Source organism: Microcaecilia unicolor, chromosome 10, assembly GCF_901765095.1.
Source record: "Microcaecilia unicolor chromosome 10, aMicUni1.1, whole genome shotgun sequence".
Lineage (NCBI taxonomy): Eukaryota > Metazoa > Chordata > Amphibia > Gymnophiona > Siphonopidae > Microcaecilia > Microcaecilia unicolor.
In genome coordinates, this window is record NC_044040.1 from 37044089 (window position 1) to 37153812 (window position 109724).

At 42.7% G+C, this 109724-nt stretch overlaps 2 protein-coding genes and 1 long non-coding RNA gene across 4 annotated transcripts; 2 read left to right on the forward strand and 1 right to left on the reverse strand.

Moving 5' to 3' along the window:
* Positions 1-7964: 7964 nt before the first annotated feature.
* Positions 7965-68299, forward strand: LOC115478828 (pendrin-like). 2 transcript variants are annotated; one of them, XM_030216442.1, is made up of 21 exons: positions 7965-8004; positions 8532-8679; positions 9511-9650; positions 11053-11163; positions 13506-13687; positions 27020-27184; positions 28543-28695; positions 28804-28886; positions 35826-35973; positions 44909-45022; positions 51441-51518; positions 51825-51920; positions 52371-52477; positions 54699-54768; positions 56379-56471; positions 56556-56651; positions 59440-59670; positions 62780-62834; positions 63365-63510; positions 65438-65521; positions 67881-68299. In XM_030216442.1, exons 2-21 carry the CDS (start codon positions 8549-8551, stop codon positions 67902-67904), a joined length of 2307 nt encoding a protein of 768 aa, XP_030072302.1. In that variant the 5' UTR covers positions 7965-8004; positions 8532-8548; the 3' UTR covers positions 67905-68299. The 2 variants fall into 2 exon arrangements, with proteins under 2 accessions (XP_030072302.1, XP_030072303.1); XM_030216443.1 differs by lacking the exon at positions 7965-8004 and adding an exon at positions 8013-8066.
* Positions 68300-74659: 6360 nt separating this feature from the next.
* Positions 74660-89076, forward strand: LOC115478917. The gene is made up of 3 exons (XR_003943592.1): positions 74660-74909; positions 87503-87509; positions 89066-89076. It is a non-coding gene; the product is annotated as an uncharacterized LOC115478917 (long non-coding RNA).
* Positions 82722-105267, reverse strand: LOC115478916 (E3 ubiquitin-protein ligase Hakai-like). Its single transcript, XM_030216568.1, has 6 exons — positions 105079-105267; positions 97759-97926; positions 91842-91939; positions 90084-90167; positions 88498-88571; positions 82722-85767 (listed from the first exon to the last, which is right to left on the reverse strand). Exons 1-6 carry the CDS (start codon positions 105185-105187, stop codon positions 84744-84746), a joined length of 1557 nt encoding a protein of 518 aa, XP_030072428.1. The 5' UTR covers positions 105188-105267; the 3' UTR covers positions 82722-84743.
* Between the last annotated feature and the right edge of the window lie 4457 nt (positions 105268-109724).

Consider the following 109724-nt stretch of genomic DNA (forward strand, 5'->3'; position numbering starts at 1 on the left):
CGACCGCACCTGGAGTATTGTGTTCAGTACTGGTCTCCGTATCTCAAAAAAGATATAGTAGAATTGGAAAAGGTACAGCGAAGGGTGACGAAAATGATAGTGGGGATGGGACGACTTTCCTATGAAGAGAGGCTGAGAAGGCTAGGGCTTTTCAGCTTGGAGAAGAGACGGCTGAGGGGAGATATGATAGAAGTGTATAAAATAATGAGTGGAATGGATCGGGTGGATGTGAAGCGACTGTTCACGCTATCCAAAAATACTAGGACTAGAGGGCATGAGTTGAAGCTACAGTGTGGTAAATTTAAAACGAATCGGAGAAAATTTTTCTTCACCCAACGTGTAATTAGACTCTGGAATTCGTTGCCGGAGAACGTGGTACGGGCGGTTAGCTTGACGGAGTTTAAAAAGGGGTTAGATAGATTCCTAAAGGACAAGTCCATAGACCGCTATTAAATGGACTTGGAAAAATTCCGCATTTTTAGGTATAACTTGTCTGGAATGTTTTTACGTTTGGGGAGCGTGCCAGGTGCCCTTGACCTGGATTGGCCACTGTCGGTGACAGGATGCTGGGCTAGATGGACCTTTGGTCTTTCCCAGTATGGCACTACTTATGTACTTATGTACTTATATATATAGGTATATATTAAGTGGGGGGGGAGGGGGTATGGGGGTAATGTTGATTATATTACCATTGTTTGGTACTGGAATAATTAAGATGGGGAAAATATAGGGGGAAACATGGTTGGAGGGTAATGTTTATGGGAAACAGTTTGGAATTTATGGGTTGTGTTGATGTTTATAATACCAGGGAGTTGGAAAGTCTGTCACGTTGAGATAATGTAAAGAGACAGACACAAAACTTTGTTGTACATTTAATGTTTTTTATGGTTTCAGCTGTAAACATAAGAAAATATGCAATAAAAATTTAAAGTTTAAAAAAAAGTTTAAGTTTCAAGTTTATTGCAAAACTTATTACCCCACCCATCAAGGAGATGTCTGGGTGGCTTACAGACTAAAAATACAAAGAAGAGAAAGTAATGGAAGATGAAGGGAGGGTGGAACTACAATTACATATAGGAAAGTAAAGGGGGTGAAAGAATAAGAATGCTGAGACTGGTCAAATGGGCTTCACAGGGCCCACCTCCATAATTCCCCAAAGCAGAATTAGGCGTTCAAATATGAACAGAAATGTCCAGAATCATTTCCATCATTAAACTTGGACAAGTGTTCTGACAAGTAGAAGGAAGGAGTGAGAATCCACCAGTATGCAAAGGGAAGAAAGCAACAGAAAAAGAAGATAATAAATCTTCCCAAGAATTAAATCAGAAGTACTCAGGAGCCATTTGTTGATCAAAAGCAAACACATGAATGGTTAAGGAGAGGTAAATTGAAATCTAAGAATGAGTAATTGATAGTTGCAGCCCAGGACAGAGGATCATCAGTGGTACCTGAAGATTGGAAGGTGGCCAATGCGAAGGGTTTCAGAAGTGATTCAGGAAATTACAGACCAATAAGCCTGAAGTCAATGCCAATCAAAATGATAGAAACTATTTTAAAGAATAAATTTATTGAACACATAGACAAACATGGTTTAATGGGATGGATTCAGCCAAGGGAAATTTTGCCTTACCAGTTTGTTAAATTTATTTGAAAGCATGAATAAACGTATGGATAAAGGTGAGTCAGTTGATGTAGTGTATCTAGATTTTCAGAAGGCTTTTGGCAAAGCTCCTCATGAGAGACTCCTGAGAAATTTTAAATGCTATGGTATAGGAGGCAATGTTCTTTTGTGGACTGGTAACTGGTTAAAAGATTTTAAAAAAGAGTAGGGTTAAATGGCCATGTCTCTCAATGGAGGAAGGTGAACAGTGAAGTCCCCCAAGGATCTGTACTGGGACTGGTGTTATTTAACACATTTATAAATGATCTAGAATTGGGCACAAGTGAGGGATTACATTTGCAGATGACACAAAACTATTCAAAGCTATTGAATTGCATGACGACCTTAGAAAATTGGAAGACTGGGCATCCAAATGTCAGACGATATTTAATGTGGACAAGAGCAAAGTGATGCATGTTGGGAAGAATAGTTAAAATCATAGTTACCTGATGCTAGGTTCCACATTTATTTATTTATTGCATTTGTATCCCACATTTTCCCACCTCTTTGCAGGCTCAATGTGGCTTACAATAAGTCACGGATAGTGGAAATATGAGGAGAGAAGACATTTGGTGTTACAAAAGGAATTGGGTTGCATGGTAATGTGGTACATAATGGTAGGAAAAAGAAAAAACAGAAGGTAGTATTTTACATTCAGGGTATATGTGAGAAATTCAGATGTCTTGGTCTTTGTGATAGGTCTTGTTGAAGAGATGGGTCTTTAGCAGTTTCCAGAAATTGGTCAGTTCGTAAACCGCTTTCAGATTGCATTAGGAATCACCATCCATCTAGGTATCATTGTGAGCAATACATTGAAATCTTCTGCTCAGTGTATAGTGACAGCCAAATAAAACAAACAAAATGTTAGGAATTATTAGAAAAGGGATAGAAAATAAGACAAAGAATATTATAATGCTTCTGTATCACTTAATGGTGCGACTTCACCTTGAGTATTGTATGCAATTCTGGTCACTGTATCTCACAAAAGATATAGCTTAATTAGAAAAAGGTTCAAAAGGCAACAAAAGTGATTAAGAGGATGAAACTCCTCCCATATGAGGGAAGGGTTAAAAGGTTAAGGCTCTTCAGCTTGGAGAAGAGATAGCTGAGGGGCGATAAGATAGAGGTCTACAAAATCCTAAGTGGAGTGGAATGGGTAAATATGAATCAATTGTTTACTCTTTCAAAAAGTAAAAAGAGGAGAGGACACCCCATGATATTACATGGTATTACTTTTAAAGGAAATAGGAGAAAATCTTTTTTCACTCAACAAAAAGTTAAATTCTGAAATTTGGTGCCTGAGGATATGGTAAAAGCAGTTTTTATATTTGGGTTAAAAAAAAGGTTTGGACAAGTTCCTGGAGGAAAAGTCCATAAATTGCTATGAAGGTAGACATGGAGAAAACCACTGCTTATCCCTGAGACTTCATAGCTTGGGATTCAGTCAGGTACTTGTGATTTAGATTGGCCACTATTGAAAGGAGGATATTGGGCTAAATGGACAATCGGTCTGACCCAGTGTGTGACCATCGGTCTGACCCAGGGCGGATGCATTCCAACTAAAGCTCAATGCAGAAAAAACACAATGTCTCATTCTCTCCTCACAATATAACACGAACAAACCCACCACCATTAACACCCCAGACTACACCCTTCCTATCTCAGACAGTCTGAAAATTCTCAGAGTTACAATTGACTGAAATCTCACACTGGAAAGCCATGAGAAAATTACAGCAAATAAAATGTTCCATTCAATGTGGAAACTCAAAAGAATAAAACCTTTCTTCCCAAGGGAAATATTCCACAGCCTGGTACAATCAATGGTGCTAAGCCACCTAGACTACTGCAATGCCATCTATGCTGGATGTAAAGAACCAATCATTAAGAAACTCCAAACTGCCCAAAACACAGCAGCTAGACTCATGTTTGGAAAAATGAAATACGAAAGCGCCAAACCCTTAAGAGAAAAACTACACTGGCTCCCACTAAAAGAATGAATTGCGTTCAAAGTTTGTACCCTGGTCCACAAAATCATTTATGGCGAAGCCCCGGTCTATATGTCAGACCTCATAGACTTGCCAAACAGAAACACAAAAAGATCAGCACGCACATTCTTGAATCTCCATTACCCCAGCTGCAAAGGACTTAAATATAAATCCACATATGCATTCAGCTTCTCCTACTTAAGAGTGCAACAGTGGAATGCACTACCAAAGGCCATAAAGATGATGCACGACCTAGCAATCTTCCAAAAACTACTGAAAACCAACCTGTTCAAAAAGGCATACCATAATGATCCATCCTAAATACTAGACTCTAAATGAACTAGACAAAACCAAAATCTCCGCACCAGATTGATAACCTACATGATACTAATGAAAGCTATGCAACACACATTACCACTTTATTTCACACACCGGAAATGAACTTTCTATATTTGACTGTCTAACTTATTCTATATTCACTTTATCATTTAGGAACTTCAATGTAATACCACTGTGTACTCTACTTTACCATTTATACACCTCAATGTAATATCGCTTGTATTTCTCTATATGGAAATGCCGCAGGGGCGTAGCCAGACAGCAGGTTTTGGGTGGGCCTAGGCAAGAAGTGGGTGGGCACCAAATGTTCTCTTCCCCACCCCCACATCAAAAATATATCTCAGCTGGTGGGAAAATGCTTCTCTCCAGTCTCCACCTTGGTAGTCTGCAGCAGGCATACGCTGAAAACTGAGCATGCGAAGGTGCCAGTATTGTGGAGAGCAGCATTTTCATTACCATGTGATACTGTTGGATGGGCCTGAGCCCTAAGTGGGTGGGCCCAGGCCCACCTGTGGCTACGCCACTGGGAAATGGCGATCGCCATCACGGCATACTGTAAGCCACATTGAGCCTGCAAATTGGTGGGAAAATGTGGGATACAAATGCAACAAATAATTCTTATGTTCTCATTAACCCTGAGGTAGTTCACAGGAAGCACAGAAAAAAAACTGGTACTTTCCAACACATCCTGTATTTTGGTGTTGAAAATATCAATGTCTACATTCAATAGATGTGATCCTTTGGGTCTATATAACCTTGAGCAGCAGTCAACTAAGAGGTCATGACCTATATAACTTCCATCAATGGACTGCATAAATTTGAACATCCATGTATTTAACTTTTTCCCATGTTTTTTTTTCCAACCGCTCTAGGTGATCTTTTGCCCCTCCATACTTTTCATAGAATGATTTTGGGCCAGACAATCTGTGTTGTCAGGAGGAATCCTGCTATCATTAGTCACCTTGTATCTTTTGTACCAACTCCACATTACTTAGCACGGTGATGTCATTATCTCCCAGATAAATGATCAATATGGCCAGATGTGCACAGGTCTTTGGAGTATGCGATATCACTGGAATTAGCTGACCCCATCTCATTCCCCATTATCCCAGCCACAAAAAAACCTCCACATCATTGTTCTCCCCTTGGCCAGCTCTCTACTGTGTGCCTAGAATATAATTGAGTGCCCACAAACCCATACTGTGTCATGCTGTCTTGTCTTATTTAAGGTAAGATGGAATTAGAGAAAAGGCTATTTTAGTTATTTTCAAGCCTGATAAACAATTTATAACATTAGAGAATGCACCTTGAATACTGTGTGCAATTCTGGTCACCGAATCTTAAAAAAGATATAGCAGAATTAGAAAAAGTACAGAGAAGGGTGACAAAAAATGATAAAGGGGCTGGGACAACTTCCCTATGAGGAAAGGCTAAAGCGGCTATGGCTCTCAGCTTGGAGAATACAACTAAGGGGAGATATGATAGAGATCTATAAAATACTGAGTGAAAGTGGAATGGGTAGATGTAAATCGCTTGTTTACTCTTTCCAAAAATACTAGGACTAGGGAGCATGCAGTGAAGCTACTAAGTAAATTTAAAACAAGCTGGAGAAAATATTTCTTTGCTCAATGTGAAATAAAACTCTGGCATGTGTAAAAGCAGTTAGCTTAGCAGGGTTTTAAAAAGTTTTGGATACTTTCCTAAAAGAAAAGTCCACAAGCCATTATTAAGATGGACTTGGGGAAATTCACTGGTTATTTCTAGGATAAGCAACAAAAACTTCATTTCGCTGTTTTGGGAGCTTGCCAAGTACTTGTGACCTGGATTGGCCACTGCTGGAAACAAGATACTGGGCTTGATGGACCTTCGGTCTGCCCCAGTATGGAATGCTTATCTTCTTATGTTCTTAGAAGGTGTTTAGTAATAGAAAAAGAAAACACATCACAGTTATATTCTGTTTATAGCTGATATTAAAATTAACTGAAAAATATGTTTAAATATATAGACTCAATATATAAGATTAGTTTATATTGTTTGTACCTATAAAGTACAATATTTAGGGCTTTATTTACTAAAAGATGTTACAGGGTTATGTATACCAACATGCATTAACTCAGGTTATTTCCTGTAGGTCCTATTTTATACAATGGGAGCCATTTACTGCAAGATAACTTAGCATGCGGTAACATCATTTAGTAAACCTGATAAATGCACTTTCAGTTTAACATGTCCCATAGTCTACTATACGTTTTCATTTATGTTAGTGTTAGCAAGGGAAGCCAATCAGTAAGTCAGTGATCCCCTTCAGGCAAAATAACCAACCTTTAGGTGGTCTGTTGCTTGCAGGAACTGGTCCGTTTTCGTGTGTGCTCCTCTGACTGTGGCCTGTGTATGAACCGTCTTACTTACAGCACGTCTCAGTCTGTCTCCAAGGTAAGGCTGGGGTACAAACAACGCAAAGATACAGACACTTTCAAATCCCCCATGGACTAACAAGACCATAGTATTTTGAGAAATATTTTGGAGAAAATTCAATTCTTTGTAGTTTGCAATAGTTTTAGAATCAGTGTAAGAATAATTTAAAGACGTTACTTTACATGACTGTTTGAGACTGCACAGGGTCTTCCCCCCCCCCCCAAAAAAAAAAGTAACTAAAAAAAAAAAAATATATATATATATATATAAAATTTTTCTTCAATGGCAACGCTTTTTCATAATTCTTTTTTTTTTTAACAAGAATCTTTATTGAAGGAATCCACATATTACAACTGAAATCTTTGCAAGCATAAACCATGCAGATTCCTCTCAGTTAAACATCTGTTATACACACAGACCCCTAATGAAAACTTCATATATTATCGATAATGTTTCTTGTAACATTTAAACTATTTATATATACCCACTCCCCTCAAAACAACCCCCCCCCACCCTCTCCCCTTTTTTCATAATTCTTACAATACTCCAGCAATAAGGTAGCTAATTTAGGGATGTACAATTCTTAGTGCGCATTTGACCTGTCAAAGCACCTTAAAATTTTACTGCAAGCAAAATTGATTTGACGTGCATTAGCTTGTGAATTAACTAACATGCGTTTAATTGTTTTCTTATTAACACGAATCTGTAACACGAACCAAAAATGAATGAAAATCAGGGAGGGGGGGGAAGCCAATGTTCCCTAAAACGAACTGAAATGGTTGTTCCTGTACAGATCCCAAAACTACACTTGCAGAGAAACAGGATCGAAAATTTGGGGAGGGTTGCGGTCTGCGGTTCTTTTTTTTTTTTTTTTTGCTGAAAATATCTGTTTTGCAGGACCACCATGACACCTGGAAAATTAATCCCATCACAAGTATTGTATGTATTGGTTTTACATTCCCAGGTATCATTTTTTTGTAAATCTTGTATTTAGGACGATCAGTTTTTCACTAATAACAATATGCAGTGTGAATGCAAAAGAAAAGAAAGAAAAAAAAACCCCAAAATCTTTAGCAAGGTGAAGAGCAGTGAACTATAAATGCTGGTTATCTGTGTCATTTGCTTTGGAGGGCTGGGGAAAATATTAGCATCATCTAAATTCTAATGCACCTACTTATTCATTTATTTACAAATATTTATATTGCGCATTATCTTAAAATCTAAGCGTACAGAAAAGAAGACACAAATAATGGCATAAATAAAATCTCAAGTCAACCTGGTTTACATAAACCCATATTGTTCAGCAATGGTCAGCTAAATTCGTACCATAAGACTGGTGAAAAAGAAGGGTTTTTTTTTAATGCTTTCTTAATTTCTTTTTCTGTTTGAAAAATCCTTATTTTAGTGCTGCTCTGCACTCTGGCAAAAGACAAACCGCCCCGTTGAGAATTCAAGATGAGCAGGCGGGTGGGGGGGTAATGCAGAACAGGTACAGTCTCACCCAAACTGGAGAAGGATGTCTCTGTTTCCCCATAAACAGAGTCAGCTGGGACTATATAGTCCATAAGGGCAGGCTGGCTGGGAAGGCTACCGGAGAGGCTGCAGGTATGGGGAAAGGCTGCCTGACTAGCTGGCTGGGAAACTTTCCTTTTGATTAGATTTTTCAGGTTTGGCTGGCACTGGTTTAAGATGAGTAGCTTAATTTGACTATATATTTGGTCATCTGAAAGAGCGCAACTATGCCAATAATATGCTTCTGAAGTCGGGGATCTTGGTTTTGTTTTTTTGTTTTTTAAGAATTTGGGAAGGATGTGGCTGTACAATAGAAATGGAACAGATCCAGACCCAGAAAAAAAATTAGGGGATTAAAAAAAAATTGTGCTGTGGCCAAAATCCATTATTTTTTTCCACTACTGAGGAAGTCACTTTTTTTTTTTTAATTGCAAGAGTACCTGAGAAAGTATTCAGGACCCATTAGCCTGGAACTGCTCACAGAAGAGGAAAAAAGTTAGACAATACGTTGTAGGATTTCAGAAAATCGGATTAAACAGATTTTGTTTGCTTCCTTTAGCAGAAGGAGCTGAACCCGGAGGTATGTGTTCTTACACATGCATGTTTCTTTGTGTTCCCAGAGCTGGCCCCAGGCACCATGGATAGCCCGGAGTATAATCGGTACCTGGTGGACCGATCGATCTACTCGGAACCCACGTTTGAGGAGGAGAACGAGAAGAAGGAAGTGGTCCCGAAGACTCTCCGGGAGCGGCTGCAGAAGTCCTGCAGGTTTGCTCTTTCCTTCTTACCTAGGGGCACTGCTGGCCTGGGGTGGGGGGCTTGAAATACTCCAGGATCTGTCTGCAGTTCATTAGGAAACTGGAAAAATGCTGCATTTTTTTGTTGTTGTTCTCTGCCCCTGGAGGGAACACCAGGGAGTCCCTGGCATCATTGGATCGGGGTGGCAGCACTCAAAAAGTGTAACATACACACCTGCAGGCCCCACTGCTGTTAAATACATTTGTATAGTGTTGGAAGGGAAGGGAGGGGGGGATTGGGGTAATGTTGGATGGTTATTCTGCAGTTACATTCAGTGAATATTGTGTGTACAGAATTTTGTTATGTTGTAACTTAATAAAACTAAAGATTTACACAAAAATGTATATAGTGCTACATAGTGCGGGCAGCCCTGCTGTATCGTAGTAGTTCATTCTGTGGCCCATTGTAACATAGTAACATAGTAGATGACAGCAGAAAACAACCTGCACGGTCCATCCAGTCTGCCCAACAAGATAAACTCATATGTGCTACTTCTTGTGTATACCTTACCTTGATTTGTATCTGCCATTTTCAGGACACAGACCGTAGAAGTCTTGCCCAGAACTAGCCCCACTACCCAAACACCAGCCCCACCTCCCAATCTCGCATTGCTTTTTATTTCTTGCGCTTTGTGTCGCATTATTTTAGCTGATTTGTTTCTAGTTATTGCGACATGTTGACGATATGCAGTGCCCTAAAGAAATATTTTATGCGTATGGGGTTGTTGTTGGGTTTTTTTTTTCACTCCTGCAATCTTGCAGGCTCTGATTTAACTTTCTTTTCCTGTGTTTGTTCCCACAGCTGTTCAGCTAAAAAGGCTCTGCAGATCACTAAGTCCTTCTTCCCTGTGCTGGACTGGCTGCCCAAATATAGAGTAAAGGAATGGATCTTGAATGACATCATCTCTGGGGTCAGTACAGGACTAGTTGGCACTTTGCAAGGTAAGAAGAGGCCCAACTGTGCAGCCTGACACTTTCCGCCATAGGGGAAGGAAGCTGTAGCATCTGGTCTTTTCGTGGTAGCGTTCACAATGCCTCCAATGTAATCATAGCTCAAAACAGTAGTCAAGTTTTTACCATGAATATATGCAAAAAGGTAAGCGTTCCTGCCCCCAGTGGCTTACAGTCTAAAGTTGAGCACATGCAGTTTTTCAAGGTGAAGGTGTGAGTTGATAGACAGAAATGGATCGACCTATCAGCTAGACACTTTACAAGGGGCCTCATTGCTTTAATAGTAATTAATAAAAATGCTTGTATGTAATGTAGCATTTTATGCATACTCTTTCACATGCATGGAAAACCATTAAACCTAACATGTACTTCCTACATAATGGATGAGAGCCTCTTCAATGTTACAGTTTATGGGCCACAATACCCTTAAATTTGGATCTCAATCCAGGTCACTGGAGGTCTTGACTCTCTGCTCTCATCACCACTCTCTGCACCACATGTATTTCATTCATGAATAATAATGTCCCTTAACTAACAGGCTCATTGTGACCCAGGAGCCTTCTGGAATCTCAAAATCATGGTGTCTATAAATAATAAAAAATCTGCAAAATTACATTGGATAATAAAGTGGCTTGTTTGTTTGTTTTTTTTAGTCCACTTGATTGCACAGAAATAAAGGTTAGCACACACACAAAAAAAACAAAAACCAAGGAAAGTATTAAGTTACTGCAATAAGGTATTGCTTTATATAATTTTTGTTTTGTGTGTTAACCCTTATTTCCACTGGCTAATTGGAAATCATTACTGGCACTTAATAAAAGAATATCATTTCTCAGCATACACCAGAAACTATGATTGTACTAATTATAATAAACATGTAATAAGAAAAAAAATATGAATTATTGTAAATTGTAAGTGACTAAAGATTTAGGGCCTCTTTTGTCAAGATGCACTAGCAGTTCCCGTGTGGCAATGCCAACAAAGCCCATTCAAAATGAATGGGCTTTGTTGGCATTACCACACTGGGATGGTTTGATAAAACAGGCCCTTAGATTATCAGATGGTGGGGGTAGTTGGAAGGGTGTGTTCTGATTGTGTAAGTTAATCTGCTATAATTTTTTTATTCTAATTTTATCTTAACGTTTATTTCAATGCTTATTTTAATATTACCTTTTAAAATGTATGTTATTTTCTTTTAAATTGAGGCTTTATTTTATTGTAAACAACCCAGATAATTATTATTGGGTAGTATAACAAATACATTGAAACTTTAACTTAAAACCCAATACACAGGGCTTCTAGGATCTAACTTACATTCTGTATACTTACAACATTTGCCAGATATTTCAAGTCTTTCTTTTCTGATCCCTTTAATGTTTCTGGATGGTTTTAGGCTTGGCGTTTGCCTTACTGGCTGCAGTCCCCGTTGGATATGGTCTCTATTCCTCATTCTTCCCCATTCTGACATACTTCATCATGGGAACATCGAAGCACATCTCAGTTGGTAAAGTCTCTGCATCTGTTCACCTCTCCTTTTTTTGTAATGATGTGTCCTTCTGCACTTTGTTAAACTTTGGTTGGTACATATATAATTGTATTTTATTAATGTATTGGATTCTTATTATGATGTTTTTGTAATGTGAAGATGGTATATAAGTCATATGCAGCGTCTCAAGCTCTGCTCCTTGCAGTTTGGTGGGATGCAGAAACCTAGTGTGAATTTTTTTGCGGGGGGGGGGGGGGGAGGGGAGAAACAGGAAGCACATTATCTCACATTTCATGTCAATAGGGTACCCCCAGGAAGATGATCAGTGGTATGGAAGGGAAGAACATGCTTTCCCCAGTGCGAAGGGACAATCTGATGAGGCAGATTTTCGGAGCCCCTAAAGTTGGGCGCCCCAAACCAGTGTTTCACTGGCCATAGGAGCCAGCTCTGTGGGTGCTATGGGTGCTTGAGCATCCCCAATATTGAACAAACTCCTTGATTGTGTCCAGGAAGATGTAATTTCCATTGGGTTTAGCACCACCAATAATTTTGATAAGTTTGCTCCTATTTCACTGGCATTGTCCTTAAACTCACCCTGTGTGCAAGATACCTGAGTGTGAGTCCAAGATCTAATTTCTGCTGCTCATGCCAGTTGGGAAATGAGAATGTTGTGGAGTCAGCACTCGCAGCCCCTGGGAAGAAAGAGGCTCAATCATCACATAATGGTGACACCTAGTGTCCATATTCAGAATGCAAGAATGTCAGCTTCTGAGAGAAGCCAGCAGTGGCTTCTTGAACAAGATTGTTGCAATGGCTGGACAATATGGGAGAAAATATCATATAGCATGATAAACACTGGATAGTACTAGATGAAGTCTTATGATAGCCTCAAAAACCCATCTTTTTAAGCAGGCTTTTTTTTAGAATGACCATTGAAAGGTATTTAATTCATTGTCACCTTCCCTCTGTTTTGTCTTTTCCCTGCCTACTCCCTTCCCTTTCCCTTCCTCCCATTTCTCCCTAGTTTTAGTGTGTTTGCTCTTGTATCTTTCCTATCTCAATCAATGTAGTTCCTTTTCTTACTTTTTTGTTTTGATTTTAATTTTGTAAACCACTCAGTTCTGTGAGTCAGCTTGGGTGGTATATCAAGTTTTAATATCTGCACATCCCCATTACTCTGCTAAGCTTAGCCTGTTTTCTTTGTGTTACATATTATAATCTTACTACTATGTAAGCCGCATTGAACCTGCTATGTGTGGGAAAGTGCGGGGTACAAATGTAACAAATAAATAAATAATAATCAATAAACATATGATGCTGTAATTCTGTAAACACCAGTTCACTCTGAGCTGCAAACACACAAAAGCAGTAGGAAACCATGAGGCCCAAAACAATGAAAAAATAGAGAAATTCTGATAATAAGTTTTACGGTCTGTGACCCAGTGGTGTAGCAAGGGGGGTGGGAGGGACGGTCCGCCCCCTGGTGTCAGCTCGGGGGGGGGGGGGTGCTCCCTGCCAGCTCCCCCCCCCGGGTGCAGCACGATGACACCCCCCCCCGACCCAGTGCCTACCCTCCTCAGCTCCCTCCAACCAGCTCCCGCACCCTACCTTTAAAGAAATTTCGGAAGCCGTGGAGAGGCGAGGCGCAGCGCCTCACGCCTGCAAGTAAAAGAAGCGTGGATCATCATCGGGCCATCCCTCATGCTGTCTGTCCTGCCCTTGCGGAAATAGGAAGTTGCGTCAGCGGAGGGCAGGACAGACAGCGTGAGGGAAGGCCCGATGATGACGATCCTCGCTTCTTTTACTTGCAGGTGCGAGGCGCTGCGCCTCGCCTCTCCACGGCTTCCGAAATGTCTTTAAAGGTAGGGTGCTCAGCTGGTTGGAGGGAGCTGAGGAGGTAGGCACTGGGTCGGGGGGGGGGGTGTTGATGCGCTGAGGGGGGGTGTCATCGTGCTGCACCCGGGGGGGGTGCAACGGCGAACTGTCCCGGGTGGCAGCCCTCCTTGCTACGCCACTGCTGTGACCAATACCTTTTCATTGTAGGTTAGTCCACTTATAGGCTCCCAGAGGCAGAAAATGTGTGTGCTCAATATGCATTGACAATATGCAGCTCACACCCTACCTATATGTAAATATATATAAATATAAATATATAATAAATAATTTAATATATAAATAACATAATAAATAATATAAATAAATAATATAATATAATAAATATATATGTAAAGCTTATATGAGTTTATCTTGTTGGGCAGACTGGATGGACCGTGCAGGTCTTTTTCTGCCGTCATCTACTATGTTACTATGTTATGTATGTTGTTGCAGCCCTTCCCCTTAAAAAGCTGTTGTCTTGGCAGGCCCTTTCCCTGTGGTCAGTCTGATGGTTGGATCTGTTGTGTTAAGCATGGTTCCTGATGAGAACTTCCTAATAACCAGTAATAGCACAGGGCTGAACAAATCCGTGGTGAACGTTGCAGACCGAGACGCGGAGAGAGTGTTGGTCTCTGGAACTCTTTGCTTCCTTGTTGGCATTCTGCAGGTAATTATAAATGAACATACAAGATACTGACAATTTTAGAAGCTTCTTGTTTTCATATAGTTATTTGAAGACAAATGCAATGATATTTTATTCATTTAGGATTCATTTCACAGGGAAACTGGATTTTTGCAACACCTTCGCCTATATTTACTAAGGTGTGCTATGGGCGCGTTAGCGTTTTTAACACGTGTAAATGGTTTATGTGCGTTAAAAGCTAACATGCCCATAGAAATGTATAGGCGCATTAGCATTTAACACGCCTTACATTTAAAGGTGCGTTATCAATAGAAATCAAACAAAATAAAACATGGAAAAGAAAATAAGATGATACCTTTTTTATTGGACATAACTTAAGTTATTGGTATCATCTTATTTTCTTTTCCATGTTTTATTTTGTTTGATTTCTGTTGATAACCTTAAGAGTGGACTAACACGGCTACCACACTCCTCTACTAAAGGTGCATTAGAAATGCTAATGCACCTTAGTAAACACCCCACTTGTTTGCACAGTTCCTGTGAATTAGGCCAGGAGACCCTGTGAGTATATTTTGAGGCCTCTAGTGTTAGAAATGTATAGTGAGCTCAATCAGTTCCTGGGAATAAGGTGAAGAGTGAACATCTTATCCAGGTTATTTCCAGAACCAACACGGAGACTTTCAGCAATGCACCATACTTCTGCCCCTAGAAGCAGGGCCGGTCTTAGGGCGACGCGACCGAGGCGACCGCATAGTGCCTTGCGCTCAAGGGGGCCCCGCGCGGTGCGCCTGAACTCCGCCCCAACCGCCCGAGTTCCAGTCCCCCTCCCTCTGAATTTTAAAAGTCATCTAAGTTACCTCGTCGGGGTACGGTGGCAGGCGGCAGCAGTGAAAAGCGTGTGAGCTGCTCGGTACTTCAGGAGCCTTCCCTTCCCTCTCTCAGCTCTGGTCCCGCCCTCCCGCCCTTGCGGAAACAGGAAATGAGGGCGGGAGTCGGGACCAGAGCTGAGAGAGAGAAAGGAAGGCTCCTGAAGCACTGAGCTCGCACGCTTTTCCCTGCTGCTGTAACCCGACGAGGTAAGATGATTTTTAAAATTCGGAGGGAGGGCGGGAGGCCCCTGGAGCTCGGAGGGAGGCCTCAGAGGGAGGGAGGGAGGCCTTGGATCTGAGAGGGAGGGAGGGAGGCCTTGGAGCTTGGAGGGAGGGAGGGAGGGGGGCCCTTGGAGCTCAGGAGGGGGGATGGTCCTGGAGCTCGGAGGGAGGACCCTGGAGCTCAGAGGGAGAGGGAGGGGTGGTCCTGGAGCTCAGAGGGAGCTCAGAGGGAGGGGTGGCGGCCCTGGAGCTCAGTGGGAGGGGCCTTGGAGCTCAGAGAGGTGGAGCTAGGGTGGGGAGGGGCTAGGGTGGGGCCCCATCAAATTTGTCTGCCCAGGGCCCCGCACTTGCTAAGACCGGCCCTGCCTAGAAGGCCAATGTACTATGACAGAGCTTCCCAAACTGTGGGTCATGACTCTTTGTGATTGTAACCTAGACAGACACTATATAGGATGCCATTGTCAATGCATCCGCCAGCGTCATGCACTTTTGGTGGCCTTGTGAACTGGGGTCACAGCTGCCAAAAGATTGATGAGTGCTGTACCATGACCAGTGTCAGGTCTCTCAAGACTTAATATCTGTAAAGCCTTAATATCCTGAAGTATAACCTTGGCACACCAGCACACACCTGAAGCCTCTTCTTTTCTGAAATTTTCTTTATTGAATAAATATAGATAGTTTACTCACAGTCAGATGTTCAGAAGTATTGCCCCAAGGCAACAGAGACTCCGTAATTCTGAGAGCTGTATCAGTGGTTGGAGGTAGAAGTCTGAAGAAAGGCAGTTTCGTTGCAGAGGTGGGAAAATAGTTGAATAGAGACAAGTAGTTCAGAGCTGGGTGGCTAGAATGTGCAGTATCTTATTAGAGAGATATTAACAAGGTGAAAAATGAGTTCATTACAAGGAGTTTAGCTGGGCAAGTGCTGTCTGAAGCAAGATGGAGAATGCCTCATGGAGGCCAAGAAGGGGCTCACACAGGCCCAGGGAGGAAGAGGTAAAGGGACCAATATGGACAGAGCCTGCCATCAGGTAGCAGGGGTGGTCCCAGAGGGCAGCCCTCAATTGAAGGGAAAGGTCATACTTGGCTGACCTCTCAGGACAGAGATAGTAAGAATGACCAGGAAATAATAGCAGGTAGACAAAAGAGCCAAGCTTGGCTGAGAACGAGAAGAGGTCTTTGCAGCAGAATAGACCAATAGTAACAGTCCTTATACAGAAAGGTAGAGACAACTGCATTACATGTGAGACTACATTACAAACAATGCATTGGTCATATATCTTTGCAGTGAGGACTGCAGCAGTAAAAATTCTTAGAAGTGAGAATAACAGTAAAAGCATTAAACGCATTTTAGGGCCATGCTATAAACTAGTGCAAGGCTGTCGGAGGACAGAACAATCAGCACAACCATCTCTTTTTAGAAGACACTTCTGGTGTCAAAGTCTGGGGACTATGAGTAAATATCTTTGCCATACTGGGTGCTAGGATGGAGTCAGGACCATTTAGCTTGAATATCCTGACATTTCTGGGAGGCTAAATCAATTGCAGGAAAACAGTTTTTAATCATTTATTTATAATTTTTCATTTTACAAGGGTCACTTGCAAACAGTAATACAGAGATGACTGTACATTAATACAATATTAGAGGAAAACAATCTCAACTAGATAAATGGATTATATACAATCTTTCTCTTTCTTAGACCACAAAATAAATAGGGAGAGTGAAACAAGACAAGGGGATCAATTAAACAACAGTAAACAAAGAAAATGTGGTATTAACCTGATTATCCCCAGTTATTATTTATCTGAATCATTATTCCACATTGATCGTCTGGTTGGCTTCTTCAAACCCAAGACAGTGTATAGTCAATTAATTTCATTGGAAGCATAGTTATTGTCCAATATTAGTGGAAATCATACACCTGATTTCATTTTTTTCTCTTTTAAAACCAGAAATTATTTAACAATACAAACACTTGAATCTCTAATCCAATTCCCACTGATTAAGGTAATCCCAGTTTCACAGGCTTCACTCCTTTTGAATTAATATACTAAGAGGAATCATTTCAGAGGAAAAAACTTTAGGAGTCATACCCAGAACTCTGGAAAAACAACAATCTCAATATTAATCATCTGTAATAATATTCATTTTGTTCAAAACTTTCTGGTCTATTATCATTTTCAAAATCTTAACCGTTTCCTTCTCCTGTAGAACTTCATTTGCTGTATCAATTTTTCATTCTCAAAGGATTCGATTCGATTATCCATGTGGCTCACTAATAAGATTATATCTGAAGCAAAATTATTTACTACCACCGTTAGGTCCTGGAGCGCCTTCCAGATGATATTCAATGTAACCTCCACAGGAGCCAAAAACTCCAAGCTGATAGGTCTTATGGGTTTAGGAGTGGCACCGTTGACACGGGTTCAGCTGTAAACGACTTCCGTTTCAGCATACACTCCTAACTCACTCCTCCACTCCTTTGGACATGGTGGTTAAATAACTCGGGAGTGATGAAGTTGTTTCCAGGTCCAAGAGCATCGATGCTCCTTCGCCAGCGCTAATCAAAGGACTCATCAACCCAATCATCTGTGGGCAGCTTGTCGCGCAGCGGTCCCACACTTGCTGCACAGGGGACAAAACACTGGTCATCGGCGGCTGACCCCCCATTCTCCCCTTCCTCTCAGTTAAGGTAACTGCAAATGCAGAGAGGAAATTTCAAGTAAACAAAAACAGAACTTCAGAGGACAGCTGGGCCGTTGAACGTACAAGCTTCAGGTCACCATCTTTCCACTCTCCCTAGTTTGGGACACTCTTTGTCTGGTTTCTCCTCAGAGGCCTGTCTGATATGGGTAACTCTTCAGCATAGCCCTCTGAGTCATTGAAACACAGAAGCCCCTCAAGCCCCTCCACCACTACAAGGTGGTGTCCCTTCGGAGGGGAGAACTTAACCTGGCATAGCCTCTCCCACAAAGCAGTGCCCTTCTGGACTAAGCTTTCTTTTCACTGCCATTATAACTATCTGAAAGCACAAATATAGAGAGCATTTACTGGGAACTTTCCTATCTCTGTAAGTAGTCTTGCTTAATAAAACCAGAGCAGCTGAAACCACAAGAAAATTGTCACTTGAAATTATTCCACGTCCATCTCCAGAGAGATCGGGTCAGCCTTCCACTGTAAATGTTTCACCCTCCCTGGTCCATTACAACATTTGATTGACCAGTGACTACGTAAAACTCTAGAAATCATCCTAACACCATTTTTATACATACCCCATTCAAATTAAGAATTTGGGATTCGTTTTACTTAGGTGCAATTAAAGGTATCATACCATGCAGCATCAGCTGAGATGTTCCTTACATGAAGGTACTTGCAAATGAGCTGAAGTACCAAAATAGTCAGACTTGTTATAAAAAAAATAATTATTATTATGCAGATCGGTGATCTAGTACCGGGGCCCTTTTAGGCTACGTTAACTGCTTTTACTGCATCATCTTGTTAATTTTTGGGATCTTGCCAGGTACTTATGACCTGGACTGGTCAATGTTAGTAACAGGGCTTGATGGGACTTTGGTCTGACCCAGTAGGGCAATTCTTATGTTCTTATGAACTCTGGAACTCATTAGCAGGGCTGCAGTAAAAGCAGTTAGTGTAGCCTAAAAAAGATTCCATTTTCTCCAGGGCTCCGGTACTAGATCACTGCATTACATAATGAAAATCTTTTTTTCTCATGGGTTTTTTAAAACAAATCTGACCATTTTGTTATAAGTGCTTCAGTGCATTTGTTGTACTCTGCAAGATCCTTCATCTTGCAAGTACCTTCGTGTAAGAAACACTTTGGGCTGATCCCAGCTGGTTTTATACATGTTGGGGCCTAGATCAGAAATATTGGATGGGGCTCCAAAGCTCACTGGCAGACTATTCTTTCTTCAGCTTTGAGCAGGCTTGGGGGCCCTTGCGGCCTGGGGGCCCAGGGTATTTGCCCTGTTTTCATCCCCCTAACGCCAGCCCTGCAGCGGATGCTGCATTGTAAGAAGTTCAGTGACAATGGCCACAGATCATTGAAAGAAAATTAAACATTGTCCCCCGGATTCTGTAAATGGCTCTTTAAACTGCGCACACAAATTTAGGCGGGATCCCAATTTGTGCACACAATTGAATTGAATAATGAGACAATTAACACCGATGACTGGGCTTTAACTATCAATTATCAGTGCTAATTAGCATTAATTAAAATCTACGCACATAAATTTACAAGGGTCATGGGCGTCCCTGCAAAGTATGCATATTGTTATAGAATAAGGGGAACCTACACCTAATTTAAGCACAAAGGTTTACACCTTGAACTACAACTGAAAAAGATATGAGGCAAATTCAAAATCCTTCCCCCATCCCCCACCCCACAAAAGAAATGAATCCAGAAATGAAAACCTTTCTCACTTGCCTGATTTAGCCTCCCATAAATGTCAGAATGGTTATGCTACAGTTAAGGTAGGGCTCAGAGCTCCCCCTCCCTCGAAGTTGTGACCACTCTCTGCACTCTTCCCACCCCCACCAAGTAGTCATGGATTCCAGCGCTAAGCGCTATCCAATAAACAGTCTAACTTATTGAGCACCATTTATAGAATATCGCTAAACGTTATTTATCGGCACCATTTAGAGAATTTTCGCCTCTGTAACTTGATACAGAAAATTCATGATATTAAAATCATTCTATATCTAGACCATTGACAAATGTATGTCCACCGCATCTTAAAAAAGATATAGTGGAATTAGAAAATGTACAAAGAAGGGCGATGAAAATTATAAAGGGGATGGGACATGAGACAGGTAAGGGAAGATACAATAGGGGTTTATAAAATAATGAGTGGAATGGAATGGGTGGATGAGAATTGTCTGTTTATTCTTTACAAAAATACTAGGACTAGGGCGCACACAAAGAAACTATATAGTAGTAAATTTAAAACGAATCGGAGAAAATAAAATTCATAAGTACATAAATCTTGCCATACTGGGACAGACCAAAGGTCCATCAAGCCCAGAATCCTGTTTCCAACAGTGGCCGATCCGGGTTACAAGTACCTAGCAAGATCTCAAAACAGTTCAATACATTTTATGCTGCTTATCCTAGAAATAAGCAGTGGAGTTTCCCCAAGTCCATCTTAATAATGGCTTATGGACTTTTCTTTTAGGAAGCTATATAAACCTTTTTTTAAAACTGGTGGTGGGAGGCGGGACTGGTGGTTGGGAGGCGGGGATAGTGCTGGGCAGACTTATATGGTCTGTGCACGGAAAAGGACAGGTACAAATCAAGGTAAGGTATACACAAAAAGTAGTGCATGTGAGTTTATCTTGTTGGGCAGACTGGATGGACCGTGCAGGTCTTTTTCTGCCATCATCTACTATGTTACTATGTAACTACTTTTGCCACATTCTCTGGCAACAAATTCCAGAGTTTAATTACACACTGAGTAAAGAAATATTTTCTCCAATTTGTTTTAAATTTACTACTTTGCAGCTTCATTCTTTGCCAGAGAATGTGGTAAAAGCAGTTAGCTTAGCAGGGATTAAAAAGATTTGGATAATTTCCTAAAAGAAAAGTCCATAAACCATTATTATGGTGGACTTGGGAAAATCCATTGTATATTCTAGGATAAACAGCATAAAATCTGTTTTACTATTCTGGGATCTTGTTAGGTACTTGTGACCTAGATTGGCCACTGCTGGAAACAGGATATTCTCCGAGGACAAGCAGGCTGCTTGTTCTCACTGATGGGTGACGTCCACGGCAGCCCCTCCAATCGGAAACTTCTCTAGCAAAGTCCTTTGCTAGTCCTCGCGCGCCCGCGCGCACCGCGCATGCGCGGCCGTCTTCCCGCCCGAAACCGGCTCGAGCCGGCCAGTCTTCTTTTGTCCGCACTCGGTACGGTCGTGTTTCGCCGTGTCGAGCCCCGGAAAGTCGACCTCGCGCGTCCAAATTTATTTTTGACGTGTTTTTTTCTTCGGAAAAGTCTTAAAAGTGTCGGGAAGTGCTCCGGAAACCCCCCCCCCCCGGGTTTCGTGTCAACCCCTTCCCGTACTTCCAGCTTTTTGCCCCGATAAGTTTTCTTTCGTCGTCGGGGTAGGCCTCTTTTCGGCCTCGGTCGAGATTTTCTCCCTTAAAAATTTTTGGTGCTCTTTTTCCGTCATTTCGGATTTTGACTTCGCCGGCGTGATTTTTCCGCCCATGACATCGAAGCCTTCCAGCGGCTTCAAGAAGTGCACCCAGTGCGCCCGGATAATCTCGCTCACTGATCGACACTCGTCGTGTCTTCAGTGTCTGGGGGCCGAGCACCGCCCTCAGAACTGTAGTCTGTGTTCCCTGCTTCAAAGGCGGACTCAGGTAGCGAGATTAGCCCAGTGGAACGTGTTGTTCTCGGGCTCTTCGTCGGCATCGGCACCGGGATCTTCGAGTGCATCGACGTCGTCAGCGTCCAGACCATCTTCCTTGGCCGCCACTGCATCGAGTGCATCGAGGCATCGGGCCTCTGCATCGGCGCCAAGGTATTGGGCGACTGCATCGACGTCGGTGGTACCGGGACCTCGTCGGCTGATGTCGTCGGACGGTGGTGCATCGTCAGGAGTGCAGGTGAGGGCTGTCCATTCCCCTGCTGGTGGCGGTGAGCCTTCGGGTGGGTCTCCTCCTACCCTGAGGGCTCCTGCGGTACAGCCCCCCCGAGACCGACCTCCTTCGGCCTCGGCCCCGAGGAAGCGACGGCTGGATTCTACGTCCTCCTCGTCGGTGCCGGGGAGCTCCGGTGACATGCTTCGGAAGAAGTCGAAGAAGCATCGACACCGGTCGCCTCCCCGCGTCGGCACCGAGAGCTCTGGGTCGCCGAGGGAGTCGGCACCCAGCAGGCATCGGCACCGAGAGGACCGCTCACCCTCTGTTCAGGAGGTGTCGATGCGCTCCCCTCTGGACAGCCCGGAACAGCCTCCTCGCCCGGAACAGGTTCTGACGTCGACGCCTGCATCGACCTCTTTGCCTTTCTCTGCAGCCGCTCTGAACGAGAGCCTCCGGGCCGTTCTCCCAGAGATTCTGGGAGAGCTGTTGCGCCCTACCCCTCCGGTACTGGCGGTGCTTGCGCCACCGGTACCGTCGAGCGTGGCGCCGGCTGGCCCATCGCCCGGGGTGAGGTCCCCGACGTCGGTACCGCGTGCGGTGCCGACTGCGGCCACCTCCCAGGAAGGCTCCCCGACTACGTCGGCGGAGGGAGCTTCGCCGATGCGGGCGAGGGAGTCTACCTCTCGACGCCCCCATCGTGGACGTGGCTCCACGGAGTCGAGCCGGGCGAGGTTGCAGACACAGGTTCGTGAACTTGTGTCTGACACCGAGGGCGAGGCCTCGTGGGAGGAAGAGGAAGACCCCAGATATTTCTCTGACGAGGAGTCTGAGGGTCTTCCTTCTGATCCCACTCCCTCTCCTGAAAGACAGCTTTCTCCTCCTGAGAGTCTGTCTTTTGCTTCCTTTGTCCGGGAGATGTCTACGGCCATCCCCTTCCCGGTGGTTGTGGAGGACGAGCCCAGGGCTGAAATGTTTGAGCTCCTGGACTATCCTTCTCCACCTAAGGAAGCGTCCACTGTTCCCTTGCACCATGTCCTAAAAAAGACATTGCTTGCGAACTGGACCAAGCCACTAAGTAATCCCCACATTCCCAAGAAGATCGAGTCCCAGTACCGGATCCATGGGGACCCAGAGCTGATGCGCACCCAGTTGCCTCATGACTCTGGAGTTGTGGATTTGGCCCTAAAGAAGGCTAAGAGTTCTAGGGAGCATGCTTCGGCGCCCCCGGGCAAAGACTCTAGAACCTTAGACTCCTTTGGGAGGAAGGCCTACCATTCTTCTATGCTCGTGGCCAAAATCCAGTCTTACCAGCTCTACACGAGCATACACATGCGGAACAATGTGCGGCAGTTGGCGGGCTTGGTTGATGCTCTTCCCCCTGAGCAAGCCAAGCCTTTTCAGGAGGTGGTCAGGCAGCTGAAGGCGTGCAGAAAATTCCTGGCCAGAGGGGTGTATGACACCTTTGATGTTGCGTCCAGGGCCGCTGCTCAAGGTGTGGTGATGCGCAGGCTCTCATGGCTGCGTGCCTCCGACCTGGAGAATAGACTCCAGCAGCGGATTGCGGACTCACCTTGCCGTGCGGACAATATTTTTGGAGAGAAGGTCGAGCAGGTGGTAGAGCATCTCCACCAGCGGGACACCGCATTCGACAAGTTCTCCCGCCGGCAGCCTTCAGCCTCTACCTCTACAGGTAGAAGATTTTTTGGGGGAAGGAGGACTGTTCCCTACTCTTCTGGCAAGCGTAGGTACAATCCCCCTTCTCGACAGCCTGCGGCCCAGGCTAAGCCCCAGCGCGCTCGCTCTCGTCAGCAGCGTGCGCCTCAGCAAGGCCCCGCGGCTCCCCAGCAAAAGCAAGGGGCGAGCTTTTGACTGGCTCCAGCAGAGCATAGCCGACATCCAAGTATCAGTGCCGGGCGACCTGCCGGTCGGGGGGAGGTTGAAAGCTTTTCACCAAAGGTGGCCTCTCATAACCTCCGATCAGTGGGTTCTGCAAATAGTCCGGCAAGGATACACCCTCAATTTGGCTTCAAAACCTCCAAATTGTCCACCGGGAGCTCAATCTTACAGCTTCCAGCACAAGCAGGTACTTGCAGAGGAACTCTCCGCTCTTCTCAGCGCCAATGCGGTCGAGCCCGTGCCATCCGGGCAAGAAGGGCTGGGATTCTATTCCAGGTACTTCCTTGTGGAAAAGAAAACAGGGGGGATGCGTCCCATCCTAGACCTAAGGGCCCTGAACAAATATCTGGTCAAAGAAAAGTTCAGGATGCTTTCCCTGGGCACCCTACTTCCCATGATTCAGGAAAACGATTGGCTATGCTCTCTGGACTTGAAGGATGCCTACACACACATCCCGATACTGCCAGCTCACAGACAGTATCTGCGATTTCAGCTGGGCACACGTCACTTCCAGTACTGTGTGGTACCCTTTGGGCTCGCCTCTGCGCCCAGGGTGTTCACAAAGTGCCTGGCTGTAGTAGCAGTGGCACTTCGCAGGCTGGGGGTACACGTGTTCCCATATCTCGACGATTGGCTGGTGAAGAACACGTCCGAGGCAGGAGCCCTGCAGTCCATGCAGATGACTATTCGCCTCTTGGAGCTACTGGGGTTTGTGATAAATTACCCAAAGTCCCATCTTCTCCCATCACAGAGACTCGAATTCATAGGAGCTCTGCTGGATTCTCGGACGGCTCGCGCCTATCTCCCAGAAGCGAGAGCCAATAACTTGTTGTCCCTCGTCTCGCGGGTGCGAGCGTCCCAGCAGATCACAGCTCGGCAGATGTTGAGATTGCTGGGCCACATGGCCTCCACAGTTCATGTGACTCCCATGGCCCGCCTTCACATGAGATCTGCTCAATGGACCCTAGCTTCCCAGTGGTTTCAGGCTGCTGGGGATCTAGAAGACGTAATCCACCTGTCCACGAGTTTTCTCAAATCCCTGTATTGGTGGACGATTTGGTCCAATCTGACTCTGGGACGTCCCTTCCAAATTCCTCAGCCACAAAAAGTGCTGACCACGGATGCGTCTCTCCTGGGATGGGGAGCTCATGTCGATGGGCTTCACACCCAAGGAAGTTGGTCCCTCCAAGAACGCGATCTACAGATCAATCTTCTGGAGTTGCGAGCGATCTGGAACGCTCTGAAGGCTTTCAGAGATCGGCTGTCCCACCAAATTATCCAAATTCAGACAGACAACCAGGTTGCCATGTACTATGTCAACAAGCAGGGGGGCACCGGATCTCGCCCCCTGTGTCAGGAAGCCGTCAGCATGTGGCTCTGGGCTCGCCGTCTCGGCATGGTGCTCCAAGCCACATATCTGGCAGGCGTAAACAACAGTCTGGCCGACAGACTGAGCAGGATTATGCAACCTCACGAGTGGTCGCTCAATTCCCGAGTGGTGCGCCAGATCTTCCAAGTGTGGGGCACCCCCTTGGTGGATCTCTTCGCATCTCGAGCGAACCACAAAGTCCCTCAGTTCTGTTCCAGGCTTCAGGCCCACGGCAGACTGGCATCGGATGCCTTCCTCCTGGACTGGGGGGAGGGCCTGCTGTATGCTTATCCTCCCATTCCTCTGGTGGGGAAGACTTTGTTGAAACTCAAGCAAGACCGAGGCACCATGATTCTGATTGCTCCTTTTTGGCCGCGTCAGATCTGGTTCCCTCTTCTTCTGGAGTTATCCTCAGAAGAACCGTGGAGATTGGAGTGTTTTCCGATCCTCATCACGCAAGACGAAGGGGCTCTTCTGCATCCCAGCCTCCGGTCCCTGGCTCTCACGGCCTGGATGTTGAGAGCGTAGACTTTGCCTCTTTGGGTCTGTCAGAGGGTGTCTCCCGCGTCTTGCTTGCTTCCAGGAAAGATTCCACTAAGAGGAGTTACTTCTTTCTATGGAGGAGGTTTGCCGTCTGGTGTGACAGCAAGGCCCTAGCTCCTCGCTCTTGTCCTACACAGACCCTGCTTGAATACCTTCTGCACTTGTCTGAGTCTGGTCTCAAGACCAACTCTGTAAGGGTTCACCTTAGTGCAATCAGTGCATACCATTACCATGTGGAAGGTAAGCCGATCTCGGGACAGCCTTTAGTTGTTCGCTTCATGAGAGGTTTGCTTTTGTCAAAGCCCCCTGTCAAGCCTCCTACAGTGTCATGGGATCTCAATGTCGTTCTCACCCAGCTGATGAAACCTCCTTTTGAGCCACTGAACTCCTGCCATCTGAAGTACTTGACCTGGAAGGTCATTTTCTTGGTGGCAGTTACTTCAGCTCGTAGAGTCAGTGAGCTTCAGGCCCTGGTAGCCCAGGCCCCTTACACCAAATTTCATCATAACAGAGTAGTCCTCCGCACTCACCCTAAGTTCTTGCCAAAGGTCGTGTCGGAGTTCCATCTGAACCAGTCAGTTGTCTTGCCAACATTCTTTCCCCGTCCTCATTCCTGCCCTGCTGAACGTCAGCTGCACACATTGGACTGCAAGAGAGCATTGGCCTTCTATCTGGAGCGGACACAGCCCCCACAGACAGTCCGCCCAATTGTTTGTTTCTTTTGATCCCAATAGGAGGGGAGTGGCTAGCAGATTGCATTTCCTTCACTTACGCCCAGGCGGGGCTGGCTCTTAAGGGTCATGTCACGGCTCATAATGTTAGAGCCATGGCTGCGTCGGTAGCCCACTTGAAGTCAGCCTCTATTGAAGAAATTTGCAAAGCTGCGACGTGGTCATCTGTCCACACATTCACATCTCATTACTGCCTGCAGCAGGATACCCGACGCGACAGTCGGTTCGGGCAGTCAGTTCTTCAGAACCTGTTTGGGCTTTAGGATCCAACTCCACCCCCCGAGGGCCCTGTTTGTTCTGTTCCAGGCTGCACTCTCAGTTAGTTGGTAAATTTTTTAGGTCAATCTCAGTTATGTCCTCGCCGTTGCGAGGCCCAATTGACCATGGTTGTTGTTTTGAGTGAGCCTGGGGGCTAGGGATACCCCATCAGTGAGAACAAGCAGCCTGCTTGTCCTCGGAGAAAGCGAATGCTACATACCTGTAGAAGGTATTCTCCGAGGACAGCAGGCTGATTGTTCTCACAAACCCGCCCGCCTCCCCTTTGGAGTTGTGTCTTCCCTTGAAGTGTATTGTCTTGCTACATACTGGACTGGCTGGCTCGAGCCGGTTTCGGGCGGGAAGACGGCTGCGCATGCGCAGTGCGCGCGGGCACGCGAGGACTAGCAAAGGACTTTGCTAGAGAAGTTTCCGATTGGAGGGGCTGCCGTGGACGTCACCCATCAGTGAGAACAATCAGCCTGCTGTCCTCGGAGAATACCTTCTACAGGTATGTAGCATTCGCTTTGTGCTTGATGGACCTTTGGTCTGTACCAGTATGGCAATACTTATATTCTTATGTTATGTTATGAAATGGAAATGAAATTTGATCTGATTGAAGCATTCTATATTACATTCTTTTTAACTGGGACTTGTCTTCTCCTTTACTTTTGTCTCTGTTTTAAAGATCTAAAATTTAACTTACAGATGGCCTGTTATCTGGTCTTTGGCTTCTATTTGACTCAATTTACAATGCTAGGAGTTTTACTTTGGCATTTATACAAACTTCACATTTTCTGATCTTTAGCTTCCTTGGGATATGCTGTAGGTCATCAGTAACACTATCTATTCCTTGTGTTATTCCCCAGCTCGCACTGGGAGCTCTTCAGATCGGCTTTATTGTGAGATATCTTGCAGATCCACTGGTTGGGGGATTCACCACCGCAGCTGCTTTCCAAGTCTTTGTATCTCAAGTGAAAATTGTCCTCAATGTTCCAACCAAGAACTACAATGGAATACTATCCATTATATATGTGAGTATTTCCCTGACATCCCATTATATTCCATTTTATCCTATATAAATGTTATTAGTAGTAGTAGTAGAACGAATCTGATGACACTTCCTCCCCTGAGCCTGCATCACACTCTTTTCATATGCAACTTTAGCATAGAAATCAATGCATTTCCACTCTAGATTTGCTCCTGGTTTTTGTTCACAGACTTCATACTAGAAGGAGAGGGAGCTCTACTAGGGTGTGTCCAACCATTAGGTGGGTACCTAATACAGCTGCTTATTGGGGCAGCAAAGAGCAGCTTCAGTCAAAGCAAAGCAACAGGTTCTGACAGCCACACAAACTCAAAGAACTGTCAACACAAACTTTAACTTAGATTTTTTATAGGATGTTTGTGTGATGGTCATAATTGTTGATTTTAACAATCAAAATCTTGAAATTGGGGGGGGGGGGGGGGAGCTGCAGTCTAGAGGCCTGAAAGTTAATTGAGGGCATGTAAGGCCAGTGGCATACCAAGGGTGGGATGGTGGAGGTGGTGCACTGGGGGGGTGGGGTGGGGGTGGAGCTGCCTGGAGGTGATGCACTGGGGGGGGTGGAGGTGATACTATAGGGGGGGGGGCGCAGCAGCAATCCGCCCCGGGTGGTTACTGACCTAGGAGCACCACTGTGTAAGGTTGAAGGTTCTCTTAAGGTGCCCATTAGAGGACGACAGAAATTGGGATTCTCCAGTTTTGGCTGAAACTGAATCTGTGCCTGAAATTTGCTGCTCAGTTTCAGCTGAAATCTATACAGTCACCCCCTCCCCCGGCATGGAGCAGGTCTTCTGGCCCATGGAGACCCAATAGAGAATTGGTCCCCCTGAGCCTGACTAGAGAGCTGCACAGGATTGGGTACCGTGGAAATTCCACGGGGACGGACTGGGGTTCACAGGGATTCTGCGGTGATGGACCCAGGTCCCGTGGGATTCCCACAGAACCACACAATTGAACTGACCTATGCTTTCCCTCCCATTCCTGAAGTCACCCTGGTGGTCTAGTGGCTTGCCTTGGGGCAGGAAAGATCCCTACTCTTTCCTGCCCACTGCTGCTGATCCATCTTGCTGCCACTGCTTGTTTAAAATGGCTGCCGAGACTTCAGCAGAAATCTTGCGAGGCCACCGCTTGTAGTCTCAGCAGCCATTCTTCCTCCCAGCCGATGTGAATTGGACAGATAGAAAAACCAAGAAGGCTAAACTAGAACTGAATATTGGACTGTAATCTGGGAATAGAAAGGTCTATGTGTGAAAGTGTGTGTAGTTATGATGGATTCTGATTAGAAGTTGAGGAATTTGCATACTGCAGGATAATATTTAATAATTATTTGAAATTGTTCTTTTGTAGACCATTATAGATATCTTTGCCAACATTGGTCAAACCAACATTGCCGATCTCATTGCCGGACTGCTGACTTTTGTTGTCTGTGTAGTGGTGAAGGAAGTAGGCGACCGTTACAAACATAAAATCCCTGTGCCTATTCCCATAGAAGTGATTGTGGTAAGTGGAATACTCCAGCTGCTATATAACAGAAAAGATGTTTCTTCATTCCAAAGTTCACAGGAATTTTTTCTCTTTTAAATATGAAAATATTGTGTTTCACTGTAGACAATAGTAGCCACTGGAATTTCCTATGGAGCTGATCTGGCAGGAAAATACAATGCAGGCATTGTTAAGACCATCCCAAGCGGGTGAGTGGATTCACATTTTAACACTAACTAGTCTAATATCCTTTTCTATGATGTATTGCACTTAACTGGAATTCCAACTCTGTTGAATATCTCCTGATAAATGCTCAATTGAACGTGCAGCTCTTGTGCATATGTCTACGCTCAACAGCTCCTCGAGGAGATAAATAATAAATGTGAATCTTCTTTTCAAGGGGATAGGTCTCCTAAAGACAAAAGCAGGTACATAGTAACATAGTATGTATGTGACGGCAGATAAAGACCTGAATGGTCCATCCAGTCTGCCCAACTGTCACACTCATTTTCAATTCATGATTAAATCAACAATGAATGTGATGTAAAATACCTGATCATGGTCTTTCTTTGGTGTTTCTGGGACACAGACCATAGAAGTCCGCCCAGCCCTGTCCTTATGTTGCAACTACTGGAGTTGCTGTCGAAGCCCACTCCAGCCTATCTGTGTTGTCATTTGTGGGATACAGACCGTACAGGTCTGCCCAGCACTGTAGTTGCTGTTGAAGCCCTCTTCAGCCTATCCTAAACTGGACTGCCGTATACAGGACACAGACCGTACAGGTCTGCCCGGTACCGGCTCTAGTTCATCACACTCGGAATTCCCATTTAAGCGTCACTCGACACAACTATACACGCGCAGCCATTTAAGTTTAGACTTTTTTTTTATACCATCCATTTTCTAATTAGAGATCCTCTGTGTTCATCCCACGCCATTTTGAATGCCGTCACTGTGGTTGTCTCTATCACTTCCCTCGAGAGGGTATTCCAGGCTTCAACCACCCTCTCTGTGAAAAAGAATTTCCTGACATTACTCCTAAGTCTACCACCCCGCAACCTCAATTAATTTCCTCTAGTTTTACCATTTCCCCCTCTCTGGAAAAGATTTGTTTCTATATTAATACCTTTCAAGTATTTAAACATCTGTACCATGTGAGATGTGGTGTAAAACAAAATAGTGAGGCGAAACCAAGGAGGATACCAACATTCTTTTATTGGGTTTCTAAAAAACGACCCGACATGGTCGTGTTTCGGCCCTAAGGCCTGCCTCAGGGGTCTTGATCAATCTATATAAAGGAATAATAATAATAACTAATAAGTAATGCACAATAAATAAACAACATAATTATATTGTAGGTTATTAAAAAAAAATGAAATAACAATGTTAGTCATTAAATATAAGTTGAAAATGACAGTGTAAAACCTCGAACAAATCATCTCTCTATATAAAACTCACCTCCAACATTCTATGAAGCCTCCACAACTCCCAACATTCTAAATGCATGGTGGTGAAACCCACATCTCCTGAATTGACATCACGTACTTCTGGGTTCGTCACAAGCAGAAGTGACCAACCACACGAGGTTTCTCGGCTTCAGAATGTTGGAAGTGCATTCTATTACATAGGATTGGTCAATTCATTGAAGCACAGCCAGAGCTCAGTGTCCTGCACAGTAACACTCAGACACCAGAGAGAGAGAAGGGGGGCCTGAAACAAGAGAGAGGGAGGGAGGGAGGGAGGGGGGGGCCTGACACCAGAGGGGGGGGAGAGTCACACACACACTCTCTCTCTCTCACAGTCAATGTCTTTCTCTCTCTCACTCTCACACACTCTATGTCTCACACTGTATCACATTCACTCTCTATGTGTCACACAGTCACTCACACACTCTCTTGGTCTCATACACTCAGTCTCACAGAGTCTGTGTCTCACACACACTCTCTCTCTCTCTCGCACACACTGTATCTGTGTGAAACACACTCTTTCTTACACTGTGTCTCACATACGCACTTGCACACACTCTCATTCTCACGCACACACTCTCATTCTCACACACACACTGTCTCTCTCACAGACACACTCGCATATTCACTCTCTCTCACACACACAGTCACTCTCACATACACTCTCTCAAACATACACAATCCGAGGAAAACCTTGCTAGCGCCCGTTTCATTTGTGTCAGAAAAGGGCCTTTCTTACTAGTTTATAACAAAAGAAAAACATTAGAACAAAAGAGATGTGGCATACAAACCTTAGAGCCTGCAAAGGGCTCCAGTGAAAGATAGATCAGGGGAATAAAAATTCAAATAGGTGGGTGAGACACAAGACTAAGGCTCTGATGCTCAAAAGTTGCCTCTCCAGACCTGCTGGAAAATTTTGCACATTAAAGGTAGATGCTCCTTTCTGTGCATTGCATGGAAATGTCTGTGCATTGCACGTAATGCTCATTTTAATACTAATGAGTTCACTGTAATACATTTGCATTAGATTATCGGTAGCTTCTACGGTAAATGGCTAAAGCCATGCAGAACTCCTTTGTGCATTTGACATTAAATAACGGTTGCTTTAGCCTGGCTAAAGCAAATGTTGCAAGTAGGGTAAGTAAGTAGGTAAGTAGGGTAAGTTAAGTGTAATGTGATAACTGTGCCAGATAATGGCCGACGTCCCTTGGACCTGTGTTATACAAACCCATCAGCTAACAACATCCATAGAAAACATGCAGGAGATAAAAGTAGACACTCAATCTTAAGAAACAGGCTTCTATGGACACCACCTTGCGTGAATTTAAAAAAAAGTGGTAAATAAATAAATATCATTTTTAAAGGGTTTATTTCCATTTTGGGTAAACACTTTGCTAAGTCCCAAAGCATTGATGTTTGTTTATAAGATTTTATATGACCTAAGTCCTATCTTAAAAATTTGGAACTTTATATGTTCCCTCTAAACACCTTCGATCACTCTGAGAGTTAAAACTGGTTGTACCACCGAAAAGCTTATATAGAATGGTTATTACCTATAATAGAACGCAAATTGATAAAGGCTCAGAACTGTGGAACTCTCTTCCTCTAAACCCGAGAAAAACCAAGGGTTATCTGAGTGTTTGGTGGCTTTTAAAAACTTGCCTGCTTATGAAAAAATTAGAAACCTAATTCCTGGAAAACAATATCCTGGAAACTAGTATGTACATAAGTACATAAGCACCGCCATACTGGGAAAAGACCAAGGGTCCATCAAGCCCAGCATCCTGTCTCCAACAGCGGCCAATCCAGGCTTCAAGAACCTGGCAACCCACCCCCCCCCAAAAAAAAAAAAAAAAAAAATTAATAATGTTCAATGGACTTTTCCCTCTGGAATCTGTCCAAACCCCCTTTAAATTCCGTAAGGCCAGATGCTGTCACTACATTCTCCGGCAACGAGTTCCAGAGTCTAACTACACACTGAGTAAAGAAAAACTTTCTCCTATTTGTTTTAAATCTACCATATTCTAGCTTCATCTTGTGTCCCCTGGTTTTGTTGTTGTTTGAAAGTGTAAACAAACGCTTCACATCTGTCCGCTGTACTCCGCTCATTATCTTATAGACTTCTATCATATCACCCCTCAGCCGCCTTTTCTCCAAGCTGAAGAACCCTAACCTTCTCAGCCTTTCCTCATAGGGAAGTCGTTCCATTCCCTTTATCATTTTCGTCGCCCTTCTCTGCACCTTTTCTAATTCCTTTATATCTTTTTTGAGATACGGTGACCAGAATTGGACACAATACTCGAGGTGTGGTCGCACCATGGAGCGATACAACGGCATTATAACATCCTCGTGTTTGTTTTCCATCCCTTTCCTAATAATACTCAACATTCTGTGCGTGTATTATTATATCAGTCTGGAGCAGTGGTTCTCAACCAGTGTATTAGGACATTCTGGTCAGTCATCAAGAGCTTGGAGATGTGTCACCAAACATTTGACAACAAACTTGTGCTTTCCTTAAAAAATATGTGTGCAGCAAGTTGTGGAGTGCTGATAACCTAGAAATCAGATAGTAAGTGACGGCAGATAAAGACCTGAATAATCCATCCAGTCTGCCCAACAGTCACATTCATTCTCAATTCTAGATTAATTCAACAATGAATTGATCATGGTCTTTCTTTGTTGTTTCTGGGACATAGACCGTAGAAGTCCACCTGGCTCTGTCCTTATGTTCCAGTTACTGGAATTGTTGTCAAAGCCGACTCCAGCCTATCCGAATCTGTCTTGTCATTTGCGGGACACAGATCATAAAAGTCTGCCCGGCCCTGTTCTCACTTTCCAAATTACTGGAATTTCTGTCGAAGCTCTGTACAGCCCATCCTAAACCAGATTGCTATATGCGGGACTCAGACCGTACAAGCCAGCCGAGCACCGGCCTTAGTTGATGCAGCCAGAATGCACCACATGACATGCAAACACATATGCTACCCATAAGTTTTGTTTTTCATACCATTCATTTTCTAATTAGAGATTCTTTGTGTTCATCCCACACCATTTTGAATTCCACCATCATTTTTTTCTCCATCACCTTCCCCAGATGGTATTCCAGGCATCAACCACCCTCTCTGTGAAAAAGAATTTCCTGACATTACTCCTAAGTCTACCACCCCACAACCTCAGTTCATGTCCTCTAGTTTTACCATTTTTCCTTTTCTGGAAAATATTTATTTCTATGTTACTATGTTATATTGTATTTTACTATTGATGTTTTGGATTGCTTTAAATTGATTCAACTCTTTTGTAATCCACTTGGAGCTTGTAGTCAGGTAACATATAAATGTCTCAATTAATTTAATTTAACTCTAGAGACATGCTTTACAGTGGAATGTGACTGCTATTCTAAACACTATGTCGGCAATTCTATAAATTGGGGCTGAGATTTAGCTGTTCCAATGCTGTACTCAGCACCAATTCTAGAACGGTTTCTTGGTGCCAAGATTCCATTATAGAATACTAGTGTTAGTTGGCATTGTCGCAGCTAAAGTTATGCACCAACAGTTGCGTCAAGTCAATGGCAGTTCTAACTGTTGGCACCTAATTGTGCCCTGAAGTGTGTGTAACTTATAGTACCCTATAAATTATGCATGTATTCCGGAGACATGCCCTTGACTCTCTCATATTCTGCCCATGTTTAATCCCCCTCATCACATGCTAAGCAATGTTGGCGCATATGTTCCAGAATAGCGCCTAGCATTTATTCACATAATGTCCCCATGCATACCCCCACCCTCCCACTCTGTCAGACTGTCAAAGTGATGCTTTGATGTTTCTCTTATATATACTACCTGCCAACACATTTGCTTATTTCCGATCTGACGAAGAAGGGCAACCTTTGAAAGCTAATCAAGAAATGTATTAAGTTATGTCCAATAAAAAAGGTATCATCTTATTTTCTTTTCCGTGTTTTATTTTGTTTGATTTCTATTGATAACCTTCACATAATTGTCAATTAGTGGCACCAATCGTGCACATAAGTGCTATTAACTTACACACATAATTGGCGACCATCTTTAGGCACCAATTTATAGAATTGCCCTTCATGCTCGAATCACTTTGATAGAGTCTGGACAAGGCTTTAGTGTATTGTAATAGAGTTCCATATAAAGAGAAATAAAGGTCAACAGCAAGGTGGTGACGTTTTATTAAACTAACTCAATACATCTGTTCCTAGCTTTTAAGAGCTATGTTCCCTTCATCAGATTAGTGAAGAGATGGAGCAGATATGAGACTGTGTACACCATCAGAGCTCAAGGATGGTGGAAGGTTGACAGATTCAGCAGAGACAGGTCTAACCTATATCTTTATAAGACCAAACAGTAGAACATAAGCAGTAACACTGGAGCAGAAAAGTAACCTAATACAAAATTAAAGTTCCAGTAACAATTTGTGTGCTCATTAAAAAATGAAGAAAAAGCCCTCAGAAACCGTGGGTAAAATACCCAGGGTTTAGTGTGCGGTTATATGAACTCTTATAACACACACCACGATTCGATCATTGGGCTAAAAAAACTTCATTCTAAAGTAAGCTTGCAATTTTATAGCTTTTTTATACTTTCATTGCTATTGTTATTTTTTGTTAATTTTTTCTTTTCTAATGCATTCTTTTTCCTTTTCCACGTTGAAGTAATCAATTCAAATATCTAATCATCAACATATGGCAGTAGGGCATAAAATATCGCGCTACTTAGCTTTAGGATCAGGCAATCTTCATTATCCGTTCTACGGGAACCCTTTTCGCCTAGAAACGTGGCTTCTTCAGGAACGGAGTGCTTAGGAAGTGCTGAAACATAAAACATTAGATGAAATTATTACCGCGGAAGAAGAATCTAAAATAGCGTTAGCACATAATAAATCAACCTTAAGTCAGACATACTTTAGGGAAGCACAAAACAGTTCAAAAATATGGTGCCTCAGCGTTCACGTACGCCCTGTTGTCTAAAATACTGGCGTTTACGTTGCGTGATGGCGTCAATAAAAGTTGTGCCAATCTATGGAGCTGTTGAGTCCGTTCGGCTCCAAAGTATCAAACTCAAAAATCCATCTGGTTTCCCTTCTCAGTAAATTAAGTTTACGGTTTCCTCCTCTATGATGGGCCATAGGCGAAATGGGTTCCCGTAGAACGGATAATGAAGAGTGCCTGATCCTAAAGCTAAGTAGCGTGATATTTTATGCCCTACTGCCATATGTTGATGATTAGATATTTGAATTGATTACTTCAACGTGGAAAAGGAAAAAGAATGCATTAGAAAAGAAAAAATTAACAAAAAATAACAATAGCAATGAAAGTATAAAAAAGCTATAAAATTGCAAGCTTACTTTAGAATGAAGTTTTTTTAGCCCAATGATCAAATCGTGGTGTGTGTTAAAAGAGTTCATATAACCGCACACTAAACCCTGGGTATTTTACCCACGGTTTCTGAAGGCTTTTTCTTCATTTTTTAATGAGCACGCAAATTGTTACTAACCTATATCTTGTTGGCGACCTTACTTCTGCATATGCAAGTGCAATTAACGCATCAACAGCCACACTTTGTTATAAAATGGATCTAGAAACAATGAAATAGGCACAAGTCTTCATCAAAGCTAGTGTAAAAGAGAGAAAAATATGTATTGCGTTAATTATTTTAGGTTTATACCACCTGTCGCTCCAAAAGTGAGCCTGTTTTCGGAAATGATTGGATCTGCGTTTTCCATTGGGATAGTAGCTTATGCTGTTGCTGTTTCAGTGGGCAAGGTATATGCTACGAAGCACAACTACGCCATTAATGGAAACCAGGTAAAGTAGAACTATTTATAATACTACTAGCCTTTTAGCCCGTAAAAACGGGCTATTATAGGAAGGGGGGGTTGAAAGGCCAGCCCCCACCGCCGAGTTCGCCGCTGCCCCTCCCCCTCCGAGTTCACGCCCCCCCACCGAGCCGTCACCACCCACCTTCCACCCGGCCGGGCCCTCGCTCCGCTATTGAAACAGCGAGGGTCCGGGAACGCAGCACTGAGCTCTGCTGAGCTGCCGACGTCGGCCTTCGTTCTTCTTCTCTGCCTGTCCCACCCTCGTGTGACGTAACGTCGTCGAGGGCGGGACAGAGGCAGAGAAGAAGAAGGAAGGGCGATGTCGGCAGCTCAGCAGAGCTCAGTGCTGCGTTCCCGGACCCTCGCTGTTTCAATAGTGGAGCGAGGGCCCGACCGGGTAGAAGGTGGGTGGCGGCGGCGACTCGGGTGGGGGGAGCGTTAGACGGCGGTGTCCCTCCCTCAGCAATGCGCAGTACAGACCCTCTGTGTTCCGCCCCCGTCATCACGTATTGACATGGGGGCAGGGCAGAGAAGGTCTCTACTGCGCATTTGCGAGTGAGTACGGTCACTCGCCGTTTATATGTTTGATACAGTTGTCAAAGTCCCTTCCTGCATGTGTGTTCATAATAGTGAGGCTCTCTCCATTACAATCATTCATCAAGGGTCTTCCTTCTGTATCTGACTACAAAACCAAATTTGTAATTTTTTTAAAATTTATACAATATTATGTTTATTATTATTATTTAATAATAATAATAATAATAATAATAATAATGTAATAATAATAATAATAATATTGTTATTATTATTTTTATTATTATTATACAACTTTCGGAAATCACTGAAGACCTTCCTCTTCATCAAAGCATACCGCAGCGATCCATCATATAAACCCTAATGCCCTACAACTTTTTCTCTGGTCCCGAATTGTGATCTCTTCAGGCTTGTTTGATTAATTTTACTATGTTACTCATGTTATCTATATATCATCACTTGTATCTCTAACTCTGGAATGGTGATAGCCATGATGGAACAATGTAAGCCACATTGAGCCTGCAAATAGGTGGGAAAATCTGGGATACAAATGCAGCAAATAAATAAATAAATTTTATCAGTGCACAAGAGTTAGGAAATAGCTTTAAGAAAATAAAGAAACATATGCTGAAAGATGCAAAAGTCATATTGGACCACAAGATTAAATAAAGAGAGATTTAGGAAATAATTAACCCACAAATCATGTCCACCACAAAAACAGCTTCATAATCCATTGCAGTTAGCACACATCAGATAAAAATTCACTCTGTCAGTAAATCTAGCATCTGAGTTGGAGCCTGCCTAAAGGAAATAAAGGTAGAAAGATGAAAAGGCTCAAAGAAGATATACTCTACTGACTTCAACTTGATTATACATTTAAAAGGGAACTTCAACAAAAGGAAGTGCCCAACTAGTTATGAACTACTACTAATCATTTCTATAGCACTACTAGACATACGCAGCGCTGGACACATTATATGTAGGTACTTTCTCTGTCCCTAGAGGGCTCACAATCGAAGTTTTTGTACCTGGGACAATGGAGGGTTAAGGGAGGTCTTTTAGAAAGGCACGCTAGCGTTTTTAAAGTTTTAGCATGTGCTAAATGCTAGAGACATCCATATATTCCTATAGGTGTCTCTAGCTAATTTTTAGCGTGTGCTAAAAACGCTAGTACGCCTTAGTAAAAAAAAACCCCTAACTGACTTGCCCAAGATCACAAGGAGCTGCAGTGGGAATTGAACCCAGGTTCAAAGCCCACTGCACTAACCATTAAGTTACTCCTCCAAACATGCCATCTATGTCAGTGCAGCTAGGGGATGGGACTTGATATACTGCCTTTCTGTGGTTACATTCAAAGCAGTTTACATATTATATGCAGGTACTTATTTTGTGCAGCAAAACAACGAAGATGACCAAAGAATGGATAAATGATGCTCCAATCAGTAATAAACTGTTTTTACTGATTGGAGCGTTGTCTATCCATTCTTTGGTCATCTTCGCTGTTTTGCTGCATGCACATTGTGTATCCTGTGGAGATTTGTTTCTTCTGTGTGCACATCAGTACTTATTTTGTGCCTGAAGCAATGAAGGGTTAAGTGACTTGTCCAGAATCACAAGAAGCTGTGGTGGGAATTGAACCCAGTTTACAAGGATCAAAGCCTGCTGTACTAACCATTAGGCTACTCTGTATGCTTTACAATTGAGAAAAAGCTTATCTATTTTCTTGAAATATATCTTTAAAAGCCATTCTTTATTAATGCCTGAGTAATAACCATGATAGACAGCGCTACAGAGTTTGGTTCAGAACTTTCTAAAATAGCAGAAACATATGACATCCATTTCCAAGTTTTCCCCTCCTTCCGTTGAAGAGTCCTTCTTTTCCTTAGTTGGTAAGTAATATACTGATGTAAAAGGTGGCAAATTAGCAACTCGAATCTCCAATACTTCCAATAAATATCTTCTCATCATTTTTCAAAGTAACACTAAAGATGATCATGGAAAATTAAAAAGTCTTAGATTGCAATGTCCAGTATAATTCTCAAAATTTTCAACTTTCAACCTCAAATTTGACAAATCTTCAACTAAACCATATAATGACTGAGAAGATTCGAGCTTCTCCTCAACAATATTAACTCATTGAGGGGCCCTTTTACTAAGGTGCGCTGGTGTAGGTGCGTGTTTTGGATGTGTGCAGGTCTACTTTTCAGCATGCATGGAAAAAAGGCCTTTTTTGTGGCCGAAAATGGACATGCGGCAAAATTAAAACCAGAATGTGTCCGTTTTCAGCCTGAACACTTACCACCACCCATTGACTTAGCAGTAAGGTCTCAAGCGTTAACCAGACGCTAATTGTCAGCACGCATAGACTGCTGATTACTGCTGGGTAAGTGCCACTCGATCGAAAATAGAAAATATTTTCTACTGCATGTTTTGGATGTGTGTCAAAAATGGAATTACCGCCCAAAGTATGCAGTAGCTGGGCGGTAATTCCAATTTGATGCACCAATGTTGGATGCTCATAGGTGCCTATGCACTTTAGTAAAAGGGTCCCTGAATCGCCTGAGCCAACTCCTTAGAATCATTCTCCACCTTTTTCTCCAACTGTACTATAGTAGATGACAGCATCAAAACTAAATTTTGAGTATTAGTTAGATTTATTACTCAGATTTTGTTGCACAAGTTCTTTCCCTGCTCACAATTTAACTTCCACCTGAGCTCTTTTGTGTGAAGTGACTTGTCCAAAGTGTGTGATTGGAAGACACATGATTTGATCCTTGGTTCTGCTGGATTACCACCTGCTTCTCTAACTACTAAGCTATTGGCTATAGGGATGAGTGAGAACTAGGAAAATCAGTGTTTAGATTTTGCTAACACTTCCTGTGGCCTTGGGTAAATCATTTCACCCTCCGGTGCCAGGTACAGATTGGATTACAAGCCCTCTGTGGACAGGGGAGTTCCTACTGTATAGGGATGTGCATTAGTTAGTGTGCAGGGCTGAGGCTAGTACAGAACCACATATATCAAGCTGAAACAATAGTGAACACTTACATAAATATTAAGGTGCTTTAAAAAAAAGGGTGCACAAATCAAGTCAAATTATATTAGCTTATGAGGTAAGTAAATATAGCCAATTTCTGTGCATTAAAATGTTGCAGGTCAGGATAAGACATTCTTATTAACGTGGGAAGTGAGCCAAAAAATAAGGAAACTTGAGAAAAAGTCAGTTTTTCTAAAAAATGAACTGTAAGATTTTCTTCCCCGTGCATATCTTTATTCCTATTTCAATTTATCCTGGGAAGTCCTGTATGGCATACAATGTAAATACAATTGTATCTGAATGTTACTCAACTTCAGCTACCAATGAAAAGGTGTGAGCAAAAGCCAGATACAAAAATACGTATTTTTCAGAATTAAATGGAATTACCAATTTAAGTGGAATGATTAGAATGGTTTATCTGCCCCATTTTTCCTAAAGAAAGAAACTTCCTCAGCTGAATATATTTGCCCATCCCAGGGTGATGTTGCCATGTGAGAGACCCCAAATAGTTCTCAGACTCTCTCAGCTGCTTTTCTTCCCTCTTCAATCCACTGTTTTCTCTGTTCTGATATTTCTGGTGCTGAAGCATGACTGGTAGATGCCAGAACTTTATGCAATGGAAGCTGTAGTAAACATTTACATTCACGTGGTGAATGGAAGGGTATACAGAATGCAATTCTAGCCAATAATGATAAGGACAGCTGTTAAAATGTGGGCCCATAGGAGTCATCTTGTGGATGCCAGTGAGTACTGAGCACCCCCGATATTGACCAAGCTCCACATTGTGACTAGGGAGGGGTAATTTGTACTCTTTGAAACCCCCAATCATTTTGAAATATTGGTGCCTATGTGTTGAGCGATAGCTTTGGCCTTGCTAAATCCTACTTCTAGTAATGCCATCAATGTAACATAGCAACACAGTCGATAATAAGGTCCAACTTGTTTGAACTCAAGGATATGCCCCACCTGTCAGCCATGCAAGCTTGTTTATCTACAGGATATTCCTTCTTATTCGTCAGTTTTGATATTTTTCTTTGTCCATTATCGTACAAGATTCCATTCTATTATTGTGCATAGATTATTATACAAGATTCCATTCTTGAATCAAGATCTAGGAATTCTTCCACCTTGACCTTCTTTATATATGACATTTACTTAACTTCTCCACTCTCTTCTTACCACTGCCCTCTATCTATCCCAAGCTTGCTTAAATTCTATACTACCTTCCATCTTCTCGGTCAGTAGGCTGCTCCATTCATCCATCCCATTCTCCATAAAGATGCATATCTTCTGAACTTCCCTCTTTCCATCTTCATATCATGATCTTTTGTCATGTACTTGTAGTATTTGGAACTGTGTTCCAGTTGTGCCAGAAGGATGCAACATATATGTTTTTTAAATCTCCACTGCTATTGAGTAAACAAATGGTCTATAACTCTTTACAAAGCAAAGCTCCTTCCTAATCAGTTGTCAATGTGTACAGTCACACTCATTAGCCATTACAGTTAGCAAGGTAGAGACTCTGTTTTACTTTCATATCTTTGTCACTAATAGACACTGTACAGATTGTAATATTGGGCATCAGATGACTGTGGCTATTACTAATACATCATATGGATTTGGATTTTATTACCTGCTTTTCAAAAGCAAAGTTCAAAGCAAGTTACAGTATTTACCTACCTGGGAGGGCTTTTATTCTAACTTGTATCTGAGGATGAATTGACTTGCTCAAGGTCACAAAGAACATTGGAGGAAGAAATGATATTTGGTTCCTGTCTCCCCTGAGTCTTAGCCCACTGCTCTAGCCACTAGGCTACTTCTCCAAAGCATTTTATATTTGGATTTATTTATACATCTTTGTAAATCCAAGCACAAGGCAAGTTACAAATTCAGGTACAGTTGGTAAACCCATCCTAGAAGGTTTACAATCGAAGTTTGTGTCTAAGACAATAGAGATGAAGTGACTTGCCCAAGGTCACAAGGATCAGCAGTGGAGGAAGAGGGATGCATACCCTGGCTTCCCTGTTACCTGGGGGCACATGTACTTGATTTCTATGTGGGTGTTTTTCAATTGGAAGTAATGTGTGTAGAATTGAAAATGCAATCTGCATGGGTTATCTTCCTTCCCCAAATTAAGAGTGCCCGTTAAAAGGCTGTTCTAAGTGTGGACCAAAAAACTCTTCACAGCCAGGGATCGATAAAAACAACTTTTATTCAGCACCACTTTTTGCAATTTTTCATTTTTTATTCTTTAGTGTTTTTGTTTCCAGATTTTGACTTTGTATTTATTGATTTGTTATTTATTTATTATTTATTGGTTATTTATTTTGTCTCTATTTTTATCTTTTTTTAGTACTTCCATATTATTTTTTCTTTATATCTGTTTTCAAGATTAATAAGTCTTTTCTTCCATCATCAACATATTATTCTAGGGTTGTTCATACATATGCATATAATATGAATATTCATGATTATTACCTTTTTAGCAGCTAGTTTGCATGCCCTCACAATCCATGTATGGTTTCTTTTGGTGGGATTGTTGGCGTTCGACTGGTTTCTGTTGCACTAGAGCGGTAAGTGTCATATTGTTCACACTTAGCCCTCATTTGTTGTTTTTATTGATCCCTGACTGTGAAGATTTTTTTGGTCCACCCCTACTTCTTGGATTGCTGTTTGAATTATACATAGGTTTTTTTTTTAACCTCTACCTTTGGGTTTGGTTTGGTCTTCTAAATGTTGAACAATGTGCATACTTAGCCGCACTGAGCCAAGACAGTTTTCAGATGGACAATTTATGTGAATAATTCGCTATTTAGCACATTATGGTTTAAAAATTCCCCTCCCTCGGTGCTTTAGAAATGGAGCACTAGGACAAAGAAAGTAAAGCAACAATTTTCCTAGATACAAAATGCTGTCTTTTGTCTGTATAATTTAAAGTAGAAGCCCATAGCATCTGAAAATGCATTCAGCTAACAGGAAGTACTCCATGCCATATGTCCAGCGCTGTTATTATCGTTATGATAATTAGAGATTTCAGCAGAGATGCAAAGGATTAAATGACCGTATAAAATGTGTGCAGACTTAGTTTCCTGATTGATTCCTACAAGGCAGGGTTACGTCATATGATTGGGGTACTGTGATGTGAAGGGAAACCTACCTTACTGTTTTTCATGACATATCAAATCTCTGAATAAACAGACTTAATTTCCCATCATCTTGAAACTTCCTCAAATGACAGGCCAGAGGTACTGAAGGTTTTGTTATTTCTATTTTGGGAACAAAAGCTTAGTACGTCTGACCGCAACGGCAATTATAACAATATTAAAAGTGTCATTTTTCACCTGAAATTTAAAAAACAACAACCCATGAATACATTGAAGTGGGAGAGACAGCTGACCTAGGGATGACAGTGCTGGGCTGGGAACCATGAGGCCTGCTTCTGATACTGCTTGTGACCATGGACTCCCATTGACTTAGGTAACAGCATGGGATGAAAATCTTTTAGGGCAGGAACTCATCGTCTGTCTATGTAAGCTTTTCTAAAATAACCTGAAAAGGCTAAAATAATAATAAAGTATGGTTGCATATTTGTTAACTAATAAAAGCCTTGGTTAACACAGTAGTTTGTCTCAGCAGTAGAACAGGCAAGGGTAGACCGAGGTGAAGCCATACACCCAATTTTGGGTGGGCCTGAGCCCAAAGTTGTGGGCACATCAACCCTGCCCCCCTGCCACCCCCCACCTGGCATCTCTTTCTTCCCCCCAGGTGATCATGGGGGGGGGGGGGTCACTTAACTCTACTCCCCTGTCCCCCTCCCAGTTCCTTTAAATCCTTTAGTTCTATGTGGGCAGTGGGCAGCAACATATTCCCCCTGCTCGTGCTGGCCTGAGCCTTCTCTCAGACACAATTTCCTGTTAGGAAGTTGCATTAGAGAGAAGGCTCAGAGCCAGCACAAGCCAGGGGAATAAGTTGCTGCTGGCTGCCGGAGTAGACCTAAAGGATTTAAAGGTACCAGAGGGGGTCACACTCAATCTTGCAAGCCGTGTTACTCTGCTCCTCGGGAGCATTAGGGTGCTAATATGTGGACTGATACTCCTGGGGAGACTTTCTTAAAGGGGATGGAGCTGTATAAATAGTGCCCCTCCCCTTCCCCCCAATCAAAGACCTCCCCCTCCCACTGGCCTACTATCCCCCTGCAAATACCTTTCAAAATCCTAGTCCAAGACCCACCCCCCATCCCCTGAAGACCCTTATTGTAAGCTCTTCACCCCCTATAATTCCCACCTGGCCTACTTGAAACAATCCTTGGTCATCCAGTGGAATGGGGTAGGAGCACTGCGTTTTTTTCTAGCAAAAAAGGTGCCGGTACTCAAATGCCAGGCCACCCTTCAGGGATGGGGTGATCACTGAGGGACCCACCCCACAATAGCCAGGCCCCCTGCAACCAGTCACAGAATCTATGACAAGGCAGAGTTGGTGTGTAGAGCCTGAGCTCTTTCATTAAAAGCTGGGGACCATGGGCCAACTTTAGCAGACAATGGAAAAGGTGCCGGTACTCAGTACCCCCAAGTGCACCCTCAAAAAAAGCCCTGGGTAGGAGTGATCTCCAGTCTCTCCTACCCATTGTGGCTCCAGGTTCAAAACGGTGGCCTCTATCCCTGTAGTAATTTCATGGCATTACCAATAGGAGTCATGCTGCCATACAAGTCAGAGTTGAACACAAACTGCGTTATTCAATTTGTTTAATAATGAGGTGCTTTCCATACATTTGCGAGCTTTGTATCTTCTTATTATGCAGCCCACAGTAACATATATAACATGCTTTACAGTAAAATAATGTATAATTTTGCTGTTTGATATGTATTAAGTGGAAAAAGCCTTTTAGTATCTACCCCCCTAAATGAACATCTCTGAAAGCACATCAGATAGGCAGAATGTAGTAGTAGGATAAATGAATCGTCCACTTGCTCCCAGTAGGTGGCAGCAGCACCCACATGCATTACAGTTATGCAGGGTAAAAAGTTTTGCTTCATTTTTTATTTATAATTTTTGGGTTTTTTTTTTAATGTAATACATGCTAAATTTTGCTCAAAAGCCAATTAAATATGCCCACAAAGGCTGCAGTTCATGTTAGAACAATTTAGGATACTTGAGCGCAAACATGCTAAAAAAAGTAAAAGCCAAAACCCGATCAAAAGAATCAAAGCATGTCCCTGACATGCATTTCTGGTTAAAGTAGCTTCACTTCTTGTGTTTTGCCTGGTGTCAGTTCAGCAAGACCCCTAAGATGAACCCTGGTCATATTTCTCTTTTTACAGCTGAGCTGATTTTGTTCTGTTGTTTGTTTCAGGAATTTATCGCTTTTGGAGTTAGCAATGTGTTTTCGGGTGCTTTCTCGTGCTTCGTTGCCACTACTGCTCTGTCACGTACAGCTATCCAGGAAAGCACTGGGGGAAAGACACAGGTAACATTCCCAATTAACCCTTTGAAAAGATTTGGTAACCAGCTCAATTTAGGTCACTTAAAATAAGCAGATGCAGTCCTGAGTTTACTAGTTAGTAAAATCAGAGCCACATTTCTATAGAAGAGGTGCTGTGAGAGAGGTTCCAGAGAGGGAGAGAATTTCACTGGTAAGTATTTACTGGTAAATTGATTTAAACTTGAGGAAAGGTAGACATAGAGTTAAATAGATAATCTCGGTGTCTTCTTTTAAATTACTCAGCTGATTTAGCAAAGTCAGTTTAGGAAACAGTTTTTCAGCATTTAAAGTCTGTTACAATGGCATAAACCAGCATGTAAAAAGTACTATTTTAGAGTTTACCACACTATCAGTATAGAACACAGCTAATAGTCACAGGAAACCTCCGTTTCGAGTGTATCTTTAAAGTATAGCTTAGCCATTTAAAAGAAATCACTATCAATACAACGAATTCCAGAGTTTAATCACTCAACATGTAATTAAACTCTGGAATTCATTAACAGAGAATGTGGTAAAGGTGGTTAGCTTAGCGGGGTTTAAAAAGGTCTGGATGGCTTCCTAAAGGAAAAGTCCAAACACCATTATTAAATTGACTTGGGGAAAATCCACTGCTTATTTCTAGGATAAGCAGCATAAAATGTATTGTACTTTTTTTGGGATCTTGCCAGGTATTTGTGATCTGGATTGGCCACTGTTGGAAACAGGATGCTGGGCTTGATGGACCCTTGGTCTGTCCCAGTGTGGCAATACTTATGTACAAACATAAAACAAGGTAGGATTATACTTGTATATATCCTATTTAAAATTATTTGCTAGAAAAAGTGACCTTTACAGAGAACCTTTATACAAAAAAACACTGTGTTGAGTTACCTGTCATTCAAATCACAATGACTGATTAAAAAGAAATGTTGAAAGGGGCCCTACTGGCAGCCTGATTGCAATGTGAATCATCAAGGAAGCACAGGCACATAAGAAAGCCAAGCCTGAGTTGCTCTCAGTCTTGAAGAGGTGCTATGGGAGCAGTGGTGTTCCGAGGGGCGCTGACACCCGGGGCGGATCGCCGATGCGCCCTGCCCCCTGGGTTCAGCGCAACATCCCCCCCACCCCAGCGAAAGAACCTCCCCCTGGGTGCACGTTACCTCCTGTTCCGGGGCAGAGGGAGCATGGAAACGAACAACGCTGACCGGCGCGCGGCACCCCCTCAGCGGCGTGCACCCGGGGCGGACCGCCCCCACCTTGGTACGCTACTGTATGGGAGGACTTCCAGAGGGGGAGAGAACTTCACTGGTAACTATTTGCTGGGAAATCGCTTTAAACTTGGGAAAAGGTAGACTTAAATAAGTAATCTCAGTTTCTTACTTTAAATGACTCTGCTTATTTAGCAAACCCAGTTTAGAGAATGGTTTTTCAGCATTTAAAGTTACAATTCCATAGGCTAGCATTTAAAGGGACTATTTTAGCGTTTACCATAATATCAGTGTAGAACACAGCTGATAGTCATAGAAAACCTAAGTTTAGATTTCAGTTCCCTTCCACCCTCCCCTGGCATGATCTCTGATTTATAGGCCCTTAAACCAACTAGGAGGCTAGAAAATTAATTAGGGCACCTCTGTCAGCCAGTAATTAGCTCTTAGAAACAGAGCCTACTTAGCACCATAGAGGTGAACCTACTAATAACAACAACAACAACAACAATAATAATAATAATTAAATATTGACATAGCCTAGTCTCAGCCAATCCGAGTAACTGCTGGCTTTAAACATTTAGAACACAAGGACTAAAAATTATTCTCCCCTTCTGCAGGTAAAGGCACCTACATGATGCGATAGCACAGGTGCTTTTACCTGCACCAAAAAAGGGAAGGATGGGAGCATGTTGAGGATAGATCTGTCTGACAATACACCGGATTTCATTTTGACATCCCCCAGCATCATTTGAGACAGTGGTTCCAACCCAGTCTTTGAGGCACATCCAGCCAATTAGGTTTTCAGGATATCCACAATGAATATGCATGAGATAGATTTGCATGCACTGCCTCCTTTTTATGCAAATCTGTCTCATGTTTACCAATTGTGAATACCTTGAAAACCCAATTGACAGGATGTGCCCCGAGGCCTAGGTTAAGACCTACTGATTCAAGACATGATCTTTGTACCTGCTGTACATGCACATGCAAATTCCCAAGGTAGTAAAGTACCCATGTGCTAGCCGGCCTTGAATTTTCAAAGAGAAAGTGCATGGGTAGTTTCCCTTTGAAAATATATTCGACTGCATGGAAACCCCTCCCTCCCCCCATCCATGGTGTTTAAAAATTGCCCTACCTGCACACAGTGTTAAATTAAGAGTCTAAAAAGTGTAGCCTCTCTCCCTGTGACTTTGGAAATTTTAGTACATAAAGCAAGAATGACATAGTCGTCTCTGAAACAAAGGATTTTCCAGTGGTTGAAATGGAAGCAATTTCTGTGATGGTGAATACAATTTTTTTTTTTTAAAGAAGCAGCATGAATAAGTAAGTACATATGGAATAAGCGCAAAAAGAAAATAGGCATGTACCTCAAAATAAAGAGTCTTGAAATTCCAACTTCTAAACCCATAGGAATCATACACTTCCAAATGTGAAAGTTTTGAGTTCTTGAACTTCCATAATTTAAAATATAACTAAATCTTCAACTCACCATGGCAGTGAATACATGGGACTTCTGTTCTATTGTTACTTTGAGTTTTTGATAGATCACCCGTTTTCACTTTAAACCCACTTTCAATGGGAAAATTGAGTTCACTCTATCTATCTATCTATCTATCTATCTATCTATCTATCTATCTATCTATCTATCTAATTCAACTCTGCTTGTTTTCAAAAAAATTGCATTCTCCACCAGAGAATCTGCTTTCATCTCATCCACTATTCGCAACATTCTGGAAAATTCCATGTTTGGGAGACACTACATTGTTCCTTGCCTTGTGTACTAAGAATTTCCTTCCTTCCCTTTGCAGAGCTGAAGTCATGGAGAGAGAGACTACACTTTTTACCCTCTCAACTTAGTGCTGTATACAGGTGGGGCAATTTTTAAACACCATGGGGGAGGAGGTACAAAGTTCCATGCAACCACACATATTTTCAAAGGGAAATTACTCATGGACTTTTCTGAAAATTCAAGGCCAGCTGGCACATGAGTATTACTATCTGAGGACTCCGCATATGCTGTGCAGCACATACAAAGATCGTGTCTTAATTATGCTTGGGGATTGTTGGTTTAATCATGAATCAATGATGAATGTGACTGTTGGACAGACTGGATGGACCACGCTTATCTGCCGTCATCTATTATGTTACTATCCTTATTTTCGAAGGAGAAGGGTGCCCATCTTCCGACACAAATTGGGAGATGGGCGTCCTTCTAAGGTCGCCCAAATCGGCATAATTGAAAGCCGATTTTGGGCGTCCTCAACTGATTTCTGACGTGGGGATGACCAAAGTTCAAGGGGGCATGTCGGCAGTATACCAAAGGCGGGACAGGGGCGTGGTTAACAGATGGGTGTCCTAGGCCGATAATGGAAAAAAGAAGGGCATCCCTCACGAGCATTTGGCTGACTTTACTTGGTCCATTTATTTTCATGACCAAGCATCAAAAAGTTGCCTGAACTGACCAGATGACCACCGGAGGGAATAGGGGATGACCTCCCCTGACTTCCCCAGTGGTCACTAACCACGTCCCACCCTGAAAAAAACAACTTCAAAAACTTTTGTCTTTTTTTTTTAGAGTATGTCCTTCACTATGCCTCCGTCCCTGCGATGGCAGTTGAGGACGTCCAAAATGTGGATGTTTCTGTGAGAAGGACATCCATGCCTTTGCTGTGCCTCTGACACCCTCTTTATGTATTTATTTGGATTTTGGATCACAAGTAGCAGCAGTGGGATTTGAACTGGCCACCTTTGGATTACAAGACCAGTGCTCTAACCACTAGGCCACTCCTCCACTCCACTCCCTTGAAATTTGGCCATCCCTGTGGGGGGGGGGGGTAGTATGTAGTTCCCTGGGGGGGGGGAGGTATGTGTGTGTCAGTGGAGGCATAATGAAGGCGTGGACGTCCTTCTTTTAAAAATTTTGGATATCCTCAACTTCCTCCCACAGGGTTGGCCAAATTTCAAGGGAGTGGCGCAGAGTGGCCTAGTGGTTAGAGTACTGGTTTTGCAATCTAGAGGTGGCCGGTTCAAATCCCACTACTGCTACTTGTGATCCAAATAAATAAATAAAGAGGGTGTTGGAGGCATAGCAAAGGCATGGACGTCCTTCTCACAGAAACATCCACACTTTTGTGTGCAAATGAGCTAACAGCGAGCAGCTCATTTGCATGCAATTTCCTTCATGCATGCCTGTTTCTTTCCGGATCGGTAAGGGAAGGGCTTTTTCCATTCAGTTAGTGGGACCAGTGCACTACAAATGCTGGCTCCTCCAACAACCAAATGGCTTGGATTTGGTCGTTTCTGAGATGGGCGTCCTCGCTTTCCATTATTGCCGAAAACCGGGGACGACCATCTCTAAGGTCGACCTAAATTTCATGATTTGGGCATCCCCGACCGTATTATCGAAACAAAAGATGGACGTCCATCTTGTTTCGACAATATGGGTTGCCCCACCCCTTTACGGGGCCGTCCTTAGAGATGGGCGCCCCCGTTCGATTATCCCCCTCCACGTTACCATGTTATAAGAACTACTGTAGCAAACAGCTACCAAATTCAGACTACAGGAAGCCCTGATGGTGAGAGTTGGGAGCTGATATTCCTATCCCTTAGGTGCTAATGCATGGCAATTTGTTAACACTATTGCCAGAGGTTAACAGTCATTAAAGCACTGGCCACATGCACAATCTTATGTATGGATGTTAACAGTGCTATTAATGGACATAAGCTAAAATGTGAAATCTATGGTAATAAGGTAATGATATGCAAAACTCATATGCAAAACTCAAAAATAGCTCATTATCTCTTAGCATAGCCAACTTGTTTTGCAGCCAGATCAACTGATTTGTGCTCAACTATTTTCAACCTAGATTTCTAAAACAATTTTGGAACATAGAGCAAAAATGGACTAATATGTAAAACTGAACTAAATTTCAGGTGGGGTGTTTTTGTGATACTGTACTATTTGATATGTGTCTGTGGACAGCTTATTTGCATCAGCTATTATCTTGCATGATAAACACCACATTTACACGTGCTAATGGTGATGTTAACAAACTTTGGGATATCAACCCTTTAGACTGCAAGATGATTTAGGAAGAGCAAAGTTGCTGGGATTTCAGGAGGATCCATGAAAAATATGGCCACCAGAGACCTTGCACTCTCACTCTGTTCCTTTTCATTGCTTTCTAATGCAGGAGTGGGTAACCCATGGTCCTTGAGGGCCACAGTCCAGTTGGGTTTTCAAGATTTCCACAATGGATATACATGAGATCTATTTGCATACAGTGGAAGCAGTGTATGCAAATGAATCTCATGTATATTCATTGTGGAATCTTGAAAACCCAGCTGGACTGTGGCCCTCGAGGACCATGGTTGCCCATCTCTACTCTAATGTTACTGTCCCTCCTCAAGTACCAGATTAGTAACAACAAACCTTGAGCCTGATTTATGAAAATGTACGCCATTGCTACAAAACGGAAGGGGGTTCTTATCAATCATTCAACTCGCTGAGGTCAGAGAGGAAGACAAAGAGGAACCTAAGGGGGTCTTTTACTAAAGCTTAGCTGGAGTAATCTGCAGCAGGGCCCATTTTATTCCTAAATATCCTTAATTCCGACACATGCTCCAGGATTCTTCTTTCTTTAAGTTAGCGAAAGCCAGCCTGGGCTGTAATACAGGACATTTGATCCTATGCCCCATGTCAAGAGACAGGCTGTGACAGTGCCAGGCATGCTCTCATTTTCTCTGTGGACTTCTAGAAAGTGCAACCATAAACATGTAGAGGTAATGGGACTAAAACCAGGACTGACTCAGGCTGACCCTTCTGACATGGAGTTATATGGTTGCCCTCATTCAAGTCTTGCCTTAAACCAGTGCTTCTCCACACTTTCCTGAGGCACACTTAGTAGGTCATGTTTTCAGATTACTACGATGAATATGCATGAGAGAAAGAGTGCATATATTTGAGACCCATTGCATGCAAATCTGTCTTATGAATATTCATTGTGATAATCCTGAAAACCTGATTGACAAGGAGGCATATTTTCAAAGCACTTTGGGAGGCTAAGTTCCATAGGTTTCTATGGAACTTTGGGAGGCTAAGTGCTTTGAAAATAAGCCTCCCAAGGTGAGCTTCCAGGAGAAGGCTGAGAAGCACTGCATTAGAAAACAACCATTGCTTCAGCATTTGCTCTAACAGCTGGTTTCTTGTTTTACAGGTTGCTGGCTTAATCTCAGCTCTCATAGTGCTTATTGCAATTGTCGCACTGGGGAAACTTCTAGAGCCCCTGCAGAAGGTAACCTGTGCTTAATTGCTTTCGTTGGGCTGTCAAGGGCAGTTTGAGCCTGCAAAGAATTCTAGGATTTGTAGTATATTGCTTGGCTTGATACCAGTCAGATAAGAAATCTCAGAATGCTTTAGAGACCAGTGCAAGGCTTTACAAGTGGCTTGGAGTTAGGTGGCAGTTTGATGTAGCGGTCATTGTAATAAAAGTAGAAGTTGATGTTATGGTAGAATAGAGTTCATGTGGAATGAACTGAATGAAATCTTTTTCCTAACATTAGGTTTTTCTTTTTGGTCTGTTTATCACCTTTCTCCACAGTCTGTACTAGCGGCTATCGTCATTGCTAACCTGAAGGGAATGTTCTGGCAGGTGCTGGATGTGCCCCGCTTGTGGAGACAGAATAAATTTGACTCTGTAAGTAGCTAAATGGATTTGAACTTTTGTCAGGAAAGTCATACCACAGTCAGCTCAACTCATGGCAGCCAGCGCAGACAGGGACAACCTGGGGTATAGAAACTGCTGCCACAGAGGTTGACATATTTCTGCATATCACCCATGCAGGTAATTAATTTAAACCAGGCACTACCTATTCTCCATGACTTGGAGCCATCTGGTAGCCGTATGTCTGACTGAAGTCACTGCTGTGAGAACTGGGCTCAGTGAGTTGGGAGAGGGCAATTCTGTACTCTAATGAAAAACTTTTAAGTATAAAATTACTGGAAAAATATCAATATACAGGTCATGCTACATAAATTAGGCTTCAAGAACAGGGGAAAATGGTATATGTACCGTTTTTTCCAGTTACTGGATTGTTTGATATTTTTAAATATGGATCCTTCACCGTATAACTTATGTTTTATGTAGGTAATTTGGGTTTTCACATGTGCGGCATCCATCATTCTGGGCCTTGACCTGGGGCTCCTAGCCGGCTTGGTATTTGGATTACTGACAGTTGTGATAAGAGTTCAATTGTAAGTAGACTGACTACTAAGAAAGACATTGTTTGATTCAGCTGACATACTTGTAAGAAATTTCATATGGAAAAAAATGGTTTCTGCCAAACCCAACTGAATAAGAGTGCAAAAGGCCCTTATTTTAGTAGAAGCACCCCATGAGTAAATAGCAACATTTACATATGTGTAGATGCCATTTTAGAAAGGGGCTATTTATTTATTACATTTGTACCCCACGCTTTCCCGCTCATGGCAGGTTCAATGCGGCTTACATAGTAGATAGGGTTTCAGTGTATTGCGGAGAGAAGTACAAGCTATAGTAAAGCTGTAGTAACGTAGCAGATAGAAGTAGTTATTTGCTATCACAAGAGAAGGGGTAGTGTAGGTGGGAGAGTTAGGGTGGGGATGATTTGTGTTAGTTGGGAGATTTGGTGTAGGAGAGTAGGGGGGAGTTGTGGGAAGATTGGTGGGAGGGTGTGGGAGGGGGTCTAGCTCATTGCCATTAATGCTTGGTTGGTTGTTGTGTGGATAGATAAGTTGGATCATTTGGGTAAGCTTGTTGGAAAGGTGGGTTTTCAGCCGTTTATATGTGGGGATGCTCACCCTGTTTACTAGGAGGTGTAGTAGGGGTGGGAAGAAGTAGTAGTTTGGATGGGCCTAACATATCAACATGTATTCCCCATCTTACAATCTATGTTGATAAAAAATAAAATCTAGATGTCGGCATGTACACCTGCCCCAGATATGAATAAGTGCTTTCTCTAAGGGGCAGGTATCAATGTCGAGGTTCAGACTTCCCACAGATCACCCCCCCCCCCTCTGCATTGATCACCCTGATCACCCATTCCAGCCTTCTGACTCCGTCATCCTCCAAGGCATCTGATTTCCTCCCTCACCTCCCCCACCCAACAGTCATCCCCCCACTACATCAAATACTCCCACTCTTCTAAAGCATCCTATATTCTACAGGCATACCACCATGGAAATAACACCTTATAGTAGCAATGAATGCACCCTAAACCCCCTACCCCTTGCAGACCCCAGACCCCCAACCCCAATCCACATCTTTGCCCTTATTATTATTATTACATTACATTTGTACCCTGCGCTTTCCCACACATGGCAGGCTCAATGCGGCTTACACAGTAACAGTGAACATACAATTTGTAGTGAACGTAATAATCATGAGGTTGACGGAAGTAAGTTGAACATAGGAGAATTATGGGTAGAATTAAATAGAACATAGGAGGAATTGGTGTAGAAGGAAATGGGCATTAGGATTCCTGTTGCCTAGTTGAAGTAGAAAGGATCCCCTCCTGTTCTTAGAGCGCCAGATTCCAAAATGACCAACATAACTCCTACTGTTAATCTTACAGTATTACCACTAGGGTTCATGGTGGCCATTTTGGAATGTGAGGCTATAACAGCAGGAGTGAGTAGAGAATAATTTTGCTCCTGATACTCTTCAGAGATCCTGGTAAGGCCAGGGTTGGTGATCAGGAGTTGGTGGGGGTGGTTGGCCAGGGGAGGAGTCTTGGGGGGGGGGGGTCATTGAGGGAGAACAAATGGATGAGGGCCTTCTTTCAGGGGGCTTGTGCTTAGAGGGGATTTGATATTTGGGGGTGAGGGAATAGATATGTTGTGGGGGAGTCAGCTATCAGGGTGGTTGGGGAAGGAATCGGATGTCTTAGGAAATGGAGGGATTGAAAGGCTGGCTGGGTGATTGGGGGGGGGGGCATTGATGCCAGGAGGAGTGATGGTGGGGAGGGAACTGGTGCTGCAGGATCAGGGTCAATGTTGAGAGTGGGAGCAGCAATTTTTAAAAGCTGCTCCCACACACCTATGGAAGGGTATTACACATGTATATTCCTCCATATGCAGCTTTTAAAAATCACTGTTCCTGCTGGACATAGGGAGCCATCAGTATTCAGTCGTGCACCTGTTTTACAAGAGGTTCTATGTTTGGCTGATCCTCTTGTAAAATACTATGGGGCTTTAGTGTGTGCTTACATGGGTCATTTCCATGGGCTAAGGCCATTTGTACTGCATGGATAAAATGGCAGCCTTTTTTGTTTTTTGAATTAATGGCCACTCGCTAATTTTCCCATTAGCGAGTGGCCATTAATGTATGAGTACTTACTAACACCTATTTTGTAGGCGGTGTTTCATAACGAATCCATGGTTATTATGCATTCTCAGTGGCAAAGTTGATGTTAACACTGGTTTTCTTTCCTATTAGCCCCTCTTGTGCATCTCTAGGAAACATTCCAGGTACAGACATCTATAAGAACATCAAGGAATACAAAAATGTAAGCGCTTTGTTTTCTTCATTTGGAATATTTTTTCTTTTATAGAAGATATATAGAGGTAAATTCAAGAGAGGTTCTCAAAAGTTAGGTGGCAAACGTTTGGGCACTGAGCCTCATTTCTAAAACAGCAGTTCCACACAGAACTGCCATTGTAGAATATTAGCATAAGTCAGTAATGGCGTGTCTGTCTTCAGGTGCGAGCATTTATGCTAACTCAGAGGCTGGTGTAAGTGCTCAAGCTCAACTGCATGTATTGTATAACATGTGTGCACAAGTCCTGGGCACACTCTGACCCACCCATGCCCCTGCTCAGTCCATGCCCCCATTGCAGTTGCGTGCTATGATTTTGCATGCTGCTAATTGGTGCCAATTAGTGTCAATTAACACTATAGTGCTAGTTAACATCAATTAGCAGCTTATTATTATATTAAATAAGACCCACAACTGACCTTATTCTGTACCTTTATGTGCACAACTTTGGGGCTTATTTTCAGAAGAAAAAAATGTCCAAGAAGTGGCATAAATCTACATTTGGACGTTTTTCCTCACAAAAACATTCAAATTGGTATTTTCAAAACCAGTTCTTAGATGTTTTTCTATGAAGTCCGTCAGAAGTGCATTCAGATCACAAGGGGGCATGTCAGGAGCATGTTAAGGGTGGGATCTGGGCGTTCCTAACACTTGGACGGTTTTCTGCCATAATGGAACAAAACAAAAACATCCAGGGCTATAAGTTGTATGTTTTGGTCTAGACCTGTTTTATTAACAAATAAGCCACAAAAATTGCCCTAAATGACCACTGCAGGGCATCAGGGATGACCTCCCCTTACTCCTCCAGTGGTCACTGACTCCCTCCCCACCCCCCAAAAATGTGATTAAAAGCATTACTTACCAGCCTCTATGCCAACCTCAGGTCCATTAGAGCAGCAAGCAGGACTCTGGAGTAGTTTAGTGGTAGGTGCAGTGCACTGCAGACAAGTGGGCCCAAGCCCATACTTCCCCCTACCTGTTACACTTGTGGTTAAAACTGTGAGCCCTCCAAAACTCATCAGAAATCCATTATACCCATATATAGGTGCTCCCTTCATCCAAAAGGGGTACTGTAGAGGTGTACAGTTGGGAGTAGTGGGTTTTGGGGGGCTCAGCAGACAAGATAAAGAAGCAACGGTGAGATGTGTACCTGGGAGCATTTATTTGACATCCACTGCAGTGCTCCCTAGGGTGCCCCATTGCTCTGATGGGATGTCTGTGTGGCCAATCTACTAAGAATGTTGGCTTCTCCTACATCTCAATGGCTTGACTTGTGTGTTTTTCACTTGGCCCGTTTTTTTTTTCCCGAAATGCATGGAGCACAAAAACATCTAGCAAATAGCCATTTTGGGGAGAGAAAAAAGACATTTTCTGTTTTGAAAATGGCTATTTTACCCACTTGAATTTTGGATGTTTTGTGGAAAACATCCAAAGTTGGACTTAGACATCATATCGAAAATGCCCCTCCATGTATAGTAAATGTAAAGTTTGGCACGCAAGTTTATAGAATTTGGGGGATAGTGCTTATTCAGTGAATTGGAAAATACCAGCTGGATCATTAAAGTGCTTTTATGCTCCAGGTTGTAGAGCCGGAAGGAGTGAAGATCATCAGATTTTCCAGTCCTATTTTCTATGGCAATATCGATGGCTTAAAAAACTGCCTCAAATGTGCTGTAAGTAAAGGACGTTTGAATCAGTACTATAAATACATTTGATAATGCAACATTAATGCTTAGACTCTCTTGATATTTCTATAGGTGGGGTTTGATGCTGTGAGAGTCTTCAACAAGAGGAACAAAGCATTGAGGACGATCCAGAAACTGATCAAGAAGGGGAAGTTAAAAGCAACAAAGGTGGCTGAACCTGTTTTCATTTATGGCAGTTGTCATTGCATTTTCTCTTTCCCTTACTGGAAAGATTAATAAATGAAGCGACTGGTAAGAAAGGCAGCTATTCATTGTAAGGCATCATCAGGCATGGTACACTCCCTTGGCTGAGCTCTGTACTGGAGTAGCCTAATGGTTAATGCATTGGGCTGAGAACCTAGCAACAGAGTTTGATTCCCACTGCGGATTCCCTACTGGGCAAGTCACTTAACCTTCTGTTGCCCCAGGTACAAACAAGTTAAATTGTGAGCCCACTAGGAACAGAACAAGTACCTGTTTATAACATGTTAACCACTTTGGATGTACCTCAGAAAAGTAGTATATCAAATGCATGGACATGGGAGGGGCGCTAGATGTGGTACATTTAGATTTCAACAAAGCCTTCGACATGGTTCCGCACAGGCGATTCATACATAAACTGAGTACCCTTAATATGGGACCTAGAGTAATCGACTGGGTTAAAAATCGGTTGAATAGAAGGAGACAAAGAGTAGTGGTAAATGGAACTTGCTCTGAAGATAGGGATGTTATCAGTGGAGTACTGCAGGGTTGAGTCCTAGGGCTCTTTTTAACATCTTTGTGAGTGATATTGAGGAAGGGCTGTCTGGTAAGATTTGTCTCTTTGCGGATGATACCAAACTCTGCAACAGGGTGGACACCCCAGAAGGTGTGGATGACATGAATTGAGGAATGGTCCAATATTTGGCAACTAAGATTTAATGTTAAAAAAATGCAGGGTCATTCACTTGGGTTACAAGAATCTGAGGGAACGGTACAATATAGGGGGTGAAGTGCTTCTGTTTACAAAGGAAGAGCAGGACTTGGGAGTGATTGTGTCTGATGACCTTAAAGTTTCCAAACAGGTAGAAAAAGCAACGGTCATAGCCAGAAGGATGTTTGGGTGCATAAGGAAAAGGATGACCAGCAGGAACAAAGAGGTGATAGTGCCCTTGTATAAAGTCTCTGGTGAAGCCCCATTTAAAGTACAGTGTGGAATTCTGGAGACCGCACCTATGGAAGGATATAAACAGGATGGAGTCGGTCCAGAGTGCGGCTACAAAATTGGTAAGCAGTCTTGGACATAAAACATATAGGGACAGGCTTATGGACCACAACGCTAGAAGAGAGAGGAGATATGATAGAGATGTTTAAATATCTCAGGGACATTAATGTACAAAAAGTGGATCTTTTTCAAATGAAGAAAAACTCTGGAATGAGGGGGCATACGATGAAGTTAAGAGGAAATAGGCTTAGGAGGACTCTAAGAAAGTAGTTGTTCATGGAATTGGTGGTGTAAGCATGGAATGGCCTCTCGGTGGAGGTCATGGAGAAGAGGACTGTGTCACAATTTAAGAAAGTGTGGGACAAACACACAGGATCCCTTAGGAAAAGGAAGAGGTAGTGGTTACAGAGGATGGGCAAACTGGATGGGCCATTTGGCCTTTATCTGCCGTCATGTTTCTCTGTTTCTATGATGGCCTGGGATACTACTCTTAATCTGCTGGCTTCCCAGTTTTACCATTTACTCAGCTTTGCTGTGGGCATAAAATAAGGGCCTTTTTGGACTTTCCATATAGGTGTTCTAATATGAAATTATCCCCATAGTAATTATCTGGTCAATTCTTAAATTCTGTGGTTGGTGTTTCTTCTGAACATAGTTCGTGATGTTTTTATACATATACCCAGTATATGTTTAAACTATATACCCACTATCTGGGTATCGGCATTGAATATCTGGGTATTGCCATTGAATATTTGAGTATTGCCATTGAATATCTAGGTATTGGCATTGAATATCTGCATATCAGCATTGAATATCTGGGTATCAGCATTGAATATCTGGGTATTGCCATTGAATATCTGGGATAAGCATTGACTATCTGACTATTGACATTGAATATCTGGGTATCGGCATTGAATTTCTGAGTGTTGGCATTGAATATCTGGGTATTGCCATTGAATATCTGAGTATCGACATTGAATATCTGGGTATTGCCATTGAATATCTGGGTATCGCCATTGAATTTCTGAGTATTGCCATTGAATTTCTGAGTATTGCCATTGAATATCTGGGATCAGCATTGACTATCTGACTATTGACATTGAATATCTGGGTATTGGCATTGAATATCTGGGTATTGGCATTGAATATTTGACTATTGGCATTGAATATCTGGGTATCGGCACTGAATATCCGAGTATCAGCATTGAATATCTGGGTAACGGCATTGAATATCTGGGTAACAGCATTGAATATCTGGGTATGCCACTGACTATCATCATTATCTGGATAACAGTGATATTCACCACCAGAATCCGGATAACTATCCAGATAATTTAGAGTAGCAAATGTTAGCTCTCTAGATACTGGCACTGAATATTACTGCTATCTGGATACATTCCAACTCTACCCTGGGTCTGGCCCCAGACCTCCCCAGTGTTATCTGAATAGCACCAGAGTGGTTTGTAATGATCAGGATAATGACACTGAACATTGGTGACTGGTCCTAGACAGAAGCATTTATCCAGGTGCAGCAGTAAATGCTTTCAAATATTAAGCCTGATCATTAGACAAATTGCAGGTAATACTTTTGTGCTCCACTTAAATGTTCTGTTTCATCTATGTCCCAAATTCTCGAATTAATTTTCTTTCTATATGTTATATCTACAGATGCAACCTATATCCAGTTTTATGAAGCAGTTACCATGTCCATTTTAGTTACATGTGTTGCATATTTGTTTGTTTTGGGATTAGAATGGGATTATTGGTGAAACTGGTGCCACTAATGAAAGCTTTGAGCCGGATGAGGACCTTGAGGAGCCCGAGGACTTAGGAGTTCCAAGTAAAGAAGTGGAGATTCAAATGGACTGGAATTCAGAGCTGCCAATCAAAGTCTCTGTCCCCAAAGTGTCCATCCACAGTGTTATCTTTGATTTTGGAGCAGTATCGTTCATGGATGTTGTGGCAGTGAGGTCTATAAAAATAGTAAGTATCTTTTCCATGCATTTGGAAGATGCAGTTACAGTAATGAGATAGACAGGAGTGCTAATGATCACATATACTATATCCACAATCGTTTAAATCAGAACGTTCGCTAAAAAGGAAACTTGATCCATTAGTGTGTGTATGTTACATAATGTTAGAATTTGCTTGTGTGATTGGTGCCAGTAATTGAAAGTTACACGAGTAACCGGTAAGAGTAAATTACTTAGGACTGGATTCTTGATATGGCGCCTAAAAATTTGGCCACTGAAAAAATTGCTATTCTATAAGCCGTGCCTAAAGTTAGGCATGCTTAAGCGTTATGATTGTGCATAAATGTAGCCTCCACCATTTGCACCAACAAAAATGTAGTGCCAATATCTGTGCCTAAATTTGCACACGGCGCCCAGATTATGCATGGAACTCAAATCCTGCCTACACTCTGCCCTGAAGTGCCCATGGCCCTCCCATTTCTGCGCCCCTGTTTCGAGCCATGCATAAGTTTTAGGTACATATCCCGCACCTAACTGTACATGCAGATCTCCCACTTATAATTAGTGCCAATAATTGCTTTTTAAAAAGCCAATTATTGGCACTAATTGGCATCTGCAAATCGGGCCCACGCTTAAATTTACATGATCAACTTTCAGTGACTTTTATAGAATCAGGGAGTTAATGCACAATTGCAAGGGATTGTACATGAGGGTGGAGCATGGGCATGTTATGGGCGTGTCACATAGTGGTGTGTGCAACTTATAGAATATAGTTGTGCATGACATGACATGCTATGCTACTAGAATTTTACGTCCCGCCATATCACTTATTTAGAGCGTGTTACATAAAAAAATCATACAGCATTCATATCCTATCTAATCCATACATGTTACTCCAATTGTAAAAAGCTATCAAACAACCACGTCTTAAGTCTCTTCCGGAAAACTTCATAAGAGGAACTTTGATGAATGATTGAAGGTAATGATTTCCAAACCTCAATCACAGCATAATAATAAGATGTACTCACTTATATTTAATACCTTTAATGGATGGAAAACATAATAATAAGCATTCTAATTGTTATTCCTAAACTGGAGTGGAGTGGAGGAGTGGCCTAGTGGTTAGGGTGATGGACTTTGGTCCTGAGAAAGTGAGTTCAATTCCCACTTCAGGCACAGGCACCTCTTTGTGACTCTGGGCAAGTCACTTAACCCTCCATAGCCACATTGAGCCTGCCATGAGTGGGAAAGCACAGGGTACAAATGTAACAAAAAAAAAAACTGACCACCTAGCAACTCAATTAAAAATGGAAAATTATCAGGCACATTTCCATGTCACATTTTTTAAATACTAAACAACGTAATTTAAATTTAATATGTAATTCCACCGGCAACCAACGTAAATCCAAAAATAAAGGAGTTACATGGTCAGATCTTGATGTCCGGTGTATCAATCTTGCAGCTATGATCTGAACCAAATGCAATTTCTTCATACGTTTTATTGACAACCCACCATACAGAGAATTACAATAATCCAAAACAAGGTAAGAGCAATGCACCCAGCTTGGGGGTGGGGGGGGTGTTTGAGGTGATGCATTGGGGGGGTACTGTACCCAGAGGGGGGGAGGGGGTGAGCAGCACCCTGGGGGGGGGGGATGCGCAGTGGCAATCTGCCCCGGGTGGCAGCCTACCAAGGAACACCATTGGTTTCTTCCTGTCCCTTTCGATTTCCAGCAAAATCCAAACCATAAGACTTCATATTGGGGGTTTCCCCATGTTATACTTCCTCCTTCATTTAGCTGAGCTGTTTGCAGAGATGGACCTGGCCAGGGGCTTTAAGCCATGCCTCCTTTTGGATCTGTAGACACCTTGGAGGTAATTCTGAAAAGGTCACCAAAGTTTAGGCAGTAGGATGCTGTGCGCTAAGAGCGAATTCTATTTTGGCATTTATGCATGAAATTTGCCATTATAGAAAACTCGTATAAGTGAACATTTAGGCTCCAACATTTAGGCATAGCTGCTTATGCCATGTCAACAGCTGATGTAATTGATCGCAACTAAATGTGGTAGTATTCTAGAATCTTATTGCGTAAGTGCTGGGCACACCCCTGACCTGCGAAGGGCGACGAAAATGATAGTGGGGATGGGACGACTTTCCTATGAAGAGAGGCTGAGAAGGCTAGGGCTTTTCAGCTTGGAGAAGAGACGGCTGAGGGGAGATATGATAGAAGTGTATAAAATAATGAGTGGAATGGATCGGGTGGATGTGAAGCGACTGTTCACGCTATCCAAAAATACTAGGACTAGAGGGCATGAGTTGAAGCTACAGTGTGGTAAATTTAAAACGAATCGGAGAAAATTTTTCTTCACCCAACGTGTAATTAGACTCTGGAATTCGTTGCCGGAGAACGTGGTACGGGCGGTTAGCTTGACGGAGTTTAAAAAGGGGTTAGATAGATTCCTAAAGGACAAGTCCATAGACCGCTATTAAATGGACTTGGAAAAATTCCGCATTTTTAGGTATAACTTGTCTGGAATGTTTTTACATTTGGGGAGCGTGCCAGGTGCCCTTGACCTGGATTGGCCACTGTCGGTGACAGGATGCTGGGCTAGATGGACCTTTGGTCTTTCCCAGTATGGCACTACTTATGTACTTATGTACTTATCCCCTTGCAGTTATGTGCTATAGATTTTCTATGCTAAAGTTCTAGAATAGCGACTAAGTGCAAATTAATGCCAATTGTGCCAATCAACTCCAATTATTGGTTGTTAGTGCCAATTGGTGACTAATTTGCCAATCTACTTATATACATAACTGATACTAATCTATAAGCTGCATTCACAACTTTGCACACTAGGCATGGAAGTATGTGTGCAAGACTATAGAATGAGGGGGCTTGAGTATAGTTACTAAATATCATCATGATTTGATGACTGGGTCTCCCTTCAAGGTCAGGGGCTGCAGGATTGCAGGTGGCCCAAGACGTTGAACCTGGGCTCAAGAATTAAGCCCAGCTGTCCTGCATGGTAGTCCACATCACTGCCACCGAGCCAGCCCAACAAAACTCATTCTTTAATTTAGATTCTGTTGTGCTGACAGCAGTTTGCTTTCTTTACAGATAGTGAAAGAATTCCAGAGAATTGATGTAAAAGTGTTTTTTGCAGGACAAGAAGGTAAGCAGTCTACATGTGTTGATCTACTAAACTATCTGGTACTGTATTCAGTGCCCGGTTGAACGGCTTTGAATATTGGACCCAGTGTTTCTAAGCAACAGAAGGAGCACTTACTAGAAGAGTGATTTCTATTATGGAAATGATAATATGTTTGTTCTGGTGTTGAAAAGGGATTAGATTGTACATTTAGTATTTCTTCATGCTGCACGCTACAACAAAAATTACTTAGATCTCTTCTGATGGTCACACCCAAAGAAGAGACTGGTGGAAGACCAGCTGAGCCAATAAAATGTTTTTCAACTTGCAGATCATCCAGTTTTTTTTATCATGGCCAACATATCTCCTAGAAGTCTGCAGTACCAGATTGCAAAATGAGAATTATTCTCTGTGCGAGGCAATAAAAGTGTGATTATTGAAATATTCCCTTGGAACTTGCTTTTCCCCAAAAAAGATTTGAATAATAAACATATTTTGTCCTTTATTGTATTCTCAATTTTCTTTAAAGCTATCTTATTTATTCATATTTTTAGATAATACTTTCAAAAAAATGGAAGCATGTGGTTTCTTTGATGACACTGTCAAACCGGACATCTTCTTCCTGACTGTTCATGACGCTGTGCTCTTCATACAGAGCCAAAATATGTTCAGAGATCTTCAGGACCCCATCTTTGAGAAGGTAAAGGTTTCTTTCAGCACTATAGTCTATATTCATTGCCAAATGCACCCTTCAACTCAGTCTGTGCCTTATAAACATGGGGTTAGCTCAAGGGTTTCCAAACCTTACAACAGAAAGGCCACAAAAGACATTTCAGATCACTGAATAAGCTGGTGAAGGATCCCATTCTCAGTTTGCTGAGTGTGTCATACTGTACTACCATCAACATTTTTTGACTGATGGAGACTGGGAACACTGCCAACCTTGCTGACTTTGCCCTCTTGCGTATGGAAAAAAAAGTAAAACTTTCTTCATGGGCCAGATTCAGCTGGAACAATGAGTTCTGTGGGCTACATTCAGCCCATGGACCAGTCTGGGGTCCCCTGTGTTAGTTGTGTTCCAGGTAGAAGTGAGAAGGTAAAAGAAGCTGGAAGAAATTAGTCCTGAATTGCAGTAATTTATTTATTTATTATTCATTGCATTTGTATCCTACATTTTCCCACCTATTTGCAGGCTCAATGTGGCTTACAGAGACCTGTTATGGCATTGCCATTCCAGGGTAAAAGATACAATTGGTGTTACAAAAGAGCAAGGATAACAAAAAGAACTAATCAAATAGTTATAAAAAGAAGATATTCGGGGAAGGGTGGAGTGGTGAAGTGTTATAATCAAGCTATGGATTCTCGAGGTAGGCTTTGTTGAAGAGATATGTTTTCAGAGATTTGCAAAAGTTAGTTATTTCGTTAGTTGTTTTTAAGCTAGTTGGTAGTGCATTCCACAGCTGCGTGCTCGTGTAGGAAAAGCTGGTCGCATGTGTTAGTTTGTATTTTACTCCTTTGCAGCTGGGGAAGTGTAGATTAAGAAATGTGCGGGCAGATTTTTTAGCATTTCTGGGAGGGAGGTCTACAAGGTCTAGCATGTAGGATGGGGCATCTCCGTAAATGATTTTATGAACAATCGTGCAGATCTTTAAGTGGGAGCCACTGTAGTTTTTTTCTTAGTGGTTTTGCACTTTCATATTTTGTTTTTCCAAATATGAGTCTGGCTGCGGTATTTTGGGCTGTTTGGAGTTTCTTGACAGTCTGTTCTCTGCAGCCGGCATAGAGTGCGTTGCAATAGTCTAGGTGACTTAGTACCATTGACTGTACTAGGTTGCGAAAAATGGATCTTGGGAAGAAAGGTTTTACTCTTTTGAGTTTCCACATGGAGTGGAACATCTTCTTAGTTGTATTCTTCACGTGGCTTTCAAGTGTAAGATTTTGATCAATGGTAACTCCAAGAATTTTCAGAGTGTTTGAGACGGGAAGGGAAACATTTGGTGTGGTTATATGGTAGTGAACTTACTAGTGTTATGTTGTGAGGTGAGTATAAGACATTGCGTTTTTTCTGCGTTGAGTTTTAGCTGCATTGCATCTGCCCAGGAGTGCATGATTTGGAAGCTTTGGATGATATCATTGGTGATTTCCTTTAAATCATGTTTGAACGGGATGTAGATCGTGACATCGTCTGCATATATGTATGGATTGAGGTTTTGATTGGCTAGTAACTTGGCTAAGGGTAATGTGGATGTGTTTGATTTTAAAGCTCCTTACAGCTTTGAAAAAAAACCCAGACACCTCCATTGTAATGCAACCTGCAATTTACTTGTATATTTAAGCAACATCATCCATCGCTCATTCTCTGCTGGGGCCTGGTGAAGGACTCAGATCTCCAAAGCCAGTCACAAAGGTGTTCAGATAGGCCGACAACAACTTATCACCTGCAAGTTGCTTGCTACTTTAGAAGAATCAAGATTCAGTCATGAAGGAAATTAGGGTTTATAAAGCGGAGTCAGTGAAGGCAAAAAGTTAACTGTGCATTCTACAGAGCTAAACTTTTTCATCTCATGACAAACCAAATTTTACTGTTATAATTCCTGAATGCCAATATGCATTATCTTTCTGTCCAGATTTCCCTGATGCAAGATTCTAAGGAACCACTGGAGTTCACTGAAACAGAACAGCTAGACAATGAACTGGATGCCCAAGAAGAGGTATGATTGTCCTTTCTTTCCATTTTAGTTAGTCACGCCATTCACACTATTATTGTCAATGCAATAGTGTACTCATGAGCCCCTTTGTTTGAACTCCCCATAATTATAGATTCTTCTGTTTGCTAAAGTTTCTTCTACAATGGCTTCAGTAGACCATTGTTTGGCAGCTTAGAGACAGTGAACCTGTAATGAATGTAATGAATGTAACCAAGCACCATAAACCAAGAATAACATCATCAAAGAATGTGAAGATAGTTTTCAAACTGTCTCTTTTGGAACAAAGTTCATGGGTACTTTTTACCTGTGTGTTTTGAATCAAGTAATTCTGTAACAGTGTGCCAATATTTGGGCACCTAGAGGACACCTATAAAGGGATGTAGGTACTTATTTCCTTATATAAAATACTAGTGTAACTCAGTGGTGTAGCCAGAGCCAGTATTTTAGATGGACCCAAAGCTAACTTAGATGGGCCCGTCCACGTCTCTCCATCCCCTGAGATATTTTTAAAAATTATAGATTTTTTTCACTTACCCCACATCAACAGCTCTCCTCCTCAGCGGCATCCCAGCATCTGCCCACCCATCGCTGAACCCTGTCCCTCCCTGGTGTACCTTACAGGTGTCCCCAGCACCTGCAGTAATTCAATTATTGCTGCCTGCGCTGGCCCTTCAGGCTTCCATCGGTCGGGTCCCGCCAGACGGGAAATGATGAAAGCGAGGGAAACCCGGATGTATGGTAACCCTAAATGTAAATGCATGAGTGGTGAAAATCCAGACCACTGGCCAGCACTGAGTATTAGCTCCCTCCCTCTGGAATCATTAGTCCAGCATCTGAGAAGAGGTACCACCATTCATTTCCCCACCAATATCTTCAGTCTCTTGAGCAAACTCCCAGCACTCAAGCAGTGAGTGGCCAAATAGGCAGTGGGAGTTCTAGAGACTGGGGACAGTGCTTGTTGAGGTCTGAGAGGCTAGGGGGCAGAGTACTTAACGGGGTTAATGAAATCTGAGATAATTTTAACCCCTCTTCCATTTTTATATAAGTAGATGTGGAGGTTAATGTATTGATATTCATGAATTTTATAGCGTTTAAACATGTATTTGTCTTGTGGGAGGATGGGACCAGGGGCAACTCACTTGGTTGCCTAGAGCTCACCTACAGTTAAATCCAACCATGGCTAATAGGACTAAAAAACCCAGTGGCGTACCAATGGGGGGGGGCGGTGGGGGCGGTCCGCCCCGGATGGACGCCACTGGGGGGGGTGCTGCGCGCCTGTCGGCTCCGCTCGTTCCGTGCTCCCTCTGCCCCGGAACAGGTTACTTCCTGTTCCGGGGCAGAGGGAGCATGGAATGAGCGAAGCCGACAGGCACGCGGCACCCCCCCCAGCAGGTAAAAATGCACCCGGGGGGAGTGTCCTTTCACCGGGGGTGGGGGGGGGGGTCACGCTGCACCCGGGGGGGGGGGGCAATCGGCAATCCGCCTCGGGTGTCAGCCACCCTAGGAACGCCACTGACAAAACCATGAATCTTTGCAACTCCTTGAACTATGCTGCACTGTTTTTAACTGTATTCCCCCTCATGTAGCCCAACTACATGAGGGGGAATACAGTTAAAAACAGTGCTTAGTCAAGATCGGGAGGCGGGGCTGGTGGTTGGGAGGCGGGGATAGTGCTGGGCAGACTTATACGGTCTGTGCCAGAGCCGGTGGTGGGAGGCGGGGACTGGGCAGACTTATACGGTCTGTGCCAGAGCCGGTGGTTGGGAGGCGGGGCTGGTGGTTGGGATGTGGGGATAGTGCTGGGCAGACATATACGGTCTGTGCCAGAGCCGGTGGTGGGAAGCGGGACTGGTGGTTGGGAGGCGGGGATAGTGCTGGGCAGACTTATACGGTCTGTGCCAGAGCCGGTGGTTGGGAGGTGGGGCTGGTGGTTGGGAGGTGGGGATAGCGCTGGGCAGACTTATACGGTCTGTGCCAGAGCCGGTGGTGGGAAGCGGGGATAGTGCTGGACAGACTTGTACGGTCTGTGCCAGAGCCGGTGGTGGGAGGCAGGGATAGTGCTGGGCAGACTTATACGGTCTGTGCCAGAGCTGGTGGTTGGGAGGCAGGGCTGGTGGTTGGGAGGTGAGGATAGTGCTGGGCAGACTTATACAGCCTGTGCCCTGAAGATCACAGGTACAAATCAAAGTAGGGTATACACAAAAAGCAGCAAATATGAGTTATCTTGTTGGGCAGACTGGATGGACCGTGCAGGTCTTTTTCTGCCGTCATCTACTATGTTACTATGTAGCCCAACTACAGTCAAAGTTAACCTCAAGTGTGAACTTATCATTCTTTTTCTTCTTTTTTTTTTTAACTACAGGCTATGCGCAGACTTGCTTCATAAAGATTGGTGACTTCCTAACCATGGACCTTGGGGCAGGACTTATAAGCCCTTGTTTTCTGTTATTGCACATTAGATCATTTGCTTGAACTGAAATCTTGAACTTTAAGGTGGTTTTAGAAACCAAGAAAAGTCTTCCTATTTTCCACCTCTCTTTCTTTGCTGGAAAGCTCCTCTCATCTCCACTCAGAAACCTCTGATGTAGTTAATATGTTCCCACGCAAGGCAAACCGCAATTAGCCGTCTGTAAATATGGTTTCGAAACGTGCAATATGTAGCGAGGTTTCTCAGCACACATCATGGAGAAAATGGCAGGGCCACATCAATTCTTTAACTTGGTTAATATTTGAAAAGTTAAGCCCAGTAGTACACAGGACACCTGGTATCATTGGGGGGGGGGGGGGGGGGGGGTGTTAATAAAGAGAAAAAAAAATGGAAAATGCCTTAAATATATTTTAGCAATGAATTTTAAATGTTTTTAATGGAAAGTTTACGTCTTTATAAAAGATTATGGGGCTCATTTTCAAAACGGAAAAACATCCAAAAAGCGTCACAAAGTAGCAGATGGCCATTTTTTTTTTGTCGACGTCCAAATTGCTATTTTTAAAACCCATTTTTGAGATGGTTTTCTGTGCAGTTCATATGCAGTGCGTCCAAATCACAGGAGGGCATGTTGGGGGTGGAATTTGGGCGTTCCCAAAACATGGACTTTTTTCTGCCATAATGGAAGAAAGCAAAAACATCCAGGGCTAAAAGTTAGACGTTTTGGTCTAGATTCTAGACCTGTTTCAATCACCACTAAGTCACAAAAAAGTGTCCTAAATGACCACTGGAGGGATTAAGCCATGACCCCCATGTAAAAGAAACAGTACATACCAGCCTCTAGGACAACTTCAGATGCTATGGCCAGTTCTAATAGAGCAACAAGCAAGTCCTTGGAGTAGCCTAGTGGTCAGTGCAATATACTGTAGAGAAGGGGACCTAGGCCCATATCCCAATCTGTTAGACTTGTGGTGGAAAGTGTAAGCCCTCCAAAACCTACCAAAAACCTACTGTACCCACATATAAGTGACATCTGCAGCCATAAGGGCAATTGTAATGGTGTATAGTTGGCTACAGTAGGTTTTTTGGTGGGTTTTAGAGGGCTTACCACACAGTATATGGGGGTGATGGTGAGATGAGATGTGTGTCTGGGACCTTTTATGTGAATTCCACTGCAGTACCCCCCTAGGGTTCCCCACGGCTTTGCTGGGATGTCTGTGTGGCCAGTCTACTAAGAATGCTGGCCCCCTATACATCCCAATGGCTTGGTTTTGTGTGTTTTTCCTTTGACACTTTTTTTTTTAATGGCCCTAAAATATAGATGCACTGGGCACAAAAACAGTTAACAAATGGCCATTTTCAAAACAAAAAGATAGACATTCTTCTGGTTCAAAAATTGCTATTTTTGCCACTTCATTTTTGGATGTTTTCAGCAAAACGCCAAAGTTGGATTTAGATGCTATATCAAAAATGCCCCTCTGCATCATCAAGCGGTATTTAAAAATCTGGAAAAATGATGGTTTATTGTTAACATCAGTGTTAGAAGTAAGCACTTTCTCCAGTGCTTGGGTTCACAGAATCCAAGAAGGTGGGAGACCAGGTTGTTTCTCAACAACTACCCCTGCTGGTTACCTAAGGGTCCCCTAGTATTAGCCCCAGGGGTGTAGCTACATTGGGCCACGGGGGCATGGGCCCCCACAGATTACGCCCTGGCCCCCTCTACATTTGACCCCCCACCACCACCGCCACATCAGGTACCTTGTTTGCTGGCGGGGGTCCCCAATCCCCGCCAGCCGAAGAGTCTTCTTTAGCGCCGGTTGACTCCGGCGCCTTCGTTGTATGATCATCTGTTTCTGATGCCTTACATCCTGCACGGAGCTACATGCACGGTGCAGGATGTAAGGCGTCAGAAACAGATGATCACACAACGAAGGTGCCGGAGTTGACTGGTGCTGAAGAAGACTCTTTGGCTGGCGGGGATTGCAGACCCCTGCCAGCAAACAAGGTACCTGATGCGGTGGGGGGGGGGGGGGGGGGGTCCAAAGTGGTGGTGGGGGGGGGGCGGCCAGCGGCGGAGGGAGGCAGCTAAACAGTGCCCCCCCCCCACCTTGGGCTCTGGCCCCCCTCCCGCTGAGGTCTGGCTACGCCCCTGCCCATGGGGGAACTGTGGTCTGTGCCCCTTGGGTACAGGCTCCGTTGGTTCTTACAGAAAATCAGAGAATATTTGGATAAAACTCCTCAGCAATAGCTCTGCTTGGCAGCCAGCAGGCTGTGCAAGGGCTCGAACAGGGCTAAGCAGAAACCAAAAAAAAAAAGAGCTTTTTTTTTTTGTAATTTTAGTTAGCATTATTTTTTTTTTGTAAACTAAAAGAACTGTTTGCACAGTCTGCTCAACTTTAGTTCACATTAATCAGGATTCTCACTAAAATATTTAAAAATTAACAAAAATGATTTCACTTTATGTACAGCTACAGCCAGAACTTGAACTTTAAAGTGCCTTTTTTAAAAACCCATCTCAAGATTTTCTTTTTAACTTATTTAACCAAGGAACTGTAAGCAAGACAGATACCTTTCTTTGGCCTTGTGTCTCCCAAAGATGAATATTTACTGTATTTTCAGTATTGATAGTAGATGAATCAATGATTTCTTTTATAACTGAGTAATATATTATGTTATTGGTTACTGAATGACTGCTCTAATTAATGAAATCCTTTTTTAAAGTGGTTTAAAGAAAAATACTAGCATCAAATTATTGTTTTTAAACCTATTAGAAAGATGTGAGGTTTTTCCTGGGAAGTGCAGGGTGTGAAAAGAGAAGGCTAATAGCAGATTCCTCTTATAGGTCATCTGAATGCAGCTCACAGGTCAAATGTTCTAAGGAAATTCAACTGTAAAAGTTGCAAAAGGTTCAGTGTATGTTGGTAGCTAAGACTAAAATGTTGTCATATAGATGAACTATGTTGTACAATTTGGTCGCACAATCCTCCTAGATGCACTGATGTCATGTTCAAACTGTTAATTCAATAAAACTACATGAACACCTTCCTCAAAATATCTGAGAAGTATACCTCACCCCTTTTGTCAAAGCTAATTTGCATATTTTAACAGGTAACCATGCACACTTCTGGTCATGGCAGCCAATCAGAATTGAGGATCTGCTCAAGCCACAACCACACTCCACCCTACCCCATTGATGACATCAATGTATATGTCATAGCCCCTCCCATGCCCATCTCTTTTGCATAACCATGCCTCTAACCCTCTCATTTGAATAACACCTCTAATCCCACCCATTTTATAACCACACCCCTTTCAGTGATATCATGGGAAGTGATGTTATAACTCCACCCAGGCCACTACCTTTTTTTAAGATGGCGGTGACCACCAGACATCTCCACATCACTTCCTGTTTCACACTACTCATGCCCTCCTGGAGGAGCATGTGCAGTTTGTTTTATCCCTATCTTTAAACCATTCCTTTAAAAAAAAAAAAAACTGTATGGGATGTTTAACACCACTTTCTGTCACGTGGCAGTGGTGAGTAGTATGAAATAGGAAGTGACGAGGGTGCAGCCAGTGGTTGTCACCATCTTGGAAAAGTGGCACGGACTGTGTGGAGTTAGGATGCCACTTCCTGTGACATCACCAAAGGGGTGGGGTTATGCAAAAATGGATGGGGTTAGGGGGTAGGGTTATACAAAAGAGGCAGGATCCTTGATTCTGATTGGCTGACGTGAGCAGAAGTGGGCATGGCCACCTGTCAAAATATGTAAATTTGCTTTGACAAATGGGGGTGAGGTATACTATTTATCTGAAAGAGAAACAATGTTACTCATTAAGGGGGCCCCTTTTACCAAACAGCAGTAAAAAGTGGCCTTAGTGCATCCTTACATGTGTCATTGCCACTCGCTAAGGCCATTTTTGCTACTGGGGTAAAATGGCCAATTTTTCTATTTTCCCTATTAATGGCCACACGCTGATTTCTTTTCATTAGCACTTGGCCATTTAGTGCATGAGCCCCTACTGCCACCTGTTTTGTAGGTGGTAGGGACTTACAGACTAAGCCTACCCTAATCGGTTAGCATGCAGCAATGTCCATGCGCTAACAGATTAACACAGAACATGCCCACTTTCTACCCCAGACCCACCCCAATGCTAACAAATAAATTCTATTTTTTAGTGTACAGGTAGCATACACCAATCCCAAAATTACCATGGGATGCCTGTGGTAAGATATTTTTTGCTGCAATAAGCATGCATTAGTGCTTACTGCAGCTTTGTAAAAGGGCCTGTAAGGATTTTTTTTTGTTACATGCACACAGTGAGTACACTATGAACATAGTGTCAATGTGACACAAATATCCATAGATGGGCCAAAACATTGAAGTGCCTGGTCGTAAATACAAACTCCACCCATAATTGGGTGTTTCACTTGGGGCAGGGGACCATCAGAGGTTTTCAGTCCAAGGTGAAATGAAATCAGTAGGATAACATTGGTGTATCAGGAATTTTTCTCAGTATCTGGGGGAGCTATAATACATGGAAATGACAGGGGGAAAAAATCTGAACTTGTTTTTTTTGTGTGTTGTCATTAGTGCTCACTATTGTTCAATAAATCACACTACTTATCAATAAGTGCCCTATTGCACTGTAGTGCACACTGAGCAATAGTGAACACCACTGATCAGGGCCGCTGAGAGACAGAACTGGGCCCAGGGCAAGGCCACAGCTGCTACTGCCCCCTCCCCTCAGGCCACAGCTGCTGCTGCCCCCTCCCCTCAGGCCACAGCTGCTGCTGCCCCCCCCCCCTCAGGCCACAGCCGCTGCCACTTCCCCTGCCCCTTACCTTCCTTCCCTTACTGTCCACCACTCCTCCCTTGGCCTGTCATTCTCCTGCTCCTGTGTGCTGGGACCCAGGTTATCATGTTAATACAATCACCCAGATCCCGAACACACAGGAGCAGGAGCAAGAAAGACCGAGGAAGCAGAACCTTCTGCCTGCCTCCGGAAGCCTTTCTGGGGCTGGGCCCCCCTTCAAGGCCAGGCCTGGTAAATCTTGTGAGTGGGTGGGGGGGGGGGGGGGGGTGGCAGTGCAAGTGGGGGGCGGCCTGCGGCAGTCTAATTCTGCCCCGGGCCTGGCTGTGTCTCTTGGTGGCCCTGCCACTACTAGATGTATGGTCAGTCCACCCCTGCAATTACCTTATTACATGCATCATATCAAAGACATCTTCCTTTTGGAATTGACAGGATGTAATAGGCAGAGTACTTATCAAAATGTCCACCTTGATAGCTCTCTACCATCTTTATATATGAGGACACAAGAAACAGCAGCCAGATTTGAAACCCTGGCTTCCCTGGTTCTCAGCCCACTGCCCTCCTCTACTTCTGTTATCAGTGCTGGCCTTGTGTTTTCCTCTTTGAACACGATGTCTGCTTTTCTTGCATCTAGCTTTCTAGCAGATGGAAGGAAACATCCCAGGAGATCAAAATCTCTTAATTTGCCACAATTCTCATAGGGTCATGATCTCAGCACTCTTCTGGTTCAGCGTTGTTACATAATTTCCAGTGGGCAAGACAAGACATACAGCGTTATTTTGACTTTCCACAAAAAGGCAGTTAATAAATCTAAATAAATTTAAAAATTTCTCCCATCAGAAGATTGTAATCAGCAACAAGATGAGTTAACTGTTTCTAGTTCTGCTTTACAGAATCTCCATGTTTTCCCAGTTTCTCTCTATGCTGGCTGTGAATCATCCCACCAATAATCCACTATACTACACTGTAAACCTGTAACTATCAGTCTCTGACCCTCAGGTTTAAGTTCACCTCTCCATAACTATTCAATATATGGTCCCTAGAGTAAAACAGTTTATTTGTACAGTTGCCACTTGTTTTTCCTTATTGATCTGATACTTGAAGAGCCTTTCTTTCCCAGAGGTGCTGAGGGATTCTCCCTCATGCCTTTTTGTTTTTAATGCCTATCCTAGTTTAAGGATGAAGACTGGTTCTGGAGGTTTCTTCAGCACCGTCGCAGCATTTGGATCCATTGCTACTGTTCAATATGTTTGGAGGCCTATGATTGTGCCTCTACCTGTGTAATCTTTGAGACTTGGCTCTCCAGTTCTCAATAGTCTTCTTCGCTGATTGGGCATGAAATTTGCTTGCTTTTATATGTTTCAAGGTTTTTCTGAGGCCAGTCTATGATTCTGAAGTTGTATGCAAGCACAGGAATTGCAAGCAGATTGATAACACCGTGTTAAGCAGAGAATGACACGGGAACAAAGTTTGATCCCACCCCACTCCCCCAGGTTCTGTATCCATCCCCATCCCATCCCTGCAGGCCCTATCTCCATCCCTGCAGGTTCTGTCCCCATCCCATCGCCATGGGCTCTGTCCTCATCTGCAGAAGCCTCAAACACTTACGATTTTATATTTAAATCTTTTAATTAAAGTATAAAAAAAAGAACAATATGCTGTGCAAGTGTTGTTTATAAATCACAAATAGAAAACAATAACAAGCAAATATATCACACAAATAGCTGACTACTTCTACCCCAAGGAATCCTAATCCACCCTGTTAAAATGTCCAGGGGTACAAAATACAACCCATTCTGTATGCCCTAGCAGGGAAGAAATAAGACCTATGACGCACTGCTATGATTTTTTTTTTTTAATCTGTGGGTGAACAATAAGTCATCAACAATCTCAGTATTCAGTCTAGGGCTCCTGTCTTCCACAGCTCTTCCTGCAATACAAAATGTCTTCTTAGAGGTGGTGGTAGGAGGAACATACAGGATCCCCCATGCAAATTTTGCCAGTTGTGGCCAGCATGGTTGTTTTTTTAAAAAAAAAATCAAAATATCACAGTCTGCATCACTCCAACATAAATAATAGTCCAGTTTATTAACAGGCTTCAAAGTAGAAAATAACACAGGGACAAAGTTTGTCCCCGTCCCATTCTCTAGTGTTAAGGTCATTTCACTCTTAGCTTCATCCTCCTATAATTTTTCCTGTCCAACCTCCATTATGGTACAGTCTTCAGTCAGCAAGATGCTTTCTTCATTTAGCTTTCCCTTGGACAAGAATGCCATAGCACTTTTGTCCAGGCCAAAAATCATCCTAATAGCATCCAAAAACGCTTTACTATAAGTCATTCTGATGCTCACTGGAGCTGTCATCCTCTACAAAAAAGGTTCAATGTTACCTGTATGTCCTGCATATCTTGCACAAGAGCTGACATCTGACAAGCTACACACTCTATATTATTATTATTAGCATTTGTATAGCGCTACCAGACACACGCACCTAATGCTGACAAGAAGTACTGTCACTACAATCTCAACATAGTGTCTGTGCACACCCGTCATTGATTTCATAACAATAAGGACAGATATTATGCGAGTTTTCCAGACAATGTAGACAAAATGCAGCCCATGGATGCCAATAAAAACTTCATTTTTATAAGACATCTTTGGTTGCACTCTGGTTCCCTTGGTCATCTCCAGTGTCTTGTGTTGTACTTATTACAGCGTGCCATGCTTCCAGACATCAAGCGACCCTTAAACCTCATACAGTAGAACTGAGGCACCGCACGCTATACAATACCCCAAACACAACATGAGAACACTGCAGGTTTAAGAGCTGAGACAAGGTCCCAGACAGATATAATGTGCTCATAAAGCAGTATTTACTAGTTTCTACAAGAACTTCTGGGAAAAGTATAATGGCATTTTATCTATAGTGCAGGAGTTTCCAAATCTTATTTGCATGCCTGAACAACCTCGTATGATTTTATTAAACCCAAATCACCTCTATTCTACTCCAAATTCTAACTTAAACAGTATATAATAATGTGATTATTCAACACCAAGCACTGCTGCTTGAGAGAACACTTCTAAAACCAACTAACATAATGGGAAAAATGTTTTGTTTTAAATAAGTGGAATAAAAAAATGACAATTCTTCAATTCAAAGCAAAAGTAACATTCAGAATATCTTCTACAGAGCAAGAAGTACCTTTATAGAAGAGATTACACATCCCTTAAGAGAAAACTCAAATTTTCTTGAAAGTTATTTGGATTTCCAGATCACTCCATCAAATATTGAAACTAAGTAACATTCAAGGGGAATTGTTATTGTTTCCGATGGTTTGGATCCACTTTAATGTATTGACCTATGGCAATTCTGTTACCTCATTAGTTGTAAAAATCTACACCCACTATTATCAGCATTAATCACAGCTTCTCCTCCAAAGGAAATTCTCTCTTGTATGCTGTGCACTATGCTAAGCAGGGATAGCGAGTTGGAGTCAGAAACAACTATGGGTGTACCGACTGCAGCTCCAAAAAACAACATAGAACATTTACAATATATGATACATTTATAATTTTATACCTCTGTATTTTTTTATCCTAGATCTAAAGTACTAGTAAATATAAGGTATATTTACCAGTATTTTAGATCCAGAACAAAAAATTTAAAGCCTAGTATCAGTAGGAGTCAGAGTCAAAGGTTTGGTGCACCGGGAGGAAGTGACGTCACAGGGAAGCATGGTCGCCTAGCTTCTTGGCTCCCTCACCCTCCACTGAATCATTGGGAAAAAAAGCGATCTAACGAGAGAAAGGCATATTAAAAGCTAGCGGATTCCTCCTCTAAACATCTGACATGAGTAAAACCGTTTCTACGCGGAAAAAAGAAGCGGAAAAAAGAAGCGGAAAAAGCATGGCGAGTAAGGCCGCAAAGCACCGCGAATCTCCTGAGCGCGCCTCCCCGTCGGACTCGGATTCAGTGCTATCCATGTCTGAAACGCAAGCCCCTCCTCCAAAAAAAGGTATGACCGGCGAACTCCGCAAGTTTCTCTCCAATATTCAGATGGAGAATAAACATTCCAAAGACGAAATATTGGAGCGGATGGACACGCTCAGTGCCGACCTTAGGGAGCTGGGGGGCCGAATGGAGGAGGCAGAACTGAAAATAGACGAACACGCTGAAACTTTACATAAACATGCAACTCTGCTACAAGAGATGGAACATAAAAATGCACATTTGGAGTACAAATTAGATGACATTGAGAATCGGGGACGGCGGAACAATCTTCGCTTTCGTGGCGTCCCTGAGGGCGGCGAAATTGAAAATGTAGTGGAGATAGTGCAAAATCTTTGTTCCACCTTGCTGGGCCCTGAGGACGGAGAATCCCGGTGTGAATTGGACAGAGCACACAGAGCACTGGGGGCACGAAAGGAGCAACAGACACGTGACATCATCGTGAAGTTCCATAAATATGAGACCAAGGAGAGGGTTTTGGCATCGGCCAGAAAGAATAAGACCTTGGAATACGGAGGAGCTCAGATCCAGGTTTACCAAGACCTGTCGCAATACACCCTCCAGTTAAGAAGGCAGATGAGACCAGCGCTGGAGATCCTGAACAAACATCAAATACAGTATAGATGGGGATTTCCCTTCTCCCTGAATTTTACGTTGAAGGGCACTAAGCATCGGGTGCAAACCCTACAGGAGGCATGGGAGGCCTTGCATGCTGCTGACCTTGTGCCTGCAAAAGCCCCTCCTGGAGCGGTGGCGCCCGCCACAAGGGCGAAACTTCAACGGTGGCAAAGAGTTCCAGAATCACCTAAGAGAAGCAAGCAGAACCGCTGAGCAGGACTGTGTAGGTTCGATGGGGAAGCAGAGACTGTGTTTTCAAAGATCTGGAGAGTGGAGGGTTGTCGTGAGCGCCGGTTCTGACCGGTGGATTGTGAGGCCTGTGATGAAACGGCCTCTAGCCATATCCTTAAGACTTATGTGAAGAAATGAATCGGTAATGACATGAATAGGATGTATATTGAACTATAAGGGACCCTGGATGGGGGCTCAAGGTGGGGGAGGAGGGGGAATTAGTGACTGTTTAGATCTGTTAAGAGTGGAGGGGGGGGGGTTGGACTCGGGGCCAGGGACTGTGTGGGAGCTGGGTAACTTCCTCGATTCCCACTTGAGGGTCATAGGCCTCTCATGTGGTGAGAATGATTGGGATGGGGGGAGGGGGGCTTCAAGGGGAAGGGGCGGGAGGGAGAAGGGGATATTGGAAGGGGAAGGGGAGGACAGGGCTGAGAACAAAGCTGATGTGGTACAGAGGGGTCATGGAAAGATGTTACAGGCTAACCCTGATTAACCAGTGATGGGCACAGATTTAAAGATAATATCCTATAATGTAAAGGGGCTAAATATGCCACAGAAACGACAGAAATTTTATACAGAATTGAAACAGCTTAGGCCACATGTGGCTCTCCTGCAGGAAACACATTTGAGGGGTAGACATGAAAGATTTCTCTCCCATTCAGAGTATCCAGTGGTGTACCACGCCTCAGCAGCAGAATCTAAAAAGGGGGGAGTAGCGATATTAATCCATGGAGCAGTTGGGGCACAGGTGATTAAGGTAAAGAGGGATCCGGGAGGACGTTATATCTTTTTACATATTAGAATTGAACAGGTGGACCTAACAATTGCATCTATATATGCACCAAATACCGGTCAGGCACATTTCCTTGAGAGAGTTAAAAATTCTTTGGCCACTTTTGCACAGGGCTCCCTTGTCATTGGTGGGGATTTCAATGCTGTGATGGATTCGAAACTAGATCGTACAGGAGTCCCTAGAGCTGAGGGTCAGAAGGACTCAGCGGCATTGAGATCTCTAGCATTATCACTAGGCACATTGGACTTGTGGAGGGTGAAACATCAGAGAGAGCGGGATTATACATTTTACTCACCAGTCCACAACTCCTACTCCCGTATCGATTATATTTTTCTAGATGCCACACTAGTGGAGTGGGGACCTGCAGCGGGGATAGGTAGCATGACCATTTCGGACCATGCCCCAGTGTGGGTAACTTTGCCAAATATCAGAGCAGAGCATAAGGATAAAAGATGGTCGTTAAACTTAGGCCTACTGCAGGTAGGGGAAGCGGTGGAAGGCTATAAAAGATGCTACAAGAATATCTTGAGTTCAATCTGGAATCAGGGCCCCCGCTTAGCACGGTGTGGGATGCGATGAAGGCTGTGTCTCGGGGTTACTTTCTGCAATTGGCTAGCAAACAATCCAAGACCCGTAAGGCACAGATAGCGCGTTGTACGGAGGGCATTCGCCGGTTAGAGGCTCAACATAAGGCTAGCGGGTCTGCACGAGTCTTGCGGGAGCTTACTGCACAGCGGGAGCTACTCGATTCTATCTATTCAGAACAACTTGGTCTGTTACAAGCAAAGATAAGAGTGAGCTCGTATGAATTTGCCAATAAGGCGGGGCGTCTCCTAGCCATCAGAATGCGTCGGCAAAAAGCTGAGCGGACTATTTTAAAGGTACGTGAAGTAGGGGGGAGGGATTTAGATAAATCTGAACACATACGTAGGCGGTTTAGGGAATTCTACCAAGAATTGTACGCCCAAGAACTTAACCCCTCTCTGGACTTGGTAGACCAATATTTACAAGGCAGTGAGTTGTCCTCTTTGAGCCATCATCAGCAGGCTTTTTTAGAAGAACCAGTAACCCCCAAGGAAATTCAGGAGGCCATTCGTAGCTTGCCATCAAGTAAATCACCTGGGTTGGACGGCCTGCCCAACGAATTTTATAAGAAATTCGCCCCAGAATTAGCTCCCCTTTTAGCAGATTTGTTTAATCAGGTGGGGAGAGGGGGACCTCTGCCGATGTCTATGATGGAGGCATGGATAGCAGTATTACCTAAACCAGGAAAAGATAAGTGCGAATGTGGATCCTATCGACCTATATCGGTCTTAAATGCGGATGTAAAAATCCTGGCCAAGGTGCTGGCAAACCGGCTGGCCCCTATCCTCCCAGTGCTTATTCACCCAGACCAGACAGGCTTTGTCTCATACAGGAAAGCGATGGACAATATTAGGAGAGTGGTGGACATCATGTATCTAGCTAAGCGAAACCAGAAGCCGCTCTGTATTTTAAGCCTCGACGCGGAGAAAGCCTTTGACCGGGTTCACTGGCCCTTTCTGCATAAGGTATTGGAAACCATGGGGTTTGGATTGCAGTTTAGGAGGTGGATTCAGGCTTTCTATGAATCCCCAAGGGCCTGTGTCCGGGTCAATGGTGGAAATTCTGAGATGTTTACGTTGTACAGAGGCACCAGACAGGGGTGCCCACTGTAACCCTTGTTGTTTGCCATGGTAATGGAACCCTTTGCAGCCCGAGTGCGCTCGGATCCTAATATCTCTGGAGTCAGAATAGCAGATAGAACCCATAAAATAGCCTTATTCACTGACGACGTACTGATGCTGATAACACAGCCTTTAACCACCTTTCCACATCTTGAGAGCATAATAGCGGAATACTCTGCAGTATCAGGGTTTAAAGTTAACATGGCCAAATCAGAGGCCCTGAATGTGACGCTTCCTGAGGATGTGGTGGCAACTCTAAAGATCTCCACTCCATTCTGATGGGCTCATAAACAAATCAGGTATTTGGGAGTCAACCTGACTGGGGATTATTTGGAGCTCTTTAATGCCAACTATAAGGGTTTGGGTAAAATTATTGCGGAGGACCTAGAGCGTTGGGGAGAATTGGGAATATCATGGTTTGGGCGAATAGCTATTCTTAAAATGAACATACTACCACGCCTACTCTATCTTTTCCAGGTGCTGCCTGTGATGATGCCCAGGCGATTTATAGCGTCCTTACAAGATAAAATGGTGCGGTTCGTCTGGGCCGGAAAGCACCCTAGGTTGGCGAGGTCTCTGTTATACAAGGAGCGGAAGAGGGGGGGGGGCTGGGGGTGCCCAATCTTGCTTGGTACTATAGAGCAGCACAAGGGAAAGCGGCACTCGAATGGCATCAGGATTATCCTGACCGTCAGTGGGTGCATATAGAACAACACTCCCTGGGCGAGAAGCCGCTGAGTGCAATTATGTGGTTACCAAAGTCTTTCAGAACTCTGGAGGAGCGAGCCTGCCCCTCTATAACTACAACACTTTATTACTGGGACAGCTTATTCCCTAAGAGACAGTGCATATTGACCCGAGAAACTCCTATAGCCTTTAATCCTCTATTCTTACCAGGTACCACTAAGGGGATATTTACTAAATGGTACGAGACAGGGGTGAGAAATTGGGGTCAAATGTTTGACGGGGACTCATTGCTGTCTTCTCAGGCCTTGAAGGATAGATATCCAGGGGTAGAGAGGGGTGAATTTGCATATCGTCAATTAGCACATTTTCTCCAGACTAAAGCGGTACGAGAAGTTTGCTACCTCTCGAGGCCTAATCAGTCACCTATACCTCATCATAAGTAAGCAAACAATTTGTAGTGAGGAGCACAGGAATAGATGGGAAAAGGAACTGGGCAAGTGCTTGGAAGAGCCTGAATGGGAGAGAATAGAAAGAAGCGTGGTGAGAGTGTCGACACATGTACCCCTGCAGGAGAACGCAGTGAAAGTATTATACAGGTGGTACCTTACACCTGCTCGTTTACAGAGGATATTTCCGTCTTCCTCGGGTATGTGCTGGCGGAGATGTGGCCATAGGGGCACAATGGGGCACATATGGTGGGGTTGTATCAAAATTCGTGCATTTTGGACAGCGGTCCACTTTAGGATGCAGAAATGGTTGGGAGGTACAATACCATGGGCCCCTGAGGTGTTTCTGTTCTCTGCTCGGATTGCAGGCTTAACAGCATGTAAACAGATCCTGGCGAAACATGTAGTGGGAATGGCAAGGGTGGTCGTAGCCTCACACTGGCGAAGGGAGGGGGTTCCCCCAATAACAAAATGGCTTCGCAAACTGAGGTATGTAAGTGAAATGGAGAGACTGATGGCTGAACGCAAAAATCAGATGGGAAAATGGAAATTGGTTTGGAACAATGTCCCCTCTGAAGATCTATCAGTATAGCATGTTGATTATCCGAATGTACCATGACTGTTAATGGTCAGCTGTGTCCTTTTGGAGGGAGGGTGGGTAGTGGGGGGGGGGATTGTTAGATCGAGGGGAAGGGAAGGGGGAATAAAATGGAATAAAAGAAAAAATTTGAAGTTACGCGATGTTAATAATTGAATGATGAAACTGTTACTCACCACAGTGAAGAAACTGTTATTAGATTCTTTGTACTTACAATAGAGTAGCACTTAATTGATGTTTGTGCAATGTATGTTATGTTATGTTATGTTTCATTGAACAATAAAGACTTCTTTCAAATAAAAAAAAAAAAAAGGTTTGGTGCACCGACTCCAAGTCCAAATCAAAAGTAATAATATACTTTCTCACTTCTATTAAAAGAAACAAGGTTAAAATGGTACTGGCAACTTTATTTATTCCAGAAACCATCTGAGGATCATTTACCCTAATAGTGAGCATCATAGCACCCTCCCCCCCACCACCCCCCAAAAAAGCTTTTTTTTTTTTAAAGAGATGTAGCACACAGCATAGGGCAGTTCTTAATATTCAAGAATGTTTGGCATATATACCATGATTAAAATCCGTATTTATTTGCATCCACATTTCCTGAGTTTTAAAGTCTGTGCAAACTGAGATAAAATATATTTGTTGGGGGGGGGGGGGGGGGAGGAATCAAACATCTAACTGCAAGGTTAACTATGCAGAAATTTCACAAATTATGCTTTGAAAACGGACATTTATTTTGGCCATCCGCTTGTGGAAAATTATGGCAGGAGTCAACAAGTACTACAGGTTACAGGAATTCAAAATGATGGTCATTTAAGTGACCCATAAGAATCTCTTAGAAAGCCAATAAAAACAAATACAGTAACATTTTTTAAATGGAAAAGGAAAACTTGAAAGCTGCAGAAAGACTACAACATGCTTCAATTCTGTGGTACCATATTTCCCCCTTTTCCTCTACAGTCTCTTCCTAGACTGGCCACTTACAGCTGCGTTGGAACTACTTCTGTGCCTGCTCATCTTTCCTTGTGGTTTTCTTTCACTCTAAGCATTTTCTTGATCTTTTATGAACTACTTTCCCAAAAACATATTAGTTAAAAAATATTGACCTCTGACCTTCTAAAAGAAGTAATTTGAGGACCGATTCACTTAATGTGGTAACAGTGGTATACATTAAGTACATCAACAAACATGTCATACATATGACAAATTTGTCATAGGCCACATTAGTTCTCAACCCTACCCAGTTGCATCCAATGGGTCCACTCCTCTCCCAACTTCACAATGCCCAATCTGATTAATGCCAAAAATGACTTGAATTTGGAGAATGGCATGATCATAGCTTTTTATTTTCTTAATTTTTAAATTTTCACCTTAGCCTGGGGGAATGACCTGTGGCCTGGGTCTAGTGGAGCCCTAGAGCTGCTGGGGACCAATCTGTAAAAGAAGCAACAAAATGATTGTAACTATAGCTAAAGACACCTTGTTACAAGTGCGTCAAGAAACTCTACAGTACCTGGAAGGAAGGATGAACAAAATTCCACATGCCAAGCTTGCTACTGCCTAATACAGCTGTCCCTGAAGGAACAGCTGAAGATTAAAGTGGCCACATGGGAGGTCTAGTAACCAGGGACAGTGTAAGAGGATGAGCTGACTCGCAGTTGCTACTTTTAAACTCTCTTTCCCATTGCAGCTATTGGCAATACAGTTGGTCCAACTTCTGCTGAGGGCTATCTCAATTAGAAGTCAGGTTGCCCCCATCTGAGCCAGGAAGGGCTGTGCTGTGTCTGTGGCAACAGGCCTACTGCCCCCTCAGCTGCATTAGTCAGCAATTCAAGGCCTAATGGGGCCTATTCCCTAGTAATACGTATTAACTTTAGTGAAAAAGTCCCAAAATAGAAGCGAGCTTAGGTGAGTATGAAGGAATCCTTAGAGGGGAAGACATGAAAGGAAACCCAGATATCAACTGAGGTCTATGGCTTTGCAACAGAAGTACATTGGGCAGCTAGCACCCAAATGGCCTAATCTGCAGTCATATTTCTAAAACAAAGCATCAGATTTACAGAATGACAAAGTATTCCTTTAAGCAGGACATTTACGCTGCATTGCACGGGTGTAACAGCACTTAAATATCAGAAATTTCCATTCTGAGAATGCAGGTAAACATCTTCCACAATAAAAGGTCATTAGCACACCTGCTCCGTAATGTAAATCCGGAAAGGCTTTATTTTAAGTTGCCCTGTACTTTTTTTTTTCTATTTCAGGTTTTCAAGTTCTTCAAGCATGAACTTTGCTTCATCTTGATACATGTTTCAATATAGGTATAGGAATCTGCTGCTAAAATAAAATCTGGGGAAAGGTGGGGGTTTTCCCCCCCTTTTTGTTAGCTCCGAGTATTAATTGGATGTGGGCAAATAAAGGAAAAACAGATCAATGCTCTGAAGAAGCAGTATGTTACTGTGTTCAGTCTCATGTAAAAAATATGCTCTTTACAATCATATTTAAACTTTATACATGTTGACAAAATGCATCACAAATAAAACTAAACAGCAAATTTAACAAACAATATACAAGAAAGAGCAATATGTGTGTGTGTGTATGAGATTTTCCTGCTCTAGAAAACAGAGAAAAGTTATCGCACGGGAAAAGTTACAACACTAAGGGACACAGTCTTAAAATATAGCTGTGGTTTTTCTAAGTCACATATTTGCACTACAATAAATTTTGTGTTAAAGTCCTAAGATCAAAGCTTAAAACAATGAAAATGTTCCCACCATGTCCTTCTGTCATGGCAACAGTTAAACAACGTTTTAGAAATGGGTCTATTACTCAAAAGACTGGCTATAGGTCTACAAGTGAAGCTGCAGCTATATCCATCCCCAGGGTGTACTGCATTCATCATTGATAGTATGGCCTGTATCGAGTTTGATCAGGATGATGTGGTCCAGGAATCGGGGCTTGAGAAGGTGGAGGGCCTTGCATTCGTGGAGGTGGTCCCCTTGGAGCAGGCCACATACCAGGGCTCAGGCCCCCAGGCTGTGTGAAAGGAGGGCTGAGAGTTCCTTGATCTTCATTGAACTTCGGCAATGAGTTAGGATTGTAGTGACGAGGAGGGGGAGCATTTACAGGTGGGCCACCATGTTGAGGGGGAGGTCCTGGAGGAGGATGATTCATATATGGAGGCATCTGGGCAATAATATGTCCAGGGGGAGGAGTAATTGGCGGTGGAGCAGATGTCATTGGTGGGGGTGGAGCCTGGCTGTAAACTATATGAGGGGTAGCTGCTGCCTGGGGAGGATGCTGCATTGGATGGCTTATTGGTGGAGGTGGAGGAGGGGGTGGTGCATAGTGCTGCTGGGGAGGCATGATATGATGAGGGTGGGTTACCACTGGTTGACCTGGATATTCAGGATGGTGGTGAGGAGGGCCTGGGGCAGGCGGAGGTGGCTCTCGAGCCCCAGAACTGGAATCATCCTGAATAGGGACAGTTATCAAATTGCTATGCTTTCTTGTAGAAATCCGAAACGTGTCCTGATTCACTGAACGAGGCGGCGCCATGGCCATCTCAGCTGGGGATGCCCGCATGTCTTCATGCTGCTGATTATAATGCTCATGTGGCACATGCTGGATCGGAGGTGGTGGCATCAGGATGTGTGGCTTTGGTGGAACATGACTCATATGGTGCTTATCCGGTGGCATTATGAATCGATCTGGAATTTCTGCAGGAGGTGGCGCCATTGGTGGGTGAATGGGCTCAGGCTGAGGCCGTGTAGCCGGTTTTGCAGCTCTCATGTGTCGGTGATTGATGTGAGCCTGCAAGTCTCTCTGAGACAAATACGTTCTTTTGCACCCCTGCACAATGCTACACATGAAGAGAGAGCCTCGCATACATTGCTCAATTCGCTGAACAGGGTCACTACAGCTAAATAAGAAAAAAAGCACACATTACTTAAATCAAACAGCAATTACATTTCTTTCTGGATACTTCTGAGGACGACAGGAAGCTTACTTTTACTGACATATCAAAGCCAGTAAGTCTTCAATTGGAGTCCTACTTTACAATGAGTGGGCTTGGTAACAATATGTTAATTTTCTATAAAGCAAATAAAAAAATAACACCTCCAAAAACAGATCAAATGATGTTTACAAAAAACAAAAACACACTCCTGAAATACTATATTATAGAAGCCAAGATTTTAGCTCAAAAAATTATATAAGTGAAAAGAGACTCTCATAATGAATATCCGAGTCATCTATGCAGTCCACTGTGACATTATAAGGGGCATTTTTGATAAAACGTCCAAAATCGAGTGGTTAATATTGCCATTTTTTAACCTCTTTTTGGTTCGAAAGTTGCCTTTTTCTAGACATTCTGTATTCAGTGCCTTTTTCTTTTGGGACCATTTTGGAAAAGAAACCCGTCTAAGAGAAAAATGCTCAAAAACCAGCCACTGAACATAAGAATAGCCATATTGGGTCAAACCAATGGTCCATCTAGCCCAGTATCCTGCTTCCAACAGTGGCCAATCCAGATCACAAGAACCTGGCAGAAACCCAATAGCAACATTCCATGCTACCAATCCCAGGGCAAGCAGTGGCTTCCCCCATGTCAGTCTGAATAACAGACTATGATGGACTCTTTCTCCAGGAACTTATCCAAACCTTTTTTAAACCCAGATACGCTAACTGCTGTTACCACATCCTCCGGCAACAAGTTCTAGAGCTTAACTATTTTTCAAGAGAAATTTTTTTTCCTCCTATTTGTTTTAAAAGCGTTTCCATGTAATTTCATCAAGTATCCCCTAGTCTTTGTACTTTTTGAAAAGCTGAAAAATCAATTCATTTTTACCATTCTACTCCACTCAGGAATTTGTAGACCTTAATTATGCCACCTCAGCTGTCTCTCCCAAGCTGAAAACCTCTTTAGCCTTTCCTCAAATGAGAGGAGTTCGATCCCCTTCATCATTTTGGTTGCTCTTCTTTGAGTCTATTCTAATCCCACTATATCTTTTTAAAGATATGGCGACCAGAATTGAACACAATACAATATTTAAGGTGAGGTCGCACCACACAGCAATACAGAGGTATTGTAATATTCTTGGTCTTTTTGTGCATCACTTTCCTAATAATTCCTAGCATTGTTTGCTTTTTTTGGCCGTTGCCGCAAAATGGACAGATTTCAGCGTATTGTCTACAATGACACTGAGGTCTTTTTCTTGAGTGCCGATTCCTAAGGTGGACCACAGCATCAGGTAACTATGATTTGGTTTCTTCTTCTCAATGTGCATCACTTTGCATTTGTCCACATGAAAATTTCATCTGCCATTTGGATGCCCAGTCTTCCAGTTTCCTAAGGTCTTCCTGCAATTTTTCACAATCCACATGTGTTCTGACACCTTTGAATAGTTTTGTGTCATCTGCAAATTTAATCACCTCACATGTCGTTCCGATTTCCAGATCATTTATAAATCTGTTAAATAGCAACGGTCCCAGTATAGATCCCAGCAGCACTGTACTCTTCACTCTCCTCCACTGAGAAAAATGGCCATTTACCACAAGGCTAGTCCAGGGACCTGCCTGCTGCTCTAACTAGAATGGCCATCACATCTGAAGCTATCAGAGCCTAGTATGTACTGTCACATCTTAAGGGGAGGGAGGGGCTCTGTGACCACTGGGGATATAAGAGAAGGTTATGCCTTAATCCCTCCAGTGGTCACTGGGTCATTTAGGGCACTTTTTGGCAATTTATTCTTGATTGTAATAGGTCTAGCCAAAAACATCTTAATTTTGGCCCTAGGCATTTTTGTTTTGTTCCATTACTGCAGAAAAATGTGTATTTTCTGGTGCTGCCCAGGTCACACCCAAACTCCTCCCCCCCCCCCCCCGAAATTGGGACGAACTATGGAGAAAAACGTCTAGGGTCAAAATTCTGAACTTGGGACATTTATGAAAGAAAAATGTCCAGCTGCCACTTCATGATGTTTTTTGGGCCTTTTTTTTTTTTTTTGAAAATGTGAACTTACAGAATTTAGAGGTCCTTTTACTAAGGTGTGCGAGTGTTTTTAGCTCATGCTAAACGCTAGAGACACCCATAGGAATATATGGGTGTCTCAAGCATTTAGCACACACTAAAAACACTATTGCATCTTTGTAAAAGACCCCCCCAAATGCACTCTTTCACTTAAAGAGGACTATGATTAAATCCATATGTGAGTCTAAATAGCAGCTGTAACCCTTGGACTACCTACATAGATGACCCAGACATTCAATGAGAGCCTTTCGCTTATATAATTTTTGGGGGCTAATATCTTTGCTTTTATAATGTAGTATTTCAGGATCATTTTCTATTAAAAAAAAAACCATTTGCTATCACTGAGCTGGACCGCTTCACTAATTCTCAAAAACATTATTTTGGCATAAAAACTGAAATTACCAGTAGAGGTCACTAATTTATCCCTTCTCGGTTATAAAAAATATCAATCACCAAAAAAGCCACTTACAATACAAATAAAATCTGAAAAAGTTAAAAGAGCACTTGCGTGTGCACTGTCACATTACATTAAAACACGGGGCATGTGCACTCCAAGACTATTTTATGTCCTATTGGATTACTACACCATCCTCTGAGCAAAAGGATTTCCAACATGCTTACCCTGGGCATATCTTGTCTCCTTTTTTCTCGTGCTGACTTGCACAGTCATAGCAGAACACGTGCTTGCATGGGATCTGGGTAAACAGAAAAAAACAGGACAGTTACATCTTAAGCAACTGAAAATTCATGAAATGCTTTTCTTACGCTCTTCACCCCAAAATGACAAGGGCCACTGGCAGTTTATGGACTGGAAGATTTATTGAGGCATAAACCTTCAAGTATAACAGTCCACATAGTCACATGCATTCCTGTCTATCTTGCATTCTGTAAATCAGTGGTTTCCAAACCTGTCCTGAGGAAGAACCAGTCAGTCAGGTAATCAAGCCAGCTGCAGTGAATATGCTAGAGATAAATTCCCCGAGACTAAGCTGATCTCATGGACATCAGCTGAACTGCCACCAGTTTCAAAGCCTGCAGCAGCAGAAAGAAGGGAACACTGGATACTTTCCTGGCACCAGCTAAGTAATACTGGTGGCAGAGGGGGAGAAGAGGAGAATAAAGCATGGCTCTGAAATTTAAACTTCCAGATTAGCCAGATGTGTCTGAGCTTGTGAAACCCTACTCTGAGGTCCCCAGTCCAGGAGGACACTAATTTTCAGGATCTGTGCTAACTTCCCACTGACACTGATTGAAGTTAATGAGAACCTGAAAATTTGTTTCACCTCTGGGAGTACAGTAACATTTCATTTGGTACAGTTTGGTGCACTGGAAGTAATTAGAATGCATTTACATACTAACTGTGCAGTGGTTTACTCCCAGGTTAGTGCTGAGTTTGTGCGTACTTATAATACTTGCTACATTGGAAGTAATCATAGTGCACACAAAATTAGATTTGAGCAGTTATTACATCAGACTCTTAGACTGTATGATCTCTGGTGCAGGGAAATTCCTAATGCACCTGAACCATAACATGCCTTAAGCTTGGAGTTTGGAAAGTCTGGTAATTAAACTCAATTTTTAAAACACTGTAAATATTAATTGATGTGTATGTTATATATTTTTGTTGTATAGGTGTTTAAAAAAAAAAATAGAGCAGACAATCTTCAATATCCAATGTGGTAAAAGCAAAGGAACAGATCTGAAGAAATCTTACATTTAAAAGGAATTTATTTACTACAGCTGCAAGTTGTGCTGCAGAGTGTGATGGAGAGAGAGCTCTTATCACATAGGTTATACCTATGCCACATACCTAGTGGCCTTTGCAGCCCTGCAAAGGGCAAAACACGGCCCACGTCGGGCATCTGGTCCTTTTATCTATCGTAGTGAATAAAATCCTTTCAAATATAAAGTAAGTGTTTCTACAAGATGTAGTTACAATTGCATTCCCTTGCTCTCTTAACTCTAGTCACACAAACTGCATCTGCCTGCAGAATTCTTCTAGCATGCCTCTTAAATCCTACACCGTGCAACAGCCAGCACAGCTCCCCCTAGGGGCTGGGAGAACTTATTCTACCACAGTCCGAGCTCATGTGTCAAAGAAGTAGCAGTATTCATGTCTGGGAATGCAACCCAAGAATCTCACATAATCTACACTGCACTAGGACTCCTGTGCACTTCTCTGGCTTAAAGGGTGTAACGATTCTTACCATACGTCCATAGACTTTAATAGGCAACCCACACTTGTCACAGAAATGGACAGGCATATCATCTTTTTCTCCCAGAAGGTTTATCTATAGAAAAATAAAATTACAGTTATCTAGAATTAACTCAGAGCTCAATGAAAATCAGTTAATTTCTCTAGAAAAAACAGTGAAAACTAAAAATCCACATAAGCTACCAAGAAGCAAAATGTCATCATGCATAAACTCTGTGGTTAAGTAAGCTCTCTGCCTACTATACTGTCAAGAAGCAAACTTATTGCTGCAATAGTGATCGGCACATACTGCCTGGCTACACCTGCATAAAAATATTTACACCAACATGAAAAAAAAAAGGCTGATGATTCTATTTGTGAGGCTGTGCTTGCCCCCCCCCCCCCCCCCCCCCCCCCCCCCCCCCCCAGAAAGATGCCGCCTTACACAATTGCCCGTTTGGCCTGATGGTTAGGCCAGCCATGAAACTACATTTCAGGCAGTATCAAATAGCAACAATATGGAAATCCCTCCTTTGGATCTATTTCCATTCAATGGTCTGAGACTCATCCATACAAAAGGACTGCATTCACAACCTAAGCCACTTAGAGAAATTTGAAATCCAAGGCTTTCTTCTCATCTTGTGCGGGGTCAGAAGGACAACTCCCTTAGCCTCAGAAGTATCTTGATGGGGAATGAGAATGGAGCTGAACACAAAGTAAAGAATATAGAACTTGTGTTCAAACCCAAGAAAGAAAACAGACATCCATAAATGTAAAAAAAATATACATTTCTCCCCAATCATAGCACACAGTACTCTAAAGTTTGCTAATCTTGCTCCGAGTAATGTTAGAAGCGTACACTCAATTATCAGTTTAACGCCTGCTTTATTTTATTTTATTTTTGTTACATTTGTACCCCGCGCTTTCCCACTCATGGCAGGCTCAATGCGGCAGGCAATGGAGGGTTAAGTGACTTGCCCAAAGTCATAAGGAGCTGCCTGTGCCAGAAATCGAACTCAGTTCCCCAGGACCAAAGTCCACCACCCTAACCACTAGGCCACTCCTCCACTTTATCATCCATCACCTGCCAACAGCCAAATGTAAACCAAAGGGTGCAATAAGGGTAGGTAAAATCTTTAGCAGACAGCACAACTGTACCTTGCCCTGTAAGAGCAGCACTGTAACTGGTTTTAACAGCATACCTCTAAACTCTCAAAAGTTATACATCCCCAAAACATTAATGCACAAGGTGTAGGGGAGGGGGGAACCATTGACTAAAAAGGTGTGCATGCTGGCGCATAAGAACCATCTGGCCCACCCAGTCTGCCCAGTTGCTCCTGCCTTCCTTACTCCTAGCCGAGGTATCTCATCTTCCAGCTATATAATCCTGAGTGGAGGAGTAGCCTAATGGTTACTGCAGTGGTCTGAGAACGACTCTGGGCAAGTCACTTAACCCTCCATTGCCCCAGGTACAAAATAAGTAAGTATCTGTATATAATATGTAAACCGTAAACCACTTTGATTGTAACCACAGAAAGACAGTATATCAAATCCCATCCCCTTTCAGCATCTTAGGGCACCACACTTTCCTATCCTAACTCTTAACCCCTTCTTACTGTGCTAAGGGCATCTCTCCCAGCTGTCAGGCACACAAGCCTCACCACCTGCAGGATACTGTTCCTTCTCTCTAGATGTGAAAGATTCAGCAGCTGCACCTTCACAGCACGCACCCAAGACAGATATCAAAAACACTAAATTGGCACAATGGTACCTTAAAGTCCCAAAATATGTGTCCAGGAAATCTTCTTTGGCTGCCAAATACATCCCCTACTTTGCAGTCATACCTTTCATCTTCTTTGTAGTTAAATCCTTCAGGAATAAAAGGGAAAACACATAAAAAGAAGTCTGTATTCAGCTGCACCCTACGCCTGGAATAGACTTCCTGAGCCCCTACGTCTTGCCCCATCCTCGACCATCTTTAAATCTAGATTGAAAGCCCACCTCTTTAACATTGCTTTTGACTTGTAACCACTCGCCTCCACCTACCCTCCTCTCCTCTTTCCTCTACACATTGATTTGCTTGCTTTATTTTTGTCTATTAGATTGTAAGCTCTTTGAGCAGGGACTGTCTTTCTTCTATGTTTGTGCAGCGCTGCGTACGCTTTGTAGCGCTATAAAAATGCTAAATAGTAATAGTAGTAGCTGGAATTCACAAAGTACGTTCTTTAGCTATCAGACTACCAGAGTGGGACATTTCTGCACAATCTATTTTTTCTTTTTTTTATTTATTGGGATTTATTAACTACATTTATGATGAGATTCACCCAAGGTGGTATACAGTAGGTACAGCTTAACATCAAACTTACAATTTTATTAACAGCATAATAGTAAAATGAACAAATATAAACATAAATGAAAAAAAATGAGGTAAACTTGAAAACAGCAAATTGAAATCTAATAATAGGATTACCATGAAACAGGATCAAAAATATACACATTTAACAGCACTGAAATTCAAATAACAATGATAAACTACAATGTCAGCATAATATTAATGAAATAAATAATAAGCATTCATTACAACATTCAAATAACATTGCTATGATACTAATGCTTTTCTACAATGCAGCTTACAATATAGCTGAGAGGCCAAGTGCAGATTGAGCCTGCAAATAGGTGGGAAAATGTGGGATACAAATGCAACAAATAAATAAATAAATATATAGATGTGGACAAGATGAGTTGTACAGTCAACTGGGATAAATAAATGGGTGGCTAAACTAAAGGCAAGTTCTTTGTACATGATTGAGCATGACTGAAAATACCGGAAATTAAACATATCTATATAAATAATTCTCACCCAGTAATTCTTAGCACCACTCACTGTCACTCCACCATTCCCTGCCCCTCACCCCTCACTGTCACTCACCTGCCCCCAGCCACGCCTCTTCTGCACATAATTCGCAAGGCGTGAAGTTGCACTTCCGGAATGTGAGGCGGCGTAGATCAGAATGTGTCCCCACAAGTGTCCGCCCGGCCCTCGCGTCCGAACGTTGTGAAATCCTCATGACGTCCGAACACCATCGCCGCCCCGCCCTTGCGTCAACACGTTGAGGGCAGCTGAACATAACACACACTACAAACGCCACTGCGAATGCCGCTATGCAACCCCCTACAAACAGCATTGGCGCCCGCCCCGCCCTCGTGTTTACACATCGAGGGCGCGAGAGGACTTCCACAGCCTTCATATCTGCGCCTCAGAGGACCGCAACGGCGACAGCGAACAAAATGCAGTGGCGGTAGGTAAACACGGTGGACTCCTTCCTCCACCACTTCAGACACAACAGTCGACATGCTAAGCACGACTGACATCACTTCCCTTCACTCGCAGGCAGGCAAGGAAGCAGGGAGGGAAGGGGGGGGGGAGGAGCGACACCCTGCCACACACTCTCATTTACACACACACACTTCTCTCTCTCTCACAAACACACTTGCCCACAATCACTCTCTCTCAGTCACAAACACACACTTCCACCTGGGAGGGAGGGAGGGGGGCCACCCTGGCACAAAATCCTCTTCAACACATTTATTGCACAAAACAAATACCTTGCTAGCGCCCATTTCATTGCTCTCAGAAACGGGCCTTTTTTACTAGTCTGCCATACAGCCTTGTGAAAAGTGACCTGTTTATTGCCTAAATGAACTATAGAAACTCAAGGGATGTGGAATAACCGATGCAGAAAGCTATAACATAAAAATCATCCACAGGTGTGACTATGAAATCCAAAAGTAAATTATGAAAAAGTAGGAAGGAAAAGCCTCAAAGTCGCTCAAACACTGTTAGATTGCAGGGAGCAATGATGATCCAAACAGATCACGGCTGCATCATCTGCAAAACCCTTCCATTAACATAATATGCAGTGCTCAGCAAAACTCAGAAGTGCTCAAAAAAGTGTTGAATTATCAAAATAACATCAAAGAGCAACTTATCTTAGAGCTGAATAGCTTGAAGACGACTTCAGTCATCTGCTAAGGAAGCTCAATAGCTAATTTCTCCTGATTTAGGGCCTCTTTATCAAGCCACACTAGCTGCTCCCATTGCAGTGATGCTGACAAAGCCCATTCATTTTGAATGGGCTCCATCGGCATTGCTGCATGGCTTGATAAAAGAGGCCTTTAGAGCCTTAGGTCAGTTATCTTTTTCATTGGTTGTATAAATTTATTTTCCTTAATATCTTTGAAATTGAATCTCTCAATTTGAGGGCTGGAGATAAACTTTTAGCATCAAGAAAAGATTTTTACCATTCATTTATTATTGTTCTTTTTCAGTACAAGTGGAATATTTGAATTGATTGTAAAATTTTCAATTAAAAAATAAAAAAAGTATCTGGTATGTGCCAGTCCAGTGGTAACACGTTGCTCTGCAGAAGCCCTGGGCGCAACTGTCAGCTCTACCCCTCTGTTTCCTGCATCAGCTGCGGATGCATCAAGAGGTGGCAGCCCCAGGAGGTGGGGGGAGGGGGGGGGGAAACGGGAATGTCCCAGTCATATTGCAATGGCATACCTACAGAAGGTGCACTAGGTCTGTCGCTTCTAAAGAACAAATTTACTACAATGATTGACTCAGGTGAGCGGCCAGGAAATATAAAGAAAGGAAAACTCTCAGGCAGATGCAAATGAAGGTGCTGTAGCCCAAAAACCCAAAGGAGCAACTGTTGGAAAGATTAACAAAAATCTTCAAATAGGCATAGGCCCTGAAGCCCACTTGTAGGTGTCAGCTGGGAAGGAAAGAACATCATCCATTGCAAATTTCCTTCCCATCCAGGGCTGTGAATTATCCCTGCAGCATTCTCAAAAACTTTTACTTCAACAGCTTCAGGGATAGTCAAGTTGGAGGCCTGTCTGTTCTGCTGATCCTATTATTATCTGTATGAATCTGGAGCCTACTTTACACAAATCTTTGCCTTTATCATCACTTGTATACAGACTTGCATTTTCCTTGCTGTGCCCCTTCCAGTCCTGCATTGCCTGTATGTTTCGACTTGTTCCTACTATAACTATGTTCTACAGCTGTACTAAAAGGCTGTTCAGCTTGCAATTACAAACAAACACTCTATTTACTGGATTGCCACCACTGACTGCACTTATGAAAATCCCCATGTGACCCCCTGAAAATAGTCTCTGCAGCAGGCAGAAGGATTTTCAGGGAGGTCACTAAGACAACAGGGGCTGGGACTGCCAGTCTGGTGGGAGGTTTTGTGAAGGGCCAACCCATGGGGGCAGGGCCAAGAAGTAATAAAAGGCACTACATAGAGAAAATTCTGGTCTTTGGTAGCCCACCCCTACTGAGACCCTGAACACTGAGGGAGAAGTCCTGGGAACCAAGACAGGAGGAGTTTGCAGTGTGTGGTGATTGAAGTCCCTGCTACAAAGCAGAGGGTGCCTGCGGAGTGTTCCCAACTTGGGAACGATTAAGAGTGCTTGGGGAAAAAGACACGCCAGATAGGAGAGGGCCTCAACTACTGGCACTGCATGTGTGAATGATCCCTGTTCAGAACTGAGTTAATCAAGTGGAGATGACTTTGACAGTAAAGTCTATGGGGATATTACCAAGTACTTTGTTCTGTTTTGCAAATAGAGAAGATTTGAGATAGAACTGTATTGTGATTTGAACGCCCTGATAACATTTGGAGATTATGTTTAACGCTGTGACGACCATCTGAAAAGCCCTCAAATGTACAGACCAAGTTGACAAGTTTATGAATTGTGTTTTCAAGTTACTATTAAAGCAAGCTGAAGTTGAAATACAGAGACTGATGCCTTTTGTGTGTGTGAATGAAACAAAGAGTGCCCAGAAAAGAATACTCTTCGGCCTACCGAGACTTAGCTCAGCTCGACATCTTGAACTTTGTGTTTGTATATCCTAGTAACATAATGGAACTTTGGAAGGCTAAGTGCTTTGAAAATATGCCTCATAGTAACATAGTAGATGATGGCAGAAAAAGACCTGCACGGTCCATCCAGTCTACCCAACAAGATAAACTCATATGTACTACTTTTTGTGTATACCTTACCTTGATTTGTACCTGTCCTCTTCAGGGCACAGACCGTATAAGTCTGCCCAGCACTATCCCCGCCTCCCAACCAGCCCCGCCTCCCACCACCAGCTCTGGTACAGACCGTATAAGTCTGCCCAGCACTATCCCTGCCTCCCAACCAGCCCCGCCTCCCACCACCAGCTCTGGTACAGACCGTATAAGTCTGCCCAGCATTATTCCCGCCTCCCAACCACCAGCTCTGGTACAGACCGTATAAGTCTGCCCAGCACTATCCCTGCCTCCCAACCACCAGCCCCGCCACCCAATCTCGGCTAAGCTCCTGAGGATCCATTCCTTCTGAACAGGATTCCTGGGATGTCTGACCTGAAGGGTTTAGCCAATGCCTAGGAAATGAGTGGGACCAGGGTTAAAAAAAAATAGGGCAGGGTTTATTACACCTAACGGCATTTTCAGCTCATCCTGTTGTGAACCATGGAGCATAGGGAAAAAACATCAATGCACACGTAACTCAAAATACTGTTTACAGACATGCCAGCAAAACCCAGGCTACGAAGAGCTCTTCCAGTTTAGACTGAAGTCTGCAGGCTTGACCATAGTAGCTTTAAAACCAATGCCACTTCAGACTCACTATCCTGTGCAGCTTACTTAGGGGTCCTTTTATTAAGCTGTGTAAGGCGCTAATGCGTGCCTACGGCAGCTAAAAATAAGGCACTTGGGCATCCTGCAGTAATTTCTAATTGTGTGCGCACTAAACGAGCACTAAAAAAACTGTTTCTATTTTTTTGAGGGGGCGTGTCAGAGGCAGCATGGGCATTACTATGCTAACCAGTTAGCACATCTATATTACTGCATGGTAACTGGTCAGCACACAGATAACACAGGAGCCCCTTAATGCCTGCAAAATGGGTGGCAGTAAGTGCTCACACAGTCATTTCTTAAAATGGCCATGTGCTAATGATAACATTAGCGCATGGCCATTAATACAAAAAATAGAAAATAGGCCATTTTACGACTGCGATAAAAATAGCCTTAGCGCATGGGAAAGACCCACATAAGGGCGCACCAAGGCCACATTTTGTTAACAGAACCCCTTAATCTTTCATACAGTCACAAAAAAGAACAAAAAAAAATGTTTAAATGTATTTAGCAACTGGTTCGATCTATCTGCTCTATAAAACAGGTCCACATTTGAAGGGGTAAGACGGGGGGAGGGAAGATGGACTATAGGCTTGTGATTACCCAAATGAAAGTGACCTTAAAGGCAAGGCCATTTTCAACAGGATTGTATTTGAAAAGCACTGCAACAAAATGGTTTCCATGTACTCTCTTGTACTATATTATGCATCTTTGTCTATCACGTGTCACATTTATTTTTTCCTACCTAAAATCAATCAAACTACTGATCTCATATTGTGACACTGAACATGTGAAACACCCAGTACCAAGACATAAGACATACGCTGCTGTACACCGCCTTGAGTGAATTCCTTCAAAAAGGCAGTAAATAAATCCTAATAAATAAATACAATACACACCAATAAATATAACAGGAATACGACGATCTAGCAGTGAAAATACCCTTGGGAGACACAATTCTGCGTTAGCAGGAGTAAGCTCACCAGCCCTTACCTTCCTCGCCAGCTTGCGTTTTTGAAGGCATCCTGCTCATAGTTCTCGGAGCATGAGGGGAAACTTTGGCTTTGTTAGTTTGTTTTGAAATTAATTTTATGGGGATTCGTCTGCGTACATCCAGGCCACCCAGTGACCCTGAGCTGTTGGTGCCTTGCAAATCATTGTCTATAAAAAAGAAAAGAATAAAATGTTTCATCATCATCATGGCAGATGGTATCAAAAGGTGTGAGAGAGGGTAGGTACAAGCAACACAGACAGGGGATAGTATTTTTTTTGTTTTGTTACATTTGTACCCCGCGCTTTCCCACTCATGGCAGGCTCAATGCGGCTTACATGGGGCAATGGAGGGTTAAGTGACTTGCCCAGAGTCACAAGGAGCTGCCTGTGCCTGAAGTGGGAATCAAACTCAGTTCCCCAGGACCAAAGTCCACCACCCTAACCACTAGGCCACTCCTCCACGGTTGCTACTATTTGAGATTCTACATGGAATGTTGCTATTCCACTAGCAACATTCCATGTAGAAGTCGGCCCTTGCAGATCACCAATGTGGCCGCGCAGGCTTCTGCTTCTGTGAGTCTGACGTCCTGTACGTACGTGCAGGATGTCAGACTCACAGAAACAGAAGCCTGCGCAGCCTTTTACATGGAATGTTGCTAGTGGAATAGCAACATTCCATGTAGAATCTCCAATAGTATATATTTTATTTTTGTTACATTTGTACCCCGTGCTTTCCCACTCATGGCAGGCTCAATGTGGCTTACATGGGGCAATGGAGGGTTAAGTGACTTGCCCAGAGTCACAAGGAGCTGCCTGTGCCGGGAATCGAACTCAGTTCCTCAGGACCAAAGTCCACCACCCTAACCACTAGGCCACTCCTCCACTCCAGAATGAGTATGCTCAATTAACCTGGCTCTTTTTTCCCTAGCCCTTATTGCATGTGGTGACTATCTACTCACTCCACATATGGACTAGCTTGTTGCACACATTGTAATTAAGATCTGATCCACATATCGTATTGAACTGCACATATAATTTGCCTTCAATTTGGCCACCCATCTATTTATCCCAATGACTTTGTCCTACCCGTCTTGTCTGTGTCTCAACTGCACTTGTCCCCTCGGCTGCCTATTAAGTTGCTTCACTTGTACATAACGATGTTGTGAGTATATTTATGTTACATGAATGTTCTAATATGCTGCCTATTAAGATATTTAAGTGTATTGTGCTGACATCATGAGTATCATAACTGTTACAGGAATGTACTTCCATGATGCCTAATTATGGTATTATTTGTATTCTGCTAACACTTATATTTCATTTACAGCAACAGCTTGCAGTTGCTTCCTTTGTCAATCCCTCATCTTCTCCCTATCTGGAAGATTATTCTTTGAACTCACCAACAACTTCTTTGTGGAAAAAAAATGTATAATGTTAATTCCCTATGCTTAGAAATGAAGATGTAGAACAAATCATGAGTTAGACTCAGGAACAGAAAATTATTTCTTCATGAAGGTGGTGGCAGATGTATGGAATAACCTCATAAGCAGAGGAGTAAATTAAACAAAACAAAGATGTAATATATGAAAAATGGGAAATTAAAACAACGACTTCTTACACAGGACAGGAACTGAAATGTCTATGGGCCCCTTTTACAAAGGTGATTTAGCATTTTTAGCTAGAGATACCCATATATATTCCTATGGATGTCTCTAGCATTTAGCGCATGCTAAAAACGGTAGCGAACCTTTGTAAAAGGCCCCCTATCTTCGTAGAACAAGGATTGTGGCAGTAGTTCTGCAGAGTCTCCATGGATTTATTTCCCCAGACCTGGTCTCTCACCTCCAGTCTTCTCTATATATGAAGGTAATGCTTAGCTGTCATTAATCCTGAACTACACTCAGATTTTACAGCTTTATAGACCTACAAACTGACACTGTAAACTACCAATTTTAGAAATTACAAATCACAAGGTATACAAAAATCAGTGTTGAAAATGTATATGGACAACTTAAGTGCCAGTCAAAACAAAATTTAAAAGCCAAGGAATTTTTTTTTTTTTTTTGCTGTTGCTATTTTGCTTAGCTTTTTAAAAATTAAAATTTACTCTTCATTTTAGTTTTAAAAATATTTTGTGGATCTAATTTGTTACCTTATGGTATTATTTCTGTAATGTTTGGATTACTGTACTTTCATGAAACAATAAAGATTAAAGTTTTTAAAAAATTGTGGATTTTATTTATTTTTCAAAATTTTAGATATCCATGTGACCTGGATGTTGGTATTTGTTTTAGCCCTGTATATAATAATCAGCAATTCAAAGGTCACACAGCACCCCATGTACACAATGCAAACTGATAGTACCTGCCTACAGGACGAGGCTGGTGGGAGAAGAAAACTAAATAATGCCATTGTACAATAAGGATACTCAATTTAATGCACATCATCTGTGGATCTTAACTAGTTATAATAGCTATTTTCATACTTGCCTCAGATGCTAGTGCCATCACATTCACACTGGACCCACTGCTATGAGAACACTCAGTAATAATGCTGTAAAACTAACACTGTATTTTAAATCGATGTGAATAAGTTAAAAGTTAATTCCAGCATTAAACGTGAACACAAACAAAAATTAGGAACCTTAATTGCTAATTCTTTCATCCTTTCCCTCAGATGGCGTTAATTCTAAACATGAGCTTTAGCTAATCCATTCTTGTAGGCTAATCTCGCTCCTTCCTTCCTGTTCTGCATTAGCTGGACAGTCTCGTTTGAGGTCTCCAGTAGATGACAGCGTGATGTAATTCACATTTCCAAGTATTATCTGGATGTTCTCTTGTTGCTAAGCAGTAAGCTCCAGTTCTGATTCTGGTTATGTGCAATTAAGCACTTACATCTCTTGTGACCACAGGTAAGTTTTGATAAGTTTAAATTGAGAATAAACTACTGCACTAAGCATATACACTACTGTTTCCAGTGAATAAACTTGGCTGCATTTCTGTCTTGAAATAAACACATTTCTAAGTCAACAGAAGTCTGAAAGAACGTCACCAATCTATGATATAGCTGAGGCTATCCACAATGTCCATGTATGTTACAGCCCTAGACAGAAACCACTTCCTAATTCCACAGTAACTCTGATTCTCTACTAAGCATTAGCTAAGTACCTTGAATCTACAAACACTAATTTGATAATTGGCCTTTAATAACCCCTAAAAACACAAAAATAACCAGATAAAGTAATTCATAGCTGCAAAGCTTATTCAAAGTGCTCAGATTTTGGTGAACTATGTTGAACTTTAATTTATTGAATATCATTCTTTATTCAACTCTGTGTCTCAGTCCTGGGAAAGCCCATGCCCCTCTCTTGACCACGCCCCCTTAAGAGTTGTGTGCAAGATGAATAGAATAGGGGCACACAGCAGATGCTAACTAGTAATTAGTGCCAATAAATGCTCACTATGGCCAACTATTGATTGTTATCACCAATTTAGCCAATAGCTTTACGTGTTTATGTATGCATCTGCACCCTGCGCCTAACTTTGAGCATCCTATATCGAATTTGAAGGTAAATGTTTGTACGTGCAGTTCCTCTCATACTAAGCAAGATCACTACTGCAACAATACGACATTTGTAGGATAAAACTAACCTGTCTCATTGACGGTCTAACCCATGAACTGAGTGATCTACTAACACCTAGACCCAGAGACCAACTTATCCTTCCTGCTTAAATTTTCTGGATCGAAATGCCCTCTACTCTGAGGGGTAGTTACTAAAGTGTTTTACTACTACTACTACTATTTAGCATTTCCATAGCGCTACAAAGCATACGCAGCGCTGCACAAACATTGAAGGTCTTAACACGCTATATATGCCTCTTAAAGTGTTAAAATGGCAATATCATACATCCACTGGGATGTCTGGTGGCCATCATTCTTAGTAGACTGGTCACACAGACATCCCAGCAGAGCAGTGGGGCAGTCTAGGGGGCATCGTAGTGGACTTTACATAAAAGGTACACATCTCACCATAACTCCAGGAATATAGAAACACCTACTGTACTTCACTGTACATCACTACAATAGCTCTCAAGCTTGCAGGTGTCACCTATATATAGGTACAGTAGGTATTTAGCGGGTTTTGGAGGGCCCACATGTTCCACCACAAGTGTACCAGTTACAGTAGAATAAGGGCCTGGGTCCCCTTCTCTACAGTCCACTAGGCTACTCCAAGGACCTGTCTGCTGTCTTGACCATCATATCTGAAGCTGTTGGAGCCTGGTATGTACTGTCACATCTTAGGGGGATGGGAGGGGCTCTGTGACCACTAGGGGAGTAAGGGGCGGTTATGCCTTAATCCCTCCAGTGGTCATTTAGGGCACCTTTTGGTCATTGATTCATGATTGAACCCGGTCTAGCCATAAAGGTCTTAATTTTGGCCCTAGAGTTTTTGCTTGGTCCATTATTGCAGAAAAACGTGTATCTTCTGGTGCCACCCAGGTCCTGATGAAAACATGCCCCCTTGAAAATTGGACAAAATGTGGGGAAAAACATCTAAAATCGAAGTGTCAAAAATCACAACTTGGCCATTTTTGAGAGAAGAATATCCATCTACCGCCTTTTTGGTTTTGAAAATAAGCCCCATTGCCACTGTGTGTGAAACTGGGGCATGGGACCTTCCTCAACTGTGAATAGGTGATAGCAACAAGGACAGGAACCATTTTCACTAATTTTTTCGCACAAAAAATGGTCCTTACTCTTTAAGTGAAAGCCTTTATGTCCATCATGCCAACTAAATCAATTTACCATACAAAAAAATAGATCAAAATTCTATACTGGATCTGTACAGCAGCTCTTCATTGTCGGTTTCCAGAATCGATATTCACTGATGTTGAACTTTGTCTTTATTATTGATGAAGAAGTGTTACAGTTTTTAGATTAAGTACTATTAGGGATTGACATTGCTCTGGACTGCTGTCTTAAATTAAATGCGGAAGTACGATAGATAATGGTGACTATATGTGTGATTTTTCACTTTTAGACACAGTGAGTTTCTGAGCACCTTCACAAAATTTTATAAAGATTTTTTTGTTGATTCCTAAGTAATGGAGTCATGTTTATGATATTTACCTGGGATATTGTTTTGTTTTGTATGTTTGTTCCTATTTGATTAATCTTTGGGAACTATACAAAGGAGGTAATCAAGTACTCCACATACTGCAATGTTTTAATTACAATTGTACATATGAAAATACACAAGAACATAAGAATAACCGTATTGGGTAAGACCAATGGTCCATCTAGTCCAGTATCCTGCTTCCAACAGTGGCCAATCCAGGTCACAAGTACCTGGCAGAAACTCAATTAGTAGCAATATTCTATGCTACCAATCCTGGGGAAAGCAAGTGCCTTCTCCCACATCCACCTCAATAACAGACTATGGACTTTTCCTCCAGAAACTTGTCCAAACCTTTTTAAACTCAGATATGCTAACCACTGTTACTTATTGTTAAAAGCAGAGTTTAGTCTTGAGACAATATTTTTTCATAACAACAATTCTGAAAAGCTATCTGGACCTCAAGGCTTCAATTCTGCAAAACTGAGTCATGTAAATGGCTGAACATTTGGACACATTTAGAGCCCTGTTTACTAAGCCATGCTAGAGGCATGTGTTTTTAGCGCGCTCTAAGCACTAGTATGAACTAACCATGTAGACGCCCATAATATTCTATGGGTGTCTACATGGTTAGCATGCGCTAATTTTTAGCACATGCTACAAATGCTAGTGAACATTAGCAAACCTTTATATACTGCATTTTCCTCATGCTGAAAAAAAAAAGAAAGCTTTTTGGCCGGGTCTTGTGAATGTGCTTTCTTTGCATACCTACAAATATACCCCCCTCAAATACACAAAGCAGAAAAGTATATATATTTAAAATAAAAACAGAACAAGGGCTAGTTCTATAAAGCAAACTTGCCAAAAACTGTTCTCAGAGAAAGGGTTGCTGTTATATAAGATGAACTAACATATCCTCATGGCAAGATTGGAATACAAATTTAAAGAAACAAACTAAAATACAACTTCCAGCAATGGAATTATTGAGTAGCTATACTAAAGTCTTCACGGTGAGCCCAACAAGGTAAAAGCTTTCTTACATCTAACTTCTTACTGGCAAATGGCAGTCAAGAATTCTTAAGGAGCCACAATTTTTTCTTCCTTCTTTTTTGGGTTTACACTGCCTTTTTGTATTATTTTAAGTTCATCTCCCCACTTTTGTGACTACACGCTCCTCTTTCTCCATCTCCACACCTCCCACCACTTCCTCCATCTCTATCTGCAGAAGCAGGTCTCCCTGGCATCTCAGTCACAGAAGCAGCCTTTCTGCATAGGCACCAAATTTAAAACAAAAGGGTGTTCACTCCCACCACCCCCTCCCAGCTATTCCTAAGCTCCCCAAACATTACCCTGTATTATTTACAATGTACAGAGGCACAACACAAAACATTTAAAACTTGAACTGCTCATGAGATGACTATCTCAAAGTTAAATTACATCCTTCCTGACAAGTTTTCTATTTTTCCTTTACCGAGAGCAGAAGTTCGATTTTGATCATTTTCAGACCTAAGGACCAGAAACCATATCATGACCGAGGTGAAAAGAAACAACATTTTGCTAGCTACGATTGTCTTTAATGGGGAAAGAAATCCAAAAACTATGCGTGTGGAACATCAAATTGGCCTCTTCTCACGCCTTAAGTGCCTGATGTGTTTCTGAAAGTTAATTCAGGCCATAACGTTTTCCCGAGCCTACATAAAAACTATTCAACTTGAGACAACACCTATTTCCCATTTTCATAAACCTTTGAACAGAAATCTAGCCTCAACTCCGCATTTGATAGCCGGATATACTAAAATATTCTAAAACAGGCATATAGAAAACTCAACGGACCCCAGCCCTGACATGCCTCCACAAAAGAGCCACAGCGGGCAAGAGGAGCGTGCAAAGGGGCCAGTGAGATCGAAGGAAGGAAGAGACACACACATGGAGGGTGTGCGCGCTTCCTTCCCTTGCAAGTCATGCATTTCCACCCCTCAAAAGCCCGTCCAGGGAGATTCATTCAGCGAGAGCCGCAAACAGGATAAGGGAAAGTTCAGGTCAGGGATTGGGGGGAGGGGTGCAGGTAATGAGGAAACGGCTAGACGCTGACAGGGACTGTGTGGGGAAGACAGCGACCGGACACAGCTGATGCCCTCCTCACTTGTACGTACTCCCGCCGCTTCCCCTCCCCCTCTCCCGGTCTCCAGACCCGGGTTCCTTACCGCTGTGGTCCATGATTCGCAGCGGTGCGCTCTGGGAGCGGAACTCGCCCTGTGCGACCCCAGCGACGTACCAGCTCACCGCGCCTGCGCGCGGATCGGACCGGAACATGGCGCAGGTGCAGGCCTAGAGAAACCCGGAAGCAGATAAGCGTTTGTGTCATATAGAAGTGCTGGGATGTACCATAGAGTTGCAGAGCCTCAGCCTGCCGTTTCTATGATTTTGCGGAGGGCAGTAGAGTCAAAAGAGGGTGAACGACGGTCTCTTTTCAATCAAATAGGTTAGATTGAGAACAGGAGACGGTATGAGGCTATCTAGACTGTTATAGGGTTTGAAGCCAGTAGGCGGAGTTTGCCACCACACTGGTTCAGCCCAAACAATAGCAAACGCTATTGGAAAACAATTGTAAAAGATTATTAGGATACTTCTGCTCAAATGTTTTGACAAGTTTTATTTGAGATGCTTCATGTTTGAAGCATGTTATAACTATGCTATGTCATTGATGTTCATATTTCAGCTTAATTTGTTATGTTGTACTTATTCAAAATGTCAATAAAAATTATTTTGAAAATAAATAAGGGACTGTCTATGCATGGTCCATCCATAAAAGTCAAAAGCTGTTTCAGCTGGATAAGCAGTGCCTTAGAAGGTGGAGGACAAAAGATTTTTTTTTAATTTAACAGTTTTTAAAATTTATTTGAAAGCTTTCCATATCTAGATATAAATATCATGAAATCAAAACTGAGTATCAGTAAAACAGCTTCAAAACTTATTGTAGCTGGTGAAAGCAGCACTAATAAAGGCTGTATTTTGCGCTCATTTTTCTACACTGTTCTATACAATACAGTAGTACATGGCCAAATTTCAGTGAGGATATCCTGTTTACTGATGGGTTCATCTTAACTAGCTAGCGTTTTTAGCACCCGCTAAAAAGACTAGTGCACCTATAGCACGGCTTAACAGGGCCCTAACTGTTGTAATCTGCCTTGGGAAACCTGGTGTTATAAAGATTGGACGTAAAATTAAACTCTTCATTAATTGGGGCACATGGAATCACATCTTCACCTCATCATTTTTGTACAAATGGATTATTCTGTTTTGAGCATGTTTCAGGGACAAGTGGTTTTCATAACTCAAAATAATAAAAATAAATATTTTCTTTCATACAAATCTCTCATTTGTTTAAACTGAGGGGTCCTTTTACAAAGCCATGCTGAAAAATGGCTTGCAGTAGTGTAGGCGCAGGTTTTGGGAGTGCACCGATCCATTTTTCAGCTCGCCTGTAAAAAGGTCTTTTTTTTTAAATTTTTGCCGAAAATGGACGTGCAGCAAAATGAAAATTGGCACGTGTCCATTTTGGGTCTTAGACCTTACCGCCAGCCATTGACCTAGTGGTAAAGTCTTACGTGGTAACTGGGTGGTAATGACCTACGTGCGCCAAATGCCACTTGGCGTGCATCCAATATGCATGGCCAAAAATAAAAATTATTTTTCGGACATGCATATCGGACGTGAGCCAAAAATGAAATTACTGCAAGAGCTGTGTGGTAACTCCATTGTGGCACATGTTGGGCGCACGTAGACGCTTACGTGGCTTAGTAAAAGGGCCCCTAAATGAGCTATAAGCCCCTAATGCAGTCCATTGTTTTTCTTACATTATGTCCTTGTGATGACATACTGTGCCAAAGCTGGAAATACAGTGAGACAGAATAATAGAATTCAGTAGCATCCAAAACTTATTAACTAACATTATAATTGTGGTGGCATTTGGGTAATAAATGAGAAAATGCTGTTGAAAAATGACTTGAAGAAGAAATAAATATATATCACAGAACTGGAAAATGTTGGTACATTTAGACTGACTTTGGACTTCTGCACAAAGGCAGCTCTGCCCTTCATATTGAAGTACATAAATACATAAGTGTTGCCATACTGGGATGGACCGAAGGTCCATCAAGCCCAGCATCATGTTTCCAACAGTGTCCAGTCCAGGTTACAAGTACCTGGCATATCCCAAAACAGTACAATACATTTAATGCTGTTTATCCTAGAAATAAGCAGTGGATTTTCCCCAAATCCATCTTAATAATGGCATAGGGACTTTTAGGAAGCTATCCAAATCTTTCTTTAAACCCTGCTAAGCTAACTGCTTTTATCACATTCTCTTGCAACGAATTCCATAGTTTAATTACATGTTGAGTGAAGAAATATTTTCTCCAATTTGTTTTAAATTTACTACTTTGTAGCTTCATTGCGTGCCCCCTAGTCCTAGTATTTTTGGAAAGTGTAAACAAGTGATTCATGTCTACCCGTTCCACTCCACTCATTATTTTATAGACCTCTATCATATCTCTCCTCAGCCATCTCTTCTCCAAGCTGAAGAGCCCTAGCCACTTTAGCCTTTCCTCATAGGGAAGCTGTCCCATCTCCTTTATCATTTTAGTCGCCCTTCTCTGTACCTTTTCTAATTCCACTATATCATTTTTGAGTTGCGGTGACCAAAATTGCAATAATTGAGGTGCGGTCACACCATGGAGTGATAAAACAGGCATTATAACATCCTCATTTTTGTTTTCCATTCCTTTCCTAATAATACCTAACATTCTATTTGCTTTCTTAGCCACCGCTGCACACTGAGCAGAGGGTTTCAACGTATCATGAACGATGACACCTAGATTCCTTTCCCGGTCAGTGACTCCTAATGTGGAACCTTGCATCATGTAACTATAGTTTGGGTTTCTCTTTTCCGCATGCATCACTTTGCACTTGCTCACATTAAACGTCATCTGCCATTTGGATGCCCAGTCTCCCAGTCGCGTAAGGTCCTCTTGTAATTTTTCACAATCCTCTTGTGATTCAACAACTTTGAATAACTTTGTGTCGTCAGCAAATTTAATTACCTCACTAGTTACTCCCATCTCTAGATCATTTATAAATATGTTAAAAAGCAGTTAAAAAGCACAGACCCCTGAGGAGCTCCACTATACCCTTCTCCATTCTGAATACTAACCATTTAACCAGTTTTTAATCCACAATAGAACACTACCTCCTATCACATGGAGTGGAGGAGTGGCCTAGTGGTTAGGGTGGTGGACTTTGGTACTGAGGAACTGAGTTCAATTCCCATTTCAGGCATAGGCAGCTCCCTGTGACTCTGGGCAAGTCACTTAACCCTCCATTGCCCCAGGTACAAACAAGTACCTGTATACAATATGTAAGCCACTTGAGCCTGCCATGAGTGGGAAAGCACAGGGTACAAATGTAACAAAAATAAAAATGACTTTCTGATTTCCTCAGGAGTCTTTCATGATGTACTTTGTCAAATGTCTTTTGAAAATCCAGATACAAAAACATTTACTGGCTCACCTTTATCCATGTGTTTGTTCACCCCTTCAAAGAAATGTAGTAGATTAGTGAGGCAAGATTTCCCTTCACTAAATCGATGATGGCTTTGTCTCACTAATCCATGCTTGTGAATATGCTCTGTAACTCTGTTCTTTATAATAGTCTCCATCATTTTGCCTGCCATCGACATCAAGCTCACCAGTCTATAATTTCCTGGATCACCTCTGGAGCCTTTTTTAAAAATTGGCGTTACATTGGCCACCCTCCAATCTTCCGGTACCATGCTTGATTTTAAAGATAAATTATATATGTCTAACAATAGTTCTGCAAGTTCATTTTTCAATTTTATCAGTACCCTGGGATGAATACCATCCGGTCCAGGCAATTTGCTACTTTTCAGTTTTTCAAAATATGCCATTACATCTTCCAGGTTTATAGAGATTTCATTCAGTTTCTCTGACTCATCAGCTTTGAATACCATTTTTGGCACCAGCATCTCTCCCAGATCTTCCTCGGTGAAGACCGAAGCAAAGGATTCATTTAATCTCTCTGCTATGGTTTTGCCTTCCCTGTGTGCTCCTTTTACCCCTTGGTCATCTAGCAGTCCAACTGATTCTTTTGCTGGCTTCTTGCTTTTAATATTCCTTAAAAAGTTTTTAATATGTGTTTTTGCTTCAACGCAATCTTTATTTCCAAGTCCCTCTTTGCCTTCCTTATCAGCGCTTTGCGTTTTACTTGCCATTCCTCATGCTGTTTCTTATTATTTTCAGTCAGATTCTTCTTCCATTTTCTGAAGGATTTTCTTGTAGCTCTAATAACTTCCTTCATCTCACATTTTAATCATGCCGGCTGTCGCTTGGCCTTCCTCCCTCCTTTTTTAATACATGGAATATAACTGGCCTGGGCTTCCAGGATGGTATTTCTGAACAGCATCCACACCTGATGTAAATTTTTGACTTTCATTCACAGCTGCTCCTCTATGTTTTTTTTTCACCATTTTCATTTTATCATAATCACTTTTTTGAAAGTTAAATGCTAATATATTGGATTTTCTGTGTGTACTTACTCCAGAGTTTATATCAAATCTGATCATATTATGATCACTGTTATAAAGCAGCTCCAACACCATTATCTCCTGCACCAGTTCATGTGCTCCACTAAGGACTAGGTCTAGAATTTTTCCTCCTCTTGTTGGCTCCTGTACGAGTTGCTCCATAAAGCAGTCCTTGATTTCATCAAGGTATTTTACCTCCCTAGCATGCCCTGATGTTACATTTACCCAGTCAATATTGGGGTAATTGAA

Bases quoted from the DNA above. Each gene is read 5' to 3' on its own strand.
- LOC115478828 (XM_030216442.1), top strand. From the start codon at position 8,549: ATGGATAGCCCGGAGTATAATCGGTACCTGGTGGACCGATCGATCTAC. The intron at 13,688-27,019 runs GTAATTATAAAT...GTTATTCCCCAG, and splicing joins TCCTTGTTGGCATTCTGCAG to CTCGCACTGGGAGCTCTTCA. The intron at 62,835-63,364 runs GTAAGCAGTCTA...TCATATTTTTAG, and splicing joins GTTTTTTGCAGGACAAGAAG to ATAATACTTTCAAAAAAATG.
- LOC115478916 (XM_030216568.1), bottom strand. From the start codon at position 105,187: ATGTTCCGGTCCGATCCGCGCGCAGGCGCGGTGAGCTGGTACGTCGCT. The intron at 91,940-97,758 runs GTAAGGGCTGGT...TTATTCCTGAAG, and splicing joins AACGCAAGCTGGCGAGGAAG to GATTTAACTACAAAGAAGAT. The intron at 85,768-88,497 runs GTAAGCATGTTG...TTTCTTATTTAG, and splicing joins GGAGACAAGATATGCCCAGG to CTGTAGTGACCCTGTTCAGC.